We start from the raw sequence: 135,568 nt of genomic DNA, 5'->3' as shown, positions 1-135,568 counted from the left end.
TGGGCCTGCTGACTGTGATGTAGAGGGTCAAAGTTGACCCTCAAGGTGCATTATGGGGCGAACCGAACTTCCGCAAAGGTTTGCCAGCGGGACGCGAACGCGAACCACCGAAGTTCGCGTGGAACCGTTCGCCGGCGAACCGTTCGGCCCATCTCTACCCAGTAGTGTTGGGCGAACATCTCGATGTTCGGGTTCGGTGTGGTTCGTCCGAACATGCCCCTGATGTTCGGCATGTTCGAGCCGAACCCAACACGAACATGTCCCTTTGGGGCCCCTATAGGGTCCCAGCATAAAAGGAGAGCATGCCCCGAGCGCGGGGGGGGGGGGGGTGGGGGGGGGGGGGGTCGGAAATGCTACATCGCGGTACTTCTGCGCACTCTTGACGCGACTTCAAATGTAAACAGGAAGTGCGTCAAGAGAGGGCGGAAGTACCAGATGGTGCTAGTGCCCAAGAACTCCGGCTTCCCTCTTCCTGCCCTCCTCCTCCTCAGGTACTTTTGGGCACTTAAATTTAATTATAGGGTACCGGCAGAAGGGAGAGCTTAGCGGGGAGGGGTAGTGACAAAAAAATAAAATCTTCTATGAATTCCCCATACTCCTAACTGAATACCTTGGGGTGTCTTCTTTCTAAAATGGGGTCATTTGTGGGGTTCCTATACTGCCCTGGCATTTTAGGGGCCCTAAACCGTGAGGAGTAGTCTGGAAATCAAATTCCGCAAAATGACCTGTGAAATCCTAAAGGTACTCATTGGACTTTGGGCCCATTAGCGCAGTTAGGGTGCAAAAAAGTGCCACACATGTGGTATTGCCGTACTCAGGAGAAGTAGTATAATGTGTTTTGGGGTGTATTTTTACACATACCCATGCTAGGTGGGAGAAATAACTCTGTAAATGGACAATCGTGTGTAAAAAAATCAAAAGATTGTCATTTACAGAGGTATTTCTCCCACCCAGCATGGGTATGTGTAAAAATACACCACAAAACACATTATACTACTTCTCCCGAGTACGGTAATACCACATGTGTGGCACTTTTTTGCACCCTAACTGCGCTAAAGGGCCCAAAGTCCAATGAGTACCTTTAGGATTTCACAGGTCATTTTGCGGAATTTGATTTTCAGACTACTCCTCACGGTTTAGGGCCCCTAAAATGCCAGGGCAGTATAGGAACCCCACAAATGACCCCATTTTAGAAAGAAGACACCCCAAGGTATTCCGTTAGGAGTATGGTGAGTTCATAGAAGATTTTATTTTTTGTCACAAGTTAGCGGAACATGACACTTTGTGGAAAAAAACAATTAAAATCAATTTCCGCTAACTTGTGACAAATAAATAAAATCTTCTATGAACTCACCATACTCCTAACGGAATACCTTGGGGTGTCTTCTTTCTAAAATGGGGTCATTTGTGGGGTTCCTATACTGCCCTGGCATTTTAGGGGCCCTAAACCGTGAGGAGTAGTCTGGAAATCAAATTCCGCAAAATGACCTGTGAAATCCTAAAGGTACTCATTGGACTTTGGGCCCTTTAGCGCAGTTAGGGTGCAAAAAAGTGCCACACGTGGTATCGCCGTACTCGGGAGAAGTAGTACAATGTGTTTTGGGGTGTATTTTTACACATACCCATGCTGGGTGGGAGAAATAACTCTGTAAATGGACAATTGTGTGTAAAAAAATCAAAAGATTGTCATTTACAGAGGTATTTCTCCCACCCAGCATAGGTATGTGTAAAAATACACCCCAAAACACATTATACTACTTCTCCTGAGTACGGCGATACCACATGTGTGGCACTTTTTTGCACCCTAACTGCGCTAAGGGGCCCAGAGTCCAATGAGTACCTTTAGGCTTTACAGGGGTGCTCAAAATTTAGCACCCCGCCCACTTGCCAGGACAGTTAACAAACCCCACAAATGACCCCATTTTGGAAAGAATACACGCTAAGGTATTCCATGAGGGCCATGGTGAGTTCATAGAAAATTTTATTTTTTGTCACAAGTTAGCGGAAAATGACATTTTGTGAAAAAAAACAAAAACACAAAACCACAATTTCTGCTAACTTGTGACAAAAAATAAAACATTCTATGAACTCACCATGCACCTCACGGAATACTTTGGGGTGTCCTCTTTCCAAAATGGCATCATTCGTGGGGTCTGTCCTGGCATTTTAGGGTCTCTGCAATCATTACATGTATGGCCAGTATTAGGAGTTTCTGCTATACTCCTTATATTGGGCATACGGGTAATGCACTCTGGGCTGAAAGGAAAAATGAACGTCAAACAATCAATCAATGTGGATGCCAAAAAATTTTGAAAAAAAAAAAAGAGGAGGAAGGCGTCTGCCAGGACATAGGAGCTGCCGCCCCAAAAATCCAAACCCACCAGCTCGTATGCCCTGGCAAACCTGATTTATCCATTCACACCGATCGATGTGGATGAACAAATCATTGCCAGAGTTCTTTTTTGATACAAAGTGTTTGCCAAAGCATATGAATCCCCAACACCACTCCTCGGCCCATATGCCTCGGCAAACGTATCTTTTTGACTGCGGAGGAGAAATCTCGTCCTGCAGCGCTGCATGCACCGACTTGTGTGTAAGCTGACAGACGCGCAACGTTCTGTCAGGATGCACCATCAGTACTGCAGCTGGTTAGTCGTTCGCTCGGTCCACCTGGAAGGTTATTGGATGGAAAAAGAGAAAAAAACCCCCAAAAAACAAGCAAGCAGCAAAGCAATTACTTCATTAACATTAATAACCTTTGAACTTTTTAAATAAAAAACTTAACATTGCAAACCAAACATTAACTTCTTTGCTTACCTGTTTTTTGTTTTTTTTTAACTTACCTCCCGAGGACAAACCTCTCCTCCCCCATGGAACAATGTGCGAAGTGCAAATCGCACAGAGTTGTGGCGAAATACATTACGCAATTTGTCCCAAGTGAAATGAGAGGTTTCTGGCAGCCCTGTGTATTAGGGTCTCTGGAAACCCGATGTTTGGTTTCACACTGCATATTGGCATATCCGGTGGGTCGAGCCCGCCGCACCGTATCGTCCAAAACAGACCTTCAGGCAATACCACAAGAGTAGCATTCGGCCTAGTAATGAACTGCGTCGCCATAGACTAACATGACTTCCGCGCTGATCGATATTGCCACAGAAGCCACGCAGTAACGTAGGCATGCACTAGCGTTAAGTCAAGCACTTCCGGCGTAGGGGGGGACCGCAAAGTGTGACTTTTGCTAGGCATTTTGCCCTAACGCATCGCAGCAGTGTGAAATAGCACTGAGAGACCCTTGTGTGCCTACCGCTGTGTGTGGAGTTCCCTACTCTCTAATAGTGTACCTGCTCGTGGTACCTCTCAAAACACTCCCCTAGGCATAGGCCAGGCTGGTCAGGACAGGTGGGACAATAAACAGTGGTGTCACGCCTTATTCCAGCCCTGCTGCAGACACGACAGCGTTTTCTTCGGATTCGTTGACCTGGGGTAGTCGGAATTGGATAGGCGTAATGCCTTCCATGCAGCCGGCTAGTTGCATCTTGGGGTTGGGCCACGGCACCTCCTGGATACAGGAGTTCCATCACGATCTGTTTATTAAATTGAATAAACGAGCCAGTTCTCCCAGCCTTACTGTAGAGAACAAAGCTGTTGTAAATTGCCAATTGAATGAGGTAAAAAGACACTTTTTTATACCAGCGTCTTGTTTTTCGGGCAACTAAATAGGGCGCTAACCTCTGGTCATTGAAGTCCACCCCTCCCATGTTAGTATTATACTCGTGGACGACAAGGGGTTTTTCAATGACCTTAGTTCGCCGTTGAATTTCAACTGTCGTGTCTGCGTGAATGGTGGACAGGAAGTAAACCTCCCTCTTGTCCTTCCATTTCACCGCGAGCAGGTCGTCAGCACACAAGGCGGCCCTCTGCCCCCGTTGAAGTCTGGTGGTAATGAGCCGTTGGGGGAAGCTCCGGCGACTAGGCCGCACGGTGCCACAGCATCGGATTTTTTCTATTTTTAAGTGCTGAAAGAGGGCCACACTTGTGTAATAATTGTCCACAAAAAGATGGTACCCCTTCTGGAACAAGGGTGACACCAAGTCCCACACAACCTTTCCACTGCTCCCCAGGTAGTCAGGGCATCCGACCGGCTCCAATTTTGAGTCTTTTCCCTCATAGACCCTAAAACGACATGTATAACCTGTGGCCCTTTCACAGAGCTTATACAGTTTCACCCCATACCGGGCGCGCTTGTTTGGGATGTACTGTTTGATGCGAAGGCGCCCGGTAAAGCGTATGAGGGACTCGTCTACGCAGATGTCCTGGTCAGGGGTATAAGCATCTGCAAATCTGGATGACAGGTGGTCTATGAGGGGTCGAATTTTGTGGAGCCGGTCAAAAGCAGGGTGGTCACTTCGATGACAGGTTTCGTTGTCATTGAAGTGCAGGAAGCGCAGGATGTTCTCAAATCGTGTCCTGGACATGGCAGCAGAGTACAGGGGAACATGATGTGCTGGGTCCGTAGACCAATAAGACCGCAACACATTCTGCTTTACTAGTCCCGTGTGAAGGAGAAGGCCCAAAAAAATTTTCATTTCGGAAACTTGGACTGGTTTCCACCGAAAAGGCTGGGCAAGGAACTTTTCCGGATTGGCGGTTATATATTGTGTGGCCTTACGGTTGGTCTCTGCCACAATTAAGTCCAAGAGATCCTGGGTGAAGAACAGATAGAAAAAGTCTAGGGCCGATCCTAGATTATCTGTCTCCACCTGGACTCCAGACTGGGCGGTGAAAGGGGGAAGTACGGGTGCGGCGGAATCAGGGGATTGCCAATTTGGGTTTGCCAGCACCTCTGGTAAATTAGGGGTAGTACGGGCCCGTCTTCTTGGTGGCTGCGACTGGGATCTTACTGCACATGCCACCGAACCAGTTTCAACTTCCATGCTGGTGCTCGCCACTTCACCAGGGTTTACGGAAGTACTGGTGCTAGGTCCAGGAGATGTTGTGCTGCTGGTGCCTGCCCCACCATGAAATCTCAGACCAGCACGAACACCACTCTGCTGCCCTTGAGGCTGATCCTGCGCCACCTGCGGTCCAACAACATGGGGTGTGGTACGCCTGGCTTTAGCCGGGACCTCAACCTCGTCATCACTATCGGTCAGTGAGCCACTGCTCAATTCAGGTTCAAACTCTGACCCGGAAGATTCGTCGAATGAGGCGTCCCAATCGTCCTCATCCGACTGGGCCATGTACCTGAGAACCTCATCATCGGAATACCCCTTTCTTGCCATGGTGGGCTGCTAAATTTAGGGAGTATTTGAGAGGTAGAAAGCTGTGGTCACTGAGTTTTGATAAAAAAAATAAATCAAAACTGAGGTTTACAGTGCCACAGCTATTGTACAGTGTTTTTTGCAGTGATCAGAAAAAAAATTCTGTCACTGCGGTGGGGCGGGCTGAACGCAAGTGCAGGCGAGCGATCAGGCCTGATCGGGCAAACACTGCGGTTTTTTTTTGTGGATCCTAGTGACCCTAATAGATCTGACTGCGATCAGTAATGATCACTTACAGATACTATATAGTACCAATGTTGATTAGCGACAGTGATGACGCTAATTAGTGACTGTGGTGCAGTGGGCTGAGCACTAACTGACACTTACAAAGGGGCCTAGCTAACTGGCCTAACTGCTAACACTAGTGATACTAAAAAAGTGACAGTTTTCACTGATCACTGTTTTTAGATCACTAGGATAGTGACAGGGGGGTGGTGGTGAGTGGGGAATCAGAGGCAATCAGAAACAATCACAGGACAATCAAAGGCAATCGCAGGCCAATCACAGGGCACTCAATTCACGGGACAATCAAAGCCAATCACGGGACAATCAAAGCCAATCACAGGCCAATCAAACCAATCAAACCAATCACGGCACAATCAAAGCCAATCGCGGGACAAAGCCGATCACGGGACAATCAAAGCCAATCACGGGACAATCAAAGCCAATCACAGGCCAATCACAGGCCAATCAAAGCCAATCACAGGCCAATCAAAGCCAATCACGGGACAATCAAATACAATTACAGCACAATCAAATTGAATGTCAGCGCAATGAAATTGAATGTCAGCACAATCAAATGCAATTACAGCACAATCAATTACAATGCACTGGGAAGGTGATTGGGGGGGGGGGGGGGGGGGGGGCGGGGGGGGGGGGCTGAGGGCGATCAGAGGGTGTGTGGGGTTGACTAGGTGTCCGCACGGGGCAGACTGGGTCCTGATCTGGGGGTGACGATAGATCAGTGAGGGATTACAGGGAGAATAGATGTAAACAATGCACTGGGGAGGTTATCAGCGGGGGGGGGGGGGGGGGGCTGAGGGCAATCTGAGGGTCTGGGTGGGTGATCAGGTGCCCCCAAGGGACAGTTTAGGGTCTGCTCTGATGGGTGGTGGTGACAAGGGGTGATAAGCAGGTGATAGACAGGTGATCAGTGGGTAAGGCAGCTGTATACAAACGTATACAGTATACAGGGGGGTGGTCTGGGGGGGATCTGAGGGTAGGGAGGGTGCTCAGGGTACCCTAGGGGGCAGTTAGGGACCTACCCTAGGGGATAGCGTCCCTAGATAGTGACAGGGAGTGATTGATGGGTTTTTAGGTGGGTGGTGGGGTGCTAGCAGTGGTGTGCTGGGGTGGTCAGGGGGGGTTCTGAGGGCTGGGGTGGGCGATCGGGGGGTCTGGGTGGGCTAAAGTGTGTGTTGCTGTGCTTACTGTCAGGGCTGCCGTCCTCTCTGATGGTCGCACGACGAGTGACCATCAGCGGAGGAGGCAGCCAGTATAATACACTTTGTTACAATAACAAAGTGCATTATACACTCTGATTGGCCAGATCGCGCAAGTTTGAAACCCGCCGGCGCTGCTGATTGGCCGGCGGGTTTCCGAGTAGGGTGGGCGGAGCCTATTGCCGGCGGCGATCGCGTCATTGATGACGCGATCGCCGCACAGCCACCGCTGATGCCGCCCCCGCCGATGGGCGTATTGCGGTCGTTTGGGCCCGGACTTTGCCGCCGCCCATCGGCTGGGGGCGGTCGTTAAGTGGTTAAACAGCCAATCAGATTTCAGCCATTCATTTTGAATGGGAAAATGTAAACTGCAGCCACTCTAATGTTGGGAATACACCATAAGTTTTTTCAGCAGATAAATGGTTCGATAGATAATTTCCGACATGTCCAATCTTATTTTCCCAGCATTAGACTGTTGCTTGTAGGGTTATCAAACTTGGCACACTTGGTTACTGGGTGAATGAGATTAATATTCAGGAAAGTGGGTGGAGCCTACAACAGCCAATCAAAATTCACCTATTGATTTTCAATGGGAAAATGTAAATTGCTGCCATTCTTACACTGTTTATGGCAGAGGCTCCAAACTTGCTACAGTCGGTTATTAAAGAGAAACTCCGACCAAGAATTGAACTTTATCCCAATCAGTAGCTGATACCCCCTTTTACATGACAAATCTATTGCATTTCACAAACAGACCATCAGGGGGCGCTGTATGACTGATTTTGTGATGAAACCCCTCCCACAAGAAGCTCTGGGTACCGCGGTACTCTGGCCAAACTGCCACAATGTAACAATGTTCACAGACAGGAAATGGCTGTTTACAGCTGTCTGTAACAGCCAAAACAGCTAGGAGCAGCTTACATAACCTGCCCACAGTAAAAATGTCACCATGTGATAAATGTCAGAATGTAAATCTGGGAGAGGAAAGATTTTACAATGAGCAAACACTGACTAAATCATTTATACATAATTATTGTAAAAATGAAGCACTTTTTTTATTACATTATTTTCACTGGAGTTCCTCTTTAAGTGACTGGGGTCCAAATTCACTAAAGGGGCGGGGCCACAAATAGGCAATCAGATTTTCTTGGTGGATAAACTGCTTCCACTCACATATTTTTGATGCCAGGAACCTGAAAACTCACAAACTTGGTCATTGACTGACTGTGTGTCAAGGTTACAAAAAGTGGGCGGAGCCAAACACACATTTCACTGGAAACATATTAACTGCAGCCAATTTTACACTGTTATTGGCAGGGTTCTCAAACTTTGCACAGTTGGTTGCTGGTTGCCTGGGATTAATATTCAGGAAAATGGGTGGAGAGTACAAAAGTTAATCAAAATTCACCTATTGATTTTCAAGGGGAATATCTACATTGCTACCATTCTTACACTGTTAATGACAGAGGCCTCAAACCTGATACAGTCAGTCATTGACTGGGGTCAAATTCAGAAAGGGGGCAGAGACACAAACAGTCAATTAGATTTGTTTAATTTCAATGGGAATATACAAATTATTGATACCAAGGACCCCAAAGCTCATAGACTTGGTAACTAAGTAACTGTATGTCAAGGTTAGAAAAAGTGGGCGGCGCCAACAACTAAATTTTTTACATGGGAAAATATAAACTGCATCCATTCTTACACTGTTAATAGCAGGATTCCTAAACTTGACACAGTGGGCCACTGGGTGATTGGGATTAATATTTAGAAAGTGCGTGGAGCCTAAAACAGCCAGTCAAAATTCACCTATTGATTTTTCAAGGGGAACATTTACATTGCTACCATTCTTACACTGTTAATGGTAGAGGCCTCAAACCTGATACAGTCAGTCATTGACTGGGGTCCAAATTCACTAAGTGGAAACAGCCAATCAGAATTGTTAGATTGATTTCAGCCATTCTGTTATTGGCAGGGTTATCAAACTTGACACAGTTGGTCACTGGGTGACTGGGACTAATATTCAGGAAGGTGGGTGGAGCCTACAACTGGCAATCAAAATTCTAATGCAAAAGAGGTCAGCGCTCACAGCTACCCAAACCAGTTTATCACCTGTTCGCCTCCTCTTATATAATATAAAAATGTACAGCAAGAGGTAGCGCTCACGGTTTTCAATTATCAAACCCTCATGCAGACGTTACAATAAATTCATTTGGTCACCCCTTTAGATATATAGGCAACTGAGTTACCCTCACAGTTTGAGCATAAACACCAGTGTGACCCGTTACAAAAATGCCAGGGAAATGCTTGCAGGCCCACTACATGCATTAAACATCCAATATATTCCTTTACATAATATAATCCTAGACCATATAAATGAGCTACCCTATTCAGTTAAAAAGTCCAGGTTCAAATGACCTAAAATCTGTTTAGCATAAACACATATAAAGAAACACAGTATCTTCGCATGTAAATTTCTCAGGAGCAGCAGTCAGTACACTTCCATCGATTCAGACAGGTCACCTCCACCAGCACCCTTTGTGTGCCACTCACCCCTGTCCTAGACCAACCAATGGTCTATATGAGCCTTGGGACCGTTCCCGGGTCGTCCCCCACCACTCCAGCAGATTAAGTCTTCACACGCCACCAATAGATATTCTTCATGTAGTGATTAACCTCACTAAGAAAAAACCTCCATAGCGTAATACTGCTAAAAACTATTTATTTATAAAAAGCAATTGCACTCACATGAACTTGGATAAAATCAGCGTATTGAGTAATTTATATACACGGGCTCTCCCCCGTTTGGTGGCCAGGCTGGCAGGCTTCTGTCAGTGTTTCCTCTTTGCTTCCGCCGCGCCCACGGAGAACGCTGGGATGTCACACGTGCCTTTCCTCGCCTCCGCTCAACCTAGCGTGTAGATTCCCACTTCCGCATCAGGCTCCGCCCGATCGATTTCGTCACTCAGTGACTCATCAGGGGCATGGAGCCTGATGCGTATAGCGGGGATTTTTAAGCCATCATCGCACCCTCCCCATCCGTCCACTGCGCAGGCGCCCCAGCTACACTATGCAGCCTGCGAGTCTGCCGCCATCTAGGGGTCACAATTAGCAATACATTCCATAGTTATTGCAAACCCATAATGATGAAAATACAATGTATTAGTTCTCAACCTATCTATAGTAAATATGCAAAACCCTTCCTTTAGCCAGATTCCTCACTATTGCACATCCACTCAGGGCACCCATGTGCGTCCATACATTCCTGCTCACGCTCCCCATACTTTCCTAAAGGTCTCTCCCATCCCTGCACCCCCCCCCCCAAAAAAAAAACAGCTTTTTCTACCCACCCCCCATATTTTAGTTATATATAGAACAGGAATATCTGAACACACATTTACAATTTGATAATAGTTTCCATTAACCACCCTGGCGTTCTATTAAGATCGCCAGGGCGGCTGCGGGAGGGTTTTTTTTAAATTAAAAAAAAACTATTTCATGCAGCCAACTGAAAGTTGGCTGCATGAAAGCCCACTAGAGGGCGCTCCGGAGGCGTTCTTCCGATCGCCTCCGGCGCCCAGAATAAACAAGGAAGGCCGCAATGAGCGGCCTTCCTTGTTTTGCTTAGATCGTCGCCATAGCGACGAGCGGAGTGACGTCATGGACGTCAGCCGACGTCCTGACGTCAGCCGCCTCCGATCCAGCCCTTAGCGCTGGCCGGAACTTTTTGTTCCGGCTACGCTGGGCTCAGGCGGCTGGGGGGACCCTCTTTCGCCGCTGCTCGCGGCGAATCGCCGCAGAGCGGCGGCGATCGGGCAGCACACGCGGCTGGCAAAGTGCCGGCTGCGTGTGCTGCTCTTTATTTGAACAAAATCAGCCCAGCAGGGCCTGAGCGGCAGCCATCGGCGGTGATGGACGAGCTGAGCTCGTCCATACCGCTAAGATGGTTAAGTCCCATATATCCTCGTCCATCCTCAAATAACCCCTCTAGAGCTCTCCATGTGGATTTAGGGTGTATGCGCACACATCACACCCCTACCCCCCCAGAAAACATACCAGGTCAATGTCTATATTAAGGCCACCTGGTCTTAGGGTACCCATCCGATGAATCCACCTGGTCTCTTCCTGTGAGACCCTTTTAACTTTATTACATCCCCTCCAATTGGGGATGATTTTTTGGAGCCCACAGAAGGACAGATCGTTGGGATTGCAATCATGACGACTCCCAAAGTGGGCTGAGACACCATGATTGGGATATCCCTTTCTAATATTGCGAACATGCTCCCCCATCCTCTCCTTGAGGGTACGCGTAGTCCTACCTATGTACTGCTATCCGCATTTGCACCAGGCGAGGTATATGACAAACCTGTCATTACAGGTGATGAACTCCTGAATTTTGAAGCTCCTCCCATTACTAAATGATACCACCTTATTAGTTTTTACACCATTGGCTTCCCTACAGGCTTTGCATACTCTGCATGGGAAAAACCCTGCTGTCTGCCATCCCTGCATTCGTGGGACCTTTTTAGGCTCCACACAACTGGGTGCCAGGATTTGTTTTAAATTTTGGGCTTTCCTGTAAATGAACTTTGGTTGGGTTGGAATTATACTCCTAAGGGTCAGGTCTGTTTCCAAAATTCCCCAATGCTGCTTAATTGTATTTTGGAGTTGTTTATATTGAGTATTATATCCTGTAATAAAAGCTAGTTCATACTCACCTTTCTCTTCTTCAGCCTGTTTCTCCTCTAATAATGTCTGTCTATTCAGGGTCCCTACTCTCTCAATCTCCTCATCCAACTTTTTAACTGAATAGGGTAGCTCATTTATATGGTCTAGGATTATATTATGTAAAGGAATATATTGGATGTTTAATGCATGTAGTGGGCCTGCAAGCATTTCCCTGGCATTTTTGTAACGGGTCACACTGGTGTTTATGCTCAAACTGTGAGGGTAACTCAGTTGCCTATATATCTAAAGGGGTGACCAAATTGAATTTATTGTAACGTCTGCATGAGGGTTTGGCAATCAAAATTCACCTACTGATTTTCAAGGGGAATATTTACATTGCTGCCATTCATGCAATGGCAGAGGCCTCAAATCTGGTACAGTCAGTCACTGGGAGACTGGGGTTTAAATTCTGAAAGGGGGCGGGCTACAAACAGTCAATCAGATTTGAATAATTTTAATGGAAAAATGCAACTTATTGATGCCAAGGGCCCCAAAGCTCATAAGCTTGCTTGGTCGTTGGCTGACTGCATGCCAAGGTTAGAAACAGTGGGCAGAGCCAATAACATAATAACTTTTTACATGGGAAAATATAAACATGCAGCCATTCTTACACTGTTAATGGCAGGGTTCTCAAACTTGACACAGTTGGTCACTGGGTGACTAGGATTAATATTCAGAAAAGTAGGTGGAGCCTACAACAGCCAATCAAAATTCACCTATGAATTTTCAAGGAGAATATTTAAACTGCAGCCATTCTTACACTGGTAATAGCAGAGGCCTCAAACCTGCTACAGTCGTTCATTAAAGAGAAACTCCGACCAAAAATTGAACTTTAATCCAATCAGTAGCTGATACCCTCTTTTACATGAGAAATCTATGCCTTTTCACAAACAGACCATCAGGGGGCGCTGTATGACTGATATTGTGGTGAAACCCCTCCCACAAGAAACGTTTGAACTTTTGGCAGTTTCCTGTCTGTGAACCTTGCTGCATTGTGGGAAATAGCTGTTTACAGCTGTTTCCAACTGTCAAAAACCATGCAGCAGCTACATCACCTGCCAACAGTAAAATGTTCACTGGAGTTCCTCTTTAAGTGACTGGGGTTTAAAAGGGCGGAGCCACAAACAGCTAATCAGATTTATTTGCTGGATAAACTGCTTCCATTCACACAATTTTGATGCCAGGAACCTGAAGGCTCACAAACTTGGTCATTGAGTGACTGTGCGTCAAGGTTACAAAAAGTGGGTGGAGTCAAAACCAGATTTCCCTGGGAAAACGTAAACTGCAGCCCTCCTTCACTGTAAATGGCAGGGTTCTCAAACTTTGCAAAGTTGGTTATTGGGCGACTAGGATTAATATTCAGAAAAGTAGGTGGAGCCTAAAAAAAGCCAATCAATATTCACCTGTTGATTTTCAAGGGTAATATTAAAATTGCTGCCATTCTTGCACTGTTAATGGCACAAGCCTCAAACATGGTACAGTTGGTCATTGGGTCACTGGAGGTCAAATTCAGAAAAAGGGCGGAGCCACAAACAGCCAAATTTCACTAGGAAAATATAAACTGCAGGCCTTCTTACACTGTTAAAGGCAGGGTTCTCAACCTTTGCCCAGATAGTCAATAGGTGATAAATTGCTGCCATTTTTACACTGTTAATAGCAGATGCCTCAAACCTGCTACAGTTGGTCATTGGGTGACTGGGGTTCAAATGCTGGAGAGGGGCAGAGCCACAAACAGCCAATCTGATTTGTTTACTTTCTATGGGAATATACAAATTATTGATGCCAAAGCTCACAAACTTGATCATTGAGTGTTTGTGTGTTAGGGTTTGAAAAAGTGGGTGGAGCCGACACCAGCCAAATACATACACAGGCAATGCCGGGTCATTAGCTAGTTTCCAAATAAAATATTGGCGCCATATAGTGTGAGGCTGCATTTCCACTTGTGCGGTGCGAATCGCCACGGTAAAAATTCGCATGGATGACGATGTATGCGAATTTAACCATGGCAGTGCTGGTGTGCTTTTCCATTGTTTCTATGCGAATTCGCATGCGAATTCACATGAAAATTCGCATACCCAAACCTCATGCGAATTTCCTATTAAATACATTCTATGCGATTCGCATTGCGGTATGCGAATTCTGATGGCTCTGCCATACGAATTTTTTCTGCACAGAAAAACGCAAAGGAATCCTGACAAGTGGAAACAGTCCCATTCACTTGTATTGCTATGCGAATTTGCATGCGAAAAACGCATGCGAATTCGCGATAGTGGAAATGGGCCCTGATAGGGACATAATTTAAACCGTGTAATAAATAAAATACGTGGGATTTAATTATGGTAGCATGTATTATTTTAAAACTATAGTGGCTGAAAACTGAGAAATAATTTGTTTTTTATTCATTTTTTTCTTAATTTTCCAGTTAAAATGCATTTAGAATAAAATAATTCTTAGTATAATGTACTACCCAAAGAAAGACTAATTGATGATGGAAAAAAACAAGACATAGATCATTTTGTTGTGATAAGCAGTGAAAGTTATTGGCGAATGAATAGGAGGTGAAAGTTGCTCGGATGCGTAAGGTGAAACACTGAAAGCTGAAGTGGTTAATTTTCAAATATTGGTGTGCTGATATCATATGGAAGTTAGTTGGGTGGAGGGCACTGTTTTTTTGGTGTGAAACAGTCACTTTAACTTAAAAAAAAACAAAACAAGATGAAAACTTTTTTTTATTATTTTAATTTAAATTTAACGATTGCTGCTATTTGCTACAGAAGCAATCATTTACTTTTAAACATGTGCACACGCGGTAACGTGCAAAGACGACTTTCAGTACAGGGCATGAATCTCCCATCCAGGAACTTACAGAAGCATTAAACTGGAGACTCAGGCCCTGAAACCTTGAGTAGTTTTAGGACTTGCTTAAAGATCAGATGATGCGTTATGCCACATTTATACAAAAATATAGAACATTTGAAAGATTTCAAATATATTAAAGTACACCTGAATAATGCCACATTTATACAAAAATATAGAACATTTGAAATATTTCAAATATATTAAAGTATAACTGAATAATGTCACATTTACATAAAAATATAGAACATTTTATAGATTTCAAATATATTAAAGTGCACTTGAATAAGACCAAAAAGTAGATGTTTACTTTCCTGGGGCTTCCATCCTCGGGCTTCTTCCAGCCCCACAGAATCTCTCAGGTCCCTTGGTGTCCTCTAGACCGTGGCTTCCTAATCCTGTCCTCGAGGCCCACCAAGAGTGCAAGTTTTGTGGAAATCCACAGAGGTAGTTGAAGGGACGTAGAGCTCGTTTAAATAAAAAGATTTATGCATACCTGGGGCTTCCTCCAGCCCCATATGCCTCTGATCGCTCCCACTCCGCTGTCCTCAGTTCTCTGAAGCGCCAGTACCGGGTCCCTGCACTTCCACCAGTTGGCTCCAGTCTACGCAAGAGAAGTGCGTTCTTTGTGCATCTCTCCAGCAGCTGCGGAAGTGTGGGGAGCCGGTACTGGCGCTGCAGAAGACTGAGGACGGTGGCGTGGGAGCGATCAGAGCATACGGGGCTGGAGGAAGCCCCAGTTATGTATATATCTTTATTCACGCAAGCTCTGGTACACTTTAATCAGCTCTGCTGATGTAGTAATTACCTCACCTGTGCATGTGATTTTCTGCAAAACAGACGGTTGGTGGTACTTGAGGAGAGGGTTGGGAAGCCCTGGTCTAGACCGCCTTAGAAAGATCTGTGACTTGACTTATTGTCACTGCTACTGTGTATACGTGGTCCCATCCGTACACCCCCTTGTTTTGAACGTGCTCAGTTCTCAAAAGAATTACACCACACATGCACAGAACACTCCTGGTGAGGAGAGTATGACGGGGGAGGCATGGAATCCCACATGAACAGTAGCTGCGACTAGAGCTCCAGTGGCTGGTTTTCTGAGGTGATAGTGGAACATAGGAGGACACCGACGCACCAGACAGACTATGGGGGAGTGCGGCTGGAAGAAGCCCCAGGAAAGTAAAAATTAATTTTCTTGTCCCAATTGAGGTGTGCTTTAAATGTATTGTAGATCAAGATAATGACTGACTAAGCATTGATGTAAATATTAGGTCTTTGCTGGTAAATGAAATGCAGAAGACACTTTTGCAGTCTATGGCTCCACCCCAGAAATTGGTAACCATCTCCCGGGCACCTCAGGATCTTCAGTAGAAAACTTTTTGGAGAGATCAGCACCACTACAAACATTCATCTTAGTTTATTACATCATAAAATGCAAACAAACAATGAAAAAGAACTGTAAGGCAACTTAAAATATTTTTAATTGTTTGTATTTTTTTATGATGTAATAAACTAAGATTAATATTTGAAGTGGTGTGGATCTCAGGGCCACCTTCACTGTCCACAAGAGGATTCCACAGATCTGAACTTTGGATCAGGTTTTTCTACCTGAAGAGTTTCTGTATAACATCATTGACTTTTGGCACCAAGGACAAATTGTATGTCCGTAGTATTTCATCATGAACAAGCTGTTCTGTGGTGACACCAGCTCTCTCTCTACAATGGAAGGAGATCCCAATATTTTCTTCTATATTTGTTGAAGTTCCTGTATGTTTCAGAGCTGAATGAATAGATATTTGAAATATCTGTCTGGGATTTACAATCATCTTGCGATTATAGACATTATTCCACTTCCTATGTATCCGGAAGGGATGATTGAGAATATTGACCCCAGGGATATCTGGCCACAAGTCAAACCCTGAGGCCTTGGCTGATGTGGGGAAGACGTGGTTCTCAAAGCAGAAGACACTTGTGTCTGGGTGTAGTCTCTGGAGATGCTCCATCAATGAGAACCAGTCTTCATCCTGGACTGGAAGGATAATTTCATCAATGTCATTAAGGAGGACAAACTTGCTTTTGTACATGTTCCTGTATAAACAATCATTTAAGGTTGCAGTTTGCCCAAAGTAACCAATCTGACTGGTGAGCCCTTTAGAGTAGTGCCATGCTTTTGAGGTCTTGAGATGTTGATCTATTGGCCACGGCACAACTTCCAGAGTTCCTTCATCAATGTAGTGGTGTAGGACCTTATCTACATTCTGGGAACAGCTGATGTTATAGATGGTGACCCTGGAGGCACCCAGAATCTTGTACATCTCAATGCTCTGGACTATCTGTAGAACATTGTTGTAGCCTCCATAGATAGAAGAAATACAAACGGTGAAATTGGAAGACATTGATGGCAATGGATGATTTTTGACTTGAAACCAGATCTTCTCAGTTGTGACTGTGGAGTTAGGTGATTGGAAGGACATATATCTATAAGTACATTCTGAAGGTTCTTTACACGTCAGATCTGCCGTTCCATAAGGAAACCCAAACCAGTTACTATAAAGATCTATGGAAGCCCTAACAGAGATAGTTTGAATGGGGGGACAATGGAAGAGACAATAGATTTCCTTCACAGACGCATGAAGGATAGCGAGGACCCTGACTGATGGGCTCGGTCTTGGATCGTAATATGGGGAGAGAATGAGTACTTTGCTGTCCAGGGCTGTTATGGAGTCTCTGGCAATGGTAAGTTCCAGTGGTTGTGTACTCCTTTTATATATTTTTACTTGAGCATAGTAATAAAATGAGAAAGAGCTTGTGACAAAAAAGCAAAATGTGTAGAAGATCCATCTAGAAGACATCAGGATCATGCGGTAGGCAGGTGATCGGGGCTGTAGAGAGAAGAAAATGGAACAATATGTCAGTACTGACATTTAGAACATTCTGTAGAGAACCTCACAGTTAGGAGGACATTAACACAACCTTTCTGATCATCCTCCACCAGCTGTTATAGACAAAATACGCCCACTGAGAACTCCACATGTGACTGCATTCTTACCTCTGCAGCAATGCAGAGCCCGAGAGATGACATCAATAGGGCAGCAAAAAGGAAAAAAAAAAAAAAGGGGGAAAAAAAAGGGGAAAAAAAAAAAAGGCAAATGGCTGAGGTTAGTAATCAGCTGGTATTAAAGTGGACCCAAATTAAAAATACAAGATTTCAGAAATAAAATCTATTTTCTAAATTATAATAATAAATAGCAGCCTTTTTTCAGCTGCATAATGACAAACATAAAATATTTTACATTTATTGGAGGAACCCCTCCCCTTCCTTTCATATTGCCGGGACAGAATCCGGAAGACTAGTGGAGCAGGTGGTGTCCAGCAAAGGAGGAATTGCTAATGGCTGCCACCTGTATAACCCTAGTTATGAAAAGAGAAGGGTGAAAAGCAGGCACTGAAATGCTCATAGGCTTGAAGGAGTGTTTATTTATCTTTGTATGTGTCAGAGTGGTGCAACTAAATATTTTGAATTAAAAAAATGTTTGGTTTAGGTCCGCTTTAAAGTGAACCTAAAGCCTACCAAAAAAATGAGATGAACTCACCTGGGGCTTTCTTCAGCCCCCTGCAGACGATCGGTGCCCTCGCAGCTCCGCTCCGATGCTCCTGCACCCGCCGGCGAACACTTCCGGTTTCGCCGTCACCGGCCGACAGGCATGGGAACGCGAGTGATTGTTCGCGTTCCCAGCCTTTATATCGCCCCCTATGCTGCTATTGCGGCGATATACAGGCTGGGAACGCGAACAATCACTCGCATTCCCATGCCTGTCGGCCGGTGACGGCGAAACCGGAAGTCGTCGCCGGCGGGTCCAGAGGCATCGGAGCGGAGCTGCGAGGGCACCGATCGTCTGCAGGGGGCTGAGGGAAGCCCTAGGTGAGTTCATCTCATTTTTTTTGGTAGGCTTTAGGTTCACTTTAAGGCTGTGGCTATATTTTTTTTCCTGACCTAAGGCCAATTAATTGTAGTTTTTTAGTTCTTTTTTTTCTAACTTCCTATTACGTGCATTTTGCTTTGATAACTAAGTGCCAAACAAACAGTGCATGTCTTAATATCATCAAAAATGACAATGCAAGTATAATCTCCTTGTTGCCTTAAAGAGGAACTGTAATGTCAAAACGTCCCCTGGGGGGTACTCACCTCGGGTGGGGGAAGCCTCCGGATCCTAATGAGGCTTCCCACGCCGTCCTCCGTCCCTCAGGGGTCTCGCTGCAGCCCTCCGTGCAGCGGTGACGTAATATTTACCTTCCTGGCTCCTGCGCAGGCGCTCTGACGGCTGTCGGCTCCGAAGTAGGCGGAAATACCCAATCGCCGTCGGGTCTGCTCTACTGCGCAGGCGCAAGTTTCCGGCGCCTGCGCAGTAGAGCGGACCCGACGGAGATCGGGTATTTCCGTCTATTTCCGTGCCGAAAGTCGCCACAGCGCCCCCGCTGGAGCCAGCAAAGGTAAATATTGAACTGACAGTCGGCACAGTCGCCGGCTGTTCGGAGGGCTGCAGCGAGACCCCCGTGGGACAGAGGACGGCGTGGGAAGCCTCATTAGGATCCGGAGGCTTCCCCCACCCGAGGTGAGTACCCCCCAGGGGATGTTTCTGATGTTACAGTCTCTTTAACACTGTTATAAATTCATAAACAAGCACTGCTCCCAACTTTTTGAGATGAGGAAGAGGGACACTTAAGCCTCACCCCTAACCACGCCCCCATCATGCCCCTATTCATGCATACCATAAACATTTCATAAGAAAAATATGTTGTTTTACTGGTCCTGTCTATCCTGGTTCCTTTTCCTTCATATTAACATTTTAAAATTAGTAATATATCAATTTAAAGTGTCAAAAACCTGAGCGGTTTTTGCCTTTTTCATGATTGCTAACTCAGTAAAGGATCAGCCCTTAAAGCGTTGCTATCATATAAATCCGGCATAGTGGGGTCTGAACCCTCTATAACAGTAATTATAGATTGACGGTATACCTTGAAATGAATCAGCACTCAGTATAGGATTTTATATAAAAAATTGTATTTGCTTATCATACAGCATATATACAAAATATGGACAGTTCCAAGTAGTGCTTCCTTCTAACAGCATTCCATCTTATCAAGGCCTTTATAGCCAAACGATCATCAATCTTCTAAGTACATTCAAAAAAAATATAACAGTTGTGTTATGTAGAATAAGATCAAAAGTAGTCTCATCTGTATCAATAGCTGTGTATATAGTAGCTGTGTAAAACTTGTACTAATCTTCTTAAAGAAATAGCATAATAAAAAATAGCTTCTAAAAAAACCTCTTGCTAACATCTTAACAGAACTTAATGCTGAAAAATTAATAAGTAAATCACCAGAATATTAAGCACATTACCCCTTCTCTCATCTCTTCAGCATCTAGAACCACGTGTGGGAAGGTAGCTTCTGCCTCGTGTGTCTTCTTAGGAGATTGGTAGGCTTAGTGCAAATTATGAGCTTTCAGCTCCTACTTTTATAGTGATTGGATGCAATATGGCTGCCTAATCTGGAATTTCCCTAAATCCCAGGATCTGATTGGCTGAAACTTCCGTACATCAATGCTTTATCATGTTTTGAATACTTAAGTCATAATATTATGGTTTATAAATTCCTTAATTACCTTATCTTGTGAGAATTAACGTCATTTGGAGTGTTTGACATTCTCACATTTGATTATAAGGTCATTTCTGATGCAGTAAGTAAAAATGGACATCACCTGCCATCTTGTCTGCTAGTTGACTTATTTGCCCCAGACATTTGGACTGTCAAACATTAAACAATGTCATTTATGACGCATTTCTGATGATATGTCCTTCTGCTAATTAGTTTGGAATGTGTCTGTCCTTTCCCAAATATAAAACTGGCCATTTTGACCAAGTAAAAAGTCTTCAGCAATTTAGATGCTTATTGAGGTACACAGGGCTTCTCCCAATATATAATATAAATATTTAAATATAAAGTTTATTATATAATTCTTCTTAAAACAATTAATCATATAAGATATAATTGCATATTAAATTTTAATAATTTAAAATCATGTTGTATATATCTGTCTTTCTTATGAAGAAATAAATATAATAATTTCCACCGGCAGATGTCACCACAATTCATCATTTTTAAATCATAAAACCCCTTCTTTTTGTTTTGTATTTTTCATATTTTGACTTTCTCTGGCTGGGAAATGTTATCTTTTCTTGCTGGCTGTAACGGACTTGTAACAAGTACATGTCAACAATCTTCTAGCTTACAAGTTAAAATAATCGTATGAAAAGTTTAACTGTCTCACACTATCACTGACAGAATCCAGCATTTAAAATGTAATTCAAAGTAATAAATTATATTATATGTAATTATAGGGTTTAACAAGAATTATTTCTTTAGAAGAGCTGTATTGATTATTAATATTTATTTGTAATAACTAGAGATGGGATGACGAATCCGGCGAATCCACGAATCCCTCGAATATTGGGAAATATTCGAGATTCGTGGATTCGAATCCCGACGCCATTTTCCACTTTACGAATCCGCCGAATCCCGACGCTGCATCGCCGCGCATCCGCCGCTCGCACTCGTCCTCCTCCGACCCGCGCCTCCTCCGACCGCCCCGCCCGCATACTTTGTATCAACTCACCCGTCCAGTGGAGCGCAGACAGAGCGGCAGACCTCTCGCTGACTTCCTGGTTCCCTCTAGTGACGGCTTTTACAATGACGTCATCAGTAAAAGCCGGTCCGGCCACTAGAGGGAACCGAGAAGTAAGGACGAGGTCTGCCGCTCTGTCTGCGCTCCACTGGACATGTGAGTTGATACTTATGCAGGGGTGAGCGAGGAGGCACGGGGGACGGAGGAGGCCATGGGGGTGAGCGGAGGAGGCACGGGGGGAGCGACACCTACCTACCTACCTACCTACCACTTTACCTACCTACCTGCCACTATACCTACCTAAAGGCCCCCTATACGTACCTACCTACCTACCGGGCACTATACCTACCTACCTACCTACAGGCCCCTATACCTACCTAAAGGCCCCCTATACTACCTACCTACCACTATACCTACCTACCTACAGGCCCCTATACCTACCTAAAGGCCCCCTATATGTACCTACCTACCTAAAGGCCCCTATACCTACCTAAAGGCCTCTATACCTACCTACCTAAAGGCCCCCTATACGTGCCTACCTACCTAAAGGCCCCTATACCTACCTACCTAAAGGCCCCTATACCTACCTACCTACATACCTACCTATACTTAAGGCCTTATACCCTGCTACCTATACTGAAGGTCCCTTTAACTACCTACCTACCTACAGGACACTATACCTACCTACCTACCGGCCACTATACCTACCTACCTACCTACAGGCCACTATACCTACCTAAAGGCCCCCTATACATACCTACCTACCTACGTAAAGGCCCCTATACCTACCTACCTACCTAAAGGCCCCTATACTTACCTACCTACCTACCTACCTAAAGGCCCCTATACCTACCTACAGGCCTCTATACCTACCTACCTACTTAAAGGCCCCCTATACGTGCCTACCTACCTAAAGGCCCCTATACCTACCTACCTAAAGGCCCCTATACCTACCTACCTACATACCTACCTATACTTAAGGCCCTATACCCTGCTACATATACTGAAGGTCCCTTTAACTACCTACCTACCTACAGGACACTATACCTACCTACCTACCGGCCACTATACTTACCTACCTACCTACAGGCCACTATACCTACCTAAAGGCCCCCTATACGTACCTACCTACCTACCTACCTAAAGGCCCCTATACCTACCTACCTAAAGGCCCCTATACCTACCTACCTACATACCTACCTATACTTAAGGCCCTATACCCTGCTACCTATACTGAAGGTCCCTTTACCTACCTAAAGGCCCCTATACCTACCTACATACCTACCTATACTTAAGGCCTCTATATACCCTGCTACCTATACTGAAGGCCCATATACCCTGCTACCTATACTGAAGGCACATATACCCTGCTACCTATACTGAAGGCCTATATACCCTGCTACCTATACTGAAGGCCCATATACCTTTCTACCTATACTGAAGGCCCCTATACCTTGCTACCTATACTGAAAGCTACCAATATTGAAGGCACCCATACCTAGCTAGCTATACTGAAGGCACCTTTACCCCGCTACCTATACTGCGGGCAACTATACCACGGATCGCACAATTCGTATGTGCAGGATTCGTTAGATTCGGGATTCGAAAGGTTCGAGATATTCGAGAACCTTTTTAGATTCGGATCCGGATTCGAAGAAATTGTGGATTCGTCCCATCCCTAGTAATAACTGAGCAAATATACATATATGATTGTTGCAGTAATGTTACTTTTAAACTTGTTTCCAGTCTTCACATACTGCGCTGTCTAACCTTGACATTTAAAAGATGCTTGTAATAAAAACAAAAATGTTTTAGCGTCTAACTAAAATAATATAATAATTATGAGTTTCACTGCCTGGAATATACTGAGATGTCCCAGAGCAATATTTTAAAGAGACTCTGTAACAAAATGTTACGCCTTATTTCTTCTATCCTATAAGTTCCTATTAATTTTCTAATGTGGTCTGTCTTACTGCAGCCTTTCCTACTTGCACTGTCTCTGTAATAAATCTTATCTCCTTTCCTCTGTTGTGTCTGTCAGGCTGAGGCTGGAATGTATGGAATGTGCAGCACTGCTTGTCATTGGCAGAAGCTTTACACCCCCCCTCCAAGCTATGCATGAGCCACACAGTAAGCTAGTTCTCAGCCTATGATACTCTGGTTAGAAGCCAGTCTTTTGTTTGTAAACACTGCCTAAAACTGTTAATTACAAACCAGGATTGCAGCAGGGAGTGGCAGAAACAGCACAGAGGGCCCCGGGAGAACATAAGGAATAGAATGGTATGCTTTTTATTGTAAGAATTCTAGAGTACAGATTCTCTTTAAAGAAGTACTCTAACTTTACAGTTTACAAGTAAATGTTGCATTAAAACATTAAAACTTAAATCCAGACTGAAAACCCACTTGTTCGGTTTGGCATTTGTAGAAATATAACTTTTGTTGTGTGAATAGTCCTACTACCAATTACTGAATCTGAGAGAGCCTAAGCGCTTTGAGTCCTATGGGAGAAAAGCGCTATAGAAATGTTATTGTATTGTACATATGACAGCTTTTCCTGCATAAAGAAACCACTAGAATTCAGACAAAATTATGGGAATAAAGTTTAGAGTTAAACACTTTTTAGTAGAGGAATACATATATTTACATAGAAAGAGGGACAAAGTCCTGAAAGAGGGACAATTGAGGAGGAAAGAGGGACAGAGGGCCAGTGCTCCCAAAGAGGGACTGTTGGGAGCTATGTAGATGCTTATCTAATATATATGAACCCTGAAACCTCATATTACAGTAGGGGCACACCCACCTCCAAACTAACTAGAGAGCATGGCCACACACCGGCAGAGAGGGGGGACACTTCCCCCCCCCCCCCCTTCCCTCAGCGCTCCCCCTCCAGCATCAATCAGTGGCAGCAGGTGGCCTCTCTGCCGGTGTGTGGCCATGCTCTCTCATGCTGCGACCCCTCCTGCCCCCCAAAATAACCCTGAGCGGGCCCCAGATGGGCCCCGGGCCCCCCCATGGGTGCAGGGGCTGCAACCCCTATTGTTACACTACTGAGTTCCTTAAATAAGTGGAACCATGGCGCCCTGCCTCCTTCAGGTAAAAAGGGTGATTTTATTTTTTACCAAAAAAACCTACTGTTTGTAAAACAATAGAATCATTTAAAAAAAATATTGATGTGTGGGAGGGGGGGGGGGGTACTCTTTTGTATTCTTCAATTTTTTCATCTGTTGCTGCTTTTTTCTCTTCTTTCTTACACTTTAAATCTTGATTGAAGGGTCCTCCCTGGCACTGTCCATGGCTGGCCACCACCCTCACAACCTCTCCCCCGGCCCCCAATCCTGGTTGCTGGTCACCGGGACTACCGATCTTGCTCCGACATTTTCCTAACACGGCGCACTTTCTTTGACAGGCTCTTCGGCTACACTATTTGCGGAGCAGAGCAGGATTATTTGCCAGGCAACTTAGGTAGGTGCTTACGGCCCAGTGGATGTGAAGAGGCCCATCTAACACCTTCTCTTACCCCTCTCCACTTCAGCTTGCCAAAAGTGCCACAAGTGGCCCTATATCATCTTCATCCATCTCTGCTGTGGAGCCTTGGAAAAAGCATCTTTTGAGCCTCCCGCACTGGATGCCGATTGGTCCTGAGATTTAACCAATAAGAATCCTCCCTGAAGAGGAGAAATTTTACTTGGAATCGGGGCCGTGGAGAGGGTCCTTAAAGGGGAACTGAAGAGAGAGGTATATGGAGGCTGTCATGTTTATTTCCTTTTAATCAATACCAGTTGCCTGGCAGCCCTGCTGGTCTATTTCTCTGCAGTAGTATCTGATTAAAACCAGAAACAAGCATGCAGCTAGTCTTGTCAGATCAGACTTATAAGTCTGAACCACTGAAACACCTGATCTGCTGCATGCTTGTTCAGGGGCTATGGCTAATAGTATTAGAGGCAGAGGATCAGCAGGGCTGCCAGGCAACTGGTATTGTCTAAAAGGAAATAAACATGATAGCCTCCATATACCTCTCTCTTCAGTTCCCCTTTAAGTGGGGGGTGCTCACATCTAAAAAAAAGAGGCCTTGCCACACTTACACCCCCCCCCCCTGAAATGCTAAGTAGTACCTACAAGTGGTGGGGGCAACCCAATTTCCATGCAATGACTTGTAACCTTCACACCCTCTTTCATCCTCCCTGGCTCTCCAACTGCCTCAAACCATCCCAATGAGCCCCTCCGCTTTATACTTACATTCAGTCACAGAAGCGCTGGCTGCATTCACTGGTGTGGAGGGAGTCTGTCTGACTTGTCACCGGTGGCCGCATGGTCCCACCTCCTTGTTTCTGGCTAGGGGGTATTGGTTGTCATGTGGGTGCTGAATGCAGATGCTGGCTGCCATGTGGGTTCTGGCTGTGGGTGGGTATCGAGTGTCATGCGGGTGTTGATTGCAGGTACTTTGCGCCATGTGAGATCTGGGTGCGTGTACTGGATGTCATGTGGGTGCTGGGTGCAAGTATTGAGTGCGACATATTTGTTAATATTTGGTGCCATGCCTGTACCGGGTGCTGGCTATGGGTGGGCATTGGGTGTCATGTGGGTTTAAATGCAGGTACTTTGGGTGTGGGTACGGGTTAAGTGCGTGCTTGGTACAGATAGTGGGTGCCATGTGGAGGCTGTGTGCAGGTGTGAGTACTGGGTGCAATGTGTCAGGGTGTCAGGCCTGGGTGCAGATACTTGGTGTCATGTGGGTGAGAATTCTAGGTGCCTGCTATGGGGGAAGGGGTGTGGGTGGATGTTGAGAGATGTCGAGGTCAGTGTGGGTGCTGCAGGAAAGGGAAGTCACTGGGGGTGCTGGGGAAGAGAGAGGTCAGCTTAAATGATGGGGAGGCCACTATGGGTTCTGCTGGGGATAGGAAGGGAGCCTCTAGGGCCTAGTTTCTCAACGTGTGGTACGCATACCCCAGGGGGTACTTCTCATGGTTCCAGGGGGTACTCAGGCTTGATATACTTAACCACTTGAGGACCGCAGTGTTAAACCTCCCTAAATACCAGGCCATTTTTCATAAATTGGGCCACTGCAGCTTTAAGGGCTTGCTGCAGGGCCTCACAACACAGCACACAAGTGACCCCCCCCCCCCCCCCTTTTCTCCCTTCTTTCTTACTCTTGTTTGTTTTTTTTTCAATATTTATTTCTTTGTTTTCTTAAATAAAATTACCTATTTTTTTTTTTTTTTTTTTATTTTCCCTAGCTCCCTCCCTCCCCCCGCCAGCCAATCACTGGGATCGGCTGTCATAGGCTTCAGCCTATGACAGCGGATCACCCCCGAGCCTACCTGGGGGACAGAGCTGCCTTACATCGCAGCGCTGTACGGGGTAATTAGATGGCGGTTTCACTGTCTAACAGTCTCCGAGCGGCAATCACCGCTGGGAGACTGAAGGCGGAGCTCCACACGCATTAGCGCGCTCTCCTGCTAGCCCCATAGAAGGCCGTTCACGCCAATCGGCATGGAGCAGTCCTGGGGCTTCCGCCGTTTTCACGCCAATCGGCATGGAGCAGTCCTGGGGCTTCCGCCGTTTTCACGCCAATCGGCATGGAGCAGTCCTGAGGCTGCCGCCGCGTTCACGCCAATTGGCGTGGATCGGTTGACAAGAAGTTAACCAAGAATACCACAATTAGAGTTTTAGAAAATGATAGATCTTATTTAAACAACACCAAATTAGTATTTTATCTTATTAAAGGCAACAGTAAATGCTTGGAAATTGGTTAGAACCAATTATCACACACAACGATTAAATATATATTTGTCAAGGGGTACTTGTGATAATGTTTATTATGCTAAGGGGTACCAGGTGAGTACAGGGTTTTGAAAGGGGTACATACCAATAAAATGTTGAGAAACACTGCTCTAGGGGAAGGAAATGTCAATGTGGGTGGTGGGGGAGGGAGAGGTCTGTGTGGGTGCTGTGGAGGGAGATGGTTACACTAGGATTCCTGTATGGCACATCTTTACTCCAAAGTGTCCAAGATGGGGAGGAGCTTTCCATGGGGTGGGTGGGGCTTCCCAGGGGCAGCGGGCAGGCTTATGGCTGGGGTGGAGCTTCGTTTTCACAGTCAGAGGCCTTTTTATGGGGATTTAACAAGGGCACCCAGCACCCCCCCCCCCCCCACACACACACACAGCCCCCCCCCCCTCCCCGCACGTGCCCGTTCGGAATAATCCAAGGACCTCTTCATTATCTTCCTCTTCCTCATACATAATTAGTTTTTCCCACTCAAAAATAACCCAAGAGCCTTTTTATGGCAGTTTAAACACAGGTTTAACTTGAAGTATGACTGTCTGGGGTTAATAGGCATGAACACTTGGGACATATCCAAGAGAAACTCAAGTCCCTAGATTTCTTCAGATTAGACACTCCACTGAGGCGCTACACCTGGCAGGGTTCTCAAACTTTACACATGTGGGCACTGGGTGACTGGGATTAATATTCAGGAAAGTGGGTGGAGCTTACAACAGCCAATCAAAATTCACCTATTGATTTTTAAAGGGAATATTTAAGCTGCTACCATTCTCTTATACTGTTAATAGCAGATGCCTCAAACCTGGTACAGTTGGTCACTGGGTGACTGGGGTTCAAATTCAGAAAGGGGGCGGAGCCACAAACAGCCAGATTTGTTTATTTTTCAATGGGAATATACAAAGTATTAATACCAAGGACCCCAAAACTGATAAAATTGATAATTGAGTGACTGTATGTCAAGGTTAGAAAAAGTGGGCGGTGCCAACAACTAATTTTTTTACATGGCAGGGTTCCCAAACTTTACACAATTGGCCACTAGTTGACTGGGATGAATATTCAAAAAGTAGGTGGAGCCTACAACAGCCAATCAAAATTCACCTATTGATTTTCAAGGGGAATATTTACATTGCTACCATTCTTACACTGTTAATGACAGAGGCCTCAAACCTGATACAGTCAGTCATTGGTTGACTGGGGTCCAAATTCACTAAAGGGGTGGAGACACAAACAGCCAATCAGATTTGTTAGATTGATTTCAGCCATTCTGTTATTGGCAGGGTTCTCAAACTTGACACAGTTGGTCACTGGGTGACTGGGACTAATATTCAGGAAAGTGGGTGGAGCCTAAACCAGCCAATCAAAATTCACCTGTTTATTTTCAAGGGGAATATTAACATTGCTGCCATTCAAGCACTCTTAATGGCAGAGGCCTTAAATCTGGTACAGTCAGTCACTGGGAGACTGGGGTTTACATTCTGAAGGGGGCGAGCCAAAAATAGCCAATCAGTTTTGTTTAATTTCAATGGTAAAATGCAACTTATTGATGCCAAGGACCCCACAGCTCATAAACTTGGTCATTGAGTTAGAAATAGTGGGCGGAGCCAAAAACAACTAACTTTTTACATGGGAAAATATAAACTGCACCTATTCTTACACTGTTAATGGCAGGGTTCTCAAACTTGACACAGTTGGTCACTGAGTGACTAGGATTAATATTAAAATACTGACTGTAGCAGATTTTAGGTAGAGATGTCGCGAACCTTCGATTTTTGGTTCGCGAACACGATTCACGAACCTTCGCGGAAGTTTCGGTTCACGGAAAAGTTTGCGAACCGCAATAGACTTCAATGGGGATGCGAACTTTGAAAAATAGAAAAAATTATGCTGGCCACAAAAGTGATGGAAAAGATGTTTCAAGGGGTCTAACACCTGGAGGGGGGCATGGCGGAGTGGGATACATGCCCAAAGTCCCGGGGAAAAATCCGGATTTGATGCAAAGCAGCGTTTTAAGGGCAGAAATCACATTGAATGCTAAATTGCAGGCCTAACGTGCTTTCAAACATCTTGCATGTGTATACATCAATCAGGGAGTGTAATTAGAGTTCTGCTTCACACTGACACACCAAACTCACTGTGTAACGCAGCGCAAACAGCTGTTTGCGTAGTGATGACCATGCTGGACTGGTGCGCACCGTGGCCAGAGTGTAGGCCGTGGCGTTTTTCAAGCCCATATGGTCGCCGGGCTGTGGTAGCTCAGTGATAGAACAGTGACTGTCCAGCTGATCAAATTTGGTCTGACCACAATGAAGCAACAACCTTATTATCTTTTGTGTGCCACCCCCACCCGAGACACTCAAATAGCCGGCGGTCATTGCTTCATTGTGATACGCAAGCCCCTTCACCGCGGCAAGATAATGATCACGAAGGGGGATGGGCACATGTACATGCCTTTTGTTTTTTTGTTGCAGCCACCCGCAGTACAGCCAGAAAAATTAGGCAGGCATGTACACGCACCAGAAAAATTAGTGTAGCGGCCGCTGCTAGCAGCGGCCTTAAAAATTCAGGAATCCGCCTGTTGGTGGTGGCGGAGAAGGCAAGCGGCCTGCAGGCAGTGATGCTGTGTGTGGGGACTGACTTAGTCTTCGGTCGTGCAGTAGCCCTCCGAGATCCATTCCTCATTCATTTTGATAAAGGTCAGGTACTGAACACTGTCATGACTTAGGCGACTTCTCTTCTCAGTAACTATTAGTGTTGGGCGAACATCTAGATGTTCGGGTTCGGGCCGAACAGGCCGAACATGGCCGCAATGTTCGGGTGTTCGAGCCGAACTCCGAACATAATGGAAGTCAATGGGGACCCGAACTTTTGTGCTTTGTAAAGCCTCTTTACATGCTACATACCCCAAATTTACAGGGTATGTGCACCTTGGGAGTGGGTACAAGAGGAAAAAATTTTTAAGCAAAAAGAGCTTATAGTTTTTGAGAAAATCGATTTTAAAGTTTCAAAGGGAAAACTGTCTTTTAAATGCGGGAAATGTCTGTTTTCTTTGCACAGGTAACATGCTTTTTGTCGGCATGCAGTCATAAATGTAATACATATAAGAGGTTCCAGGAAAAGGGATCGGTAACGCTAACCCAGCAGCAGCACACGTGATGGAACAGGAGGAGGGTGGCGCAGGAGGAGAAGGCCATGCTTTTAGACACAACAACCCAGGCCTTGCATGAGGACAAGAAGCGTGCGGATAGCAATTTGCATTTTGTCGCCATGCAGTCATAAATGTAATACAGATGAGAGGTTCAATAAACAGGGACCGGAAACGCTAACCCATCACAGATGTTCATTGTTCATGTTACTTGGTTGGGGTCCGGGAGTGTTGCGTAGTCGTTTCCAATCCAGGATTGATTCATTTTAATTTGAGTCAGACGGTCTGCATTTTTTGTGGCGAGGCGGATACGCCGCCGATCTGTGACGATGCCTCCGGCAGCACTGAAACAGCGTTCCGACATAACGCTGGCTGCCGGGCAAGCCAGCACCTCTATTGCGTACATTGCCAGTTTGTGCCAGGTGTCTAGCTTCGATACCCAATAGTTGAAGGGTGCAGATGGATTGTTCAACACAGCTATGCCATCTGACATGTAGTCCTTGACCATCTTCTCCAGGCGATCGGTGTTGGAGGTGGATCTGCACGCTTGCTGTTCTGTGTGCTGCTGCATGGGTGTCAGAAAATTTTCCCACTCCAAGGACACTGCCGATACTATTCGCTTTTGGGCACTAGCTGCGGCTTGTGTTGTTTGCTGCCCTCCTGGTCGTCCTGGGTTTGCGGAAGTCAGTCTGTCGGCGTACAACTGGCTAGAGGAGGGGGAGGATGTCAATCTCCTCTCTAAAGTCTCCACAAGGGCCTGCTGGTATTCTTCCATTTTGACCTGTCTGGCTCTTTCTTCAAGCAGTTTTGGAACATTGTATTTGTACCGTGGATCCAGAAGGGTATAAACCCAGTAATTGGTGTTGTCCAGAATGCGCACAATGCGTGGGTCGCGTTCAATGCAGTCCTAGGCCGAAGAGGTCATAGCCTAGGGTCACAAAAACCTGTTTATTTGGGCTATTTCAATGGTAGTGATGGTGACGTACATAAATCTCAGCCATGGCCGTTAGCAACGTCTGAATCTCACGAAATGTCTCATGCAGGTAGAAGACATATTGTTAGACTTGGATTCCAAAGATGGGGTCCCTACATCTCTGCAAACCAGAGTTACAGGGGTCCAAAATTGGTAAAATCCCCCATAGGATTTCATTGCCTCCCTATTTTACTTTCCAAAATCTCACATCTTTTCAAAAGGCAATGGCTCAGCAGTACCAAATTTTCTAGCATTGTAGGGACCCTTAGGGGGAACATGACTGGTGAGTTTCGGGCCCCTAGGCCGAAGAGGTCATAGCCTAGGGTCACAAAAACCTGTTTATTTGGGCTATTTCAATGGTAGTAATGGTGACGTACATAAATCTCAGCCATGGCCGTTAGCAACGTCTGAATTTCACGAAATGTCTCATGCAGGTAGAAGACATATTGTTAGACTTGGATTCCAAAGATGGGGTCCCTACATCTCTGCAAACCAGAGTTACAGGGGTCCAAAATTGGTAAAATCCCCCATAGGCTTTCATTGCCTCCCTATTTCACTTTCCAAAATCTCACATCTTTTCAAAAGGCAATGGCTCAGCAGTACCAAATTTTCTAGCATTGTAGGGACCCTTAGGGGGATCATGACTGGTGAGTTTTGCCACGGCTGAGCCATTGCCCTTTGAAATGGTGTGAGATTTTGGAACGGTAAATAGGAGGCCCAATGAAAGCCTATGGGGGATTTTTACCAATTTTGGACCCCTGTAACTCTGGTTTGCAGAGATGTAGGGACCCCATCTTTGGAATCCAAGTCTAACAATATGTCTTCTACCTGCATGAGACATTTCGTGAGATTCAGACGTTGCTAACGGCCATAGCTGAGATTTATGTACGTCACCATCACTACCATTGAAATAGCCCAAATAAACAGGTTTTTGTGACCCTAGGCTATGACCTCTTCGGCCTAGGACTGCATTGAACGCGACCCACGCATTGTGCGCATTCTGGACAACACCAATTACTGGGTTTATACCCTTCTGGATCCACGGTATAAACACAATGTTCCAAAACTGCTTGAAGAAAGAGTCCGACAGGTCAAAATGGAAGAATACCAGCAGGCCCTTGTGGAGACTTTAAAGAGGAGATTGACATCCTCCCCCTCCTCTAGCCAGTTGTTCGCCGACAGACTGACTTCCGCAAACCCAGGACGACCAGGAGGGCAGCAAACAACACAAGCCGCAGCTAGTGCCCAAAAGGGAATGGTATCGGCAGTGTCCTTGGAGTGGGAACATTTTCTGACACCCATGCAGCAGCACACAGAACAGCAAGCGTGCAGATCCACCTCCAACACCGATCGCCTGGAGAAGATGGTCAAGGACTACATGTCAGATGGCATAGCTGTGTTGAACAATCCATCTGCACCCTTCAACTATTGGGTATCGAAGCTAGACACCTGGCACAAACTGGCAATGTACGCAATAGAGGTGCTGGCTTGCCCGGCAGCCAGCGTTATGTCGGAACGCTGTTTCAGTGCTTCCGGAGGCATTGTCACAGATCGGCGTATCCGCCTCTCCACAGAAAATGCAGACCGTCTGACTCAAATTAAAATGAATCAATCCTGGATTGGAAACGACTACGCAACACTCCCGGACCCCAACCAAGTAACATGAACAATGAACATCTGTGATGGGTTAGCGTTTCCGGTCCCTGTTTATTGAACCTCTCATCTGTATTAAATTTATGACTGCATGGCGACAAAACGCAAATTGCTATCCGCACGCTTCTTGTCCTCATGCAAGGCCTGGATTGTTGTGTCTCAAAGCGTGGCCTTCTCCTCCTGCGCCTGCTCCTGTTCCATCACGTGTGCTGCTGCTGGGTTAGCGTTACCGGTCCCTTTTCCTGGAACCTCTTATATGTATTACATTTATGACTGCATGCCGACAAAAAGCATGTTACCTGTGCAAAGAAAACAGACATTTCCCGCATTTAAAAGACAGTTTTCCCTTTGAAACTTTAAAATCGATTTTCTCAAAAACTATAAGCTCTTTTTGCTAATTTTTTTTTCCTCTTGTACCCACTCCCAAGGTGCATATACCCTGTAAATTTGGGGTATGTAGCATATAAGGAGGCTTTACAAAGCACAAAAGTTCGGGTCCCCATTGACTTCCATTATGTTCGGAGTTCGGCTCGAACACCCGAACATCGCGGCCATGTTCGGCCCGAACCCGAACATCTAGATGTTCGCCCAACACTACACGTGACCCGTTCGGCCAATCACAGCGCTAGCCGAACGTTCGGGTAACGTTCGGCCATGCGCTCTTAGTTCGGCCATAAGGCCGAACAGTTTGGCCGAACACCATCAGGTGTTCGGCCGAACTCGAACATCACCCGAACAGGGTGATGTTCTGCAGAACCCGAACAGTGGCGAACACTGTTCGCCCAACACTAGTAACTATGCCTCCAGCTGCACTGAAGGTCCTTTCTGACAGGACGCTTGCGGCAGGGCAAGAGAGAAGTTGTATGGCAAATTGGGACAGCTCTGGCCACAGGTCAAGCCTGAACAACCAGTAGTCCAAGGGTTCATCGTCGTTTTTCGCAGTGTCTACATCCACACTCCAGACCAGGTAGTCTGCTACCTGCCATTGGTGGAGGGTGGATCATGAAGGACTATGGCGAGGAGTTGGACCAAATTTCATCTGTAGTTAAATCTTCCTACTTTCATCTGAAGAACATTGCAAAGATTAAACATCTGATTCCCCCAGAGGATCTTCCAACCCTAGTTCACGCCTCCATCACATCACGGCTGGATTACTGCAATGCCCTTTATGCTGGCCTCCCCAAAAAGGACCTGCGTCGCCTGCAATTAGTGCAGAATGCTGCTGCCAGATTGCTAACAAACCAGCCTCGCCACTGTCACATTACACCGATTAGGGATGCTCGGAAAAATCCGCGGAATTATGAATTCCGTGATTCCGGCCGGAATTAGGTTAATTCCGATTCCGGTAGTCAAAAAGGAATTCCTATACCTCTCAAACGGAATTCCGCGGAAATTTTATAATTCCGACGGGATAGCACAAAAAAAATCTCTGTGTGGTTGATGGTCTAGTGGGTAAGACAGATACCTACTACCATGCAGTGTGGTTCATGGTCTAGAGGGTAAGACAGATACCTACTACACACTGCGTCCTGGGTTCAAATCCCAGCTAAAAAAATCTCTGTGTGGTTGATGGTCTAGCATGCTTTTCAAAAAGTACAAATCCTTAATCATGCTACTTTTTCTATCGAATTGATCATAATGGTAGTATGGTTTATGCTAGGCCAGCTTTAGCATGTAGTGTGGGTCATGGTCTAGAGGTTAAGACAGAGAGAGAGAGAGAGAGAGAGAGAGAGAGAGAGAGAGAGAGAGAGAGAGAGAGAGAGAGAGAGATTTTAAAATTTTTCCGACGGAATTCCGTATATGTCGGAATTCCGCGGAACAGCCCCAGAATACCGTCGGAATGAAACGGTAATGGAATTTGTGTATGACGGAATGCGGAATTGTCCCGGAAACGGAAATGGGCTCTTCCGACCATGCATGACACCGATCCTTCGCTCACTGCACTGGCTACCAGTAGAATGGAGAATACTCTTCAAGATTGGACTGCTGACATTCAAATCCCTGCACAATCTGGGCCCTGGATACATGAGGACTTGCTGAAGCTGCACCACACCTCTCACAACCTCAGATCAGCTAGTTCTATAAACTTGGTCACTCCCAGAGTGCACCTTAAAAAAATCTGGAGATAGAGCCTTCTGTCATGCTGCCCCTACTCTTTGGAACTCCCTGCCACACCCAATAAAGACAGCACCATCCCTGGAGCTATTCAAATCCAGACTGAAAAGCCACCTGTTTAGCCTGGCATTTCCGGACTTATAAATTCTTCCCCTGTACCACGATGGTCGGAGCCATGCTTATGCGCTTTGAGTCCTATGGGAGAAAAGCGCTCTACAAATGTTATTTGTTGTTGTTGTTGTTGTTGTTGTTGATTGCGTTGTGCAGCCACATTACCCTTAAACGCATTGTAAAGCATCATCGACAGCATGTTCTGCAAGTGCTGCATCCTTTTCGCCTTGTGTTAAGTTGTTAACAGGTCCGCCACTTTGTGCCTGTACCGAGGGTCTAGTAGCGTGGCCACCCAGTACAGGTAATTAGCCTTGAGTTTTTTGATACGGGGGTCCCTCAACAGGCTGGACAACATGAAAGAGGACATCTGCACAAAGCTGGATGCAGACATACTCTCCATCTCCTCTTGCTCTTCCTCAGTGACGGGACGCAACTCCTCTTCCTCCCCCCAGCCACGAACAATACCACGGGAACGTGGAGCAGCAGAGGCTCCCTGGGACGGCTGCCGCGGTTGTTCTTCTTCCGCCGCCTCTTCCTCCTCCACAGAAACACCTTCCTCATCACCATCATCAGAGTCTGACTCCTCTCCTTTCCCACACGACTCCTCTTCTTCCTCCTCCTCCTCCCCCCTCTGTGCTGCCACAGGTGTTGTGGGAACATCGGGTTCGTGTGTAAATGGCTCCCACGACTCCTGCTGCCGTAACTCTTCTCGTTCACGCTCCTCCACAGCTGTATCCACCACTCTACGCACAGCACGCTCCAGGAAGTAGGCGTAGGGGATCAAGTCGCTGATGGTGCCCTCATCGCGACTCACCAGTTTGGTCACCTCCTCAAAGGGCTCCATGACCCTGCATGCATTTCGCATCAGTGTCCAGTTGTTGGGCCACAATATCCCCATCCTCCCAGATTGTGTCCTTGTACTGTAATGATACAGGTACTGGGTGACGGCTTTCTCCTGGTCTAGCAGGCGAGAGAACATCAGCAGCGTGGAATTCCAGCGAGTCGGGCTATCGCAAATCAGGCATCTCACCGGCAAGTTGTTTCTACGCTGAATGTCCGCAAAGCGTGCCATGGCCTTGTAAGAGCACCTGAAATGCCCACACAACTTCCTGGCCTGCTTCAGGACGTCCTCTAAGCCTGGGTACTTGGACACAAATCATTGCACGACCAGATTCAGCACATGTGCCATGCAGGGTATGTGTGTCAGCTTTCCCAAATTCAACGCAGCAATGAGATTGCTGCCATTGTCACACACCACGTTGCCGATCTCAAGCTTGTGCGGGGTCAGCCATTGCTCCACCTGTTTGTTAAGAGCAGCCAGGAGAGCTGCTCCAGTGTGACTCTCCGCTTTCAGGCAAGACATGTCTAACACTGCGTGACACCGTCGTACCTGGCATGCAGCATAGGCCCTGGGGTGCTGGCAGTGCCGGATTTGTACTCTTTACCGCCCAAGGCCACTGTCACCAGCCGCCCCCCTTCGAATAGGTAGCGAGATGACCCCTCCTTCCTTCCCTCCAGTATAGGTAGCCAGATGACCCCTCCCCCCATTCCCTCTAGTACAGGTAGTCTGATGAGCCCCCCAGTATAGGTAGCCAGATGACCCCTCCCCCCTTTCCCTCCAGTATAGGTACACCAGATCACTCCCTTAATCCCTCCTTTTCCCACATCCCTTTCAGTATAGGTAGCCAGATCGCCTTCACACCACAGCAGCCATCAGTGTCACTCATTTCTGCACATATCTCAAGTACAGAAGCTTCCTCTCCCTTTCCGTCTCCAATGCTGCCCAAGTCCATAGCCGCCGGCCACAATGCAAACGTGCACAGAGAGCAAGATGGCTGCTACACAGGCGGCTAGCAGCAGAGTACTGAGGTAAGGCGCTCGTCTGATCTCCTTGCATTGCAGCATTTGCAAGCTTGCACCAGTTTAGCCTGCTGCTTTGGTGCCCTAGCTCCTGTGGTGCCCTAGGCCATGGCCTAGGTGGCCTTGTCCTAAATCCGGCTCTGGGTGCTGGGGCTGTGTAGCTGGAGAGGAGATCGCGGCACCAGCCAAGGAGGAGGAGGAGGAGGAGGAGGATGACGACAGCGAAGCGGTGGTAACAGGTGGAGAGGAGGTGGCTGGAGGCCTGCCTGCAAGCCGTGGAAGTGTGACAAGTCGGTCCGCTGCGCAGCCACGTACTCCCCGCTTGCTGCCATCGGTCACCAGGTTGACCCAATGGGCTGTGTATGTAATGTAGTGGCCCTGCCCATGCTTGGCAGACCAGGCATCCGTGGTCAGGTGGACCCTTGACCCAACACTGTGTGCCAGAGATGACACCACTTGCCTCTCAACTGCACGGTACAGTTCGGGTATGGCCTTTTGTGAAAAATAATTGCGGCCTGGTATCTTCCACTGCGGTGTACCAATGGCCACAAACTTACGGAAAGCCTCCGACTCCACCAGCTTGTATGGTAATAGCTGGCAAGCTAATAGTTCCGCCACGCCAGATGTCAGACGCCGGGCAAGAGGGTGAATGGCAGACATTTGCTTCTTACGCTCAAATACTTCCTTCATGGACAGCTGGGTACTGCTGTGGGCAGAGGAGAAGGAACCGCTGAAGGGAAGAGGCGGTGTGGAGGAGGGTGGCTGTGAAGGTGCAAGGGAGAAAGTGGATGAAGATGATGCACCTGAAGGAGGAAGAGGAGAAGGAGGGTGGCTTGTCTTTTGAGGGGTGCTGCTTTTCCTCAGGTGTTCTTGCCATAGCTGTTTGTGCCTTCTCTCCATGTGCTTTCGTAAGGCACTTGTCCCTACATGAGAGTTGGCCTTTAGATGGCTCAATTTTTGCTGGCAGAGACAACAGATGGCTTTGCTCCGATCTGAGACACACACGTGAAAACATTTCCAAACCACTGAGCCCCCCTGGGGTGATGGCGCTACGGTGGCATCAGCAGCTGACGTTGAAGGGCATGTTGGCTGGCTGGCCATAGCTGGCGATACATGGCGCCGGACACTGCCCCCAGCTGTTTCTGAAGATGAGCTCCCTATGCTTCTATCATGGAGTCGTCTCCTCCTACTCCTCTCTGACTCCTCCTCTGAACTGTCCCCCTGGTCATCTTCTCTACCGGGAACATATGTGGTATCCGTATAATCGTCATCATTATCCTGGCCAGCTGTGCTTTCCTCAGACACCTCCTCAACTGCACCAACTTCAGGTGGTTCATCATCCCCCTCCTCCATACTATCGCCCCCTAACTCAGACGTATGAGGTGGTGTACCTGCGCCTTTTTGTTGTTGTTGCAGTAGTGGCTGGGAATCAGTGATTTCACCACCACCACCAAATAACTCCTGTGAAGTGTCGAATGCAGCGGATGTGGTGCTTGTTGTAGCGCTGGTGGGAGATGAGGTGTTCTGTGTTAAATACTCAAGCACCTCCTCACGATTTTGGGAAGTGATGGCACGTGCCTTCTTCTGAGCACTGTATTTTGGGCCAGGTCCGCATGAAATCACAGCAACACCACCTCGCACAGCCACAGACCTGCCGGTGCCTGGTGGCCTTCCTCTGGGTCTGCCTCTACCTCTTCCTCTACCTGGTTTGTCCATTTTGTCCATCTTGGGGGGGATGCTAGGTATATGCAGTGAGGTGGGTTCACTCAACACAACAGCTAGTTAGATGCAGTGAGCTGGGTTCACTCAACACAAAGCTAGGTATATGCAGTGATGAGGTGGGTTAAGTAAACACAACAGGTACTGGGGTATATGCAGTACTGGGTAGTACAATGTGCAGCTCCCTGTCACACACACAGGTAGTCACTGAATGTGCTGGGCTGCTGGCAGTGGCACACACACTATCAATTAGCAAGGCTGTGCATGCAACAAAAGTGTCAGTTTGACACACAGAAAAAAAATATGTACAGGATAAGCTCTGAAAAGAGCTGTTGCTGTTGCTGGGTGCTTTAAAAGCAATAATAATCAGTCAGGAGCAAGCAAAGCAGCCTAGAACCTAACTAATCTGTCCATAGGAGAACAAGTCTGCAGCAGCTGTCCCTAGTCTGTCTCTAGCAGGCACACGAGTGAGGCTAATGGCCGCTGCAGCCTGCCTTATATAAGGGGGGGGGGGGGCTCCAGGGCTTAGTGTAGCCTGAATGGCTACAATGTGCCTGCTGACTGTGATGCAGAGGGTCAAAGTTGACCCTCATAGTGCATTATGGGGCGAATGGAACTTCCAAAAAAGTTTGCCTGCTGCAGGCGAACGCGAACCCCCAACATTCGCCTGGAACCGTTCGCTACATCTCTAATTTTAGGCCTCTACATTGCTGCCATTCTTACACCCTAATGGCAAAGGCCTAAAATCTGCTGCAGTCAGTCACTGGGAGACTGGGGTTTAAATTCTGAAGGGAGCAGGCCAAAAACAACCAATCACATTTGTTTAATTTCAATGGTAAAATGCTACTTATTGATGACAAGGACCCCATAGCTCATAAAATTGGTCATTGAGTGACTGTGTGTGAAGATTACAAATAGTGGGCGGAGCCAAAAACAACTAACTTTTTTCATGGGGAAATGTAAACTGCAGATTTTCTTACACTGTTATTCGCAGGGTTCTCAAACTTTGCACAGTTGGTCACTGGGTGACTAGGATTAATATTTGGAAAAGTAGGTGGAGCCTACAAGAGCCAATCAAAAGTCACCTTTTGATTTTCGAGCGGAATATTTACATTGCTGCCATTCTTACACTCTTAATGGCAAATATTCTGCTTGAAAATCAAAAGGTGAATTTTGATTAACTGCTGTAGGCTCCACCCCCATTCCTGAATATTAGTCCCAGTCATCCAGTGACCAACTGTGTCACCCACCCACCCATTTGAGAACCCTGCCAATAACAGAATGGCTAAAATCAATCTAAGAAATCTGATTGGCTGTTTGTGGCTCCACCCCTTTAGTGAATTTGGACCCCAGTCACCCAATGCCTGACTGTATCAGGTTTGAGGCTTCTGCCATTAACAGGGTAAGGATGGTAGCAATGTGAATATTCCCCTTGAAAATTAATAGGTACATTTTGATTAGCTGTTGTAGGCTCCACCCACATTTCTGAATATTCATCCCAGTCACCCAGGGGCAAACTGTGTAAAGTTTGGGAACCCTGCCATGTTAAAAATTTTGTTGTTGGCACCACCCACTTTTTCTAACCTTGACATACAGTCACTCAATTATCAAGTGTATCAGCTTTGGGGTCCTTGGTATCAATACTTTGCATATTCCCATTGAAAAATAAACAAATCTGGCTGTTTGTGGCTCCGCCCCCTTTCTGAATTTGAACCCCAGTCACCCAGTGACCAATTGTACCAGGTTTGAGGCATCTGCTATTAACAGAATAAGAGAATGGTAGCAGCTTAAACATTCCCTTTGAAAATCAAAAGGTGAATTTTCATTGGCTGTTGTAGGCTCCACGCACCTTCCAAAATTTTTATCTCATTCACCCAGTGACCAACTGTGCAAAGTTTGAGAACCCTGCCATTGACGGTGTAAGAATGGCTGCAGTTTATATTTTCCCAGTAAAAGTTGATTTTGGCTCCGCCCACTTTTTGTAACCTTGACACACAGTCATTCAATGACCAAGATTGTGAGCTTTCAGGTTCCTGGCATCAAAAATGTGTGAATGGAAGCAGTTTATCCACCAAGGAAATCTGATTGGCTGTTTGTGGCCCCACCCCTTTAGTGAATTTGGACCCCAGTCACCCAATGACCAACTGTAGCAAGCCTCTGCCATTCAAAGTGTAAGAATAGCAGCAGTTTAAATATTCCCCTTGAAAATCAATAGGTGAATTTTGATTGGCTGTTGTAGGCTCCACCCACTTTCTTGAATCTTAATCGCATTCACCCAGTGACCAACTGTGCCAAGTTTGAGAACCCTGAGATTATCAGTGTAAGAATGGCTGCAGTTTACATTTTACATTTAAAATGAACGGCTGAAATTTGATTGGCTGTCTTATGCTTCTCCCACTTTTCCTGGATTTGTAACCTCGGTCACCAAGTGACCAACTGTGCCATGTGTGGGGACTCTGGCTTGATTACTGTGAGAATGGCAGCCTTTTCCATTTTTTCCATTGACTTGAATGGGTGAAATCTGATTGCCTGTTTGTAGCTCCGCCTACATGTGCAGGGGGGCCGCGAGACCCCCAGAACATATCATCCCAGGTAGTAAGGGATCTGTATACCTGCCCAAGAAATGGCCCTGGAGTGAGCGTGTATACTGAATCAGTATTGCCGTTACTCACACCAGCTATATAGATGAAAAAATTGTAAAGGGATACAGTGGGATGTGAAAGTTTGGGCAATGTTGTTAATAGTCATGTTTCTCCTGTATAAATCGTTGTTTGTTATGATAAAAAATGGTAAATATATCATATAGGAGACACACTGTAATGATCCGCTCAGCTGCCTGCGCAGGCAGGCAGCTTTTTGACCACTGTTCAGGTCTGCATTCTGCAGGTCTCTGGAAGAGAGACCTTTTGTCAGTTTTGCAGCTTGCTGTTGCTGAGGAATTTGCATACGTTTGTCATGCAAATTGCCTAGCCACATCCTTTGTAGGCTTGCTCTATATATACCATGTGATTCCACAGTAAGTCGCTGGTCATAAGGGTTAGTCCTGTGAGACACTCACACCTGTGAGTGTCAGCCTTACTTCTTGTTGAAGATTAGCTTAGAGTAATTCTCAGGGATTGCACTAGGCATCCTTGCTAGGGCAGTCAGGATTGCATTATTTGTATTGCCTGTTCTGTCTGTCTGTGGGGTGCTAACCAGAGCAGCGGTTGTTACTGGTAGGCCCTTCTGTTCTGTTGTTGCCTTACTTGGATCGCACTCGCTCTGACGGAAAGAGCAGTGGATCGTATCTCTTACGTATTCCTGTTTTCGTGTATCTATTTTGTCTTGTACGAACGCTTGCTGGAGGCTCGGTGAGGTAACCGTTAAGCATGCGCTTGCGTCCTCTGTTTTATGTTTGTCTGTCGGTGGTTAGTTAGGCGTGCTTGTCTCTGTTGCGTTTATCATGCACGGACCACGCATAAATGCGTGCACTGTTGCAAATGAGTGCAGTGTTCGCGTTTAGCTAGCGTTTGTTATTTTCCTTATCTTCTCATTGTATGATTTGCTGTGCCTTTGCTACTCTCGTGCTCTGCCTTGCTGTAGCCTTGTGTCACCTCTGGCAATCGCCTCTCTCGCGATTGCGTTCCTACTTCATATCTACTGTTGTGTATGCATCGTCGCGGGTTGGCGACTAGTTTGGTGCACACACATACAATCTTCCCCTGTGCTCATTCTCTTCCGCAATCGCTTCTCTTGCGATTGCGTTCTCACTTAATTTCTTCTGTTGTGTGTCCACCGTCGCAGGTTGGCGGCTAGATTGGTGGACATACATACATTCCTCATCTGTGCTTATTCGGTCTTGTGTCGCTGTTAGCAATCGCCATCTCTGGCGATTGCCTTCTCACTTTGTCTTCATAGTTGTGTGTTCATCGTCGCAGGGTGGCGACTAGATTGGTGGACACACATACCCTCTGTCCCTTTGATCTCTCTCTTTCAGGGCTATCTTGCCCTGCGTTTCTTCCCTTCATACAATTCCTGTCTGGCGTCTGTGGCAGGGCAGAGGATCTGTTCCTCTGCACTCCACAGCTCCACCTGCCGACAGGGATTTCCCTCTACAGGTGCATTGCACCTTTTGCTGGGTTCCCTCAAATTATACGCTTGTGGAGGATTTCCGCAGTGTCAGCGCACGCCTTGTGCGCTGATCACGGAGAGAATTCCACAATCGTTACAGTGTGGTTATATAACGGCAGGTGGTTCTGTCTAGTTTTATTCTTGTCTGCCAGAAGTGAAGAAGATTACATGGTAATCATTTCTTGATCTCTCTCCTATTTTTAACTTCTCACTTTCTAGTATTATATGGATTTATTTTTTTTCCTATTCTAGCCGAAGTTCCTCTTTAACCTCCTGAGCGGTATTCCCAAGTCAGGCTCGAGACAGAAATCCACAGCTCAGAGCGGTAATCCCACCTGACTTATTTATAGGCAGATATCTCTGTAGTAAGTTTTTTTCTCTTGTTCTAGGGGTCTAAAAGCTTGTGAAAAAAATTGCACATCTTTTAGACCCTAAATGCAGAAATAATCACAATGCACTGAGGTTAAAAGGATAAGCGAGGCGAGTAATTGACTATCTTTACATAACTTGGGCTTTTTCCAGCCCTTAAAAGCCATTTGGTCTTCTCTGGTGTCCCAGTGGCAGCCTCCAGGGCGTGGCCGAGGCGAGAGAGGCTCCAGCTTCGGGGCGCAGTGTAGGAGCGGGCAGGGCCAGGCCGAGGCAGAGAGGCTCTAGCCTCAGGGCGCAGTGTAGGAGGGGACGCACAACTCACTCAGCTATCATTCCCCTATTGTGTTTGAAGCAGAGAGAAATAAGGAAAGGGGATACATGGCAGTGACTGCAAGCCAGATAACTAGAGATTAAGATGTTCGGTGCCCTGGGGCGCCTCTTAGTGTAATAGCAATCAGTGTGTGGCGACTGGGATGGGAGAGAAGGGGGGGGGGGGGCGCACTTTAGTGTCTCAGCCTTGGGTGCTGGAGGACCTTGTCCCGGCTCTGGCAGCCTCTAAAGATCGCTGACACCTGATGGGTCGGCATGTTCTGTACATGCACCGGCTTGTGCCCAAGGCCCATTGTGGTGAACATTGTAACACAATCACAAGTTCTGGACCTTCACAATCAAGAGCGTTGGGTGTCATAGACCGCATGGGCCGTTCCTTGATCAGGTCAATCGCTCGGAGTCAGAAACTCGGTCTCGTTGTCGCTTTGCGCATAGATGCCCATAGTGGATTCACAATCTATGAACCGACTAGCCGAGAGGAGCATCCTGACTCCAAAGGATTCACCACACACATACAATTCAAAAGCTTGCCACCACACGTGAGTCAGCACATGACTGTATATATATTAGCACACTGCGATTACTGTAAGTTAACCCTTATCTGTATGCAGGGATCGGCACCAGATCTGTCTATCTGTGCCCGATTCAAGCATACAGGTTGTAAATACAAAACACTATAGAACACAAGGTAACGTTTTCGGAGGAGTAAGTACGATTGTGTATGTTCAGGAAATGGTCATAACCGTAAAATGATTTTTAAACGTTTTAACAACAAAAATGCATTACGCACATTTACATACACTAATTAACATATACACACAAAGCTTAAAATAAAAGGGAATAATTGTGAAGGGTTTACTTAGCCGAAATGCAGTCTGTGTGGGAATATTTCCTTCCGGGAAAAGAAATGCAAAGTCCTTAGTTTCAGAATCATAGGCCTTAGGTATATTTTGTAATCCAAGCAGATGTTACAGTTACAAGATGGCTGCTAACCACATGGTCCTCTGGTTAGCAGCAGCAGGCTCTCGTGAAGATGGGATTTGGAGGACTAAAGTCCGCCTGCTGGCAATGTGCTTTTGATGAAGCTGATTTGGGGGTGTGGCAATGCCTGCCCCCTCTGAATTACCCACCAATGACAGTCCACCTCCTCCTAGGAGGATGTTGAGCTTAAATTGTAAAACACTGTAACTCATAAACTATACATGTCATATGTAGTTGGATAGCAGATTCATACTTGTCAGAAAATACTGATTAAGATGACATCTTGCATGAGAGCGTTAGGCTGTCCTGTCCCCGAGAAGGGTCGTACACCAATAACTGGACAGGTTATGGTTATGAATTTTATGTCAGCACATTGGACAGATTTTAATGAGTAAGACTATATTAATGCCATAGCTGTGCTATACACGGTTCTCATTCAACAGACCAAAATCATAAACTACATGCATTTAAACTTGTTCCCCAGCGGTGCCTCTCTGTCTGAGGTTGGCAGTGGACCCCTGTGGAGCTAGCTTCCTTTGGCTTCCCTTGAATGAAAGGACCTTTTGGTGCTGAATTAGCAGCTGAGTGTGACCAGCTAGAACAACCTTTGACATATTACACCAGGCTAGGGTTTCACACCCCTTGGCTAATTAACAAGTCACTGGCCAGGAAAGGGACTCTAATCCAGTGTGGGTGATGGGTTAGCTTTCACTCAGAAGAGAAGGAAAAGACATCTGTTGTACGTTTAAACAGAAAGTGACATTCTGCTCTGCGGAACGATACAGAATCGCTAATCGTCCGTTGCATTCTCCTCTCAGATAAATGCTCCTTCAAGCCTCTCACTCCTATTCCCTCTCTCTCCCTGCCATCCTTTGAAGTCCATGCAGTCTGACTATACTCTCCCTCGAACCTCCAAATTGCAGTTATTTACCGCCCTCCAGGCCCTGCTTCTGTTTTCTTAGATCATTTCTCTGCCTGGCTTCTCCAGTTCCTATCCTCTGACATCCCTACCATCATCATGGGTGATTTTAACATTCCTATTGACACCAATAACACTGTCTCCAAAAAAACTTTTATCACTCACTTCCTCCTATGGCTTGTCTCAGTGGTCCTTTACCTCAACCCACACTGATGGCCATACGCTTGACCTTGTATTCACTCGTCTCTGCTCTGTCACTGACTTTACTAATGATCCACTACCACTCTCTGACCATAACCTACTTAGCTTCTCTCTCTCCTCCTCTTTTCCTACCACCCTGGCACAAGCACGCTCACATATTCGAAGAAACTATCGCAATCTAGACATTCAAACTGTCTCTGATGCCCTGGCACCTCTCCTCACACAATCCTTCACTGACCCAGACTCGGCTGCTATACACTACAACAGCTCCATTACAAAAGTCATGGATGACTTCACCCCCCCCAATGCCCGCCCTCACAGTGTCTGTCGCCAACCCTGGATGACCAAAACCACTAAACAGTTAAAAGGATGCTCTAGAGCAGCTGAACGGCGCTGGAGGAAAAGTAACACAAATGAGGACTTCATCTTATATAAAATTGCCTTGAACAACTTCAGAAACGCACTCTCTGTGGCAAAAAAGTCCTATTTTTCTTCCCTAATATCCGCTCATTTACACAATCCAAAACGCTTGTTCAGCACCTTCAACTCCGTTCTCCATCCCCCTCCTCCTCCTCCTCCTCCTTGCTTATCAGCTGAAGAATTTGCAACATACTTCACTGATAAAATTGACAAAATCAGAAGTGAATTCTCCACGCAGCCCTCAAATCCCACCTCCACACCTCCCATTGACTGCCCTCTAACTGCCTTCTCTCCACTCTCTGAACACTCTCTTTCCTCTACAATTGCCAAAGCTAATCTAACCACCTGTTCTTTGGATCCTATTCCCTCCCATTTCATTCTGCAGCTATCCTCATCTCTCTTGCCTGCACTAACAACGCTATTTAACCTGTCCCTCTCTACTGGCATCTTTCCGTCCCAACTCAAAAAAGCTGTTGTGACACCACTACTTAAAAAACCTTCTCTAGATCCTACCACACTTGCCAACTACCGCCCAGTGTCACTTCTCTCATTTGCATCCAAACTACTTGAACGCCATATACATGCAGAAATAAGCCATTATTTATCTGCTAACTCCCTACTTGATCAGTTCCAGTCTGGCTTTCACTCTAACCACTCCACGGGAAACAACCCTTACCAAAGTGGCCAATGACCTTCTTACAGCCAAATCCAAAGGTCAATTTTCCATACCCATCCTTCTTGACCTGTCATCAGCATTTGATACTGTCGACCACACCTTACTCCTACAAATACTTTCAAATGTCGGAATAAAGGGCCTTGCTCTCACATGGTTATCTTCCTACCTCTCTGGAAGGTCCTTCACAGTCTCCTACTCAGATCAGATCTCTTCTCCTCATGCTTTGTCTGTCGGGGTTCCCCAAGGCTCTGTCCTTGGTCCCCTCCTCTTTTCCATCTACATGCATGGTCTTGGTGATTTAATCAACTCATTCGGGTTTCAATACTACCTCTATGCAGACGATACACAACTGTACCTCTCTGCCCCAGACCTTAACTCCCTCCTTAAACGTGTTCCTGACTGCTTGTCTGCTATATCCTCCTTCATGTCCTCTCCCTTCCTAAAACTTAATATGAGTAAAACTGAACTAATAATTTTTCCACCATCTCTGTCCACCTCCCTGCCTGAAGTAACAATAAATGTTAATAACACTCCCATAACTTCAGTTCCCAAAGCTCGGTGCTTGGGGGTGATATTCGACTCATCTCTCTCTTTTATTCCTCATGTTCACTCCATAACCAGCTCCTGCCATCTCCAACTCAAAAACATATCTCACATCCGTCCCTTTCTCACTCGAGACACAACTAAAATGTTAATACATGCTCTCATAATTTCTTGTCTGGACTACTACAACGTACTACTTTGTGGACTACCGTCTAACAAACTGGCCCTGCTCCAGTCGGTAGTGAACTCAGCTGCTCGTCTCATTCATCTTTCTTCTCGATCTTCCTCTGCCGACCCTCTTTGTCAAGCTCTTCACTGGCTGCAAATTAACCAGAGGATTCAGTTCAAACTCCTAACCCTAACCTACAAAGCTCTCCACAATCTCTCTCCCCGGTAGAGTTGGGCCGAACCTCCGATTTTAGGTTCGCGAACCTGGTTCGCGAACTTCCGCGGAAGGTTCGGTTCGCGCTAAAGTTCGTGAACCGCAATAGACTTCAATGGGGATGCGAACTTTGAATAAAAAAAATAATTATGCTGGCCACAAAAGTGATGGAAAAGATGTTTCAAGGGGTCTAACACCTGGAGGGGGGCATGGCGGAGTGGGATACATGCCAAAAGTCCCGGGGAAAAATCTGGATTTGACGCAAAGCAGCGTTTTAAGGGCAGAAATCACATTGAATGCTAAATGACAGGCCTAAAGTGCTTTCAAACATCTTGCATGTGTATACATCAATCAGGTAGTGTAATTAAGGTACTGCTTCACACTGACACAGTCAGTGGCGGGTTCACTAAACAGAACAGGTATACAGTGGCGGGTTCACTAAACAGAACAGGTATACAGTGGCGGGTTCACAGAACAGGTATGCAGTGGCAGGTTCACTGAACACAACAGGTATGCAGTGGCGGGTTCACTGAACAGGTATACAGTGGCGGGTTCACTAAACAGAACAGGTATACAGTGGCGGGTTCACTAAACAGAACAGGTATACAGTGGCGGGTTCACAGAACAGGTATGCAGTGGCAGGTTCACTGAACACAACAGGTATGCAGTGGCGGGTTCACTGAACAGGTATACAGTGGCGGGTCCACTGAACAGAACAGGTATGCAGTGGCGGGTTCACTGAACAGGTATACAGTGGCGGGTCCACTGAACAGAACAGGTATGCAGTGGCGGGTTCACTAAACAGAACAGGTATACAGTGGCGGGTTCACTAAACAGAACAGGTATACAGTGGCGGGTTCACTAAACAGAACAGGTATACAGTGGCGGGTTCACAGAACAGGTATGCAGTGGTGGGTTCACAGAACAGGTATGCAGTGGTGGGTTCACAGAACAGGTATGCAGTGGTGGGTTCAATGAACAGGTATACAGTGGCGGGTCCACTGAACAGAACAGGTATGCAGTGGCAGGTTTACTGAACAGGTATGCAGTGGCAGGTTCACTGAACAGGTATGCAGTGGTGGGTTCACAGCACAGGTATGCAGTGGTGGGTTCACAGAACAGGTATGCAGTGGTGGGTTCACAGCACAGGTATGCAGTGGTGGGTTCAATGAACAGGTATACAGTGGCGGGTCCACTGAACAGAACAGGTATGCAGTGGCAGGTTCACTGAACAGGTATGCAGTGGTGGGTTCACAGCACAGGTATGCAGTGGTGGGTTCACAGAACAGGTATGCAGTGGTGGGTTCACAGAACAGGTATGCAGTGGTGGGTTCACAGAACAGGTATGCAGTGGTGGGTTCAATGAACAGGTATGCAGTGGCAGGTTCACTGAACAGGTATGCAGTGGTGGGTTCACAGCACAGGTATGCAGTGGTGGGTTCAATGAACAGGTATGCAGTGGCAGGTTCACAGCACAGGTATGCAGTGGTGGGTTCAATGAACAGGTATGCAGTGGCAGGTTCACAGAACAGGTATGCAGTGATGGGTTCACAGAACAGGTATGCAGTGGTGGGTTCACAGAACAGGTATGCAGTGGTGGGTTCACAGAACAGGTATGCAGCCAGACAGGAACAAGTTAAGCCTAACTAATCTTTCCCTGAGAGACAGTCTGCAGCAGCTCGCCCTACTCTCACTAACGCAGGCAGCACACGAGTGACCGTAATGGCCGCCGCTGCCTGCCTTATATAAGGGGGGTGGGGCTCCAGGGGCTAGTGTAGCCTAATTGGCTACACTGGGCCTGCTGACTGTGATGTAGAGGGTCAAAGTTGACCCTCCATGTGCATTATGGGGCGAACAGAAATTCCGCAAAGGTTCGCCAGCGGGACGCGAACCACTGAAGTTCGCATGGAACCGTTCGCAGGCGAACCGTTCGGCCCAACTCTACTCCCCGGTACATATCCTCACTAATCTCCAGATACAAACCCAATCGCAATCTCAGATCGGCACATGATCTTCTGTTGTCCTCCTCTAGCATCAACTCCTCACATTCACAAGACTTCGCACGCGCTTCACCCCTCCTCTGGAATGCCCTCCCACAACACATCCGTCACTCGCCAACCTTTGTTACCTTTAAATGCTCTCTAAAAACACACTTGTTCCGACAAGCATATGCTCTACCTTAGGCCACTTCCCTTCGTACTAAGACCAAATTGCACTCCTACTAGGTATCCTAAAACACAAAGCCTCTATATATTTGCTGCATACTACCCCTCCTCCTGTCCCTTCCCCCCATTCCCTTTAGATTGTAAGCTCGCAAGGGCAGGGCTCTCTCCCCCTTTTGTGTCTTGGTAACCATTATACATTTTATTCATCATGTTAATTTTATCACTGTCATTACCAATTCGATAATTTGTATTTTGTATCATTCTTTGTATTTTGTCACTAATTATGTACAGTATCTTGTATATGTCTGTATTATTATGTACCCCATGTTTGTTTCTTACTTTGTACAGCGCCACGGAATATGTTGGCGCTTTATAAATCAATAATAATAACAACAACAACATCCGTATCATTCATGACATTGGGGTATAAGGAGCTCTCGCTATGTGAATGGGCTATGGCTTTACTAAGGCGCATGTGAAGTTAGTAGGGAGTTAAAGGGACTCCGAGCTCTACTTAAAAAGTAAAATAGTACTCACCGGGGGCTTTCTTTAGTCCAGCGCTGGTCGAGAGGTCCCACAACGGCGTCCTGGCTCCTCTCCTAGGCCCCGCTCCAGAATGGCTGGACGGCGGCATGCGCGCGTTAATCGAGCATGCGCTGCACTGCCACGCCGGCCGCCGTGATGACGCGAGGCGGCCGGCGTGTGACGTCAGCCGCGTCATACGCGGAAGAAGGAGCCCGACACTCAGCCGAGTGTCGCCCGGGCTGCCGCCGTCCAGCCATTCCAGAGCGGGGCCTAGGAGAGGAGCCAGGACGCCGTCGTGGGACCTCCCGATAAGCGCTGGACTAAAGAAAGCCCCCGGTGAGTACTATTTTACTTTTTAAGTAGAGCTCAGAGTCCCTTTAAGTCTGGCGATCATTCTGCAATGTCACCTGTAACAGAAGCTAAAAGGAAAATCCCAGACCCGCACTTCAGGAAACAGCAGCTGAAAACAGAACTATTCCTCGTCAGGCTCGTCCCTTCTTCAAGAATAGATGGTGTGATGATCAGCGAGGAAGTCCTTCTACTGATTTCTGAAAAGACACCCAAGAGGGGACTGAAAGGTTTGTGACTCACCAACCATCTGACCACTGACAACAGAAAAATCAAGGACACTACCGCCCAATTATTCTAAAGTAAGCGACTCCAACAACAAAATCAACTGACAGCATAAAGAAGACTACAAGCTCCAGAAGAGCAGAAGACTAAAGGAGGAATCATTTTAAAGGAATACTATCGATTCAATTTTTTTCAATTGACACAGGAATTGTTTGGGAAGTGCTGCTAAGTACTGGTGTATACAGTTTAGTAGCAACCTCTTTGTTTACTTTCAAACTTTACTGACGCCAAAACTGACGGCTGACTGAGCCATGAGGAGAGGGGAAATTCCCCTCACACTTGATCAGTTAACTCTATGTGTAGCTCTATGTGTGACAGAGAGAACAGCTGCAGCTTCTCTGTCCTGTGTTTCTGACTGAAGTGTCTGAAGAGAGCAGCGGAAATGTTACTAATTGTCACAGCTTTTTCATACTGTTTTTGCTTTCAGAGTTTGATATGTTTGATATTTGCTTTCTGTAGTCTGATAATGCAACTCTGGCTGTGCATTGAAGCAGACACCCCTTCTGCAATTAGTTTGTCCCAATATAGCTGAAGCCTACCCTCAATAAATTACAGCTTTTGCCTCTGATATTTAACATGAAAGGTAGAAAAATGTTTACACAGCTACTAAGACATTATTTGTACATTGTCAGTTTAGAACACTTGGGTATTGATAGTATTCCTTTAAGCACTCCACCTGTCACTCACTATAGCCAAGAATGGTGAAAAATAAGAAATAAACATGGGTCAATTCAGTAAAGTGTACACAAGGCAGTTTTTAATCCTACTAATATAATAAATGGGAAAGTTCGGATGTTTGGATGTTTGTTACTCAATCACGCAAAAATGGCTGAACGGATTTGAATGAAATTTGGCACACACATAGTACATTACCTGGTAGTATAGGATACTTTTTATTCCCATAACCAAAAAAGGGGGCGGAGACAAATACAAATTTCACTGGAAAATGTAAACTGCAGCCATTCTTACACTGTTAATGGTAGGGTTCTCAAACTTTGCACAGTTGGTTACTGGGTGACAGGGATTAATATTCAGAAAAGTGGGTGGAGTCTATAAAAGCCAATTAAAATTAACCTATTGATTTTCAAGGGGAATATTTACATTGCTGCCATTCTTGCACTGTTAATTGCACAAGCCTCAAACCTGGTACAGTTGATCATTGGGTGACTAGGGTTCAATTTCAGAAAGGGGGTGGAGCCACAGCCAATTAGATTTGTTTCAGTTCAATGCAAAATATTGATGCCAAACACCGCAAAGATCGCAAACTTTGTAATTGAGTAATTGTGGTTTAGGGTTAAAAAAGTAGGCACAGCCAACACCAGCCAAATACATAAGCGGGCAACGCCGCGTCATAAGTGGGCGGAGACAAATACAAATTTTACTGGGAAATTGTAAACTGCTGATATGATTTGTTTCATATTGATTTGTTTCATTTTAACGCAGGTTATTGATGCCAAAGACCGCAAAGCTCACAAACTTGGACATTGAGTAATTGATTAATTGTGTGTTAGGGTTAGGAAAAGTGGGCGCAGCCAGCACTTGCAAAATACATAAACGGGCAATACCGGGTCATCAGTAGGCGGAGACAAATGCAAATTTTACTGGGAAAATGTAAACTGCAGCCGTTCTTACACTGTTAATGGCAGGGTTCTCAAACTTTGCACAATTGGTCACTGGGTGACTGTGATTAATATTCAGAGAAGTGGGTGGAGCCTACAAAAGACTATCAAAATTCACCTATTGATTTTCAAGGGGAATATGTAATTGCTGCCATTCTTGCACTGTTAATGGCACAAGCCTTAAACCTGGTACAGTTGGACATTGGGTGACTGGGATTTAAATTCAGACAAAGGGGTGGAGCCACATACAGCCAATTCGATTTTTTATAATCTCAATGCAAATTATCGATGCCAAACACCACAAAGCTTACAAACTAGGTTATTGAGTAATTGTGTGTTAGGGTTAGAAATAGTAGGCGGAGCCAACACCAGCCAAATACATACCTGAACAATGTTAGGAAATCAGTGGGTGGAGAGAAATACACATTTTATTGCGCAAGTGTAAACTGCAGCCTTTCTTACACTGCTAATGGTAGGGTTCTCAAACTTTGCACAATTGGTCACTGGGTGACTGGGATTAATATTCAGAAAAGTGCGTGGAGCCTACAGAAGACTATCAAAATTCACCTATTGATTTTCAAGGGGAATATTTAATTGCTGCCATTCTTACACTGTTAGTCACCTGTACCTGGTACAGATGGCCATTGGGTGATTGGGGTTCAAATTCAGAAAAGGGGTGGAGCCACAGCCAATCAGATTAATTTTATTTCATTGCAAATTATTGATGCCAAAGACCGCAAAGCTCACATAGTAGTCATTAAGTAATTGTGTGTTAGGGTTAGGAAAAGTGGGCAGAGCCAACACTAGCCAAATACAGACCCGGGCAATGCCGGGCGTCCAGCTAGTTGTAAATAAAAAGGACAGAGGCATGTTCCCATCTGCAGGACATGCCTTTGTGTGCCCTCCTAGCTGCTCTCAGTCCCCCCTGCGTTAGGGTTAGGAAAAGTGGGTGCAGCCAACACCTGCCAAATACATAATCGGGCAACGCCGGGCCATCAGTAGGCGGAGACAAATGCAAATTTCACTGAGAAAATGTAAACTGCAGCCATTCTTACACTATTAATGGTAGGGTTCTCAAACTTTGCACAGTTGAAATGAAAATTCACCCATTGATTTTCAAGGGGAATATTTAATTGCTGCCATTCTTGCACGGTTAATGGCACAAGATTTCAGGAATAAAATCTATTTTCTAAATTATAATAATACATAGCAGCCTTTTTTCAGCTGCATGATAAAAAACATAAAATATTTTACATTTATTGGAGGAACCCCTCCCTTCCTTTCATATTGCCGGGACAGAATCCGGCAGACTGGTGGAGTAGGTGGTGTCCGGTAATGGAGGAATTGCTAATGGCTGCCACCTGTATAACCCTAGTTATGAAAAGAGAAGGGTGAAAAGCAGGCACTGAAATGCTCATAGGCTTGAGGGCGTGTTTCCACTATTGCGGTGCGGAATCGCCTGGATTCCACCGCTGATGAAATCGCATGCGGATGCGATTCCCCATGCGTTTTTTGCCGCGAATTCGCATAGGTGAAGGTATATGCGATTTTAACCATGTCACTGCCTTTGTGAATTTACATTGGTACCTATACGAATTTGCATGCGAATTTGCAGCAAAAACGCATGGGGAAATTGCATGAGATTTCCCTATTAAATACATTGCATGCGATTCGCATGTGATTCGCATGCATTCCACTCGCAGGCGAATTCTGCGGCTCTTTTGTGCGTTTTTTCACCGCTGAAAAAAACGCACCTCAACAACGCTACAGTGGAAACAGGCCCATCCACTTGCATTACATGTGCGAATCCGCATGCGTTGGACGCATGCGGATTCGCGATAGTGGAAGCGAGCCCTGAAGGAGGATTTATTTATCTTTGTATGTGTCAGAGTGGTGCAACTAAATATTTTGAATTAAAAAAAATGTTTGGTTTGGGTCCGCTTTAATCACCTGTACCTGGTACAATTGGTCATTGGGTGATTGGGGTTCAAACTCAGAAAAGGGGTGGAGCCACATCCAATCAGATTTATTTTATTTCAATGCAAATTATTGATGCCAAAGACTGCAAAGCTCACAAACTTGGTCATTAATTGAGTAATTGTGTGTTAGGGTTAGGAAAAGTGGGCGGAGCCAACACCAGCCAAATACGTACCCGGGCAACGCCGGGCGTCCAGCTAGTATTATAAATGGGAAAGCTCGGATGTTTGGATGTTTGTTACTCAATCACGCAAAAACGGCTGAATGGATTTGAATGAAATTTGGCACACACATAGTACATTACCTGGAATAAAGTATAGGATACTTTTTACTCCCATCACCAAAAAGGGGGCGGAGACAAATACAAATTTCACTGGAAAATATAAACTGCAGCCATTCCTACACTGTTAATGGTAGGGTTCTCAAACTTTGCACAGTTGGTCACTGGGTGACTGGGATTAATATTTAGAAAAGTGGGTGGAGCCTACATAAGCCAATCAAAATTCACCTATTGATTTTTAAGGGAAATATTTAATTGCTGCCATTCTTGCACTGTTAATGGCACAAGCCTCAAACCTGGTACAGTTGGTCTTTAGGTGACTGAGGTTCAAATACAGAAGAGGGGGTGGAGCCACAAACAGCCAATCAGATTTGTTTCATTTCAATGAAAAATTATAGATGACAAAGAACCGCAATAGACTTCAATGGGGAGGCGAACTAGAAAAAAATAGAAAAAATTATGCTGGCCACAAAAGTGATGGAAAAGATGTTTCAAGGGGTCTAACACCTGGAGGGGGGCATGACGGAGTGGGATACACGCCAAAACTCCCGGGGAAAAATCTGGATGTGATGCAAAACAGCGTTTTTAGGGCAGAAATCACATTGAATGCTAAATTGCAGGCCTAACGTGCTTTAAAACATCTTGCATGTGTATACATCAATCAGGAGGTGTAATTAGAGTACTGCTTCACACTGACGCACCAAACTAACTGTGTAACGCACCGCAAGTTACCAGCTGTTTGTGTAGTGGCGGCCATGCTGGACTACTGTGCAACATGGCGTGATTGCTCTTCCTCACTCAGTGATGTCAGGTAATGTGTGACTTCCTTATGAACTTTCCATGGCATTGTTAAAAAGCTTACGTTTTGTTTTTAAATTACATTTTCTACTTGCTGTGTACTTGTTCAGTACCGCTACAATGAGAATCCTGTGGAGGCGGGCAAGTCTGGCATTGTGACCCCGGGTAATTTCCGGGGAATGAGGGATGGAATCCGGTGTGGAGCCTGAGCAACGGCTACCACTACACATCCAAGGAGGGCAGCAGGCAGGCATGCACGCCCGCCCCGAGGTAGTGACCAAAAATAACAATACAGGACTCAGGAGGACCTTTTGCGGCCCTAATTGTAATGAATCAACTTTAAATCCTTTAACGGGAATCCGTTATGGAGGGCAAGTCTGATGGTGCCTTCACTGCGATTCACCAGGTTGGTCTCCGGCGAGAATCTGTTATGGAGGTCAAGTCTGCCATCGTGACCACCGACCAAAGGTAGTTATATGCAGAGAGGTGAGTTCACTGAACACAAAAGGTAGTTATATATGCAGTGAGGTGAGTTCACTCAACCCAAAGGTAGTTATATATGCAGTGAGGTGAGTTCCCTGAACACAAAAGGTAGCTAGATGCAGTGAGGTGAGTTCACTCAACCCAAACGTAGATGTATGCAGTGATGAGGTGGGTTAATTAAACACAACAGGTACTAGTAGTAGGTAAATGCATTACTGGGTGGGTAGTACAATGTGCAGCTCCCTGTCACACACACAGGTAGTCACTGAATGTGCTGCTGCTGATGGCAGTGGGACACACAGTATGAATTAGCAATGCTGTCTAGTAAGCAACACAAGTGTCAGTTTCAAACACAGAAAAAAAAATTGATCACACGAGCAGGATGAGCTCTGAAAAGAGCTGTTCTGGGGCGCTATTATAGCAATAAGATTCAGCTAGGAGCAAGCTAAGAAGGCAAGAGCCTGACTAATCTGTCCCTAGGAGAACAAGTCTGCAGCAGCTGTCCCTAGTCTGTCTCTAGCAGGCACACGAGTGAGGTTAATGGCCTCCGGAGCCTGCCTTATATAAGGGGGGGGGGTGGGGCTCCAGGGCTTAGTGTAGCCTGATTGGCTACAATGCGCCTGCTGACTGTGATGCAGAGGGTCAAAGTTGACCCTCATAGAGCATTATGGGGCGAATCGAACTTCCAGGAAAGGTCACCTTCGCCGGCGAAGGCGAACCACCCGATGTTCGCCTTGAACCGTTCGCCAGCGAACCATTCTGCCCACTTCTAAAGCCAAATATATAACCGGGCAATGCCGGGTCATCAGTGGGCGGAGACAAATACAAATTTAAATGGGAAAATGTAAACTGCAGCCATTCTTACACTATTAATTGTAGGGTTCTCTAACTTTGCACAGTTGGTCACTGAGTGACTGGGATTAATATTTAGAAAAGTGGGTGGAGCCTACAAAAGCCAATCAAAATTCACCTATTGATTTTCACAGGGAATATTTCATTGCTGCCATTCTTGCACTGTTAATGGCACAAGCCTCAGATTTGGTACAGTTAGTCATTGGGTGACTGGGGTTTAAATTCAGAAAAAGGGTGGAGCCACAAACAGCCTATCAGAACACCAGCCAAATACATACTCAGGGAACATCAGGACTTCAGTGGGTGGAGAAAAATACAAATTTCACTGGCAGAATGTAAATTGCAGCCATTCTTACATTGTCAATGGTAGAGTTCTCAAACTTTGCACAGTTGGTCACTGGGTGACTGGGATTAATATTCAAAAAAGTGGGTGGAGCCTACAAAAGACAATCAAAATTCACCGATTGATTTTCAAGGGGAAATATTTAATTGCTGCCATTCTTGCACTGTTAATGGCACAAGCCTCAAACCTGGTACAGTTGGCCTTTTGGGGACTGGGGTTCAAATTCAGAAAAGGAGGTGGAGCCACAGCCAATTAGATTGATTTCATTTCAATGCAAATCATTGATGCCAAAGACCACAAAGCTCACAAATAGGTTATTGAGTAATTGTGTGTTAGGATTAGAAAAAGTGGGCAGAGCCAACACTAGCCAAATACATACCTGGGCAACGCCGGGCAACCAGCTAGTTTAAAAATAAAAACAAATATTTATAAAAAAAACAAAAAAACAAACAATGTGGGGGCGATCAGACCCCACCAACAGAGAGCTCTGTTGGTGGGGAGAAAAGGAGGGGGGAATCACTTGTGAGCTGAGTTGTGCGGTCCTGGGGGGGGGGGGGGGGGGGGGTTAACACTGCAGTCCTCAAGTGGTTAAAAGCTCCTGCTAATGTTATCCTAAGTGTGTGCTCGCACTGGAGTGACGTGATTTAGTAAAAATCCCCACTAGCATTGCATTAGCAAGGGCTTTTCTAAAATCTCTGGCGTTTAAAAAGCTCTTGTAGTGTGTATCAGCCTCAGGCCTTGTTCACATTGCATTCCAATCGCGTTAGCGTTCACATCTGCCAATTTGTAATTTTTTTTTTTTATTTATATTGATTATATGCGGCACACAGCCGCAGGAGGGTTTTTTTAGCTAATTTTTTCTTTTATAACATGTAGCTAGCCTAGCGCTAGCTACATGCTTCCCCCTCCCTTCGCTATCCCACCCACCCCTCCGATCGCCGCGGGCGATCATACCCAACAGGAAATTCCGTTCTGAACGGGATTTCCTGTATGGGCTTCCCCCGCTGCCATGGCGACGATCGGACTGACGTCATGGGGAGTCCCGATACACCCCATAGCGCAGCCTGGCAGAAATCGCTATACAAAGCTCTTTTTCAAGCGCTTTGCAATTTCCCCATACCTTCCATTATAAGCAACTCACCCTGAAAACGCTACATGAAGTGCTTTTGTCAGCGGCAAGCAAATGTAACCAATGATAACTATCTAATTGGAAAGCGTAGTGTAAGCGCTTTTAGGGCGATTAGTACAAGTCACCTGCACTTAAAGAACAAGCGACACCCATGCTAACCTAGAAAGAAAAAACACATATATAAGTAGATAAATACTACTTCTACTTACATAACAGATGTAGTGTGCTATCCACGTAATGATTACTGTGAATTTTATAAAGGAAAAGCAGAAAATCCTAGTCTAGTCAGTGGCCATCTTGCCAAGCTAATGCTGACATCATATCCTCCCTGACTATTGTTTTCCCCCTCCCTTTTATTGCTCATTGTGTATTCATTACCTGCCCTCCTCCCTGAGTCTTCAGACACTCCTACTGAGGTGTATACTAGGAACTACACTGTCCTTTTTTGTTTACACATCCAAGTCACCTCAGCCTTGCTTGCAAACACAAGTCATCAGAGGGTGTTTCTGATAAGTAGGTAGCCAGGGAAATAAATGGAAGAGGAGGAATATATTATAGATAAAAAGAACTCCCAGCATTCAACTCTTTGGCACTGTTTGGCACTAGAGCCAGTGCTCCTAAAGTATGTGATAACTACAAACCATAACAGCAGAAAAAGTTTTGCAAGTTTTGAATGCAGGATTAGCATCTTTATCACTTAATACACTCAGACCAGTTGCTGTTGTAATGTGATTTTTATGGTGACAATACCGCTTTAAAAAATTTAAATAAACGCCTCTAGTGTGAACAAGCTCTCAGGCCTAGTGCACACCAGAGCGGTTCTGCTGTGGTTTGCGATCCGCTTGCGGATGTGGAAACGCTTGGGTAATATATTTCAATGGGCTGGTGCACACCAGAGCAGGAGGCGTTTTGCAGAAACGCATTCTCCCGGGCTGCTGCAGATTTTGGATTGTGGATGAGTTACTGCCTCCAATGTTAAGTATAGGAAAAACGCAAACCGCTCTGAAAAACGGCGGTTCAGAGCGGTTTTGCAGGCGTTTTGTTACAGAAGCTGTTCAGTAACAGCTTTACTGTAACAATACATGAAATCTACTACACCAAAAACGCTTTACATAACCGCAAAATGCTAGCTGAAACGCTACAGAAAAATAAGAAAAAGCGTTTCAAAATCTGCTAGCATTTTGCGGATCTGCCAGCGGTTTTTGGTGTGCACCAGGCCTGACTCAACCCTTACCAATTGCCTTCCTCCCTATTCAGTAAACATTACCACTAGGGATGTTCAATAAGATGCAAATCATTTCCAGTTGATCCACCATTATGCAAATTTTGTATGCAAATATATGCAACTTACTTAAACATGATTCAATAAAATCCTGCTGAGGTAAAATTTGATTGGTCAGTTTTCAGGCTGCATAAATTTGCATTATTATTATTAGTTTTTAATCAAGCAAGTTTTATTGTCAAAAACAAACTTAGCAAAAACATTGCCCTCTCCCTCTGCTGCTGTTCCCTGTGTTCTCCACTCCCCCCTCATTGGCAGGGGTGTTACAATAGCCACTGCAAGGGATGCAGCCACAGCGGGGGCCCTTGGTTCTGAGGCCTTCCAGTGACATTTTTAGGGGCAGGAGGGGGCACAGCGCCACAAGGGGGAGACGTGCTAGACTCCCCCACCTTGAGCTACCATCAGCACTCCCCCCTCCAGCAACATCAGCAGGGGGGCCCAGTGATTTCTAGTTATACCCCTGCTCATTGCTGTCCTGTCCCAGCAAAACTGTTGTTTTTTTAAGCACTTATTGGCCTCAATTCATGAAGCCCAGTTTGGTAAAACAGCAGTCGGTATTTTACATTTTTTTTTTCTAAATTCACTGAGATTTTGCACATACGGTAAGGGCTCAGACACACTATACGCGCTTTTCTGAGTGTTTTTTTAGCCATCATCGCTTTCTGAGAGCTTTTTAAAAAAAACACTCCCATTGACTTACCTTAAAATCGTGGTTAAATCACACAATTTTACTGAAATTTTACCATGATTTTAAAGTAAGCCAAGAAAGTGCTGATGGCTAAAAACCACTCAGAAAAGCGCTTATAGTGTTTGAGCCCTAAGGGCCAATTTCCACGAGCACAGAAACCGGGCCCAATCCGCAGAGTTTCCCCGCAGGCAAACCGCACGGGGAAACTGCCATAGGAAATAATGACACCGCCTAGCGATTCGGCCAACATTGCCATTCGCTCCCTTGTGGCATGGCTTCTGGGATTCATCTGCGTACCCGCAGTGGCTAGTGGAAACGTAGCCTATTAGTTTGGTCATTAATTTACATGCTTCCATTCACTAAGCCCTGCTCTGTAATGCTACATACACACTTGAGATATAAGTCTTTGAAAAATGAAAGATCACAGACCAATCTTACCCCCTTCCATGTAATATGAGAGCCATACCTACACAGTCTATTCTATGGAGCTGAACTCCCCATCAGACAGAAATCTTACCCCCTTCCATGGAGTATGAGAGCCACACCTACACAGTCTATTCTATGGAGCTGCACTCCCCATCAGACAGAAATCTTACCCCCTTCCATGTAGTATGAGAGCCACACCTACACAGTCTATTCTATGGAGCTGAACTCCCCATCAGACAGAAATCTTACCCCCTTCCATGTACTATGAGAGCCACACCTACACAGTCTATTCTATGGAGCTGAACTCCCCATCAGACAGAAATCTTTGCAAGATGCTGCACACAAAGATGCTGTACACATGCAATAGATCAGTATCTGCAAAAGATCTGTTCCTGCAAAATGCATTCATAGTCTATTATATATGCAGATCCTCAAATACACACCTTGTTTAACAGACAGACTGTACACACGCCCAATTTGATGTCCGGACGACTGAACGACCGGATGTCCAAACGACGGGTCGTTTGAAAAAATCCAACGTGTGTACGAGCCTTAAGATTGGTCTGTGATCTTTCATTTTCCAAAGACTTTTATCTCAAGTGTGTATGTAGCATAAGTCTCACTTACCAGCTGTGGAGCAGGTCAGCAGGCAGGCAGGAAGCTGTGAGTCTGTCTGCACAAGTCAGTGTTTTCTGGCCAGTTATCCTTGCTGTAGCCAGCAGGGGGAGCTCATCTGTAGAACAATATGCATATATTCACATCTAAAGGGATTCAGAAAAGCCTTACAAAAAGTCTCTCCCTCCTGCTCTGCTTGACGGAAGTCCCGCCTTCCAGGGTATCGGACCAAATCAGGTGAGAAGCAGGGCTGTGTGGCTCTCCCTATTGGCTGTCTGCTACATCTGTCAATGGGTTATATTCACAATGAGTTACTGCATGTGGTAACCAAATGTTGCAACATTTCTGATGGAATTAAGACCATGTTGACATGTTCACAATGTTTACCGCTAGCAGAAAAAAAGTGATAAAAGTGCGGAAAACGATCAGTAAAACATCCTTGTTTAAAACTTATTTTCCGCAAAATTGAAATTCACAAATGGAGTCTAGAGCCTTTTTGCACTGTGTTAGCTGGACTTTAAAACTTTTTTTTGTTTTAAATCTATTTTTTCTGCACTTTTTCCGCACGTTTGCTGAACGTTTAACAACTTATTTGCACCATTTCCAACGTATTGGGCTCTATTCATAAAAAACTTGTGGCGTAAATACTCGTAGAGGTAAAATACCGCAGCGGTATTTTACACTTCTGGGTGGTCATTCATAGAAATCTTGCCAGCTGAGATAGCAGAGCGGAGATCTCCCGCTAAAGGCTGGCGGTAAGCTGTCGGAAGGCATGCGGAAACACTGAAGCCGGCAGAGTCCCTCCGTGCGCTGCTCTCTCTGGGAGGTCTGTCCCATTCACTTGTATGTAATCCGCAAAATCAGAGGAAGCGGTATTTCCCGTCCACATACCGCTTCCTCTAATCTTTATGAATGGCCATTTTGTTACTTTTTTCTAGATAAATCTAGAAAAACACTGGAGAAGGCAGAAATTTCTCACTCTGCTGGGGGATTGTAGATTTTCATGCGGGAACAGCTTTTATGAATGCCCACTTTGCTAAATGGACGGGAAAATCCGCTGTTTTGAGCGGAAAACTTGCGGTAACCTTTTATGAATAGAGCCCATTGGGTTCTATTCACAAAGCAATACCGCATTCAGTAATGCTCAAAACAGCTGATTTTACTGATGTCCTAACCAAATTACAATTCACTAAACTTGTTACCGCACGAAAAATCACAGTTCCCAACTAGTGAGGTAGATTACTGATTTATGCAGATACTACGTCGGTAAATGGCAAGAAATGTGAATTCACAAAGATTTGCAACTATGTTTGGTAATTTTCTCCAGCTCACAGCAGCCGATAACTGGCTCCTCCTCCTGCTGTCTCTGTGCAGGAGATTTAACAGACAGCCTTTGGGGAGAGCCAGGCAGCCAATAGGGAGAGTCACACAGCCTGTTTCTCATGCTGATTGGACGCGACGGGGATGCCGATGGGTCTTTCAGTGTATCAATGCAGAGGAAGCTGACAATTCTCCCGGCATCCCTGCATTCCTTTATATGTGCATATTTGTATTGTAGCACACAGAAGAGCTCCCCCTGGTGGCTGCAGCACATATAAAGGGATGACAGGTAATTTTACTTTTTAGTGTGGTAACAGCAAGCCACCCCCCCAAGTGTCCTGAATCCTGCGGGACTGTCCCGATTTGGGGGGGGGGGCTCTCCCGCTATGACCCCCCAGTGTCCCGGCCAGCAATGGGCAGAGAGGGTAAAAAAAAATGATCAAGGTCCGCTCCGATGCAGGATGCGCTCACATTTCGCCCTCCCTCTGAATGTGACATCACAGGAAGCAGAGAAGAGCCAGATGCCGGTACGCGTGGATCAATGGTAAGATGACAGCCCGCTGCGCAAACTTACTCTGCAAGCAGGGGGGACCACAGGGGGGCACATTCGGAGGGAGAAATGTGATGCCGGACCTGCATCCCACATCAGCGCAGCTGGCGTCTTGATCATTTTTTTGCCTCCTCTCCAGTGGCTCCTCCACAGGCACCATCACCCTTCTCTCCACCCATTGGTTCTTTTTTGAAGAATTAAGGAATATTAACCAGGATATAAATAGAGTGACCAGATTTTTGTAGGCTCAACCTGGGACGGGGGGAATTGGGGGGGGGGGGGGGGGGCGGGCGGCTGCGGCGCGCCGAAAAATGTGGTGTCTGCAGCGTGCGCGAAAAATGGGCGTGGACATGACATTCTATGGGCGGAGCTAACGTAATGATGCAACAGCAAGGCATAAGAAAGCAGGGTACTTATCCGTTAGCCGGGCGCATCCTGCAGGTGGCGCTAATTACTATTCCCCCTCCAGGCCGCCATGGATAGTAGGGAAAGATGTAACTCTGGTGGAGTTTTGTCGCCACCTGCCGGATGCGCCCGGCTAACGGATAAGTACCGAAAGCAGTGTTTACGCCGTGATGTGGTCAAACGTGGATTCACATCATAGGTGTGCAGAAACTGTGTGATGCTATTTAATAGTATGCCATAACCGCAAAGCAGGAAACACAGCCAACTATGACCATTAAATAATAAATGCAGCAACAGTTACCCCAGACACCACAAAATAAATGCAATGGGCAACATGTCAGCACAAAATAAACGCATTGCGGGCAACATTTCAGCACAAAATAAACGCACTGCGGGCAAACATGTCAATACAAAATAAACGCATTGCGGGCAACATTTCAGCACAAGATAAACGCACTGCGGGCAAACATGTCAATACAAAATAAACGCACTGCGGGCAAACATGTCAGTACAAGATAAACGCACTGCGGGCAAACATGTCAGTACAAGATAAACGCACTGCGGGCAAACATGTCAGTACAAGATAAACGCACTGCGGGCAAACATGTCAGTACAAGATAAACGCACTGCGGGCAAACATGTCAGTACAAGATAAACGCACTGCGGGCAAACATGTCAGTACAAGATAAACGCACTGCGGGCAAACATGTCAGTACAAGATAAACGCACTGCGGGCAAGCATGTCAATACAAAATGAACACACGGCGGGCAAACATGTCAGTACAAGATAAACGCACTGCGAGCAAACATGTCAATACAAAATGAACACACGGCGGGCAAACATGTCAGTACAAGATAAACGCACTGCGGGCAAACATGTCAGTACAAGATAAACGCACTGCGGGCATACATGTCAGTACAAGATAAACGCACTGCGGGCAAACATGTCAGTACAAGATAAACGCACTGCGGGCAAACATGTCAGTACAAGATAAACGCACTGCGGGCAAACATGTCAGTACAAGATAAACGCACTGCGGGCATACATGTCAGTACAAGATAAACGCACTGCGGGCAAACATGTCAGTACAAAATAAACACAATTTGGGCAAACATGTCCGTACAAAATAAACGCACGGCGGGCAAACATGTCAGTACAAGATAAACGCAATGCGGGTAAATATGTCAGTACAAAATGAACACAATTTGGGCAAACATGTCAGTACAAAATGTACACAATGTGGGCAAACACTTCACCTGCAAGAAAAAGCATTTACTCACCTGGCAGAAGACGTCCCCTCACGCAGCCGGCCTCTGGTGCCTCTGGTGTGTGCAGCTCCCCCTGGCCTGGACGATCTTCAATCTCCCGCTCAGCCTCTCACAGGCAGAGAAGGGCTACGGCAAGATGGCGTCCGGAGGCGGAGCCCTGTACTGGAGACAAATAGTCTCCAGTACAGGGCTCCGCCTCCGGACGCCATCTTCCCGTAGCCCTGCTCTGCCTGTGCCTGCCGGAGGAGGACAATGCAGGCTGGAGCGGGGCTGCGGGGAATGAACTAGCGCAGCGTCTAGTAGACGCTGCGGCTAGTTCATTGTACGGTGGCCAGAGTCCCGAGGCCGGGACGTCCCGCTGCTAAAAGCGGGACGTTTCCCGGGACCTCATGCAGCCTGGGACAGCGCCCCCCTGAAGGCGGGACGCGTCCCGGGTAAAGTGGGACGTATGGTCACCGTAATATAAAGGACCAGTGCAGTTTTAATTAAAAAAAAATCATTTTTCCTATAAAATGTATGCGTGACTAGGGGTGTGGTTAGGAGTGTGGCCTAAGTGTCCCGCTTTCTGATTGCAAAATGTTGGGAGGTATAGTAACAGGTTAAGGCCTCTTTTCCACAAACTGTTCACAGGCAGTGAAATGCCTCTCAAACTCTCACAACTGCTCACTGCTGCCTGGTAACTGCTTGCCGCTGCCTGGTAACTGCTCACTGCTGCCTGGCAACTGCTTGCTGAGCACACAGCTCAACAGTTCGTGGAAAAGAGGCCTCAGTGAATTGGCATTTGGCAAGGTGATTGGTAAAATCTGCTGTTTTCTGCACTACCAAAATGCTTATGGTGTGTACACACTTGAAAGATAAATGAAAGATCTTAGACCAATTTTACCCCCTTCCATGTAGTATGAGAGCCGTACCTACACAGTCTATTCTATGGATCTGAACTTCCCATCAGACAGAAATATGCTGCACACAAAGATGCTGTAGACATTCAAACTATCAGTATCTGCAAAAGATCTGTTCCTGCCAAAGATCCGTTCCTGCAAAATGCATTCATAGTCTATGATATCTGCAGATCATCATACACACCTTGTTTAACAGACATTCATCTGCAGATCAGATCCACCAGGATGGATTTTCAGATCTGCAGATGATTGTCAGATATGCAGATGAATGTCTGTTAACCTACTTGCCGGTTATCCTAAGCTCAGCTCGGGGTAACCTGCGTAGGAGGATTTCTCAGGCCCCGCTGGGCCAATTTTCAATTTTTTTTCCTACATGCAGCTAGCACTTTGCTAGCTGCGTGTGGTAAGCGATCGCCGCTGCTACCCGCCGATTTGCTGCTACCCGCCGCGCCGAGCCTCTTCCCCCCCCCCCAGACCCCTGCGCAGCCTGGCCAGTCAGTGCCAGGCAGCGCTGAGGGGTGGATCGGGATTCCCTCTGACGTCCCGACGTCCATGACGTTGGGACGTCATCCCGCCCAGTCGCCATGGCGACCAGGGAAGCCCAGCAGGAAATCCCATTCTGAACGGGATTTCCTGCTTACTCTGATCGTCAAAGGCGATCGGAGTGGGTGGGGGGATGCCGCTGCTTAGCGGCTATCATGTAGCGAGCCCTGGGCTCGCTACATGATTTAAAAAAATAAAATAAAAAAAAAGTGCTGCGCTGCCCCCTTGCCGCAGGAATTGGACTGGCAAGGGGGTTAAACAAGGTGTGTATGAGGCAGAGCAGGGACAAGGTCCTCCAGCACCCAAGGTTGAGACACCAAAGTGCGTCCCTCCATCCCTCCTACCCCAGCCGTCACACACTGATTGCTATTAGACTAGCTGCGCCAGCACACTGATCGCCGCCGCCCCGCGCCTGATCGTCACTATACGTTGCGGCGCGCAGCCCCCCCCCCCCAGACCCCGTGCGCTGCCTGGCCAATCAGTGCCAGGCAGCGCCGAGGGGTGGATCGGGACTCCCAATGACGTCACGACGGGATATCCTGATCGAAGCGGGCGCTGAGCAGCGGCTATCATGTAGCGAGCCCTGGGCTCGCTACATGATTTAAAAAAAAAAACAAAACTAAAAAAAACTGCCGCGCTGCCTCCTGGCGGATTTTTTCATACCGCCAGGAGGGTTAAGGGTGGGTCCTCAAGTGGTTAATCTCTAGTTACCTGGCTTGCAGTCACTGTAATGTATTCCCTTTTCTTATTTCTTTCTGCTTCAAACACAATTGGGAATGACAGCTGAATGAATTGTGCGCCCCCTCCTACACTGCGCCCTGAGGCTGGAGCCTCTCCAGCCTCTGCCTCGGCCCGGCCCTGGTATGATGATCTGCAGATGAATGTCTGTTAAACAAGGTGTGTATGATGATCTGCAGATATCATAGACTATGAAAGCATTTTGCAGGAACGGATCTTTGGCAGGAACAGATCTTTTGCAGATACTGATCTTTTGTGTCTGTACAGCATCTGTGTGTGCAGCATCTTGCAAAGATTTCTATCTGATGGGGAGTGCAGCTCCATAGAATAGACTGTGTAGGTATGGCTCTCATACTACATGGAAGGGGGTAAGATTTCTGTCTGATGGGGAGTGCAGCTCCATAGAATAGACTGTGTAGGTATGGCTCTCATACTACATGGAAGGGGGTAAGATCTCTGATGGGAGTGCAGCTCCATAGAATAGACTGTGTAGGTGTGGCTCTCATACTACATGGAAGGGGGTAAGATTTCGCGTACGTTAAAAAGGGGCGATGGGAAAAAAGGGCGCCGGGTTTTTAACGATAAACATGGATTACGTTTAAAAATGTATTTCGTTTAAAAGTAATGGTTTTAAACGTTATAAATCATTAAATAATGTGTATTAAATCGGCAATTTTAAAAACGTTAATCTTTCGTTTAAATGATGAAACGCATAATAACGTTTAAAAAAAAAATTACTAAGTAACCCTCCCTGTACCTACCCCTAACCCCTAGACCCCCCTGTTGATGCCTAAACCTAAGACCCCCCCTGTTGGTGCCTAAGTAACCCTCCCTGTACCTACCCCTAACCCCTAGACCCCCCTGTTAGTGCCTAAACCTAAGACCCCCCTGTTGGTGCCTAAACCTAAGACCCCCCTGTTAGTGCCTAAACCTAAGACCCCCCTGTTGGTGCCTAAACCTAAGACCCCTCTGTTGGTGCCTAAACCTAAGACCCCCTGTTGGTGCCTAAACCTAAGACCCCCCTGTTAGTGCCTAAACCTAAGACCCCCCTGTTGGTGCCTAAACCTAAGACCCCCTGTTGGTGCCTAAACCTAAGACCCCCCTGTTGGTGCCTAAACCTAAGACCCCCCTGTTGGTGCCTAAACCTAAGACCCCCTGTTGGTGCCTAAACCTAAGACCCCCCTGTTGGTGCCTAAACCTAAGACCCCCCTGTTGGTGCCTAAACCTAAGACCCCCTGTTGGTGCCTAAACCTAAGACCCCCCTGTTGGTGCCTAAACCTAAGACCCCCCTGTTGGTGCCTAAACCTAAGACCCCCCTGTAATTGTTTTCGTTTAAAAATAATGTATAAAAAAAAAAGTAATGTTTTTCGTTTAAAAATAATGTTTGGGAAAAATATTGTACTGGTTTTCGTTTAAAAATAATATTTAAACATGTATAAATCATTAAATAATGTGTAATCATGAGAAACAGTAATAAAACATTAAGTCTCTGGGCGCCGCTTTTAAAACGTTAGTTTTCTCCGGCGCCCTTTTTTCCTACCGGGCGCCCATTAAACGATATTTATTATAGAAGTGAATGGCGGCGCCCGATTTGTCCACTAGCCTCAGGCGCCCGAATTTACTGTTTCCTAAGATTTCTGTCTGATAGGGAGTGCAGCTTCATAGAATAGACTGTGTAGGTGTGGCTCTCATACTACATGGAAGGTGGTAAGATTTCTGTCTGATGGGGAGTGCAGCTCCATAGAATAGACTGTGTAGGTATGGCTCTCATACTACATGGAAGGGGGTAAGATTTCTGTCTGATAGGGAGTGCAGCTTCATAGAATAGACTGTGTAGGTGTGGCTCTCATACTACATGGAAGGGGGTAAGATTTCTGTCTGATAGGGAGTGCAGCTCCATAGAATAGACTGTGTAGGTGTGGCTCTCATACTACATGGAAGGGGGGTAAGATTTCTGTCTGATGGGGAGTGCAGCTCCATAGAATAGACTGTGTAGGTGTGGCTCTCATACTACATGGAAGGGGGTAAGATTTCTGTCTGATGGGGAGTGCAGCTCCATAGAATAGACTGTGTAGGTATGGCTCTCAACTACATGGAAGGGGGTAAGATCTCTGATGGGAGTGCAGCTCCATAGAATAGACTGTGTAGATATGGCTCACATACTACATGGAAGGGGGTAAGATGTCTGTCTGATGGGGAGTGCAGCTCCATAGAATAGACTGTGTAGGTGTGGCTCTCATACTACATGGAAGGGGGTAAGATCTCTGTCTGATGGGGAGTGCAGCTCCATAGAAGTGACTGTGTAGGTGTGGCTCTCATACTACATGGAAGGGGGTAAGATTTCTGTGTGATGGGGAGTGCAGCTCCATAGTATAGACTGTGTAGGTATGGCTCTCATACTACATGGAAGAGGGTAATATTGGTCTAAGATCTTTCATTGATCTTTCAAGTGTGTACACACCATTAGTGAACTGAGGGAGGGCCTGTTCTCACTCACTCACTCACCACTAATCACCAAACCATTAACTGTATGGCAAGCATGGTCGGAAATGCCCATTTCCGATTCCGCGGTAAATCCGCATTCCGCCATTGCCAATTACCGATTCCGCTTTCCGCTACCAATTTCCGCATTTGAATGCGGAATTTCCGCCGGAAATCGTGGAAATTCCGCCCGACTTTAACATCAATTTTCAATCAAGTTTTTTTTTTTTAACAACTTTTTTTGCATCTTGTTCAGAAGGTTCTGTTTAATAAACCCTGAAAATTTGGTGTTTCTAGGACTTACGGGGTTTGCTATTAACCGGCTTTGCTATTAACCGCTAAAGTCGGCGGATTTTTACTGTAATGTAGGCAATAGGCACATGCAGATTTTCTGTATTTTACATTACAGTAAAAATCCGCCGACTTTAGCGGTTAATAGCAAAGCCCCCGTAAGTCCTAGAAACACCAACTTTTCAGGGTTTATTAAACAGAACCTTCTGAACAAGATGCAAAAAAAAAGTTGTAAAAAAAAAAAAACCTTATAGTTTTTGAGAAAATCGATGTTAAAGTCGGGCAGAATTTCCGCGATTTCCGGCGGAAATCCGCCTACCGCACTTGCGATACCGATTTCCGCATTCCGATGTGGAAATGCAATTTCCGATCCGAATTTCGGAAATTGCATTTCCGCGGAATACGAATGAGCATCCCTACTGTATGGCAGTGATTTCACTGCCGCGATTGCCGCCAATCACGGGTGATTTTCAATTAGCGGCAATCGTAAAAATGTGTTGCTTGCAGCATTTTTCTGAGATTCTGGAGCGATACGGTACTTAAAAAAGTGTTGATCGCCATTGCTCGGGAATTGTAAGAGTGTGCAGTGATTTCACCGTGCTAATCGTGGTAAAATCATCCGTGCAAAATGCTAGAGCTAAGCGCTTGTGTTTTGCGACTCCAAGTAAGAACGGGCCCTGAGGTCATTGGGCCCAACCAACTCGAATGTAAAGCCTTATACACACCATACACTTTTCCACTCGCATAGCCTGGTCTATCGATTCTTTCCAGCATGTCTCATCTGCTTCCGATTGAGAAATATACATTTTGCACAAAATTTCTCAATCAGAAGCAGATCGGACAAGCTGGAAATTATCAGTCTGATGGAAAAATTGTATGGTGTGTATATGCATTAAAGGGATAAGGCCAATCAAAAACGAGATCGAAAGGCCTAGCTGAGCCTCAATTTTTTTTAATTTTCTTTTCTGTACTCTATTGTGTTCACATTAGTTCGTTGGATCGGATCCGTTCCATAAGGTTGGTGCTGAAGCAACATTTACTTTGGTGATGGGGTGGGGGGGGGGGGGGTATCTGGGGAAACGGAACTGAACCAACTGTACATGGATTGAATGGAAACTAATCCATCCAAACAGAAATCGGATACGTTCACCAGGTAAGTGCCTTTGTGAACCGACTCAAATGAAAGGCTTACATGAACAATGCAATTTCCTGTCCGATTGAGGGGTCAAGACAATTATTTCTGATATATGCAATCTGCTTCTCATCGATAACAGGATTTTCCCATCACTACTGCAAAAAAAATTGATCTTCTTATCGATTTGGGATAGGATCAAACATGTGTGAAATTCTAGTTCGGACTTGGTGATCTGACAGGAAATTGCATTGTGTGTACATGTGGCGCCACTGTTGAGATGCAAATAATTTTTCGTGGGCAGATTTCTGCAGGGCAAAGCAGCATAGTCAGTTTAGACCCTGCATATTCTGGCATGCAGATGCAATTCACTTGTGTTGTGCCTTTACATTTGTTTAGAGACGTTTCTGCAGACATTATAAGGCCTCTTTTCCACGGACAGTTGATAGGCAGTGAAATGCCTCTCAAACTCTCAAAACTGCTTGCTGCAGCCTGGTAACTGCTTGCTGCTGCCTGGTAACTGCTCGCTGCTGCCTGGTAACTGCTCGCTGCTGCCTGGTAACTGCTCGCTGCTGCCTGGTAACTGCTCGCTGCTGCCTGGTAACTGCTCCCTGCTGCCCGGTAACTTCTCCCTGCTGCCCGGTAACTTCTCCCTGCTGCCCGGTAACTTCTCCCTGCTGCCCGGTAACTGCTCCCTACTGCCTGGTAACTTCTCCCTGCTGCCTGGTAACTGCTCCCTGCTGCCTGGTAACTGCTCCCTGCTGCCTGGTAACTGCTCCCTGCTGCCTGGTAACTGCTCCCTGCTGCCTGGTAACTGCTCCCTGCTGCCTGGTAACTGCTCCCTGCTGCCTGGTAACTGCTCCCTGCTGCCTGGTAACTGCTCCCTGCTGCCTGGTAACTGCTCCCTGCTGCCTGGTAACTGCTCCCTGCTGCCTGGTAACTGCTCCCTGCTGCCTGGTAACTGCTCCCTGCTGCCTGGTAACTGCTCCCTGCTGCCTGGTAACTGCTCCCTGCTGCCTGGTAACTGCTCCCTGCTGCCTGGTAACTGCTCCCTGCTGCCTGGTAACTTCTCCCTGCTGCCTGGTAACTTCTCCCTGCTGCCTGGTAACTTCTCCCTGCTGCCTGGTAACTGCTCCCTGCTGCCTGGTAACTGCTCCCTGCTGCCTGGTAACTGCTCCCTGCTGCCTGGTAACTGCTCCCTGCTGCCTGGTAACTGCTTGCTAAGCACACACTTCAACTGTTCATGGAAAAGAGGCCTCAGTCAGGTGCTGCCTGGTATGAGCACACACCCTCCTTGTTTCTCCTTTGCAGTTCAGTTTGACTTGTTCTTCTTGGATCTGGGCAGGAAGGGACGGAGCAGTGCTTTTCAGCGCTGCTAGATTTGGGCGCAGCCAGAGCCGCTATAGACTATAAAGGGATTCAGTCTATAGCGGCGCTCAGTGAGTAACTTTGGCGCCGTCAGAAAACGGAACTGAAGTTGCTTATAAAACACAATAATTCGGCCTCCAGCAATCCCTGGAAGCCAAATTATTTCATTCCCCCACTATCCATAGCGGCCTGGAAGGGGAATAGTAATTAAATCGTCCCGGACTTGTGCAGAAGCAGGATCAGCCATATACCACTGTATCCTGTGCCCAAGTCTACCGGCGCCGAATTCAAATGTACTTGGAAGGGAAGCATTGGATGGCTCCACTGGGTGGTGGCAGTGGCTTGGGGGCTGTCTGTGCACTCTCCTCCTCTCCCCCTTCCCCGGTAATGTCGCTGTTTGCATACTCTTGAATTTATCCAGTTCACTATCAGGTAGGAATCTTTCGTTTTGGGGGAGCAATCGTGGATGGCACCCGCTGAGCAATGGCCACGCTCGGGAGGACTGTCTGTGGTTTCTCTGCCCCCCCTTGCGGGTGCAGTCACAGCGCTTCTGAACTGATAAGACAAGCTGGAAATTATCAATCGAGCGTCAAATTGCATAGTGTGTATATGTGTTAAAGAGATAAGGCCAATCAAAAGGGTGCTCTAAAGCCCCAGCTGAGCCTGTGTGTGTGTGTTTGTGTGTGTGTGTTTTGTTTGTCTCTGTGCGTTTTTTTTCTTTTCTGTATTGTGCTTTAGGCTAGGTTCACAGTGGGACGCTGCGTTGTGATGCGACGTTAAATTTGCAACACAGCATTACAACGCAACACTCCAAAAAAGTCGCAACGCACCTTACTGCTGTGTTAATACAGTGAAGCATACAGGCAATGTATTTGTATGCTTCCCTGTATTAGTTAACGTCTGCGTTAAGCCGTAACGCATTGCTGCAGTTTGTTACCATAACGCAACATTTACAACGCAACTTTAAAGGGGAACTGAAGAGAGAGGTATATGGAGGCTGTCATGTTTATTTCCTTTTAATCAATACCAGTTGCCCGGCAGCCCCGCTGGTCTATTTCTCTGCAGTAGTATCTGATTAAAACCAGAAACAAGCATGCAGCTAGTCTTGTCAGATCAGACTTATAAGTCTGAACCACTGAAACACCTGATCTGCTGCATGCTTGTTCAGGGGCTATGGCTAATAGTATTAGAGGCAGAGGATCAGCAGGGCTGCCAGGCAACTGGTTTTGTCTAAAAGGAAATGAACATAACAGCCTCCATATACCTCTCTCTTCAGTTCCCCTTTAACATCGCACTGTGAACGTTGCATAGGTTTAACATTGCAGTGCGGTAACCTGCGTTATGCAACTTTATTAAAGCAGGAACATAGCGTCCTACTGTGAACCTAACCTTACTCAAAGGCTTATACACACAATGCAATGTTCTGTCAGATTGAGGGGTCGTAACAATAATTTCTCTTACATGTTCAATCTGCTTCTCATCGATAACAGGATCGATTTTTTTTTTCCACATCATCTCTACTGCACAAAATTGATCCTCTTATTGATCAAGAGAAGGTCGGACATGTCTGAAATTATCGTTTCGACCCATCGATCTGACAGAAAATTGCATCATGTGTACCTAACATTAACCTTCCTGGCGGTAATTATGCCGCCGGAAGGCACCGCTCAGGCCCCGCTGGGCCGATTTGCATAATTTTTTTTTTGCTACACGCAGCTAGCACTTTGCTAGCTGCGTGTGCAATGCGATCGCCGCCATTACCCGCCGATCCGCCGCTATTCGTCGCGCCGCGGCCGCCCCCCCCCCAGACCCCGTGCGCTGCCTGGCCAATCAGTGCCAGGCAGCGCTGTGGGGTGGATCGAGTCCCCTTTGACGTCGATGACGTCATCCCGCCCGTCGCCATGGCGACGGGGGAAGCCCTCCAGGAGATCCCGTTCTTTGAACGGGATCTCCTGATCTCCGATCGCCGGAGGCGATCGGAGGGGCTGGGGGGATGCCGCTGAGCAGCGGCTATTATGTAGAGAGACTTTGTCTCGCTACATGAAAGAATTTTTTTTTTTTTTTAAAGAATGGATTTGCTGCCCCCTGGTGGATTTTTAGCAAACCGCCAGGAGGGTTAAAAAAAAGGATTGATTTTGTACACTACTAATCACAAAATCAACCCCTTTCTCAATTAGAAGCAGATCGGACAAGCTGGAAATTAACCAGCTTGAAAATTATTATGTCAATCTGACAGGAAAACTGTGTGGTGTCTATACAGCATTAGGCTTATACACACCATGCAATTTTCACCTCAGATCAACTGATCAATCTACAATCTCCAGCATGTCCGATCTGCTTCCAATCCAGAAAGAGGTCACTTTTGTGCAGTACTGATCTCAAAATCCATCACTTTCCCCATCGGAAGCAGCTCAGACATGATAGAAATTGTTGATTGATCAGTTGATCTGATGGAAAATGTGCATGGTGTATATAAAAGTGGCCACTAACGATCCAATTGCTAGCGAAAATTCATTAGATTGATCAGATAATTCTGATCTGAAGAAAAATGATTCACTACACCATGAAGGAATCAATCTTGGCTTCCTATCTATCATGTAATGTAGTAGGGGTGTGTTGGCACCCTGTAGGAAAAGGCACAGGAGACAAAAAACGGGAGCCCAGTGGTGTAATATGGCAATTACTGATGTAAAAATAAGTAAGTACGATGCTACTCACAAAGGATGGTTGCAAGGGGCAGCTGACCACAGGAAGCAGACAGGGCTGATTTTAGCAACAACGGGGCCCCAGGGCAAAATAAACCTGGGGGCCCCCCAACAGATACCCCAAAACATAAATCGGCATTAAGGGACCTTTTTTGCAGCTGGTATAGTCAGGGTGTGAAGCCCCAATTGGTCGGAGCTCCACATTCTGGCTATCCCAGCCTGCATGGGGGACAAGGGGTTAAAAAGTGAGTCAGGAGGGGGGACCCCACATACTTAAAAAAAAAAAAATCCCACACTGTAAACATAAAACAAAAATGGCAAAATGGGTCAAAAGAAGGACTTGACAGGCTCAGAAAAGTCAAAAATAGTGAGATATCTTGCAGAGGGATGCAGCACTCTTAAAATTGCAAAGCTTCTGAAGCGTGATCATCGAACAATCAAGCGGTTCATTCAATATAGTCAACAGGGTCGCAAGAAGCGTGTGGAAAAACCAAGGCGCAAAATAACTGCCCATAAATTGAGAAAAGTCAAGATGCCACTTGCCACCAGTTTGGCCATATTTCAGAGCTGCAACATCACTGGAGTGCCCAAAAGCACAAGGTGTGCAATACTCAGAGACATGGCCAAGGTAAGAAAGGCTGAAAGACGACCACCGCTGAACAAGACACACAAGCTGAAACCTCAAGATTGGGCCAAGAAATATCTCAACACTGATTTTTCTAAGGTTTTATGGACTGATGAAATGAGAGCGAGTCTTGATGGGCCAGATGGATGGGCCCATTGCTGGATTGGTAAAGGGCAGAGAGCTCCAGTTCGACTCAGACACCAGCAAGGTGGAGGTGGAGTACTGGTTTGGGCTGGTATCATTAAAGATGAGCTTGTGGGGCCTTTTCGGGTTGAGGATGGAGTCAAGCTCAACTCCCAGTCCTACTGCCAGTTTCTGGAAGACACCTTCTTCAAGCAGTGGTACAGGAAGAAGTGTGCATCCTTCAAGAAAAACATGATATTCATGCAGGACAATGCTCCATCACACGCATCCAAGTACTCCACAGCGTGGCTGGCAAGAAAGGGTATAAAAGAAGAAAAACTAATGACATGGCCTCCTTAGTCACCAGATCTGAACCCAATTGAGAACCTGTGATCCATCATAAATGTATATTTGTGAATGTTGAGATGTTATATTGGTTTCACTGGTAAATATAAATAAGTGAAATGGGTATATATTTGTTTTTTGTTAAGTTGCCTAATAATTATGCACAGTAATAGTCACCTGCACACACAGATATCCCCCTAAAATAGCTAAAACTAAAAACAAACTAAAAACTACTTTCAAAAATATTCAGCTTTGATATTAATGAGTTTTTTAGGTTCATTGAAAACATGGTTGTTGTTCAATAATACAATTATTCCTCAAAAATACAACTTGCCTAATAATTCTGCAGTCCCTGTATTTGCTACACCAGGACATCGGCATTTCTCTTGAATCATCTTGTAAGAAAACACAGGCAGTGCTGGGGTTAACTAATTTGCTAGCTGCACTATATATTTTTCAGAAAAGGCTCCTATCAAGCCGCAGCTGGTGAAATTGTGGGATTGTCCCAAGCCACTTCCAGAATCCTGGTCCAGGTGTTAAGCCCTATTCAGAATGTTGCTACGTGGTGTTCAAAGGACTGCCTTTTACCCACAATTCCATGGGAATCTTATGGCCTTGTGTTAAATTACCGGTGTAAAATGGAAATATCGACACGCTACCGAATTGTTATCGAATTCACACCGAATGCGGAAAAACCTTGATGAATACAACTAGAAATCGATAAACTTTGAATTCGGTAATTTAACAAACTGGAAAAAAGTTATCTCAAAGACAATGATGAATCGAGGCCTAAGGGGAAAGAGGCACCCTGGTAGATGCAAGCTGCTAAAAAGCTTCACAATCGATTGCGAACGATTATAAAAATAGTCCGATTGGATTTTCGTCAAACCAAAATTGGATTTTCTTGTTAGTTGTGATAGATAGGACAATAAGGGGAAGAGGCTCCCTTGTTGAATAAAAGCTTCTAAAAACTGTTTAAAATCGAAAAGGAAAACGAGGTAGCTTGCCTCAATGATGAAATCTTTGTAATTTACAAAAATTTCGTCATTGAAGTAAGCTACCTTGTTTCCCTTTTCTATTTTAAACAGTTTTTAGACGCTTTTATTCAACCAGGGTGCCTCTTCCCCTTATTGTCCTATCTATCACAACTAACAAGAAAATCCAATCGGACTATTTTTATAATCATTTGCGATCGATTGTGCCCATCATTGGAGATTTACAACCAATCCAATCAGAATTTCTGATCACCCGAACGATGTATCACTAGAAATTGGACCATTAGCAGCCACCTTAAAGAGAATCTGTACTGTCCAATTTGTACAATAAAAAACATACCAATCAAGTCACTCTGATCTCCTGGATTCCTCGATTCATCTTTGCCATTTCCACCTCTCCCTGCCGTAATCCTTTTAATCGCCAGTTTCAGGCAGTGTTTACAAACAAAAAACATGGCCGCTAATCAGAAAGTTATGTACCTGTGCGTGTGTGTGTGTGTATGTATGTATATATATATATATATATATATATATATATATATATATATATATATATGTTACGGTATACTACAAGTTTTTAATTTAACCAGTGAATTATCTGCACTCCTGTCAGGGATTCTCACAGTTTCTCAGCCTGACAAGCTGAGGCCTGTCTGTGAGTTATAAACAAAGCACACACACAGAGCCTGCAGGGGGCGTGGAGGGGGCGCGCATAACTTCTCCCTATCACTGCAGAGGCAGCATTCCTCTCTGTGTCGAAAGGAAAGAAGATTAGTTATATTACAGAGACAGTGCAACTAGAAAAGGCTGCAATAATCCAGAGCACATTAGAACAGGTATAGAAATTTATAGAATAAAAGAAATAAGGCTGAAAATTTTGTTACAGAGTCTCTTTAAGCCCCTCAATTCGCTGTCACATTCTGCTAGATTGTGTTGTCCCCTGAATGTTACTGTGCTCAATGCACGCAAACCAGCTAGTGCATATAGAAAGTAGAGATGCATGTGATGGCCAATTTTGACTTCGGTAACTTCACCATAATTTCTGCAGTTTCAAATATCCGTAATTATGAGCAGAATCGTAATTACATTTTGATTTCGAGGACGAGTGGAAATTACGCTTATTTGAGCGTAATTTAAAAGCTCTAAAGAGAGGTATCTAATTCCCCCCCCCCCTTTTTCACTCCCCATTTAAAGAGGAGCTGTTAGGTATAAGGTCTCAGAGAAAATAAACACATATATCAGTAGCTAAAGATTGGCTGTACTTACATTACATATGCATTTCACTGTCCACGTTTGGATTTCACAGAATTTGTATATAGTATATGCAGAGATAGATGCTCCTGACAGCTCATGGCAGGCTCCATGTTTTTCTGTCAAATGTGTCCTCATGTCCTGCCTGCTTCCTGATCACAGATAAGCTGGTACTTGAACAACACAGTGTGCAGTGAATATTAATGAGCCATGTGGCTAGGAACAATAGCTGACTCCTGCAGAGTACTCTGCCCCGAGATTTATCAGTGCTACGCGATTACAAGCTGCTGTAACGTCTCATTAGCAGCCGAGGGGAGAGCCCCAGAATGCTTTGCAGTATGGTATGCGGCTTGCGTCTTCTTAAGAATAACAGACTTGCTGATAAGCACACATCAAAGGTAACTGAGATTTTTATCTTCACTAATTGCTTTTGGGCTTCCTTCTAAACTGTTTAACACAGGAGAATAGAGGTTTAAATTAGCTTCTGCAGCCTGACAGTTACTCTTTAACATCCCCCCCCTCCAGCAGCTTTCCCATACAGAAACCTTCACATAGGTGGGCACTTTTCAGGAGAGTCTTACAGTACCAAGTGATTGAAGCAAATTCTGAAAGTTCTTACAGTCCCAGAGGCAGGGCCAGTGCCTCCATAGAGGCAAAAGAGGCAATCGCCCCAGAGCCTGTAGACCCCCAAGGTGTCTCCCCCTCTTCTACAGCTATGGAGACCCTATGCCTGCTGGGAATGAGGAAGAGATGAAGTCCAGGGCATAAGACTCTATGGGCTTGATTCAGTAAGCAGTGCTAACTGTTAGCACGCTTCTGAAAAGGCCATTATCACGCCTAAACTCAGTTTGGGCGTGTTGAACTCAGATCGCCCGCAAAGTTATGCGCGCGCACAGCGCGGTGCGCGCTAATCGCCCATTCAAGTCTATGTGATGTTGCGCGCGCACCGGACAAACTTTTGCACGCGGGACTTTGCGCGCGATCAGATTTTAGAAACGGTGCTAACCTACTTAGCATCCTGATTAGCATGCCTAAAGTCTTTAGGCGTGCTAAGTAGGCTAGCACAGTTTACTGAATCAATCCCTATGGGCTTGATTCACAAAGCGGTGCTAACCCAGTTAGAGACTTTAGCCGGCCTTTCCAGAAATCCGGCCCTGGGTGTGATAACCATTGCACCACGCTGGTGAAAAGCCAGTTTAGGCATGATAAGTTTAGGCATGATAAGTTTAGGCATGATGGGCTTGATTCACAAAGCGGTGCTAACAGTTAGCACGCTGGTGAAAAGCCCTTTATCACGCCTAACCTCAGTTTAGGCGTGATAAGTTTAGGCGTGATAACTATAGCACCAACTGGGTTAGCACCACAGCTGATCAAAAGTTTTGCGCTAGCAAAGTCTGATGCACTTCGCATAGAGTTTAATGGCACTGCTTTGCGTGCTGGACTTTCAAAACTTATCATGCCTAAACTTATCATGCCTAAACTGGCTTTTCACCAGCGTGGTGCAATGGTTATCACACCCAGGGCCGGATTTCTGGAAAGGCCGGAAAGGCCACGGCCTAGGGCGATAAAATTAGATAAGATAAGAAGGGCGGCATGACTTGGAGAGAGAAGAGGTCATATGTCAAAGTAAATCACCTCTTCTGGTCCCGCAGCACAGCCATCCAGCGCCCTGCTCTGCACTAATAGCTGAATTCCAGAGTTCCCCAATCCCTGCATCTCTCTCTCACTTCCTGATGTGTTAAAACAATCAGGATCAATCATAACAGTCACCTGATAATCCATTCCTTTCTTTGTATGATAGACTTACAGATCAATGTGAGAAATACCAGAGATTTACATTACAAAGCAGATAGAACTAAGTTCCGCTGAGTTTTAAGGCAGGCATTCCCAAACATCAGAGAGCTCTGCAGTTTCTTTACCTCTTTTACAGCTTTGACACTGACCCCAGCAGTTGTTAATTTATCTAATCCTAATTTATGACGTTTTTTTTTTTTCCCCCCTAGTAGCAGTGGTCGCTTCTCTTCCTTAGTTAACTCTTTCCTGACTCATTTTCTGTCCTCCAGCTCCTACCATCTATGAGACTGCAGGATAAAAAATGCTGTTTTCTTCCCTTTCAGATTTATTGCAGGATTTGTATCAGCTGTAACAAAAATGTTTTTATTGAAAGGTTATGTTGTTGCGTATCTTGTAGAGCAGAGAGGAAGTTCTGAGTTCAGGTCCACTGTAATTACAACAGAACATCCAAAGTGGGTCTTGACAGGATGTTTGCTGCTACCTGTTCTCTGATTTGGATGGGCTTCTCTCCATTGCTCTGCCCTGCCACCTGTTTGTGGCTCCGACTGCAGCCAGTCGCACAGAGGATAAAGAAGCAGCGCATGCTCTGGCCACTCACGCTCCCTGTCACCTGTTTGTGGCTCTGACTGCAGCCAGTCGCACAGAGGACAAAGAAGCAGCGCATGCTCTGGCCACTCGCACTCCCTGCCACCTGTATGTGGCTCTGACTGCAGCCAGTCTCACAGAGGACAAAGAAGCAGCGCATGCTCTGGCCACTCGCACTCCCTGCCACCTGTATGTGGCTCTGACTGCAGCCAGTCTCACAGAGGACAAAGAAGCAGCGCATGCTCTGGCCACTCGCGTTCCCTGCCACCTGTTTGTGGCTCTGACTGCAGCCAGTCGCACAGAGGACAAAGAAGCAGCGCATGCTCTGGCCACTCGCACTCCTTGTCACCTGTCTGTGGCTCTGACTGCAGCCAGTCGCACAGAGGATAAAGAAGCAGCGCATGCTCTGGCCACTTGTGCTCCCTGTAATTTCCTGCCCCTGCCCAGATGTGCACAGCAACCGAGGCCAGTACAGTGTTATGCATTCTTGACAAGTACCAGTCATACATCAGCGTCATTTCTCAAGTATGCATGCCCAGAACACTATCGGCTGCTGTGCACATTCGGGTAGGAGCGCAAATTACAGGAATTATTTGTTGAATGGGAGGCAGAGCAGCACAACTGAGATGAGCCCATTCAAACCAATGATCGCTAGTCAGAGTGTTGGACAATTTTTTTTTTGGGGGGGGGGGGGGGGGGGGTTGCTGACAGCAGGTAGAGATGTCGCGAACAGTTCGCCTGCGAATGGTTCCAGGCGAACTTTGGGGGTTCGCGTTCGCCTGCATCAGGCGAACTTTTGCGGAAGTTCGATTCGCCCCATAATGCTCTATTGAGCAAAACTTTGACCCTCCATATCACTGTCAGCAGACACGTTATTGTCAAACACACTGCTCTCACGGCTAGAGGCCCGCCTACCCTCCCTCCTCCAAGCAAGGTCCTTATACCATTTGACTCAGTTGTCTGCCTACACTAATTATGGGACAGCTGCTACACACTCTACTAGGCAGGCCTAGGGCACTGGAAAGTACAAATCCGGCCCTGATCACACCTAAAGTCTCTAACTGGGTTAGCACCGCTTTGTGAATCGAGCCCGATAAGTTTTTAGATTACGCGCAAAGTCCCGCACGCAAAGCAGCGCCATTAAACTCTATGCGAAGTGCACCAGACTTTGCTAGCGCAAAACTTTTGATCAGCTGTGCACTGCGGTGCTAACGCAGTTGGTTGCTATAGTTATCACACCTAAACTTATCACGCCTAAACTTATCACACCTAAACTGAGTTTAGGTGTGATAAAGGGCTTTTCACCAGCGTGCTAACTGTTAGCACCGCTTTTGTGAATCAAGCCCTATGGGCTCGATTCACAAAGCGGTACTAACCCAGTTAGAGACTTTAGGCGTGATAACCATTTTATCATGCCTAAACTCAGGTTAGGCATGATAAGTTTAGGTGTGATAAGTTTAGATAAGTTTAGATTGCAAAGTCCCGCACGCAAAGCAGCGCCATTAAACGCTATGCGATGTTTCGCGCACCAGACTTTGCTAGGGGGGGAGGGGGCGGCGAGTGAGAGGAACAACAAAAACTTTGTTGAGACACATTTACAAACAACCAGAATGCAGTACTTGAGAAACATTAGTATACAACTAGAATGTAGTACTTTTATGTTACTGTAGGTGGCAGCAGATCACAGAACAGTGTATGAGCCTTTATTTCCTAACCCTTTTGCACCAGGGTCCCATTGTAGATAGAACTGGCCTTGCTCAGAGGTTTCCAGGAAAGAATGCTGAGCAGACAGATGCCATACATTCATGAGGATCTTTCCTTTACTACAGTAATGAATAAGCCTCTTTAACCCCTTGTCACTCATGCAGCTGTTCTAGACAGAAGAAGTAAAGCTCTGTGCCCTGAGCTATACCAGCCTGCATTGTCCATGATATACCCTATTTTTCGAACTATAAGACGCTCCTGACCATAAGACGCATCTAGGTTTAGAGGACATAAACCAGGAGAAAAATATATGCAAAACCTGGTGCATCCGTGGTGAAGGGGCATCTTGTGGATTATGCCCCCTTTGTATGTCATACCCCCTTGTACGTCTTGTGTCCGCCTCTGTGCACCATGTGTCCCCCCTATGCCCCTTTGTGTCCCCGTATCCTCAATTTGTCCCCCTGTATCCTCTGCATGGCCACAGTACAGGGAGTCCCGACATTGCGGCGGGTTAGAGGTTCATATTGGCAGATGTTCACAAGTCAGGAACTAACTGCATTTGGACTATAAGACACAGCGACTTTTCCAGAGCCGGGACAAGGTCCTTCAGCACCCAAGGCTGAGCCACCAAAGTGTGCCCCTCCATCCCTCCCACCCCAGCATCACACACTGATTGCTATTAGACTAAAAGGCATCCCAGGGCCCCCAACACCTTAATATCTAGTTATCTGGCTTGCAGTCACTGCTATGTATCCCCTTTTCTTATTTCTTTCTGCTTCAAACACAATTAGGAATGACAGCTGAATGAATTGTGCGCCCCCTCCTACACTGCGCCCTGAGGCTGGAGCCTCTCCAGCCTATGCCTCGGCCCGGCCCTGGACTTTTCACTCCAATTTTTGGGGGAGAAAAAGTGAGTCTTATATAGTCCCAAAAATACAGTATGTACAGCTGCAATACTGATATCTGTAGATACATTATCTGTCACTCAACTGCTTTGAAAAATTGTTTTTGCTATTGTCCCTTAAAGAGAACCCGAGGTGGGTTCTTGGAATCCTATTAGCACACAGAGGCTGGGTCTGCAACTCTGCATATAATGCGCAGCCTCTGTTGCTATACTGCTCCCCCCCCCCTGCGCTCTGCTTGCCACCCATAAATCAAACGCCGAGCTAGCGACACACAGCGTGTCACAGCGGGCTGTTTACCTCTGCATCTGTCGGTCTCCCCCGCTCCCCCGCCTCCTCCATAGCTCCGGTCCCCGCCCATGTCCCTTCCCTCCCCGCTGATTGGAGGGAAGGGACGCAGGCGGGGAGCAACGACATAGAGGAGGTGGGGGAGCGGCAGAGACTGACAGATGCAGAGGTAAACAGTCGGCTGTGACACGCTGTGTGTCGCTAGCTCGGCGTTTGATTTATGGGGGGGCAAGCAGAGCGCAGGGGGGGGGCCCAGGGGGGAGCAGTATAGCAACAGAGGCTGGGCAGTATGTGCAGACCCAGCCTTTGTGTGCTGATAGCATTCCTAGAACCCACCTCGGGTTCTCTTTAACCACTTCAGGATTCTGCGTATGCATAAGTACACCCCTGAATCCTGAAGTGGTTTCCATGGAAGGCCGTTCCATGTCAGTTCACGGAGGGTGTCTCCGTGAACACCCTGCGAGCCGCCGATCTTCCCCGCTGTTTACATACATACGGCGCTGCTGCGCAGCAGCGCCGTAGAGGAGATCGGCAATCCCCGGCCTCTGATTGGCCGGGGATTGCCGGCATCTGATAGGCTGAAGCCTATCTGAGGCGGCGCAGGACGGATTCCGTCCTGCGCTGCTCACAGGGGGAGGGAGGGAAGGGGAAGGAGGCCAGAAAGCGCTGCGGAGGGGGGCTTTGAAGAGCCCCCCCCCCCCACAAGCGCAAGCAGCCGGCGGTGATCAGACCCCCCAGCAGGACATCCCCCTAGTGGGGAAAAAAGGGGGGAAGTCTGATCGCCCTGGCTGCACTCCTGATCTGTGCTGCGGGCTGGAGAGCCCCCGCAGCACAGATCAGCAAAACCACCCGAAACCCGGAAGTGGTTAAAGGAGTTATCAGGCAAACTATAAGAAAATAAGTGCTTCTTACTCCAGCTCCAAGCTCCCAGCACGTCCCTCGCCGCAGCTCTCCCCTCGGCCGTTCGCCGCAGGTCCGTCCCGGTCCCCGGCGATGACATCAGAGCGACCGGTCAATCACCGCCACGTGGGCCAGAGCGGACTGCGCAGGCTCAGTAGTTCTGGAATGCAAAAGTTTGGGCAACCTTGTTAACCGTCAGGATTTTCCTGTATAAATCGCTGGTTGTTATGATAAAAAATGTAAATATATCATATAGGACACACACACAGTGATATTTGAGAAGTAAAATGAAGTTTATTGGTTGGTAATATTTGTTTAAACAAAATTAGGGAGGTGCATAAATTTGGGCACCACAAAAAAGAAACAAAATCAATATGTAGTAGATCCTCCTTTTGCAGAAATTACAGCCTCTAAATGTTTCCTGTAGGTTCCAATGAGAGTCTGGATTTTAGTTGAAGGTATTTTGGACCATTCCTCTTTACAAAATATCTCTAGTTCATTCAGGTTTGGTGGTTTCCAAGCATGGACAGCTCTCTCTAACTCACACCACAGATTTTTAATTATATTCAGGTCTGTGGACTGAGATGGCCATTCCAGAACATTGCACTAGTTCCTCCTTTGAATGCCTTAGTGGATTTTGAGCAGTGTTTAGGGTTGTTGTCTTGTTCAGTGGTGCTCATCCAATATTCGGGTATCTACTCAGATAATCCGAACTTTTTCAGGTATCCAAACCCGGATTCGCATTCCGGATATCTGTTAAAATCCGAATAGCATTATCCGAGTTAACTCGGATATCTATCTGAAATCCAAATATCCAGTCAGATACTTAGTTCTGATATCCAAGAAGAAGGTTTTCAGGTCCAAATTTAGGAGAGAGAGTAGGAGAGAGAGTGAGAGAGAGTAGGAGAGAGAGTGAGAGAGAGTAGGAGAGAGAGTGAGAGAGAGAGAGAGGTGGAGTCAGACTGAAGATAGGGAAGGCCAGAGAGAGAGAGACACCTGAAGGTGGATGTCACTATCTGGTCTGGAGACTATCTCTTAATAGGAGAGATAGCTCTCGAGCTCGGGCTCGCCAGGTCGGCAACACACTGACAGATACAGTACAAAGACAGAAGGCTGATTCGGTATCCAAGTCAAGCAGGGTCTGGCAACGGAATATCAGATATGCAAGGTACCGAATCAGAAGACAGAGGAGTAGTCAGAAAAGCAATAAGTCATAACAAATATCAAACAATGCCTAGTCTGGGTGTGAGGTCCGTGGTCTCAGAACCCTGGAACTAGTCTGAAGAATAACACAGATGGTAATAAAGTTCCCTAGTCTGGGTACGAGGTCCGTGGTCTCAGCACCCTGGAATTAGTCTGAAGAATAACACAGATGGTAATACAGTTCCCTAATCTGGGTGTGAGGTCCTTGGTCTCTACACCCTGGAACTAGTGTGGAGTATAACACAAATAATAGTACAGTTCCCTAAGCTGGGTGTGAGGTCCTTGGTCTCTACACCCTGGAACTAGTCTGAGCATAAACAGAATAACAGTTCAAGTAATCTGGCTAAGTGTGAATTCCCAGGTCCACCTGGTTCAAACACACTGTAGGATCTGACTAAGGTCTGAGTGCTTCCACGTAGTGATCGCAACGGCAGACAACTTGCAACTGGCCAGCAGAAACTATATATGGAGTAGTGCTCTCCAGCACCACCCCTAATTGCTCAACCAATAGTATTCTGCTCAGGAGTCAGCTGATCGGCGTGGTCAGCTGACTCTCCCTGCCTAGTACAAGAATTCTGCCTCTCAGCGCGTGCGCGTGTATTCCTAAGCCTGTGTGCACTAACAGACCCAGCCACACCAGACACACGCTGCCACGTGCAAACCGCCACGCTGGATGCGGAACCAGCCGCCTGACTGTTGTTGCATGTGGTGGCTTTTCTGCGTTCCGCCCTGCCACCAGACACACGCTTCCGCGTGCAAACCGCCGCGCTGGACGCGGAATCAGCTGCCTCCTCAGTAGCACACGCGGCGGCTTTTCCGCGATCTCTCACAGTCCCTCAACTTTGACAAGATTCCCAGTCCCTGCACTGGCCACACAGCCCCACAGCATGATGGAACCACCACCATATTTCACTGTAAGTAGCCGGTGTCTTCCCCTAAACCATGATGGTGAACAATCTTTGTCTTCAGGACATTTGAGAGTTGTTTTGAGACCTCCATGTTGCCACTCTTAAGTGAAAATTAAAATATGAGGGAAACTTACAATTGACCCCCTTAAATACTCTTTCTCATAATTGGATTCACCTGTGTATGTAGGTCAGGGGTCACTGAGCTAACCAAGCCAATTTGAGTTCCAATAATTACTTCTAAAGGTTTTTGAATCAAAAAAATGACAATTTATGCACCTGCCTAATTTTATTTAAACAATTATTGCGCACTTTCTGTAAATCCAATAAACTTAATTTTTGGTTCTCAAATATCACTGTGTGTGTCTCCTACATAATATATTAACTGACATTTTTTATCGATTCGTAACAACCAACGATTTATACAGGAAAATCATGACAATTAACAAGGTTGCCCAAACTTTCGCATCCCACTGTGTATAGATTATAGGACATAGCGGCATGTTCTCTGCACAATGACATGCCTGTTTCCTTCTGGTGCTGCTGTCAGTTCCCCTTGGGCTCTGCTGTCCCCCTCAAAGCTAGCGACGATCCAGCAACAATCTGAGTGTCGCTAGCCTCTTTTTGCCCTGCCAGCCAGTAATCACCTGCTCCCCCCACTTCCACCAACTTGCTCCCCCGCCTCCGCTAGATTTCTCCAATCAGAAGCTAAGCCATGACCCAGGAAGTACTTCTGGGTCACGGCCATCTTGGATATCTCTCGTTGATCGAAGGTTACACCGGCTGTGGAGGGTGAACGGGGCCACAAAGAGCAGCGCGGAGCAGCGCGGAGCAGCGCAAGAGCAGGTAGTATGTTTTATTTACTTTTTTCATGCCTCCTTGGGTTCCCTTTAAAATCGTTTTTTTTTTTTTTCAAAAGCCACCATTTTTCCTATCATCTTTTCCTCACAAGTTGGGTGATGATGCCATGTGTGGGGGTTTTGCTATAAGCGCCCTTGTTTTTAATTTAAGGCTGCATCTGAAATGACCACCAGCTCAGTGTTCAGCACCAGAGGGGCACCGACGGGCCCTCCCTCAATTGCACTATTAGCTCTCGATTTGTCCTGTGCTCATAATAATCACTTCTATAGATACTTTGAATAGTGGTAATCATTAGCAAGGTGTTCCCCATCCCCTTCTTGCATCTCTGACACTGTAGTTGCCATTGGCAAGTTTTGGTGCGCCGTATCAAATGTTACATATAGAGTTGCATTTGAATTGAATGCGAAGTGTGCAGAAAATCTATTTAGGTGCTCCACACTGAGCTGGTGGTCATTTCAGATGCAGCCTTAGTGGTATGCGCTGGCATTCTCCTCACTGTTCTACCAAATGTAAGTTACACATTTTTTTTTGCTTAGCTGCTCCCAAGGTTTTAAATTTTGGTTCGGTCACTTGCCCAGAGGTTTGCCACACCATGGTGCAAGTGTCTAGTATAATATACTTTGCATGCATACCATACCATATTGGAAGCTAAAGTTCCTGCTTAATAAATGTTAGCATTTGTCTTGGATGCAGGGCATGCATTTATCAGTCTGGCAGAGGCGGTGTATGCATGTGCGATTAACCATTCAATTGCAGCATGTGTTTAGGGATGCACAGCCTTTCCCCCTACCTTTCCTATATTTTGTAACTATGTAACTATCAGGTTAGCTGCTCCCAGCCCCACCTCCTGAGTTTCCTGTTTTCATGATAAGTAGTAGCAGATTTGCATATGATTTGCATCTGAATTGAATGCGAAGTGTGTAGAAAGTCTATATAGGTGCTGCACACTGAGCTGGCGGTCATTTCAGATGCAGCCTATGCGCTGGCGTTCTCCTCGCTGTTCAACCACATTTTGCTGAAGGGTTTGGTAAATGAAATTGGCCCAATTTGTCACGAGACATAACTTTGTAATTGTGGCATGATCATCTCTGTAGCAGAATCTGTCCGGCCAGATATGCCGGGTGTACAGCAGAATGCCTGGCTGCCCTGGCATAGCTCCAGCAGTGAGCAGAGAACGTCTGGTCTCTATAGATAACAGAGAAACCAAGCAGCCCGAGGTGACCCCAAACCAAATGGAAACTATAAGGGACTAAAAGAGACTGAAAAGCTCTCTTACTCAGTGCAAATACCATCTGTTTTAAAGGACAACTGAAGTAAGAAGTCTATGGAGGCTGCCTGTCATATTTATTTCCTTTTAAACAATGCCATTTACCTGGTGGCCCTGCTGGTCTTCTTGGCTGCAGGAGTGTCTGAATCATACACCGGTAACAAGCATGCAGCTAATCTTGTCAGATCTGACAATGTCAGAAACACCTGATCTGCTGCATGCTTGTTTAGGGGCTATGGCTAAAAGTATTAGAGGCAGAGGATTAGCAGGATAGCCAGGTAACTGGTATTGTTTAAAAGGAAATAAATATGGCAGTCTCCATATTACTCTCGCTTCAGTTGTCCTTAAACCCCCCTGGCGGTAATCCCGACCTGAGCACGGGTTCGGCTTTGTGTGCTAGGAGTGGTAAGCCCGTGCTCAGGTCGAGCTGGGAAAATCAGCTGCATGCGCAGTGTTCCTGAGTCCCGAACGCGATCAGCGCTACACAGCAGGACCCAGACTTCTCTCCTCTACATCACTTCTCCTCCCAGGTCACCAGGATCCCCTCTGTCCCTGCTATTCTTCCAGGGACCCGGCGGCCAATCAGTGTGTGGCGGTGGGGTTTGGGGCTATATTTAAAGATTTAAAGCAAACGTAAACTGATTGGAGCTAATCGTATTTATATATAACCATGTATATGCTACTAATCCTACTTATATAATAAATGGGAAAGTTTGGATGTTTGGATGTTTGGATGTTTGTGTAACGATTGGTGTCAGGACACAGAGAGAATCTGATTATTGATGATCTGCAGAATCATCAATAATACAGATGTATACTTGATTATGGATGATCTGCAGAATCACCAATAATACAAGTATGACTAACCTCTGGACACCTAATGAAGTGTAAGTGTTTGGTGTAACTGTAGGCTATCTCCCGTGGGGCGGGAGGCACAGGCAGCTCAGGAACCACCTTAGGGGCAGGTGGCCCTCGGCTGTGCAGGGACTATCTCCTTGAGAGAGGGAATAGAGAGAACATGGCAACCAGTGATACTTGGTGATCAGATAATAGACTGTACTGCAGCCAGGGGACTCCAGAGGAGTAAAGGCCACTGGCTGCTTAGCAGGCCGGACTCTCTGAGAAGCAGGAGTCCTAATAGCTAACTGACACTTGGTGGAATAGTGTCACAGCTGGTACAGATAGACTGAGCACTCAAGGGGTGAGTGACAGCCTGCAGGGTCGGGCAGGCCAGGTCGGCAACACACGAGCAGATAAGGTACAGAGACAGCAGGCTGATTCGGTAACTGGGTACAGGCAGAGTTTGGCAACAGGTAGGCAGATATGCAGAGGTACCGAATCAGAGAGAAAGAGAGAGGTCGACCGAGCGAATAGTCATAACAGATATAAAGCACAGTCCTAGTCTGGGGTGTGAGGTCCTTGGTCTCGATACCCAGGAACTAGTCAAAAGAATAACTCAGCAATGACACAGTGATCCTAAGCTTGGGTGTGAGGTCCTTGGTCTCAACACCCCGGAACTGGTCTAAAGTATAACACAGCAGTAATCTGGCTAAGTGTGAATTCCCAGGTCCACCTGGTTCTAACACACTGTGGGATCTGACTGAGGTCTGAGTGCTCACACATAAGTATTCGCAACGGCAGACAACCAGAGACTGACCAGCAAGATCTATATATTCTGCAGCGCTCCTCCACGCCGCTCTGCGCCACTCAGCCAATTAGTAACCGTGCTGGGATCAGCTGATCGACCTGATCAGCTGATCCCTCTCCCACTGGCATAAAGGCATAAAGGGTTTGCCTAGCGCACGCGCGAGCAGCTCTCCATCTGTGTGCACTAGAAGGCCCAGGCAAACCAGACGCATGCTGCTGTGCGGAAACCGCCAGTCTGAACGCGGAGACAGCCGCCCCGCTGCCAGACCGCGCGGCGGCATCTCCGCAATCCATTACAGTTTGGATGTTTGTTACTCGATCACGCAAAACGGGCTGAACAGATTTAAATGACATTCGGCACACACATAGTACATTACCTGGAATAACATATAGGATACTTTTTATTCCCATAACCACAAAGGGGGCGGAGACAAATACAAATTTCACTGGGAAAATGTAAAATGCAGCCATTCTTACACTGTTAATGGTAGGGTTCCCAAACTTTGCACAGTTGGTCACTGGGTGACTGGGATTAATATTCAGAAAGGTGGGTGGAGTCTATAAAAGCCAATAATAATTCACCTATTGATTTTCAAGGGGAATATTTACATTGCTGCCATTCTTGCACTGTTAATGGCACAAGCCTCAAACCTGGTACAGTTGATCATTGGGTGACTGGGGTTCAATTTCAGAAAGGGGGGTGGAGCCACAAACAGCCAATTAGGTTTGTGTCATTCCAATGCAAATTATTGATGACAAACACCGCAAAGCTCACAAACTTGGTAATTGAGTAATTGATGTGTGTGAGGGTTAGAAAAGTGGGCACAGCCAACACCAGCCAAATACATAAGCGGGTAACACAGCCTCATAAGTGGGCGGAGACAAATAAAAATTTTACTGGGAAAATGTAAACTGCAGCCATTCTTACACTATTAATGGTAGGGTTCTCAAACTTTGCACAGTTAATTACTGGGTGACTGGAATTAATATTCAGAAAAGTGGGTGGAGCCTACAAAAGCCAATCAAAAATTACCTATTGATTTTTCAGGGGACTATTTCATTGCTGCCATGCTTGCACTGTTAATGGCACAAGCCTCAAACCTGGTACAGTTGATCATTGGGTGACTGGGATTTAAACTGATAAAAGGGGGTGGAGCCACACACAGCCAATCTGATTTGTTTCATTTTAATGCAGGTTATTGATGCCAATGGAACGCAAAGCTCACAAACTTGGTCATTGAGTAACTGAGTAATTGTGTGTTAAGGTTAGGAAAAGTGGGCGCAGCCAACACCAGCCAAATACATAATCGGCCAATACTACATCATCAGTAGGCGGAGACAAATACACATTTCACTGAGAAAATGTAAACTGCAGCCATTCTTACACTGTTAATGGCAGGGTTCTCAAACTTTGCACAATTGGTCACTGGGTGACTGGGATTAATATTCAGAAAAGTGGGTGGAGCCTACAAAAGACGATCAAAATTCACCTATTGATTTCCAAGGGGAATATGTAATTGCTGCCATTCTTGCACTGTTAATGGCACAAGCCTTAAAGGGAACCAGAGATGAACGATTCACACAAAATAAACATATCAGTTTATAGCTTGTAAAGAATAAATGCTCTACCTGATAATTTCGAAAGTCTGGTGTGCCTTTTTGAGTGTTTTTTTATCCATTATTGCTCCAGGAAATATCCAATATGGCCGCCGGCTCATACCTGTTCTGCTTCCGGGTTATAAGTTGTTCTGGATGTGCTGTCTATCCTCTATGAGACTATAGACAAGCAGGGCTGCTGCAGCCTTTCATCTGTGTGCTTTCAACTATTGTTCTGGAATGTTGTGTGGCTGCCTGTAGGAAGTGTCTCTCATAGAAATGAAACTGCATACAGTAGATAATGACAGGCTGCACACTGCACACAGATACACTGTTTTAGAGCTTCTTTCTCGGCAGCAGCAGCCCCTCCCATGTCAACAGCTCTGAGTATGAAATCTGATCCAGGAGGTGGCAGGCTTGGGCTTTAAAAGACTCCACAGAAGAGTGACTCAGCTATAATGATTCCAGGTCAAACCTCGACTGAATAGTCGGCGGATTCTTATCACAGTTGATAACAGATAGATTAGACTGAGAAGAATAAAACTAAAAGCAGGGTAGGTGTTTACTGTCATGTTCCCACTGATAAATGTAATAAAATACATGAGGGTGCTTCGTCTCTGGTTCTCTTTAAACCTGGTGCAGTTGGTCATTGGGTGACTGGGGTTCAAATTTAGACAAAGGGGTGGAGCCAAAAACAGCCAATCAGATTTGTTTAATCACAATGCAAATTATTGGTGCCAAAGACCGCAAAGCACACAAACTTGGTCATTGAGTAATTGTGTGTTAGGGTTAGAAAAAGTAGGCGGAGCCAACATCAGCCAGCTACATACCTGAACAATGTCAGGAAATCAGTGGGTGGAGAAAAATACCAATTTCATTGGGAAAATGTAAACTGCAGCCATTCTTACACTGTTAATGGTAGGGTTCTCAAACTTTGCACAGTTAATTGCTGGGTGACTGGGATTAATATTCAGAAAAGTGGGTGGAGTCTACAAAAGCCAATCAAAAATTACCTATTGATTTTTCAGGGGAATATTTCATTGCTGCCATTCTTGCACTGTTAATGGCACAAGCCTCAAACCTGGTACAGTTGATCATTGGGTGACTGGGATTACTATTCAGAAAGGTGGGTGGAGCGTACAAAAGCCAATCAAAGTCCACCTATTGATTTTTAAGGGGAATATTTAATTACTACCATTCTTGCACTGTTAATTGCACAAGCCTCTTGCACTGTTAATAACCTGTACCTAGTACACTTGGCCATTGGGTGATTTGGGTTCAAATTCAGAAAAGGGGTGGAGCCACAGCCAATCAGACTTATTTATTTAAGGGGGCGGGGCCAACACCAGCCAAATACATACCCGGGCAACGCTGGGCGTCCAGCTAGTATTATAAATGGGAAAGTTCGGATATTTGGATGTTTGTTACTCGATCACGCAAAAATGGCTAAATGGATTTGAATGAAATTTGGCACACACATAGTACATTACCTGGAATAAAGTATAGGATACGTTTTATTCCCATAACCAAAAAGGGGGCAGAGACAAATACAAATTTCACTTGAAAATGTAAACTGCAGCAATTCTTACACTGTTAGTGGTAGGGTTCTCAAACGTTGCACAGTTGGTCGCTGGGTGACTGGGATTAATATTCAGAAAAGTGGGTGGAGCCTACAAAAGCCAATCACAATTCACCTATCGATTTTCAAAGGGAATATGTAATTGCTGCCATTCTTGCACTGTTAATGGCACAAGCCTCAGACCTGGTGCAGTTGATCATTGGGTGACTGGGGTTTAAATTCAGAAAAAGGGTGGAGCCACAAACAGCCAATCGGATTTGTTTGATTTCAATGCAAATTATTCATGCCAAAGACCAAAACCTCACAAACTTGGTCATTGAGTAATTGTGTGTTAGGGTTAGAGAAAGTGGGCACAGCGAACACCAGAAAAATACATAATAGGGCAATACCGGGTCATCAGTGGGTGGAGACAAATACACATTTCACTGGGAAATGTAAACTGCAGCCATTCTTACACTGTTAATGGTAGGGTTCTCAAACTTTGCACAGTTGGTCGCTGGGTGACTGGGATTAATATTCAGAAAAGTGGGTGGAGCGTACAAAAGACAATCAAAATTCACCTATTGATTTTTAAGGGGAATATTTCATTGCTGCCATTCTTGCACTGTTAATGGCACAAGCCTCAAACCTGGTACAGTTGGCCATTGGGTGACTGGGGTTCCAATTCAGAAAAGGAGGTGGAGCCACAGCCAATTAGATTTATTTCATTTCAATGCAAATCATTGATGCCAAAGACCGCAAAGCTCACAAACTTGGTCATTGAGTAATTGAGTAATTGTGGGTTAGGGTTAGAAAAAGTGGGCGGAGCCAACACCAGCCAAATACATAACCGGGCAACCAGCTAGTTTATAATAGTAAGATGACACATCCCACAGTTATAAAACACATAAAGATGAATTCTTTTCTTTGGCCCTTCCCAATTAAAATGATACCCCATATGCCATATTTTCCTACTAGCTGAGCATGTGGCGGACCGTTATCCCCAGCCTGTGCGCCTGTGGCAAACGCTAGGGCGGCAGTTTGGGGCCCATAGTGCTGTACAGCAGCATCGCTAGGCAACGGCAGAGTGATACATCTGTAGAGTATTGGGGCCCCAAACTTCGCCCTAGCAATAGTATCCGATCATTACAGGAGGCAGTCGTTACAAGTGTATCTACAGGTATGGGTATTGCAGGGGTTAATAATGGGTTAACAGGCTAGACGGGGGTTAAAGAGAATCTGTATTGTTAAAATCACACAAAAGTAAACATACCAGTGCGTTAGGGGACATCTCCTATTCCCCTCTGTCACAATTTCGCCGCTCCTCGCCACATTAAAAGTGGTTAAAAACAGTTTTAAAAAGATTGTTTATAAACAAACAAAATGGCCACCAAAACAGGAAGTAGGTTGATGTACAGTATGTCCACACATAGAAAATACATCCATACACAAGCAGGCTGTATACAGCCTTCCTTTTGAATCTCAAGAGATCATTTCTGTGTTTCTTTCCCCCTGCATCTCTCATGCACTGAAGTTTCAGGCTGCTCTTTTCTTCCTGCAAACAGCTTTGCCCTTGTCTGTAATTCCTCACTATGTGAAAGCCCAGCCAGCTCAGAGGACGATTTATCCAGCTTGTAAAAGATAAGAGAGAAGAGAGAAGCTGCTCTAATCTAAATAACACACAGGCAGTGTGCATAGAGGGGCCTGGAAGGCGGAGTTCATAGCAGAACCACAACACTGAAGAACTTGGCAGCCTTCCAGACACAGGCTGACAAGTCTGACAAGAGATAGATAAGTTGATTTATTACAGAGACAGTGATAGTACAAAGTGCTGCAGTTAGCCAGAACACATTAGAATAGCTTTTGGAACTTGTAGGATGATAAAAAACAGGATGCAATTTTTGTTACGGAGTCTCTTTAAATCTAACTAGGGATAAAAAAAAAACTTATTTTATTGGTACTGTGCCACTGTCTTATCACAAACTGTCCATCAGAGGGGCTCACAATCTACTCCCTACCATAATCATGTCTATGTATGTACCAGAGTCTAGGGCCAATTTAGGGGGAAGCCAATTAACTTATCGCAGGGTCCCCGGTTTGAATCCCAGCCAGGGCACTATCTGCAAGGAGTTTGTATGTTCCCCCATGTCTGCGTGGGTTTCCTCCGGCCACTCTGGTTTCCACCCACATGACAAAAACATACAAATAAGATAATTGCCTTCACCATATATTGGCCATGCAGATAGTTCCCTGGCTGGGATTAGAACCAGGGACCCAGTGTTGCAATTCAGGTGTGCCATCCACTACACCAGCATGCTATTCTATGGTTTTCCATGAGTACAATGCTTTACATGCGATCATAATATGTCAGCAGGCTGTTTTTTTTACCTTCGCCACCGCTGGTCGCAAAATCAGCCCTACCACATCCTACATGACGGTGCAGACAGGAGGCTATGGAAAAGCAATGCTCGGCAACCCTAGAGCCAAACAGCAAGAGATCGGCACACTCACCAGCCAAACGAGAAGTTACTTTCCCACGGTTGGCCGTACTCACGGCATTGAGTAGCGCAGCTTGCTATATGGTCACACAGGGACAGAAGAGGAAGCACATGTCCAAAGATACTTAAATTGTGGTGAAATCCAGTATAGTGGAACTTCAGCAGATATTGCCCAGCTTCAGAGGTGCAATGGGTGAGGTGGGGTGCTAGGGAGGGATGAGGACCAGCAACATTCAGCAGATATCGCCCAGCTTCAGAGGTGCAGTGGGTGAGGTGGGGTGCTAGGGAGGGATGAAGATCAGCAACATTCAGCAGATATCGCCCAGCTTCAGAGGTGCAGGGGGTGAGGTGGGGTGCTAGGGAGGGATGAGGACCAGCAACATTCAGCAGATATCGCCCAGCTTCAGAGGTGCAGTGGGTGAGGTGGGGTGCTAGGGAGGGATGAGGACCAGCAACATTCAGCAGATATCGCCCAGCTTCAGAGGTGCAGGGGGTGAGGTGGGGTGCTAGGGAGGGATGAGGACCAGCAACATTCAGCAGATATCGCCCAGCTTCAGAGGTGCAGTGGGTGAGGTGGGGTGCTAGGGAGGGATGAGGATCAGCAACATTCAGCAGATATCGCCCAGCTTCAGATGTGCAGTGGGTGAGGTGGGGTGCTAGGGAGGGATGAGGACCAGCAACATTCAGCAGATATCGCCCAGCTTCAGAGGTGCAATGGGTGAGGTGGGGTGCTAGGGAGTGATGAGGACCAGCAACATTCAGCAGATATCGCCCAGCTTCAGAGGTGCACTGGGTGAGGTGGGGTGCTAGGGAGGGATGAGGACCAGCAACATTCAGCAGATATCGCCCAGCTTCAGAGGTGCAGTGGGTGAGGTGGGGTGCTAGGGAGGGATGAGGACCAGCAACATTCAGCAGATATCGCCCAGCTTCAGAGGTGCAGTGGGTGAGGTGGGGTGCTAGGGAGCAATGAGGACCACCAACATTCAGCAGATATCGCCCAGCTTCAGAGGTGCAGTGGGTGGGGTGGGGTGCTAGGGAGGGATGAGGACCAGCAACATTCAGCAGATATCGCCCAGCTTCAGAGGTGCAATAGGTGAGGTGGGGTGCTAGGGAGCAATGAGGACCACCAACATTCAGCAGATATCGCCCAGCTTCAGAGGTGCAGTGGGTGAGGTGGGGTGCTAGGGAGCGATGAGGACCAGCAACATTCAGCAGATATCGCCCAGCTTCAGAGGTGCAGTGGGTGAGGTGGGGTGCTAGGGAGGGATGAGGATCAGCAACATTCAGCAGATATCGCCCAGCTTCAGAGGTGCAGTGGGTGAGGTGGGGTGCTAGGGAGGGATGAGGATCAGCAACATTCAGCAGATATCGCCCAGCTTCAGAGGTGCAATGGGTGAGGTGGGGTGCTAGGGAGGGATGAGGATCAGCAACATTCAGCAGATATCGCCCAGCTTCAGAGGTGCAATGGGTGAGGTGGGGTGCTAGGGAGGGATGAGGATCAGCAACATTCAGCAGATATCGCCCAGCTTCAGAGGTGCATTGGGTGAGGTGGGGTGCTAGGGAGGGATGAGGATCAGCAACATTCAGCAGATATCGCCCAGCTTAAGAGGTGCAATGGGTGAGGTGGGGTGCTAGGGAGTGATGAGGACCAGCAACAGCCTCTTGTACGTGTACCTGGCCCAGTGTGTAAAGAGGAAGAGCCAAAGTGCTGAAGAAAAAGGGACCCTGCTTTCTCCCCGCACTAACCACAGTGTCACATCATTTATAATGTCACAAGTGAAGGACCTCCTCCTGCACATAAACAGCACAAGTGACACAGCATCTAAACTGTAACTAATGAGGAGAGAGCAAGAAAAACCGAGAGAGTTTTTATAGTTTCATCTCTTAGAAAATCGTGCCTTTCTCGCTTAGGGCCAGTTCACACGATGAGCGTTCTGCGTGTATTTATTTGCTAGCATTTCAGTTCTAGGTCAAAGAGTGCACTGTTTGCACACACAAAATCGCAAATCACAAAACAAAAACCCATATAAAATCCCTTGCAAAAAAACCCTCAAAAAATGCAAATCACTAAAAATTCCAGGAATCACTTACCAAAATCGCTCACAAAAGAGCTTAGCACTTGACTTGCACTTGTAATGTGTAGTATGCAAGAAAGGGTCAGTGGTTTCGCCATTCAGTCTGCGATGGGCCAAATGAACACGTGCAAAACTAGAGGTTAGTACGGTGCCAAGCCTTGCCCATTCCATGTCAGGAAGCATGGAATGGGCATCTGATTGAGCAAATCATTTTCTCTTAGGGGTGATTCCGTGGCCGTTCGACATAGTCCTGCACTTGATCTCTCCAATTGTGACCACATTTTGTTCCCATGATCTTTGACCCCTGAACCCCCCCCCCCCCACCAAATTTTAGCGAAAAAGTCCGGAATTTGGCCGAACAGTGGCTCAAAGTAAAAATGGCCAATTTTGACATGGACCAATTTTCCAAAAAATCATAGCTTCAGCAAAAATGATTGCACAGTAGGCAGATTGAGCTCATTGGAAAGGTATTGAAGATTTATGAAAACCTTTTTTTTAAAAAATTCGTTTTTGAAAATGTTTAATATTTTTAAAATTTTTAAATTTTCAAATCAAATTTTTAAAAAACACCTACCCATTTTTTTCCTTTTTTTTTTTTTTCGTTTTGGATATGTTAAAAGCCACACTTTGAGCTACCTTTCCTAAAAGTTTTACGTTTTGGTCTCGCTTACTTCACGAGAAATGACTCTGTTTACAGCGCAGGGCACCCTAAGATGCCGCGGTGCCGGCCGTGTCTGGGAGCGCTGGAGCCCGGCTTCTCTATCGCAGCTACGCCCAGACTCTTGAAGGGTTGCGGTATTAAAAATACAAGTATTTTCGGTAAATTTAGTTGTCTGTATTCATACATTTTTAAACAAAAAAATTTGCAGAACCGCTAACTGAAGAAGCCTTTTTTCTTTACAGCAAATCTTTTTGTTTAAAAATGTATGAATACAGACAACTACATTTACAGAAAATACTTGTATTTTGAATACCGCAACCCCCATTTTTTTTTCAAAAATACCTTCCAGTTTTGGAGAAAATTGATTTAGCATGTAATAGCAAAGTACGTGCTAGGAACGCCAAGTTTTCATTGGAGGACAGTGAGAACAAGAGGAAATAAACATTTCAGAAAGACCTTGTGGTTTTGGAGAAACTGGATTTTTAAAGTTCATGCACAGAGTGTGGGAAAGAGTTTGAAACAAACTTTAGTGGTTAATAGCAAAGCCCCCGTATGTGCTAGAATCAACACATTTTCAGAGAAACAGTAAAAAAGGGCGCAGGTGGCTAGTGGACAAATCGGGCGCCGCCATTCACTCCCATAATAATTATCGTTTACTGGGCGCCGAACAGGAAAAAAGGGCGCCCAAGAATAATAACGTTTTACAACGGCGCCCGAAGATTTTTCATGTTTTATAACTGCTTGTGATGATTTACATTTCCTATTTCAATAAAACCTTATTTTAAATGTTATCCCTTAGTGTTTGTAAAACATTACTATTCACGAAACAAAGCGATCAGTACGTAACGTAAATTGTAATATATTTTATCCCTTACTGTTTTTAAAACATTATTCTACACACAATACAGTGAGCACTAAGGAGGGTCTTAGGTTTAGGCACCATCAGGGGGGTCTTAGGTTTAGGCACCACCAGGGGGGTCTTAGGTTTAGGCACCACCAGGGGGGTCTTAGGTTTAGGCACCACCAGGGGGGTCTTAGGTTTAGGCACCAACAGGGGGGCCTTAGGTTTAGGCACCAACAGGGGGGTCTAGGGAGTACGTTAAAAAGGGGCGCTGGGAAAAAAGGGCGCGGGGTTTTAAACGATAAGCATCGATAACGTTTAAAAATGTATTGTACTGTATTTCGTTTAAAATTAATGTTTTATAAAGTTATAAATCATTAAATAATGTGCATTAAATCGGCAATTGTAAAAACGTTAATCTTTCGTTTAAATAGTGAAACGTATAATAACGTTTAAAAAAAAATTACTAAGTAACCCTCCCTGTACCTACCCCTAACCCCTAGACCCCCCTGTTGATGCCTAAACCTAAGACCCCCCCTGTTGGTGCCTAAGTAACCCTCCCTGTACCTACCCCTAACCCCTAGACCCCCCTGTTGGTGCCTAAACCTAAGACCCCCCTGTTGGTGCCTAAACCTAAGACCCCCCTGTTGGTGCCTAAAGCTAAGACCCCCTGTTGGTGCCTAAACCTAAGACCCCCCTGTTGGTGCCTAAACCTAAGACCCCCTGTTGGTGCCTAAACCTAAGACCCCCCTGTTGGTGCCTAAACCTAAGACCCCCCTGTTGGTGCCTAAATCTAAGACCCCCCTGTTGGTGCCTAAACCTAAGACCCCCCTGTTGGTGCCTAAACCTAAGACACTCCTTAGTGCTCACTGTATTGTGTGTAGAATAATGTTTTAAAAACAGTAAGGGATAAAATATATTACAATTTACATTACGTACTGATCGCTTTGTTTCGTGAATAATAATGTTTTACAAACAGTAAGGGATAACATTTAAAATAATGTTTTATTGAAATAAGAAATGTAAATCATCACAAGCAGTTATAAAACATGAAAAATCTTCGGGCGCCGTTGGAAAACGTTATTATTCTCGGGCGCCCTTTTTTCCTGTTCGGCGCCCAGTAAACGATAATTATTATAGGAGTGAATGGCGGCGCCCGATTTGTCCACTAGCCTCCTGCGCCCTTTTTTACTGTTACCGGGTCTAGGGGTTAGGGGTAGGTACAGGGAGGGTTACTTAGTAATTTTTTTTAAACGTTATTATACGTTTCATTATTTAAACGGAAGATTAACGTTTTTACAATTGCCGATTTCATGCACATTATGTAATGATTTATAACTTTATAAAACATTAATTTTAAACGAAATACAGTACAATTCATTTTTAAACGTTATCCATGCTTATCGTTTAAAACCCCGCGCCCTTTTTTCCCAGCGCCCCTTTTTAACGTACGCCATTTTCAGGGTATGTTAAGGAGGACAGTGGGCGTTGGTCAACAGACAGGCTGTCAGGCAATATGAAGATGCAAATTCTTGCACATTTGTTTGCAATAGCAAATCTAGCTAGAGTTAAAGATACGGCCATAGGCTGGAGAGGGAGCTCAGTCGCACACAATCGTAGATTATGTGACCAGCAGGGGGCACTGTGTGCAGGTATCCCTTTTAAATGTCCCCCTCCCTACCACTGGCCTGGGAGAGGGATACCTGCACGCGGTGCCCCCTGCTGGTCACATACTCTACGATTCTGTCTATGGCCGTATTTTACAGCTCTTGCTAGATTTGGTACTGCAGACATGGGTGCAAGTATTTGCACTTTTTATTGGCCGACAGGCTGTCTATGGACCAATTAAAATGGCAAGTTGCGGTCTTGGAGTGGGCATTCGCTTCTTGGGTTTGACATTTGGGCAGTGCAGGTGGAACACTGGGTTGCACCTGCACTGCCCTCTAGTGTTGCATGTTGCGTGGGGTTCCTGGGTGGTGGCAGAGCCCAGGGCCCCTGCCTCTTATGTGCACTAGTGTTTTTTTGTGTGTGATGTCAGCCAGCCTCTGCTGTCCCCTGATGATCCATTCCTCTGTATGATGAGTGGGGACAAACAAGCTGCTGTGAGAAGTACAATAGCAGAACTCTTGAGTTTGGTTCACATTCGTGGACAGAAATTAAAAGCACTACTAAGTTTCCTCCTCCCCCCCCCTTCTTCCCCCACTGCCGTCAGATAGTTTATTACTGTTAAAGACCAGAGACTAGAGTTGGGCCGAACGGTTCGCCTGCGAACGGTTCCATGCGAACTTCAGTGGTTTGCGTTCGCGTCCCGCAGACGAACTTTTGCGGAAGTTCGGTTCGCCCCATAATGCACCATGAGGGTCAACTTTGACCCTCTACATCACAGTCAGCAGGCCCAGTGTAGCCAATTAGGCTACACTAGCCCCTGGAGCCACTCCCCCCCTAATAAAAGGCAGGCAGCGGCGGCCATTACGCTCACTCGTGTGCCTGCGTTAGTGAGAGTAGGGCGAGCTGCTGCAGACTGTCTCTCATAGGGAAAGATTAGTTAGGCTTAGCTTGTTCCTGGCTGCATACCTGTTCTGTTCAGTGAGCCCACCATACCTGTTCTGTTCAGTGAGCCCACTGGATACCTGCATACCTGTTCAGTGAACCTGCCACTGCATACCTGTTCTGTGAACCCACCACTGCATACCTGTACTGTGAACCCACCACTGCATACCTGTTCAGTGAACCCACCACTGCATACCTGTTCAGTGAACCCACCACTGCATACCTGTTCAGTGAACCTGCCACTGCATACCTGTTCTGTGAACCCACCACTGCATACCTGTTCTGTGAACCCACCACTGCATACCTGTTCAGTGAACCCACCACTGCATACCTGTTCAGTGAACCCACCACTGCATACCTGTTCCGTGAACCCACCACTGCATACCTGTTCCGTGAACCCACCACTGCATACCTGTTCCGTGAACCCACCACTGCATACCTGTTCAGTGAACCCACCACTGCATACCTGTTCAGTGAACCCACCACTGCATACCTGTTCAGTGAACCCACCACTGCATACCTGTTCAGTGAACCCTCCACTGCATACCTGTTCTGTGAACCTGCCACTGCATACCTGTTCTGTGAACCCACCACTGCATACCTGTTCTGTTCAGTGAACCCGCCACTGCATACCTGTTCTGTTTATCAGCCAGGCGACCATATGGGCTGTAAAGCCACCAAAACCTGCACTCTCGCCATGGTGCGCACCAGTCCAGCACGGCCGTCACTACACAAACAGCTTTTTGCGGTGCGTTACACGGTGAGTTTGGTGTGTCAGTGTGAAGCAGTACCTTAATTACACTACCTGATTGATGTATACACATGCAAGATGTTTTAAAGCACTTTAGGCCTGTCATTTAGCATTCAATGTGATTTCTGCCCTTAAAACGCTGATTTGCGTCAAATCCAGATTTTTCCCGGGGACTTTTGGCGTGTATCCCACTCCGCCATCCCCCCCTCCAGGTGTTAGACCCCTTGAAACATCTTTTCCATCACTTTTGTGGGCAGCATAATTTTTTTTTTTTTTTCAAAGTTTGCATTCCCATTGAAGTCTATTGCGGTTCGCGAACTTTTACGCGAACCGAACCTTACGCGGAAGTTCGCGAACCCGGTTCGCGAACCTAAAATTGGAGGTTCGGCCCATCTCTACTAGAGACCTGTTAAAAGTTTGTTTTATGTTTGTTTTTTTTCCTAAGGAAAGACAGCCGCATTCTCTGTGCTACAGCTTAACTCTTCCCCGGCTCATTTTAGTAGGTATGTTTCTGATCCAGTTCTGAAACATGCCTGAAGAAGAAACTTTACGGCCTGTTCAGACTGTCAGCGTATGAAGCACACGTATAAAATAAAAAAAACGCAAGTTGAGAAACGCATGCGTTTTTCTTGCGTTCTACTGCTTTTTCTATTGCGTTTTGCACACACACGTGACCCAGGGGGAAAAAAAAAAGAATTATGGGAACCGCAGAGGGAAATTTACGCTAAAAACGCAATAGTACGCATTTTTGATACGCGTCCATAGACTTTCATTGCGTCTGTTTCTATGCGTGACGCACAGAACTGCGTGCAGCAATGCGGATAAGAAACGTATGCGTCTCATACGCATACATGTGAACTAGCCCATTCAAAAGCATTAGGAGCCGTTTCTATGCGTTTTTGGTACCCGTACGCGTTCCCTGAAAACGGCTAGGAACGCGCATAGTCTGAACAGGCCAGTTTTGAAAACTTGCAAAGAAAACTTATACAGTTATTCATTACAGGTATCACCTAAACAACTTTTGTTGTTATTTCTTGGATTCTCAGTTTAGTAGAGCATTGTTCAGAGCTGGATGTTTTGAAACAGAATGACAACTGTATTACATGCATTTATATTTGCAAAACAAGCAATATATCTCATTCTGATGCTGAATGTATATATAGCTGTGTGCTGTGCTATATACAGTACTCTGTGTGCTATAATGTGTACTGATACAGGAACAACGTCTGAAGACAGCTCATCAGCCAAAAACTTTCTTTCAGTTAGCCAATAATTTGCATTCGGTTTCAAAACTTCCTGCTGACTCATTTTAAGATCTATCCTTCCTTGCTAAATTACACTGTTTAGCTGGCTCGCGTTCTATAGTGTTTACCCCTTACGGTTCCAACATATCGGACACTTTAGCTGTATCATTTTGATGCAGCTGTAACTTTTCAATTACTTATACCATCTTAGTGATATATATCTTGTTGTTTTTTCAGTACAATCTAGGCTTTCTTTAGTTAATATTATTCTCCCATAATTATTGTATAGTCATTTCATGGGGATAAATTAGGCATTTCACCCTTCCTTTTTTTTCATATGACACGTCCCACAGTTATAAAACACATAAAGATGAATTCTTTGGCCCTTCCCAATTATAATGATGCCCCATAAACTATATTTTATTACTAGCTGAGCATGTGGCGGACCGCTATACGCAGCCTGCGCATCTGTGGCGATCGCTAGGGGCCTATAGTGCTGTGCAGATGCTTCGCTAGGCAACGGCTGAGCAATACATCTGTAGAGCAAACGTTTGCCCTATCGATCGTATCTGATCGTTACAGGCGGCAGTCGTTAAAAGTTTATAAACAGGTATAGGTATTGCAGGGGTTAATAATGGGTCAATAGGCTAGAATGGCCACAACTGCTGCAGGGCCTCTGTTATTATCAGTGAATTGTGTTTGAAGTGTTGGTGCATATTCTCAGTGTCTGTGTGTTAGTGCACAGACAGCACAAATCACAAATCTATACATAAATAACTTTCAAAATATTTTTTTTATCAATAACTTTCACAAATAGGCCCAAGAAAAATTCAGCTGTGCACTGAGCCAGTCTGCCTCAGATGAGCGCACATGCAGCATCCACACACCTAAGGGCCTTACACACCTGTTAGCGCTCAATCTAGGCGAATGCGGGGTTTGGTCTGTCAGTGTGAAGTGGGTTTAACCCTTACACTACCACTCTGGACATTTTAAAAGCAGCCCTTTTCCTCAAATGTGGGGATGTAATGTGATTTCTGCCCTTTAGGGATTAAAACCCGACTCTGTGTGAACGCCATAATTTCTGGTGGTACTTTTGCCATGGATCCGCCTCCGGCATGCCACAGTCCAGGTGTTAGATCCATTGAAACTAGTTTTCCATCACGTTTGTGCCCAGAAACAGTCTTTGTAGGTTTCTAAATTTGCCTGCCCATTGAAGTCAATGGAGGTTCACCCGATTCGCGAACTTTTCTCTGAAGTTCAGATTCGACATTTGCGAACCCAAAATCTGATGTTCGCGACATCTCTAGTCTCTGTCTGAAGCCCAGCCAGGGCACTATCTGCAAGGAGTTTGAATGTTCTCCCCGTGTCTGCCTGGGTTTCCTCCGGGCACTCTGGTTTCCTCCCACATCCCCAAAACAATACAAATAAGTGAATTGGCTTCTCCCTAAATTGGCCGTGCAGATAGTGCCCTGGCTGGGAGTACAGCCAGGGACCCTGCGCTGCAAGGAGAGAGAGCTATCCACTACTCCACCTTGCAATTTTATAGTTTTCCATGAGTACAATGCTTTACATGCGATCATAATATGTCAGCAGGCTGTTTTTTACCTTCGCCACCGCTGGTCGCAAAATCAGCCCTACCACATCCTACATGACGGTGCAGACAGCAGGCTATGGAAAAGCAATGCTCGGCAACCCTAGAGGCAAACAGCAAGAGATCGGCACACTCACCAGCCAAACGAGAAGTTACTTTCCCACGGTTGGCCGTACTCACGGCATTGAGTAGCGCAGCTTGCTATATGGTCACACAGGAACAGAAGAGGAAGCACATGTCCAAAGATACTTAAATTGTGGTGAAATCCAGTATAGTGGAACTTCAGCAGATATCAGCCAGCTTCAGAGGTGCAGTGGGTGAGGTGGGGTGCTAGTGAGCGAGGAGGACCACCAACATTCAGCAGATATCGCCCAGCTTCAGAGGTGCAGTGGGTGAGGTGGGGTGCTAGGGAGCGAGGAGGACCACCAACAGCCTCTTGTACCTGGCCCAGTGTGTAAAGAGGAAGAGCCAAACTGCTGAAGAAAAAGGGACCCTGCTTTCTCCCCGCACTAACCACAGTGTCACATCATTTATAATGTCACAAGCGAAGGACCTCCTCCTGTACATAAACAGCACAAGTGACACAGCATCTAAACTGTAACTAATGAGGAGAGAGTAAGAAAAACCGAGAGAGTAATATTATTTTCCCACAATTATTTTATAGTCATTTCATGGGGATAAATCCTACTAATATAATACATTGGAAAGTTCGGATGTTTGGATGTTTGTTACTCGATCACGCAAAAATGGCTGAACGGATTTGAATGAAATTTGGCACACACATAGTACATTATCTGGAATAAAGTATAGGATACTTTTTATTCCCATAACCAAAAAGGGGGCGGAGACAAATACAAGTTTCACTGAGAAAATGTAAACTGCAGCCATTCTTACACAATTAATGGTAAGGCTCTTAAACTTTGCACAGTTAATTACTGGGTGACTGGGATTAATATTCAGAAAAGTAGGTGGAGTCTATAAAAGCCAATCAAAATGAACCTATTGATTTTCAAGGGGAATATTTACATTGCTGCCATTCTTGCACTGTTAATGGCACAAGCCTCAAACCTGGTACAGTTGATCATTGCGTGACTGGGGTTTACATTCATAAAACAGGGTGGAGCCCCAAACAGCCAATATGATTTGTTTCATTTTAATGCAGGTTATTGATGCCAAAGACCGCAAATCTCACAAACTTGGTAATTGAGTAATTGATTGTGTGTTAGGGTTAGGAAAAGTGAGCGCAGCCAACAGCAGCCAAATACATAATCGGGCAATGCCGGGTCAGTGGGCGGAGACAAATGCAAATTTGTAGAAAATGTAAAGAGCAGCCATTCTTACACTTTTAATGGTAGGGTTCTCAAACTTTGCACAGTTGGTCACTGGGTGACTGGGATTAATATTCAGAGAAGTGGGTGGAGCCTACACAAGCCAATCAAAATTCACCTATTGATTTTCAAAGGGAATATGTAATTGCTACCATTCTTGCACTGTTAATGGCACAAGCCTTAAACCTGGTACAGTTGGCCATTGGGTGATTGGGGTTCAAATTCAGAAAAGGGGATGGAGCCACAGCCAATCAGATTCATTTTATTTCATTGCAAATTATTGATGCCAAAGACCGCAAAGCTCACATACTTGGTCATTAAGTAATTGTGTGTTAGGGTTAGGAAAAGTGGGCAGAGCTAACACTAGCCAAATACATACCCGGGCAATGCCGGGCGTCCAGCTAGTATTATAATACATTGGAAAGTTCGGATGTTTGGATGTTTGTTACTCGATCACGCAAAAATGGCTGAACGGATTTGAATGAAATTTGGCACACACATAGTACATTACCTGGAATAAAGTATAGGATACTTTTTATTCCCATAACCCAAAAGGGGGTGGAGACAAATACAAATTTCACTGGCAGAATGTAAAATGCAGCAATTCTTACACTGTTAATGGTAGGGTTCTCAAACTTTGCACAATTGGTCGCTGGGTGAATGGGATTAATATTCATAAAAGTGAGTGGAGCCTACAAAAGTCAATCAAAATTCACCTATTCATTTTCAAGGGGAATATGTAATTGCTGCCATTCTGGCACTGTTAATGGCACAAGCCTCACATCTGGTACAGTTGATCATTGGGTGATTGGGGTTCCAATTCAGAAAAGGAGGTGGAGCCAAAGCCAATTAGATTTATTTCATTTCAATGCAAATCATTGATGCCAAAGACCACAAAGCTCACAAACTTCGTCATTGAATAATTGCTGTTAGGGTTAGAAAAAGTGGGTGGAGCCAACACTAGCCAAATACATACCCGGGCAACCAGCTAGTTAGGCATAAATGCAAAAAATACAAATGTTTTCATTTTTCACCCTTTCTATTTTTCATATGACACGTTCTACAGTTATAAAACACATAAAGATGAATTCTTTGGCCCTTCTCAATTAGAATGATGCCCCATAAGCTATATTTTATTACTAGCTGAGCATGTGGCGGACCGCTATACGCAGTCTGCGTATCTGTGGCGATTGCTAGGGCGGCAGTTTGGGGCCTATAGTGCTGTACAGATGCTTCGCTAGGCAACGGCTGAGCAATACATCTGTAGAGCATTGAGGCCCCAAACTTTTGCCCTAGCAATCGTATCTGATCATAGTTTCATCTCTTAGGAAATCGTGCCTTTCTCGCTTAGGGCCAGTTCACACGATGAGCGTTCTGCATTTTTTAAGTTGCTAGCATTTCTAAAAGAGCTATAAAAGTGCTTATGTAATGAAATCCAGCACGACGGCATAGTGGTTAGCGCTTTCACCTTGCAGCGCTGGGTTTGAATACCAGCCAGGTCAACATCTGCAAGGAGTTTGTATGGTGTTTATGTGGGTTTCCTCTGGGTACTCTGGTTTCCTCCCACATCCCACACGCCTACGGATAAGTTAATTGGCTTCCCCCTAAATTGGCCCTAGACTATGATACATATACTACTGCACAATACATACATAGACCTATGACTATGGTAGAGACTAGATTGTGAGCTCCCTTGAGGAACAGTTGGTAACAAGACTATATACTCTGTACATCTGCAGAAGATGTTGGCGCTATATAAATACTAAAAACCTATGTGAGTGCTCTCACATGAGCGATGAGCTTCTTTTTCCAATTGCAAAAGCGATTTTCTTAGCGTTTTTTTAAGCAAATTTGCTTTAAAAGATGTTCAGTTCCGGGTCAAAGAGTGCACTACCTGTTTGTCTGCACACACAAAATCGCCAATCGCAAAGCGAAAATGCGTACAAAATCGCTTGCAAAAAAAAAAAAAATTACCCCAAATAAAGCAAATTGCTCTAAAAATTCACGTAATCACAAAAGCGCTCAACACTTCAGTTGCACTCGCGATTTGTAGTATGAGCTAGGCCTAACAGAACTTTCCTGCAAGAAAGGGTCAGTGGTTCGCCATATAGGGCTGGTGCACACTAGAGCGGTTCTGAAGCGTTTTTTAAAACTAACGTTTTTTGGCTAATGAAAGTGAATGGGCTGGCGCACACCAGAGCGGTTTGTTTTTTCCACAAATGCAAACTCGGGGGCTGCTGCATTTTTTAGATTTCTGAGGCGTTTCTGCCTCAATGTTAAATTATAGGAAAGTGGAAAACAGCTCTGAAAAACGCCAGATCAGATCGGTTTTCCAGTCGTTTTTGTTACAGAAGCTGTTCAGTAACAACTTTACTGTAACAATATTTGTAATCTGCTACACAAAAACCCTCCCAAGAATCGCTCTGAAATCTGCTTCAAAAACCTCTAGCGTTTTGCGGATCTGCTAGAGGTTTGGGCCTCAGTCTGCGATGGGCCAAATGAGCGCGTGCAAAACTGAAGGTTGGTACGGTGCCAAGCTTTTGGCGGGAAGCATGGAATGGGCATCTGAGCAAATCATTTTCTCCCAGGATGCACAGCAAGGCCCAGCAGCCAATGAGAAGAGATTCCACCACATGCAGCTATAAGGTGGGGCAGAGGGAGGAGTTAGTCTAGGGTGACCATGCGTCCTCTTTTCCCCGGACAGGTCCTCTTTTTCAGACCTGTCCGGGGCATCCGGCCGGTTTTTTGAAATGCCCGGGGAAGAGCTCACGCAGGGGCGGTCAGCATATAGGCGAGGCACGCCCCCTGCTTGGGGCCTCACACTGCGGGGGGGGGGGGGGGGGCCTCGCTCTGCTGCTGCTGGCGGCGGGCGGACACTGGGCGGCGGGTGTGCGGGCACCTGGCGGAACAGTGAGAGAAATTTTCCCACTTACCTTCCTCGATCCTGCCAGCTACTATCTACTTCCTGTCCCGGCGTCTGTCGGTATGGTAACAGCGCCCCCTGTGATGACGTAACCGCCTGTCATCACAGGGGGAGCTCTTACCAATGCGACGCGCGCCGGGAGAGGCTGAAGATAGTTCTCTCCAGGATCCAGGCAGGTAAGTGGAAACTTCTCTCCCTGCCGCTGTGCACACCCTCCTGGCCTAGGCATCTACCTATCTAACCTATCTAACCTACACTGAGGGCATATACCTATCTAACCTACACTGAGGGCATATACCTATCTAAGCTTTACTGGGGGCATATACCTATCTAATCTGTACTGGGGCATGTACCTATCTAACCTACACTGGGGGCATATACCTATCTAAGCTACACTGGGGGCATATACCTATCTAAGCTATACTGAGGGCATATACCTATCTAACCTACACTGAGGGCATATACCTATCTAAGCTATACTGGGGGCATATACCTATCTAACCTACACTGAGGGCATATACTTATCTAAGCTATACTGGGGGCATATACCTATCTAATCTGTACTGGGGCATGTACCTATCTAACCTACACTGGGGGCATATACCTATCTAAGCTACACTGGGGGCATATACCTATCTAAGCTACACTGGCGGCATATACCTATCTAAGCTACACTGGGGGCATATACCTATCTAAGCTACATTGGGGACATATACCTATCTAAGCTACACTGGGGGCATATACCTATCTAATCTGTACTGGGGCATATACCTATCTAAGCTATACTGGGGGCATATACCTATCTAAGCTACATTGGGGACATATACCTATCTAAGCTATACTGGGGGCATATACCTATCTAATCTTTACTGGGGCATGTACCTATCTAACCTACACTGGGGGCATATACCTATCTAAGCTACACTGGGGGCATATACCTATCTAAGCTACACTGGCAGCATATACCTATCTAAGCTACACTGGGGGCATATACCTATCTAAGCTACATTGGGGGCATATACCTATCTAAGCTACACTGGGGGCATATACCTATCTGAGCTATACTGGGGGGCATATACCTTTCTAATGTATACTGGGGGCATATACCTATCTAAGCTATACTGGGGGCATATACCTATCTAAGCTATACTGGGGGCATATACCTATCTAAGCTATACTGGGGGCATATACCTATCTAAGCTATACTGGGGGCATATACCTATCTAAGCTATACTGGGGCCATATACCTATCTAAGCTATACTGGGGCCATATTCCTATCTAACCTATATACCTTGTCCGCACATTTGTGGGGAAATCTGCTGCCAATCTCATTGCATTTTGTGGAGAAATGTTCTGCGAATCTGATTGCATTTTGTGGTTGGCCGGCCCTCCACCATGTGGTCTGGAAAAAAAAAACGGCCCTCCATGCCCACGAAGTTGGACAGCACACTGCTGAGGTCTTGTATATTTGGCCCCACCCATGACCACGCCCACATGCTGTTGTGATCGTCCTCTTTTTTGGAAATCAAAATATGGTCACCCTAAGTTAGTCCCTCCATCTTGTGTTCTGTGTGTGTGAAAAGGTGTGACAGCAGAGCCAGCGCTAGCATAGGGACTACCTGGGCAATTGCTGCAGAGCCCTGAGCTTGGCCAGGGCCCCCCAGGTCTCCCCCTGACTTGTGCTCCCCAGGGCTCCTGCAGAGTTTTTGGCAGCATAGCATCTCACTTATCCCAGTGAGAGGAGCGCACAGTCTAATGGATCAGCAGTGGCATGCATTTAAAAATAGTGTTACACTTCAGAAACACTCTTACCATATGGAATCCACCAGACACTGACTCCTCATACTGTACATTTCCAAATAATATTTGTATTGTAGTAAAATGTAAAAAGAAATTCAATTACAACATAATTACATTTTGTGAACAGGTTCATACATAAATTACGTAACTAGCATACATCCGCCGGAGAGTTACGGTCACTTGGAATCTTCTTCAATGAGAATTCCCCTGATCTGTAAAGTGAAAAGTTATTTAAATAAATAAAACAAAAAATGCAATTAACCTTGTCCCATTGAAGTTAATATTTTAATATACTCTTACTAGTATTTTATTAGGAAGACTTTCATGCTCTCTGGATTGAACTCATTCATTAAAATGGCCTTCACTGAGTGCTGTGACCACTTAGGGCTCAGTCACACTATAAGCGCTTTTCTAAGTGATTTGTGATTGATTAGCGCCAGTGGCGTAGCTAAGGAGCTGTGGGCCCCAGTGCAAGTTTTACATTGGGGCCCCCCAAGCACTCTATACATAACAATTGATACGGCGCATCAAAACCTGCCAATGGTAACTACAGTGTCAGAGGTGCAAGAAGGGGATGGGGAGCAGCTTGTTACTGATTACCCCCAAGCACTCTATACATAGCAATCCCTGCCAATGGCAACTACAGTGTCAGAGGAGCAAGAAGGGGATGGGGAGCAGCTTGTTACTGATTACCCCCAAGCACTCTATACATAGCAATCCCTGCCAATGGCAACTACAGTGTCAGAGGTGCAAGAAGGGGATGGGGAGCAGCTTGTTACTGATTACCCCCAAGCACTCTATACATAGCAATCCCTGCCAATGGCAACTACAGTGTCAGAGGAGCAAGAAGGGGATGGGGAGCAGCTTGTTACTGATTACCCCCAAGCACTCTATACATAGCAATCCCTGCCAATGGCAACTACAGTGTCAGAGGTGCAAGAAGGGGATGGGGAGCAGCTTGTTACTGATTACCCCCAAGCACTCTATACATAGCAATCCCTGCCAATGGCAACTACAGTGTCAGAGGTGCAAGAAGGGGATGGGGAACAGCTTGTTACTGATTACCCCCAAGCACTCTATACATAGCAATCCCTGCCAATGGCAACTACAGTGTCAGAGGTGCAAGAAGGGGATGGGGAGCAGCTTGTTACTGATTACCCCCAAGCACTCTATACATAGCAATCCCTGCCAATGGCCACTACAGTGTCAGAGGTACAAGAAGGGGATGGGGAGCAGCTTGTTACTGATTACCCCCAAGCACTCTATACATAGCAATCCCTGCCAATGGCCACTACAGTGTCAGAGGTGCAAGAAGGGGATGGGGAACAGCTTGTTACTGATTACCCCCAAGCACTCTATACATAGCAATCCCTGCCAATGGCCACTACAGTGTCAGAGGTACAAGAAGGGGATGGGGAGCAGCTTGTTACTGATTACCCCCAAGCACTCTATACATAGCAATCCCTGCCAATGGCAGCTACAGTGTCAGAGGTGCAAGAAGGGGATGGGGAACAGCTTGTTACTGATTACCCCCAAGCACTCTATACATAGCAATCCCTGCCAATGGCAACTACAGTGTCAGAGATGCAAGAAGGGGATGGGGAGCAGCTTGTTACTGATTACCCCCAAGCACTCTATACATAGCAATCCCTGCCAATGGCCACTACAGTGTCAGAGGTACAAGAAGGGGATGGGGAGCAGCTTGTTACTGATTACCCCCAAGCACTCTATACATAGCAATCCCTGCCAATGGCCACTACAGTGTCAGAGGTGCAAGAAGGGGATGGGGAACAGCTTGTTACTGATTACCCCCAAGCACTCTATACATAGCAATCCCTGCCAATGGCCACTACAGTGTCAGAGGTACAAGAAGGGGATGGGGAGCAGCTTGTTACTGATTACCCCCAAGCACTCTATACATAGCAATCCCTGCCAATGGCAACTACAGTGTCAGAGGTGCAAGAAGGGGATGGGGAACAGCTTGTTACTGATTACCCCCAAGCACTCTATACATAGCAATCCCTGCCAATGGCAACTACAGTGTCAGAGGTGCAAGAAGGGGATGGGGAACAGCTTGTTACTGATTACCCCCAAGCACTCTATACATAGCAATCCCTGCCAATGGCAACTACAGTGTCAGAGGTACAAGAAGGGAATGGGGAGCAGCTTGTTACTGATTACCCCCAAGCACTCTATACATAGCAATCCCTGCCAATGGCAACTACAGTGTCAGAGGTGCAAGAAGGGGATGGGGAACAGCTTGTTACTGATTACCCCCAAGCACTCTATACATAGCAATCCCTGCCAATGGCAACTACAGTGGCAGAGGGGCAAGAAGGTGATGGGGAGCAGCTTGTTACTGATTACCCCCAAGCACTCTATACATAGCAATCCCTGCCAATGGTAACTACAGTGTCAGAGGTGCAAGAAGGGGATGGGGAACAGCTTGTTAATGATTACCACTGTTCAAAGTATCTATAGAAGTGATTATTATGTGCACAGGACCAATAGAGAGCTAATACTGCAGTTGTGGGAGGGCCCCGATGTGGTCACAACCTCTTAAAAAGGTGCTCAGAAAGCGCTAATCAGGGGCGTAGCAATAGGGGTTGCAGAGGTTGCGACCACATCGGGGCCCTTGGGCCAGAGGGGCCCCGAATGGCCCTCCTTCAACTTCAGTATTAGCTCTAACCAATCACAAGCGTTTAGAAAAGCGCTTACAGTGTGGCTGAGCCCTAACAGTTTTCAGTCCCTTGCCAACGTTCCATCTGATTATTAGGGCTGGTTGGAAATGTCAATTTCCGTTTCAGTGAAAATTCTCATTTCCGCCCGTGCCAATTTCTTTTTTTTCCAATTTCCCTGCTTTCCAATTTCGAGGAGTATTTTATTAGTCATTTTTGCATTAGAGAATGAAAAAAAAACTTTTGGAAAAAGGGAAATCAGAAAAACAGAAAATCTGAAAGTCTTGTTATTGGTCTAAAATGACCGCAGTGATCTGATTCTTGCAGAAGAATTCTGCATTCTCTAATCGATCTAACGCTTTCGAGTTCTGTGGTTGGGCTAAAATCACAGAAGTGGTAAATCGGATTTCTGTGGTATTCTGATTTCTGTTTTCCATTTTCTGATTTCTGAATTCTGATCGGAAATGCAGAAATCTCCATTTGCAGAATCTGATTGAGCATCCCTACTAATAACAGAAAATTGAATACTTACCTTCGGTAATTTTCCTTTCCTGGTGCATCTCCATGGCAACATACTAATGGGTTAACTCCGCCCCTTACCCCTGAAAGGACCATGCTTAGAAAAGTTTTCAGCTGCCGGCCTCTGGCCATTCTTTTGAATATTATCTCTCCACAAGCGAGGGTACATATGTTACCATGGAAATGCACCAGGAAAGGAAAATTACCGAAGGTAAGTATACAATTTTCCATTTTCCTTGGTGCCTCCATGGCAACATACTAATGGGATGTATATAGCAAGAAAGAAAGAAATTCACTCAAGGGTGGGTATGCTGAAAACGAAAACAAATTGGACATCAGTATCATGGAACAGATAATACAGCTTTCCCAAAATTTGCTGTAGTCAGAGCCATTGGATCGACTTGATAATGAGAAATGAAAGTGTGCACTGATGCCCAACTTGCGGCTCTGCAAATAGTTTCTGTTGAAACTATAGCTTGCGCTGCCCAAGGGGGCAGCTATCCCTGGGGTTGAATGTCCCGAAATTTGTTTGGGAGGTTCTAAATCATTTGCTTTATATGCTCTTTGAATGAGCTTCCACCAAGGTAAAAAGTTATTATAGCGGTACTGTGCACACAATCCAAGCTCTGCAAAAACAACAGATTTACCTATATTATGTGTCACAGACCGCAAGGCCGGTCTGCGGATGGGGTCAATCGATCAGAGTCAGAAATCCTCTCACACTGTAATTTTGCTCATCACGAAGCGTAAACCTGACTTCGCAATTTGATGAACTGACTAATGGAGGGAGCGTTCGGACGCCAACGGATTCACCTCACACATACAATTCAGAGATCTGCCACCAAGCGGGTTACACAGCCCGCTACTGTAATTATACTAGGACTTCGAGAACGCTCTATTAACCCTTAGCAGTATGCAGGAACCTGGGTCAGATCGTTAAATCTGGGCCGGGTTCTCGCATATGGGTTATAAAGGCACACTTCTATTAAACACAGGGTAGCGATTTCAGGAGAATAGGTACGATTGTGTATGTTCAGCAACAGGTCATAACCACTAAACGATTTTTAAAACGTTTAATAACAAAAATGCATTACATACAGTTATATACACCAATTAACATATATCACAAAGCTTAAAAATAAAGGGGTGAAATTAGAAAGTTCTTACTTAGTTATGCTGAGCAGTCCGTTTGGAGAATGAAGAAAAAGAGTCCAGTTTAAAAGTAGGCATTCAGGTTAAGAGTCCTTAAACACAGCAGGCGTCGGTTCTCCTTGAACGCCTGCATGGACTTTCCTGGTCCATGGAATTTGGAGAACTGGGCAGGTTTGTTCCCACCCCACTTTTATAGGTCCTGGGTTTTGGGCTGTCACTACCTGGAAAGTAGGTGTGTTTAAGGCGGGGTTACCTCCTGGTCAGCAAAAGGGGCAGGATTTCAGTGCAAGCCTAAAATGACACAATTCACCAATAACCTACGCCATTTCTGTCTGGATTGGCGCACAGCGAATCAGAGGGCAGATTCGTAACCTGCGGCCGATGTGTGATCCGATGACACCAAATACCATTAGATTAGCACGTGTGGTCTGCTAGTAAGGAGTAGTTGAGTCCCCCTGGCAGCTAACGGGTTAGAAATTAGATTAATTAGTAAGCTGATTTTTAGGAACCCAAAAATATATTTGTCTTTTGACTGCGATAATCACATCTTGAATTATTAATAAATGAAATTGGTCTATTGTCAACAGCTTTTGGAGGGAAGCAAAGGGACAGATTGTTATCTGCTGAGTCTGCTGAAGCTACTTGGTCACCATTGGTCACCATTTGGTCCTAGCTTGTAACACCTATGTGTCACCAGCTACGTGTGAAAAAAGAACAGGCAAATGTTTGTGATTCATGGGGGCTGCCATCTTTGTCACGGGGGCAGCCATCTTTTTGGTTGAGAGGAGGTGACAGGGAGCAGAAGACACAGTTCCAACTGTCCTGTGTCCTGACTCCTGATAACCCCTCCCAGCTGCACACGCTAGGCTTCAAATGTCAAATTCAAAATGTAAAAAAGAAAAAATTTGCACCAAAACAGCAGAACGAGAGCAACAACATCAGAAATCCCATCATGCTTTGCACAGCATCAGGGGAAAAAAGCCCAGGCAGTTTTCTTCTGTGCAGCTAAAAATGAGGCTTGGATGAGAGAAACAAAGTTCTGATGCTGTGAAACTGTTAAAGAAACACCAGGCCTTTTCAGTGCTGCTGAGTCGATTTTTAGTCCGGAGGTTCACTTTAAGTGACTGGGGTTTAAATTCACTAAAGGGGCGGAGCCACAAACAACTAATCAGATGTCATTGCTGGATAAACTGCTTTTATTCACAGTCATTGAGTGACTGTGTGTCAAGGTTACAAAAACTGGATGGAGTCAAAAACAGATTTCTGTGGGAAAATGTTTATGGCCCTTCTTCATTGTTTATGGTAGGGTTCTCAAACTTTGCACAGTTGGTTACTGGGTGACTGGGTTTAATATTCAGAAAAGTGGGTGGAGCCTAAAAATGCCAATCAATATTCACCTGTTGATTTTCAAGGGGAATATTAAAATTGCTGCCATTCTTTGCTGCACTGTTAATGAAACAAGCCTCAAACCTGGTACAGTTGGTCATTGGGTCTCTGGGGTTCAAATTCAGAAAAGGGGGTGGAGCCACACACAGCCATTCAGATTTATTTTTATTGATGCCAAGGACCCGAAAGCTCACAAACTTGGTCATTGAGTGACTGTGTGTCCAGGTTACAAAAAAGTGGGCAGAGCTAAAAACAAATTTCACTGAGAAAATATAAACTACAGCCATTCTTAAACTGTTAATGGCAGGGTTCTCAAATTTTGCCCAAATGGTCACTGGGTGACTGGGATTAATATTCAGGGAAGTGTGTGGAGCCTATAATATCAAAATTCACCTGTTGATTTTCAAGGGGAATATTTAAATTGCTGCCATTTTTACAGTGTCAATTGCAGATGCCTCAAACCTGCTACAGTTGGTCATTGGGTGACTGGTGTTCAAATGCTGGAGGGTGGCGGAGCCACAAATCACCAATCGTATTTATTTAATTTCTATGGGAATATACAAATTAGTGATGCCAAAGCTCACAAACTTGATCATTGAGTAATTTTGTGTTAGGGTTCGAAAAAGTGGGTAGAGCCGACACCAGCCAAATACATACCCGGGCAACGCCGGGCAATCAGCTAGTTTATAATATTTGTATGATTGCAAGGCCCAAAACCAAGTGTCTCAGCATGACCAATAAGGACTCGCTCACACTAGAGGCGTTTTTTGGAATTTTTAAGCGCAGGCGATTTGTACAAATTGCCCTAAAAGCGCTTACAATACGCTTTCCAATGACATAGTTCTCACTGGGGCGTTCCGTTTGTTTGCCGCTGCCAAAAGCGCTGCCTGTACCATTTTCTAAACGATTTGCCCTAAATGGAAGGTATAGGGAAATTGCAAAGCGATTGAAAAAGAGCTTTGTATAGCGATTTCCTCAGCGCTTTAATGAATAAATACATTGTATTTATTCATTCCCGGGGGCAAAGTAATCACTTCCTGATTGACGTCAGGAAGTGATTTAAATAATTGCTCTACTAAAGCGCTTATAACAAGCAGAGCAGAACGATTAGAAAAAAAAATTGCTCAGTGCGGGCGATAGCGCGAGCGCAACGCAATGTGAACAAGGCCTAAGTGCACCTTGACAAAGAGCACCTGTCTTAGAAGTGGCTGCAGGTAGATTCTCCTGATACATTTAAAGTGGCAGCACGTGCAAGAGCCTTTGCATTATCAGTAATTGCAATCAATGAGTGACTTTTCTGAGTTTAGAAAATACTTAAATTTGCATAATTACTATCAAAAACCAAATTACGTCCATGTTTATAATTAAAAATAATAATTTCTATAGAAAACACGAAATTTAACATTAAATGCAAATTTGCGCCGAAAAGCAAAATTACGTGACTGAGATTTCGCGTACAGAATTCCAAATTACAGTTTGTATGGCAATTACGAAATAACAAATTTGCGTCGTAGCGGCAAAATTTGCGTCCGTAATTACAGAAACGTAAAATTACGCAAATTTTGGCTCAACACTAGAACATGCACACAAGCATGGGGACCGCCACCGCTACACAAACATTGGACTAACACTTACGTCCTGGAGGTGTCAGTTAGTAAGAACAATAATTTGCTCACCTGACGTTATCACTAAAGCTCTTTGCAGTTGTTTGTGGTGCAGTAAGCGCGGTTTTTCATCTGTCAGTGTGAAGTGGGCCTAACCCTTACACTACCTTATCACCGTGTACACAGCGAATGTTTACAAGCACTTTATTACACAAATTTAGGAATGTAATGTGATTTCTGCCCTTTAGAGATTAAAACATGACTTTGCGTCAACTACATAATTTTTGGTGGGACTTCTGCCGTAGATCCCCCTCCAGCATGCCACAGTCCAGGTGTTGGGCCCCTTGAAACAATGTTTCCATCGCTTTTGTGGCCAAAAACAGTCCCTCTAGGTTTTAGAATTCGCCTGCCATTGAAGTCTATGGCGGTTAGCGAACGTTCGCGGCACATTCCCGTTCGCAAACTGAAAATTTCAAGTTCCCGACATCACTAGGGAACAGTTTCCGAATCAGACATTTTGAATGTTTCTACTTTAACGTAAAGAAATGGAGCTAAGAGTGAGTGAAGAGTTTCCGAATCACGCCATTAATTTTTGGCACCAAGGACACATTGTACATTCGCAATATGTCATCGCGAATAAGCTGGTCTGTGGTGATGTTCTTCCTCTCTTGACTTCGACAATGGAAGGAGATGCCAATATTTTGTGTTATATTCTTTGTTGTTCCTGTATGTTTCAGAGCGGAATGAATAGATGTTTGAAATATCTGTCTGGGATTCACAATCATCTTGCGATTAATAAACTCATTCCAGTTGATAGGTTCCCGGAAGGGATGAAGGAGAATATTGACCCCCGGGATATCTGGCCACAGGTCAAACCCTGAGGCACTGGCTGATGTGGTGAAGACGTGGTCTTCAAAGCAGAAGACACTTGTGTCTGGGTGTAGTCTCTGGAGATGCTCCATCAATGAGAACCAGTCCTCATCCTGGACTGGAAGGATAATTTCATCAATGTCATGAAGGAGGACAAACTTGCTTTTGTACATGTTCCTGTATAAACAATCATTTAAGGCTGCAGTTTGTCCATAGTAACCAACCTGACTAGTGAGACCTTCAGAGTATCGCCATTCTTTTGATGTATTGAGGTATTGGTTTATTGGCCATGGCACAACTTCTAGAGTTCCTTCATCAATGTAATAGTGTAGGACCTTATCTATATTCTGGGAACAGCTGGTGTTATAGATGGTGACCCTGGAAACACCCAGAATCTTGTACATCTCAATGCTCTGGACCATCTGTAGAACATTGTTGTAGCCTCCATAAATAGAAGAAATACAAACCGTGAAATTGGAAGAGATTGATGGAAGTGGGTGGTTTTTTACTTCAAATAAGAGCCTCTCCGTTGTGACTGTGGAGTTAGGTGATTGGAAGGAAATATATCTATAATTACATTCTGAAGGTTCTTTACATAGCAGATCTGCCGTTCCATAAGGAAACCCAAACCTGTCACTATGAAGATCTATTGAAGCCCTAACAGAGATGGTTCGATTTAGGAGACAGTTGAAGAGACAATAGATTTCCTTCACAGACTCATGAATGATGGCGAGGACCCTGACTGACGGGCTCGGTCTTGGATCATAATATGGAGAGATGATGAGTATTCGGCTGTCCAGGGCTGTTATGGGGTCTCTGACAAAGGTAAGTTTCACTGGTTGTGTGCTCTTCTTAAATATTGTTCCTTGAACATAGAAAGAAAGTAAGAAAGAGCTGATGACAAAAAAGCAAAATGTGTAGAAGTAGCATCTAGAAGACATCAGCATCCTGGGGTGGACAGGTGATCGAGGCTGTAGAGAGAAGAAAACACAATCATCTGTCATTACTGCAACTCCATTCCAAGAACAAGCGGTTGTGCACATCAGGTAAAACATAGCCTTTATTCCATAAGGTTTAAAATTCCATATACATCACCACCATGGAGAGAGGTACAGGCAGAGAGAGTAAGGTCAACAGCCGTTTCGCGCCTATGCACTGTGGCGCATCGTCAGGATCATCTGTCATTACTCATTAGCGATACCTAGAATATTCTATAGAGAACCTGACTGTAAGAGGGTACCAAAACCTTTCTGATTATCTCTCTGTGACGTCACCCTCCAATTCCTGTTCCCTTTTCCGCAGTTTACCATTCAGCCTCAGACCCTGAGGGAATCCTAAAGGCCTTCAGCACTGCAGGCAAAGTAACCTTTTAGATTGGTTGGTACGTCCACACACAGTACAATTTCAAATGTATGTACAATCAATACAATCTGCGATCTCGTGTAGAGATCGGATCGCTGCCACCAATCTGCATTAGTATGCGGATATGCAACTCTAATGCTACATACACACTTGAGATAAAAGTCTTTGGAAAATGCAAGATCACAGACCAATTTTACCCCCTTCATGTAGTATGAGAGCCATACCTACACAGTCTATTCTATGGAGCTGAATTCCCCATCAGATAAATATCTTTGCAAGATGCTGCACACACAGATGCTGTACAGACACAAAAGATCAGTATCTGCAAAAGATCTGTTCCTGCAAAAGATCCATTCCTGCAAAATGCATTCATAGTCTATATGAGATCTGCAGACCCTCATACACACCTTGTTTAACTGACATTCATCTGCAGATCAGACAATCATCTGCAGATCTGAATATCCATCCTGGTGGATCTGATCTGCAGATGAATGTCTGTTAAACAAGGTGTGTATGATGATCTGCAGGTATCATAGACTATGAATGCATTTTGCAGGAACGGATCTTTTGCAGGAACAGATCTTTTGTAGATACTGATCTGTTGAATGTGTACAACATCTTTGTGTACAGCATCTTTGTGTGCAGCATCTTGCAAAGATTTTTATCTGATGTGGAGTTCAGCTCAATAGAATAGACTGTAGGTGTGGCTCTCATACTACATGGAAGGGGGTAAAATTGGTCTGTGATCTTTCATTTTCCAAAGACTTTTATCTCAAGTGTGTATGTAGCATAACTCTAGTTAAATCCTGTAGGAAAAGGGCTTATTCAACAACCTTTCTAGAGATAGAAAAATATAACAGTATTAATAAAAAAAGTTATGGTAACGTTCTCTTCAGAGACGTGGGAAACTCTTTGCAGAGGTTTCTGAACAAGCACTTAGACAAACGATTTTTAATTGTTTATTTTATAATAAAATAATGCATAAACTAAATACAGCAGTTGAGACAGATTGATACATCAAAAATGAAAGGAATAAAAGTAAAAATAACTGAGTGTTGTGTGTCAAATTGCCGTGCCCTTTGCAATGGTAAATCCAAACAGAAGACATAAAGTTCCGTGTGTAAAAGTCCAATGATGGAAAGCCTCAATCCTTGATGGAATATGGATACCGGCTAAGGAAGGACTCCCTTGCCAGCCTGTGTCCAGCAGTTTTAACTCTTTCTCTGCTGGAGGGTGGAGATGGTAACAAGAGATGATTCCCCCACCCCTAGCAATCTGACCTCAGAATGAGGTCCGGCCCTTTGCCTAGGGGAAAGGAGTTGGCCATCTTCTCCAATTATGCCATAACTCTGTGGATATTCAACATATGATATAAAAACCAACATTTTACAGTCAGTCATCATGCGCTGAACCTATAGATATCAAGTCTGCTTGTTTTTAACTGTCTAGGGAATTGATATCTATGGGGGTGAACCAGCTATTCGACCCATAAACTTCTCAAAAGGTGTGTTGACCTGATCACATTACGCCCTGTGAGTCGTGAACGACTGCTCCCAAGCACTCCCGAAATATTCATCCAATGATGGCACCATGTGGAATTATATCTACCAGAGTTGAATTAAGGGACAGTGAATTTCATCCCCCCTTTCCCCTGACAGGAAATGTAGAGGAATGTGCCAAGGGTCTGGGTTTTTTTGGCCTCTTCCTATCAAAGAATGTGTTATGCTGGGAATACACGTTTCGTTTAAACCTTCGTTTTGATTGTGCCTTTTGTCCTTTTTTTTTTTTTCGATTCTGATGGTTTCGTTTTTCCAATGATCGAAGGCTGCAAAGAAACGAAACGTAGTACAGGGACGGACGGCATAAACGAATATATAATCGATCTGAAAAGCCATCAAGCCTACCAATGGTTCGATTAGATGGATAAAGAGAGATAATATCAAACATGTTCGATCACTAGTCGTTCGTTTTTGGGGTCTATTAATCGAAACTATAATGAGATTATGACTATTTTCACATACGTTTTCAACACTCGATTCGTTTACCAAACGAATCGAAGGCTAAAACGAAGGCAAAAACGAAACGTGTATTCCCAGCATAAGGTTTGCCAAAGAGAGAATGTAATTGTTTTATGAGGGGTTTGAATCTGCTGGGCAGTGGGGAGTTTTTTATGGCACCCTCTCCAGGGAGGAATACACTCCACACCATTTCCTATACAGACTAACTGGTTTGGAATGACAGAATATCTATTGATTTTAAGTCAGTCTGGGCCTAAATACTCTAAATCACACCATCGTGCACATATTTTAGGGCCGGTTCACACGGACGGCAGTCGGCGTTGGGGCGGCCAGGAAGTCGTGTCGTCCTGTGACGTCCTGTTCGCTGGCGGCAGTACTGAGATCGTCGCGTTCGGCGTTTCTCCTCCCCGCAGGGGGACATGAAGCCGCGTCGGCTAGCCGTCCCTGGACGTCGCATGCGGCTTCTTTGGACGGCCGAAACGACGCGTTAAATCGGGATTGGAACGCCGCGCTTATGCTATCTACGGTAATCGACGGTAACCGCGCAATGCTAAACGCTACCATTCACTTGAATGGGAGCGTTTAGCCGATGGGTCCCGAACGCTTGGCGGTAGACGCCGCCTGCCGTCCGTGTGAACCGGCCCTTATACACTGGGTGCATTTAGCGCAGGTGAATCCGTCACACCCTCACCAGCTGTTAGATAAGATAAGTCATACTGAGAACATTGTGGTTGGAGTCAAATAATACTGTGGTGAGTTTACCATAACCTTTCTAATCCTCACAGTGCATGCAAGTCACCAAACGATGACAAGATGTATGTTCAACCTCCATGTTACCCTAACACTGTTATAAACTCATGAACTGTGCCTGTTCCCTAACACCTTCCCCCTCCTCCAAGTTGTACCTAACACTAACTTCTGCCCATCCTTAAACCTAATCCTAACAATTCTCATTCACCACCCACCATACCTAACATGGCAAAGAACAAATAATGTCTTCAACCAGACCAGCTTAAAGTCAAATTTCTATTTTAATGAAAAATAAGGAGGCCTTTCAGTTCAGCTCTACACATTGCTAGGATTAGTGACACATATTATTTCAATCCACTTACCTTAATTATCTAAATGTAATTCCTCAGCTTCTTCACAAAATAAATGTAGCAAGACGAGAGCTACCCTTCCACTCAGTTTGTGCAGATGTGGAAAACAAGTGACAATTGTTCCTGCTTTGTAAAGCTAATTACTCATTTAGGAAGAGGACTATATCTGGACTGTGTGTCCTGAGCATGCGTTGTTCTTTCTTTCGAGAACCGCATGTGCGCAGAAAGCTCACGGCACTGGGCATACAAGCCAAACAGGTGCACAAAAGGGCTGCGCATGTGCAGTTGCATACGACTCCTGACAAAGTCCCGTGGCTAATGGAGCCACCAGCGGAAGGATGCAGAGGGACCTCACACACTATGGGTGCTGGAGGAAGCTCCAGGTAAGTTAATATTCCATTTTTAAGTTGAGTTCAGAGTCCCTTTAAATGTTCCTTTTGCCAAAGATCGCTATGCTCTACCAATGCAGCAGTACAAACAAAAACCATTCATTGGCCTGTGGGTCTAAAAAAAATTTGAATTTTTATGCAGGTAGGATTCTAAATGGTCCAGTTATTGAACCAATGTAGGGAGCACTGGCTGGGGATATAAAGGCATACATAAAAAGGCAACTGGAAAAAAGGGCGCAGGGTATTGCCGCAAGTAGAATATCGCTACAATTCTACTGCAGGATTCCGATAGTAAAATACAGTATCTGTTTACCAATATTTTACTAAAGCCAAGCTAAAGCTAACCCTACTTTCACACAGAACCCTCCCTCTCCCGATGCCTAACACTAGGACTCCCCTGGTGAAACCTAAGAACCTCCCCCCCCCCCCCGTGCTTAGCTCTAAGATCCCCCCCTGGTGTTGCCTAAAACTAAAAACCTATCTGGTGACAAATCCTAAGACAACCCCGTGCCTAACACTAACCCCTCAAAACTTATGCCCCCTCTGCCACGAAGCGGCAATATGCGGCAAGGAAACTAAATCTCAGCGCCGGGAGGCACCTAATTAGTGGCAGTGACGGCAATGCGGGTGCCGAGGCTTGTGGAAATGCTAATTGCGGCACTGCAAGAATTTCAGCGCCGGGAGGCACCGGATAGCGGGCACCGCCATGCGTCCTAATTTCCCTCCTGTGCCGCAAATCACAGCCTTTACAATAGGCCACCTTTGGCAGTACCATTTTTTCCTCTAAGGTCTTCTTACCCCCTTTTTCCCAGCTTCCATTTAAAGAGGTTTTTGCAGAGGATCCATTATTACTTAGTCTGCTGAGAAGTAACAGTGGGATATGTACTGGGAGGTCCAGTAGATGAATTTCAGGTTTGGAAACCCAGGTACCGGTAAGAAAAAAGAGCGTCCCAATTGTGATGCAATGTGTAGTGAGTGGGAGTAAGTAATAAGAACAATCTTACCTCGCCATAAGAGGATAGATTTTTATTGTTGGACACTAATACAAAGACAACACGTTTCAGCCAGACTCGTCAGGGGCATGCGGACACAATAATACAATATTAACAGGGGCGCCTTTACCTACTGACCACCCAGGCAGCGGCTTGGAGCGGCTTTGATGGGGAAGGCGCAATAAATTACTGTCAGTCCAAGGAGAAATAAAAATTCCTGTCCTGAAAGACCGTTGTAAGGGACTGGAGAGAAAAAGATTTCCTTCTGTTTTAAGAAGGCAAATTACACCAAGCTTTGCTTTTTTAGTAGGAGGGCATTTGGTTCCTTTTATCCCCCTACACATTCCAGCTTGGGTCACCCTGAGCTGCTTGGTTACTCTGCTCTTTTCACAAATAGTCTTCTGCTAAGTCACTAAAGAATCATTCAGAGTTCAGAATTATAGATACTCCCTAAGAAGAAGGTGTCTGGCTTATAGCTGTTCTCTGCCCCTCCACAGAGGAGACAGCGACAGCGCCCTACCCCCAAATGTTACTGAGTCTGCAGAGGGAGTGAGACAAACAAACAAACAGTAAACTCTGCAGACAGCTGTGTGCTCTGCTAGAATGTCTGCATGTCTAGATGTCAGGAGGATCGCCATGACTAGCTATGGATCATCTGATCCTCTCCCCTACACAGCCTGCACTTCTCCCTGAATTCAACAGGACAGTGTTTGAAGTGTGTAATGGACACAGTGGGGGTTGCAGGTTTTGTCTTTCATTGTGAGAGAGTGAATAGGAGGGCAGCATCTAAAGCTCAAACAATGATAATGGACATGTAAGCAATGAGTGTAATTACATCCATCACTACTTATAATTGAAGATGGCATAATAATGTATTTCCATTAATGCTGTCTGTTTGCCCTCTCTCTAATGCTATGTACCACCTCACGATTTTTCCAACGATTTTCCTGATGTTCATCAATTTTTTTTTTTGAGCGACAAGTAGTCATTTACACAATGTCGTGACATCGCTTAGCGTTGTGTGGTGAAAAGTGACCGTCACTGAGGATCAAGTAAAGTACTGAGGTCGCTTGACTTCTCGTTCGCGCCCGTCCTGTAATGTCACGTGACATCTCACATACCCGCTGGCAGGAAGATGAATCGCTGGACACTTGTCATGAGGGACACCTCGCTGGATCCATCTTCCTGTGTTGTTGCAGTCACTGTGGTGAGTGTGGAGCTTAACTTTGCTCGCCCTCACCCTCTGCTCATGCTCCCTCTCCCACTGTCTCTCTGACCAAACAACTGCTACTTGGGGGACAATGGCTATCATTCATAAAGCATTCCCGCATGCGGAAATGCGTAATACCGCTGACTTTACCGACCACCGAGCAAGTTGTGTATTCATAAAGCCTCTTTCCGTATGCGGAGCTGACATTCCCGTGCAGAGTGACAACGTACCGCCTTGTGCAGTGTGGATACGCAGGTATCCAGAAAAAGTTGCAAAATGCTCATTCATAAACATTTCCGCATAGCGGTATGCGGAAGGGGATTACCGATCCCCTGGCTGTAGCGGGAAGCTTGCGGAGTCCTTGTAAGTGAATGGGACGGACCTCCCACACAGCAGCAGAGAGAACACCGCATGGAGGGACTCGGCCAGCTTTTCTGTTTCCGCATGCCTACCGCCCGCCTGCCGACACCATTCTCCAGAAAACCTCCGCACTGCTACCGCCCCAGGCACAAAGTTTATGAATGACCACCCAGAAGGCACAACTACCGACGGCGGTATTCTCCCGCACGGGTTCCCCTTACCGACAGCCTGTTCATGAATGATAGCCAATGTGCACAACTATGTACACTAGTCTGAGCACTCTTCAGGGGAGCCAGTAGCATTTGGAACTATTATTGTGTATTTATGTAGCACTGACATCTTCAGCACGTTACAGAGTACATAGTCATGTCACTGACTGCTCACTGGAGCTTACAATTTCATCCCTACCATAGTCAAACTGTAATGTCCGACCATATTATTATCATGTATTTATATAGCACTGACATCTTCTGCAGTACTTTATATAGCACTGACATCTTCTGCAGTACTTTACAGAGTACATAGTCATGTCACTGACTGTCCTCAGAGGAGCTCACAATCTAATCCTACCATAGTCATAGTCTAATGTCCTACCATATTATTATTATGTATTTATATAGCACTGACATCTTCTGCAGCACTTTACAGAGTACATAGTCATGTCACTGACTGTCCCCAGAGGAGCTCACAATCTAACCCTACCATAGTCATAGTCTAATGTCCTACCATATTATTATTATTTATTTATATAGCACTGACATCTCCTGAAGCACTTTACAGAGTACATAGTCATGTCACTGACTGTCCTCAGAGGAGCTCACAATCTAACCCTACCATAGTCATAGTCTAATGTCCTACCATATTATTATTGTTTATTTATATAGCACTGACATCTCCTGAAGCACTTTACAGAGTACATAGTCATGTCACTGACTGTCCTCAGAGGAGCTCACAGTCTAATCCCTACCACAGTTATAGTCTAATATTTTCAATATAGGATTGTTTTGGGGTAAACCAGTTGACTTATTAGTATGTTTTTTAGGATGCAGGAAATGTCTGAAGTGTCTGAAGACAGAAACTCCATGCAGATTTTGCCCTGGCCAATGTTCAAGCCTAGGACTCAGCACTAAAATGCAGTAGTGCTACCCACTGAGCCTCTATTCTACTCATAGATATCTGCTCATCCATGTCATCAATTCTGACCCTCCACTACCCTTCCTCCCTCCATTCTACTTCTCTTCTCTTGTATCACTTACACTACAAACACACTGTGATTATCTCCAGAATGGATTATGAATCAAACTGTTAGGCCCAGTGCACACCAAAACCGCTAGCAGATCCTCAAAACGCTAGCGGTTTTGGAGCAGATTTCAGAGCGATTCTAGGCATGTTTAGAGACATTTTCTAAACATGCCGAGCGTTTTTGTGAAGCAGATTACAAATCTTGTTACAGTAAAAGCTGTTACTGAACAGCTTCTGTAACAAATACGCCTGGAAAACTGCTCTGATCTAGCGTTTTTCAGAGCGGTTTGCATTTTTCCTATACTTTACATTGAGGCAGAATCGCTTCTGCAAACCGCAAATGTGCAGCAGGAGGCACGTTTGCGGTTTGCTAAAAACCTCAAACCGCTGGTGTGCACCATCCCATTGAAATACATTAGCCAAGCGTTTTCACAGACAAATGTGGTTGGCGGATCGCTGCTAAAACCGCTCGGTGTGCACTGGGCCTTAAACCACCTTACCATATCAGCCCTTCAATGTCATGATATGCCCACTCTAGTCCTACCCTAACAGGTGGTAACATATCTGCATATCTCATAATGTTTGTGAAAAATTATTTTGAAAGTAAGAATGTCTTGCTTGATAATCCAATCTTGCAATGTGACTGACATTGGAACTTGTAGTGTGGATGCTGTATTTGAGGTGCATACTGGCAGCATGTGCTGTATGGCATACAATGCTGATCATCCACAAGGCAAACTTAGGCAGCTGCCTAGGGTCTATAGAGAGTTTAGGGGCCTGGTGGTTGCTAGTCCCCACCAAATCTAACTAAATAAGCCAGGTGACCATCAGTGGAGGGCAAAGTGTTATCTTGCCTAGGGCCCCATTTCATAGTTATCCCTCTCTGATGGCTTATGTCATGTGTGAAGTGTTCTATAATGTATATGATTTTTGTTTTATTTTTTATGGGGGGGCGGGGGGGGGGGATGGGGCACAGGATTTCTTGCCTGGAGTGACAAAGAGGCTAGAGGCGCCCCTGAATATTAATATTATTCACCCATAAGACTCAAAGCGCATAGGCATTTACTTAGTCACAAGGAAAAAAAAGTTACTTACTAACCTTGGAAGAGGGAAGGCTCTGGATCTTATGAAGCCTTCTACCACTCATATCTTGGTCCCTTTTTCCTCCGCTGGCCCCCGTTCAAAATCCCTACTGAGCTATGTCTTTGGGTCTCCTCAGAAGTACATCAGAAGACGAGTGGATCCATACTATGCATGTTTAAAGAGAAACCGTAACCAAGAATTGAACTTCATCCCAATCAGTAGCTGATGCCCCCTTTCCCATGAGAAACCTTTTCCTTTTCACAAACAGATCATCCGGGGGCTCTGTATAGTTAATATTGTGGTGAAACCCATCCCACAGTGTGATGTCATGACCATGGTCCTGACATCACACTGTGGGAGCCTTGTTGCATTGTGGGAAATAACCGCTGTTTACAGCTGTTTCCAACTGACAAAAAAGCAAGCAGCATCTCCTTCCAGTGACACCAACTGCCAGCAGTAAAAATGTCACCATGTGATAAATGTCAGAATGCAAATCAGGGAGAGGAAAGATTTTACAATGAGCAAACACTGACTAAATCATTTATACATAATTATTGTAAAAATGAAGCAGTTTTTTATTACACTATTTTGACTGGAGTTCCTCTTGAAGTGCAGTACAGAACCAACTTCAGAAGTTCTCAGAGTTGTGAGTACTTCCAAAGCCTTCCAAGGAGATCCAAAGGCTTCTTCAAAATTAAAATCGGACTCTGCAACGGGGAAAGGGGGGGGGGGGGGTCCAGTGGGGTAACCAGGGTGGGCAGAGAGGACATTAAGGCTCAATGGGATCCAGATCCTTCTTCTAAGGTGACTGGAATATATAAAAATCAGTGGCTGCAGTTGTTCTTTACCTGCTGTTGTTCTTCACATTCTCTAGAGATACTGGTGGATCCCATGATTCTTGGTAAGTCTGTTCTCTGGTGGTCTTTGCCTGGAAATCTCAGTCATCTTCTAGTTGCAGTGGAAAGGGGTGGCATTGCTGGCGTTTTGAATGAATAGGTATCTGCTGCACTTCTTTCCTCGTCAGCGCCAGTGCAGGCTGTGCTATCTTTATGTACTCAACACCTGGTGTTACCTGGTAACATAATATCCCTCTTAGTTGAGTTCCATACTGGTATATTCAGCTGGGGGATTTGTCCCTTCTGTGCCGTCACTAAGGTTTCATTTATACACAGTCTATTAGGCCACTAACAAGCATTACTGGAAGCACAAAGTGTTTCCTGCTTTTGCATCAAAGGCTGTGAATGGACATGACACTCGATACCGGTAATGGTGTCTGCAGGGGTTCTTTGCCTCTTCGCTGTAGTCTTCTTAACCACTGGTTTGCTTGCCTCCGTACTAGTAGCAGTAGAGTCTTGTACTGTGTTAGCCATCAGTAATGGCAAGGAGTTTTGAATCAGGATGATACCATTTATTGGCTAACCGTTAGCACATGTAACACTATGGCAGTGTTTTTTGCGGTTAGCGTTAACGCAAACGTGTTACATGCAGCGATTTGCCAGTGATTCCAGAGCGATCGTGATTAGCATGTATAGGACCGCTAATCGTGATCGCTCCCAAACTGCTACAGTGTCCAGTGATTTTTTATGAATTAATTGCAGAAAAATCACTCCCGCAAAACGCCAGCGGTAATCCAGGCGTTTTGTGGTTTTAAGTGTGAACGGGCCCTCTGTTGAGTTTTTTGGGGCAAGGTTTGCGGCGGGGGGGGGGGGGGGGGGTTAAGGTTAGGCCTCCATAGGGGGAGGGGTTAATGTCAATGTCACGGACGGTTTCGCTGCCACAGAAGGGGTCCTTGAACCGCCCGTGAAAGAATGCGATCGCAATCGATTTTCTGCATCGATTGCGATTAACAATAGGATCTGGATTGAATTTGAAGGGTCTGCCTGCAGCCCAGCGAGGGGTCTCTCCCTCTCTCAGCAGAGAAATAGCTCATTAACCTAAGTGCAGGATGACTCTGTTGATTTGGTAATTAACTAGGAACACATTTTTATGTCCAAGAGGCTAGTGTTTATTTTTAATCACCTGAGAACAAAGGTTCTGCTCTCTGGCAGTCCCTCAGATATGTGTCAATTGCTTCTGCCATATGGTGGCCCTGCAATGAAAGGGTAGCAAGGAAGCTAGCTCCACAGGGGGATGCTGGAACGCTGGTATCCAGTAGCCAGTGCGGCACCACTGGAGAGCAGATTTAAATGCATGTGTTTTATGATTTCTGTCTGTTAAATGAAAACCGTGTATAGCACAGCTATGAAATTAATATAGTCTTTTTCGTTAAAACCTGCCCAATGTGTTGATATAAAATTCATAACACTATTCACCTTCTCTGTGACAAGACCTGATACAGCCTTCATGAAATATGTTATATGAATCAGTATTTTATGAGGAATATGAATCTGTGACTGTTATGTGTGTGCAGTGAGCGTAAGCCGAGATATGAAAACTGTCATATTTGGTGGGCACTAGAAACCCACCCAGGAGGTTAACCGCACCCTGTCCAGCCCCTGGGCTGAACCTGAGACTCCACCCAAAATTGTGGCCTATTCAAAAGTGTTTGCCAGGGCCTCCTCCTTCATTCCTCCAATTCCATCCTCATGTGAGCCTGCTGCTGCCTTGAGGACGGGCAGCAGCCATCTTGTCTGAGCTTTGGCTCCTGAACAGTGGTGCTCATCCGGATTCCGGTAACCCGGATATTCAACCTTTTTTCAGCTATCTGATTCGGATTTCTGTGCAAATCCTGATAGCAATATGCGGATATTTGGTCGCATACCCGGATTTCCGGCGGATATCCGGATCCGAAAACTGTAACTAAGATGACATCATTGAGCCAATCAGAGGGCTCCCAGCAGAAGCCCTAGCAACCAATCACGGAAGGGAACCCTGGCCAGCCCCACCTGACCTCATTGAGCCAATCAGAGGGCTCCCAGCCTAAACCCTGGCACCCAATCACAGAAAGGAACCCTTTATAATAAGGAGGGCTGCCATGATGAGAAATCTCGTCCTTGCTTGTGAATGCTCACTGAGAGACATGCTCCAGTGCTGCTGGCCTAGCAAGTGCTGTATACAGTGATAAACCTAAAGCTGTTCAGTGATTAACCCCTTCACTATCACTACACTATTGTTATATTGTTAATTAGGTAGCAGGTCAGTGTGTGTGCTGCAGGGCTGCTGCAGCTGCCATGTTCCTGTGTGTGCTGTGCCTGTGCACAGACCAGGCCAGCTGCTGCCTGCTGGCCAGCTAGCCTTAGCTACAGTATAGGTTAGGTTAGGGATTAGGGAATAGGATTACTGTGTTATTGTGTAGTTAGTACTGTAGTACTGCAGTCAGTGCTAGTAGTAACGATTGGTGTCAGCAACACAGATTTTTCTGATTATTGGTGATCTGCAGTATCACCAATAATACAGATGCTATACCTGATCAAGTGATGATCTGCAGAATAACCAATAATACTAGTATAGCTAGACACAGGACACCCAATGTAGTATAGTGTTTTGTGCAACAGTAATCGGAGAAGTTATCTCCCGAGAAGCGGGAGATACAGACACTACTGCAGCCAAGGATTCCCTGAGAGGCAGGGAATCAGACTGTACTGCAGCCAGTGGACACCTAAGGGCAGGGACCACTGAGTGGAGAGATATGGTGAGGATTGGTCTGCAGCTAGAGATTACCTGATGAGCAAGGAATCAGACTGTAATGCAGCCAAGGATTCCCTGAGAGGCAGGGAATCAGACTGTACTGCAGCCAGTGGACCTAGAGAGGTAGAGATCCACTGGCTTTGCTGCCTAATGGCCTCCAGAGGGGCTGGTGACCATACACTGAAATAGCAGCAAGTAACCACCTGAAGGGCAGGTGTCACAGGTGTACAGTAAGGCTGCTCACCCAAGGGCTAGGTGACAGCCAGAAAGGTCAGACAAGCCAGGTCGGCAACACACGGACAGACAAAGTACAGAAGCGGAAGACTGATTCGGTATCCAGGTACAGGCAGTGTTGGCAACAGATAATCAGATGGGCAGAAGTACCGAATCAGAGGACAGGAGGGTAGTCAGGAAAGCCAAAGGTCATAACAGGTAACAAATAATGTGTCACAGTCCTAGACTTAGGTGTGAGGTCCTTGGTCTCAACACCTGGGAACTAGTCTAACAAATAGGCAGTGACAATATAGATCTCTCCTAGTCTTGGTTGTGAGGTCCTTGGTCTCAACACCCTGGAACTAGTCTAACACATAAACAGTAGCAAGCAATAGTACTTTAAGCTATCAATGGAATCTGACTCAGTGTGAATTCCCAGCTCCGGCTGGTTCTAACACACTGTGGGATCTGACTCTGGTCTGAGCGCTAACACGTAACTGTTCGCAACAGCAGACAACTTGCAAGTGACAGGCAAGTCCTATATATACTAAAAGCGGTATCGGTTGAAAAGGGCACCCGAGCTGCCTGTATGAAAAGGGCGCCGCCATAGACATCAATGTTATTTCTGGAAATATGGGCTACAAGGTGTAGAGTTTTGATATAGGCTACAAGAAGGCTCCCCTTTGTAGCCCATATTTTTTCGGCTACAAGGTTTTCGGCTACAAGCGGCCTCCCATTTGGAGCCCGTATTTTTTTCGGCTACAAGGTTTTCGGCTACAGTAAGGTGCCCCTTTGTAGCCCATATTATTGCCCCTTTTTTGTAGCCTAAGTTTTTATATGGGCTACAAGTGCTGGAAGCCGAATTATTTCATTCCCCCACTATCCATGGCGGCCTGGAGGGGGAATAGTAATTAACACATCCCGGAGTTTTTTTTCTAGCTGAAGTTTTTATATGGGCTACACCAGGTGCCTTTTTTGTAGCCGAAGTTTATATGGGCTCCACCAGGCGCCTTTTTTGTAGCCGAAGTTGGTATATATGGGCTCCACCAGGTGCCCTTTTTTACTGGCGCCCTTTTCATGTGAACCCCTAAAAGCGCTCCACAGAGCCGCCCCAGTCACTCAGCCAATCCAGAGCATAGCTGGAGTCAGCTGATTGGCATGATCAGCTGACTCCCCTTCTAGCAGCATAAAGGTCCTGTCGCCTGGCGCGCGCATAGCTCTCCCATCTGTGTGAACGAGAAGGACCAGGCAAAGCAGCATCACGCTGTTGCGCGGCAGCAGCCGCTGGCTGAGACGCGGAGATAGCCGCCATGCCGCTTGCCCATGCGGCGGTATCTCTGCTATTCATTACAGTAGTGCTACTGTGTTAACTTACTACAGAACTGCTGTGCTGTGAGCAGTGCCAGTGTGCACTAGTGCTGTCTGACTGTCACTTGGCACATGGCACTTTGCATGTGGCACTTTGCACGTGATGCTTTGCATGTGCCACGTGCAAAGTGCCACGTGCCAAGGGTCACGTGCAAAGTGCAAAGTGCCACGTGCCACTGCCAAGTGCAAAGTGCCACGTGCCAAGTGCCACTGCCAAGTGTCACATCCAGCATGCTCCTGACAGACGTTACACCTGCTGCTGCTGCATTGCCCTGCTCCTGCTGCCTTTGCTGCTCCCACTCCCAGGGTGCCACAGGCCACTGCTGCTGTGCTGATACCACCTATATTTAACCCAAAACACAATTCCTGCGTAATTTTTTGGAGGTGTCCGGGCTGAAAACGGTCATGTCCCAGTTGTGCGGTTGGACTTTGGACACAATGTGGGCTGTACGACCGCTGACTGGAACCTAGGCCTGATGTTAAAGGATACTGCAGCCGAAAGGCTGCAGAGAGATAAAACCTGCATTGTGTAGGTAAAGAAAAGAACATACGCACATGCACAGTATGTCCTGTAATCTTCGCTTCTGGCGTCGCATCATGACGCCAGAAGTACGGACACTCCCCTGCCTCCTGCGTGTGCGCTCCAGCGGCTCCACTATAAAGCTAGCATTTGCGGCGCAGTATGTCCGGGTCAGGGGTCAGGAGAGTCGGCCAGTACCGGGAGCTGTGGCTGACTAGCGGGAC

General features: G+C 45.8%; 2 protein-coding genes across 2 annotated transcripts; both read right to left on the bottom strand.

Annotated features, from left to right (window-relative positions):
• Positions 1–15,761: 15,761 nt before the first annotated feature.
• Positions 15,762–96,078, bottom strand: LOC137545002 (uncharacterized). Its single transcript, XM_068266118.1, has 2 exons — positions 95,900–96,078; positions 15,762–17,229 (listed from the first exon to the last, which is right to left on the bottom strand). Exon 2 carries the CDS (start codon positions 17,206–17,208, stop codon positions 15,952–15,954), a length of 1,257 nt encoding a protein of 418 aa, XP_068122219.1. The 5' UTR covers positions 17,209–17,229; positions 95,900–96,078; the 3' UTR covers positions 15,762–15,951.
• A 23,463-nt stretch (positions 96,079–119,541) lies between these two features.
• LOC137560456 (uncharacterized) lies at positions 119,542–130,509 on the bottom strand. Its single transcript, XM_068272028.1, has 2 exons — positions 130,465–130,509; positions 119,542–120,831 (listed from the first exon to the last, which is right to left on the bottom strand). Exons 1-2 carry the CDS (start codon positions 130,507–130,509, stop codon positions 119,542–119,544), a joined length of 1,335 nt encoding a protein of 444 aa, XP_068128129.1.
• Between the last annotated feature and the right edge of the window lie 5,059 nt (positions 130,510–135,568).

The sequence above is a fragment of the Hyperolius riggenbachi genome, chromosome 1 (assembly GCF_040937935.1).
Source record: "Hyperolius riggenbachi isolate aHypRig1 chromosome 1, aHypRig1.pri, whole genome shotgun sequence".
NCBI classification, from domain to species: Eukaryota; Metazoa; Chordata; class Amphibia; order Anura; family Hyperoliidae; genus Hyperolius; species Hyperolius riggenbachi.
The sequence above is the reverse complement of the archived record's forward strand: the minus strand, read 5'-3'. Positions and strand labels throughout refer to the sequence as shown.

What these genes read in the sequence shown, in the direction of transcription:
- LOC137545002 (XM_068266118.1), bottom strand. Translation starts at nt 17,208, where the DNA reads ATGATCCTGATGTCTTCTAGATGGATCTTCTACACATTTTGCTTTTTT.
- LOC137560456 (XM_068272028.1), bottom strand. Translation starts at nt 130,509, where the DNA reads ATGGGATCCACCAGTATCTCTAGAGAATGTGAAGAACAACAGCAG. An exon ending in AATGTGAAGAACAACAGCAG is followed by an intron (nt 120,832 to 130,464) that starts GTAAAGAACAAC and finishes TTCTCTCTACAG; the next exon opens with CCTCGATCACCTGTCCACCC.